The sequence below is a fragment of the Ostrea edulis genome, chromosome 9, assembly GCF_947568905.1.
Source record: "Ostrea edulis chromosome 9, xbOstEdul1.1, whole genome shotgun sequence".
Lineage (NCBI taxonomy): Eukaryota > Metazoa > Mollusca > Bivalvia > Ostreida > Ostreidae > Ostrea > Ostrea edulis.
Window position 1 is genome coordinate 9,150,837 of NC_079172.1, and position 116,001 is coordinate 9,266,837.

The 116,001-nt window shown below is 35.8% G+C and overlaps 8 protein-coding genes across 13 annotated transcripts; 4 read left to right on the top strand and 4 right to left on the bottom strand.

The window, feature by feature from the left end:
* The first annotated feature begins 1,057 nt into the window (after positions 1-1,057).
* LOC125658252 (cytochrome P450 2C8-like) lies at positions 1,058-8,597 on the top strand. 2 transcript variants are annotated; one of them, XM_048889448.2, is made up of 4 exons: positions 1,058-1,580; positions 2,495-3,007; positions 4,686-5,129; positions 5,297-8,597. In XM_048889448.2, exons 1-4 carry the CDS (start codon positions 1,235-1,237, stop codon positions 5,473-5,475), a joined length of 1,482 nt encoding a protein of 493 aa, XP_048745405.2. In that variant the 5' UTR covers positions 1,058-1,234; the 3' UTR covers positions 5,476-8,597. The 2 variants fall into 2 exon arrangements, with proteins under 2 accessions (XP_048745405.2, XP_048745406.2); XM_048889449.2 differs by having other exon boundaries at positions 1,113-1,468.
* On the bottom strand, positions 7,166-8,566 carry LOC125658254 (uncharacterized). The gene has a single exon (XM_048889452.2). It carries the CDS (start codon positions 8,564-8,566, stop codon positions 7,241-7,243), a length of 1,326 nt encoding a protein of 441 aa, XP_048745409.2. The 3' UTR covers positions 7,166-7,240.
* LOC125658250 (uncharacterized) lies at positions 7,166-25,206 on the bottom strand. Of its 5 annotated transcripts, XM_048889444.2 has the most exons (10): positions 24,427-25,206; positions 23,854-23,914; positions 23,071-23,120; positions 17,263-17,435; positions 17,062-17,156; positions 16,630-16,708; positions 15,469-15,563; positions 15,155-15,350; positions 11,370-11,438; positions 7,166-11,249 (listed from the first exon to the last, which is right to left on the bottom strand). In XM_048889444.2, exons 4-10 carry the CDS (start codon positions 17,429-17,431, stop codon positions 9,613-9,615), a joined length of 2,340 nt encoding a protein of 779 aa, XP_048745401.2. In that variant the 5' UTR covers positions 17,432-17,435; positions 23,071-23,120; positions 23,854-23,914; positions 24,427-25,206; the 3' UTR covers positions 7,166-9,612. The 5 variants fall into 5 exon arrangements, with proteins under 5 accessions (XP_048745401.2, XP_048745400.2, XP_048745398.2 ...); XM_048889443.2 differs by lacking the exons at positions 23,071-23,120; positions 23,854-23,914; positions 24,427-25,206 and adding an exon at positions 21,413-22,555; XM_048889441.2 differs by lacking the exons at positions 23,071-23,120; positions 23,854-23,914; positions 24,427-25,206 and adding an exon at positions 20,669-21,423.
* Positions 25,207-26,000: 794 nt separating this feature from the next.
* Positions 26,001-33,076, top strand: LOC125658253 (acid sphingomyelinase-like phosphodiesterase 3b). The gene is made up of 6 exons (XM_048889450.2): positions 26,001-26,186; positions 26,326-26,524; positions 30,282-30,526; positions 31,886-32,049; positions 32,177-32,354; positions 32,544-33,076. The coding sequence occupies exons 1-6, from the start codon at positions 26,084-26,086 to the stop codon at positions 33,011-33,013; spliced, it is 1,359 nt and encodes a 452-aa protein (XP_048745407.2). The 5' UTR covers positions 26,001-26,083; the 3' UTR covers positions 33,014-33,076.
* Positions 33,077-33,908: 832 nt separating this feature from the next.
* LOC125647641 (uncharacterized) lies at positions 33,909-39,348 on the bottom strand. The gene is made up of 6 exons (XM_048874394.2): positions 39,236-39,348; positions 39,030-39,088; positions 38,463-38,562; positions 38,232-38,363; positions 36,156-36,315; positions 33,909-34,073 (listed from the first exon to the last, which is right to left on the bottom strand). Exons 2-6 carry the CDS (start codon positions 39,075-39,077, stop codon positions 34,031-34,033), a joined length of 483 nt encoding a protein of 160 aa, XP_048730351.1. The 5' UTR covers positions 39,078-39,088; positions 39,236-39,348; the 3' UTR covers positions 33,909-34,030.
* A 9,829-nt stretch (positions 39,349-49,177) lies between these two features.
* On the top strand, positions 49,178-66,626 carry LOC125660187 (uncharacterized). The gene is made up of 16 exons (XM_056148206.1): positions 49,178-49,705; positions 51,730-51,958; positions 52,087-52,201; positions 52,640-52,808; positions 52,993-53,135; positions 53,468-53,564; positions 53,833-54,042; positions 54,430-54,611; positions 60,961-61,378; positions 61,983-62,211; positions 62,351-62,462; positions 63,647-63,809; positions 64,214-64,350; positions 64,554-64,650; positions 65,038-65,247; positions 66,297-66,626. The coding sequence occupies exons 1-16, from the start codon at positions 49,342-49,344 to the stop codon at positions 66,476-66,478; spliced, it is 3,057 nt and encodes a 1,018-aa protein (XP_056004181.1). The 5' UTR covers positions 49,178-49,341; the 3' UTR covers positions 66,479-66,626.
* A 7,606-nt stretch (positions 66,627-74,232) lies between these two features.
* On the bottom strand, positions 74,233-83,639 carry LOC125645890 (cytochrome P450 2B15-like). Its single transcript, XM_048871835.2, has 8 exons — positions 83,130-83,639; positions 81,392-81,620; positions 81,134-81,245; positions 79,161-79,323; positions 78,504-78,640; positions 78,271-78,367; positions 77,514-77,723; positions 74,233-74,973 (listed from the first exon to the last, which is right to left on the bottom strand). Exons 1-8 carry the CDS (start codon positions 83,539-83,541, stop codon positions 74,792-74,794), a joined length of 1,542 nt encoding a protein of 513 aa, XP_048727792.2. The 5' UTR covers positions 83,542-83,639; the 3' UTR covers positions 74,233-74,791.
* A 5,433-nt stretch (positions 83,640-89,072) lies between these two features.
* Positions 89,073-102,673, top strand: LOC125645892 (cytochrome P450 2B4-like). Its single transcript, XM_056148476.1, has 8 exons — positions 89,073-90,149; positions 92,187-92,421; positions 92,560-92,671; positions 96,088-96,250; positions 98,650-98,786; positions 100,839-100,935; positions 101,779-101,988; positions 102,259-102,673. Exons 1-8 carry the CDS (start codon positions 89,786-89,788, stop codon positions 102,435-102,437), a joined length of 1,497 nt encoding a protein of 498 aa, XP_056004451.1. The 5' UTR covers positions 89,073-89,785; the 3' UTR covers positions 102,438-102,673.
* Positions 102,674-116,001: the final 13,328 nt, after the last annotated feature.

Sequence of the window (116,001 nt, forward strand, 5' to 3'; positions counted from 1 at the left end):
ATGCTGTCTAACATGTTTCATGCCGATTGTTAGGCTGTTCTTGGCATACTGATTTTGACTACGGATAACTCCGTTTACCTGATCAGGATATAGGGCTCACGGCGGGTGTGACCGGCCTACAGGGGATGCTTACTCCTCCTTGGCACCTGATCCCACCTCTGATGTGTCCAGGGGTCCGTGTTTGCCCAACTATCTATTTTGTATTGCTTATAGGAGTTATGAGATTGATCACTGTTCGTTATCTTCGCCTTTTATTGTTTGGAGTATGTTTTCCACGACATACGTTATTTAAAATAAAACAAGGATGTGAAGGGGCTCACACGAAAGTCCTTCACAATATAATATTCATGCGCGCAGTGCTTGGTGGCCAAGGGAAGTTGAACAAGTCCCAAAAGTTAAAGCTTACAGATGAGATTTCATATCTTTTTAAGAAATTCTCAAATGGATGAACTTTTTTAAACATTCGTGCACCAAAGAATTTACATGTACATCGTTTATAATTTCACAGTTTACGTCATAACTAGGGATTGGGGGTGAGTGGGATGATCAGGGATTCACCTAATTCTCTTTAGAGAAGTAGACAAGCATAGCCTACAAGTGTTGGTTTCCTTGTGACTGATGCATGCATTGATGTAAAGTTGTAAAAACAATAGCAAGCTGACTGTTTAGTAAATTCAGACATATTTAAGTCGAAACGTCGTCCGAAGCGTAAACCGTTACCGGTTCCGGCATTTATACGTTTTCCGGAATCAAAACATAGAAGTGGATGTTGGCTATGTCTGTCCACTTCTCTAAATAGAATTAAAAAAAAAACCCAGTAGATTGTCTACATCCAAGAGAGAATAGGATTTACCTGACCCTCCTCCCGACCCCTTTCTTCTCATTTCCCTACCCCCTCCCATTTCCCCTGCCCACCCCCACAGGTCACAAATGACTGACTACTATAGTATTAGTGTGGATAATTTAATTTTTATACGTGTGACTGTTACTGTTAGATTCCCCATTTTTTTTTGGGCATCGATAAGCTTCTATAATATTAAGTCAGCTCGGGAGTTTTATACATAAAGCGATTGTAAAGAGGAAGGAGGATCGCGATTGAGTGATCATTTGTCATTGATCTCTCATCACTTCGAGGAAAGATGTGAAACACTTGAGTGTCACTTGATATCTAGGTTAGATGTATTCAGTCGACAGCCTTACATGTCGTGTAAGACTTAGTTTTATTTTTTAATTGATGGGATATTTAAATTTACCGGACATTATGTGGGTAACTGTAGCCATTGTTCTTGTATTTGTCGGTCTACTTTGGAGTCTGACTGGACGACGTAGAGGTCTACCACCAGGTCCGCCATGTTACCCAATCGTCGGAAATCTCGGATGCATAAAACCGTCAGATTCCACAGAAGCACACAGGAGATTGAGGAAGATTCACGGAGACATTTATACCGTGATGATCTTCCACAAACCGGTGATAGTCGTCCACGGATTTCATCACATACAAGAACTTTTTGTTAGATTTGGCTATATGTTTTCTGATCGACCAAAGGTTTATTTTTCAGAAGTTGTTACAAAAGGAAAAGGTACCCTATATATTCATTGACCAAGATCGCGACGGCAACTTGTGTTTTGTTGGACTTGAGGGCCTTAAAATGTTGCATGAGGTAGTAGGCCACATTTAGGTATGAGGGTCCAGTAAAACACATTGCCCGTGGTCCAGTCAATAAATGTTTTACTGAATTTCCGTCGAAAACATCATTCTCAATGGTGGATCCATCTTTTTTGCCTGATGTATTGCACCGAAATCCGATCAGCCACTTTGGTTGTATTTTTTGATGTCAGTTTTAAACGTTTCGGAACATCACGGAAATTATCGAGCTGGGTTTCGGCTGAGCAGATATATCACAGATATTAACGAATTAACCCGAGTACCAGCGAATATTAATGCTGCCTTGTCAAACCGTGCAATGGAGACACGATTTTGGAACCATCCATTTCAAAATCGATGTTGAAATGAACAGTTTTATATCGAGATTTCAGTGCATGGACTGGGCAGTCCAAACATTAAAATTGGCTGGACGTTTTTTTTTAATATTGTATACAGTTATATATATAAGGAGTAAAAATATCGTCTGTTATACCCTTTAATTTTTTTCATATATAAAACTAATACAATTTAAAACTAACATTTCAACTGTTAAATCAACTCTCACACTCGTGGTCTATTGACCGGTCAACAGTTTACGAACTGTTGACCGGGCAATAATCTGCTTCATTTCTATTGGCTACGCAAGTCTACGGCTTCGGGCAACAGATCCATTCTCGGGTCAAACAAAACAGCTGTTGTCCTCGAACGCAGTCAATAACTTTATAATATTGACCACTGGTCTCCAATACCAGCTATGTCAATTACATGTATGTTTATTACCTGTCAAAGGATCGAATCCTCAATCAATGTTGGGCTCAGCAAATTGCTAATTTTTTGTTTTCGTTGCAGGTGTAATCTGGACATCTGGTGCACTATGGAAGGAACAAAGAACATTCGTGCTGACAACGATGCGTAAATTTGGATTCGGGAGACGCTGCATGGAAAGTCACATAATGGAAGAAATAGACTGCGTCCTGGACGAATTCGAAAAATATAAAAACGACGCTTTTGACATTCAGACACTACTAAATATATCAGTTTCAAACGTAATTTGCTCAGTCTTCTTTGGTAAAAGGTTTTGTTATGACGACACCAAATTCAAGCGTTTGATAGCTTTGTTAAATAAACTGATTGCCAGCATTAATGGTTCTTCGCCAGCGTTCATTTTTCCCTGGTTGCGGCATTTCAGAATATTTAACTTGGACAAAACGATGGAGTACGCTAATGCAATGTTTGACTTTGTAACTGAAATAGTCGAGGAGCACAGAGAAAGTTTTGATGAGAACAACATCAATGATTACATCGATGCTTATCTTCTGGAACAAAAACAAAGAGGAAATGCACCCGACACCACATTCACAGGTAATGTATCGCAACATATATTCAACAACTACAGCTTAAATCTTCTGTTCTCGTTATGTAATATTGCTTTCAAATAATATCATAAAAATATGTAGTGTGAATTTGACACTACTGTTAGGAGGAAGGTCCCATGATTCATCGGTAAAATAATTTGGCAATAAAACTACTCTCTAGTCAGTGGAGTGAAAGCAGGGAGGTAAAGATTCGAAGCTAATGACCCCTTTTGCCTTTGCAACTTCACGCTGCCACTTCGCCATTTCCCGCCTTCGTATGGTATTCTGATCAGATCACTTGTTCTTTCGATCCTTTGTGTTTTTAGCGAAGGATTGAAAGTGCGAGTGGGAAGGACCAAATATGGGAAGCCAACGGAGCAAAACTTATATTGCTCTTCTTCGCCACCATAACCATAACATTTGAGACGGGGGGGGGGGGGGGGGGGGGGTGGGGGGTGAACTATAGGAGTGTCCGGTGGTAAAGTGTACAAAAAGTAATATATAGGACAGTTTTTCTATTCTTTTAAAAAACAAAGGTACAATACATCAAATCAACATCCACCCTCATGTAGTGTAGAGTCAAGCCGGAATACAGAGTAGTGGTTTGTACAGTCAAGTCTGTATACAGAGTAGTGGTTTGTACAGTCAAGTCTGTATACAGAGTAGTGGTTTGTACAGTCAAACCTGTATACAGAGTAGTGGTTTGTACAGTCAAGTCTGTATACAGAGTAGTGGTTTGTACAGTCAAGTCTGTATACAGAGTAGTGGTTTGTACAGTCAAGTCTGTATACAGAGTAGTGGTTTGTACAGTCAAACCTGAATACAGAGAAGTGGTTTGTACAGTCAAGCCAGTATACAGAGTAGTGGTTTGTACAGTCAAACCTGAATACAGAGAAGTGGTTTGTACAGTCAAGCCAGTATACAGAGTAGTGGTTTGTACAGTCAAACCTGTATACAGAGTAGTGGTTTGTACAGTCAAGGCAAGTATACAGAGAGGTGGTTTGTACAGTCAAGTCTGTATACAGAGTAGTGGTTTGTACAGTCAAGTCTGTATACAGAGTAGTGGTTTGTACAGTCAAGCCTGAATACAGAGAAGTGGTTTGTACAGTCAAGCCTGAATACCGAGTAGTGGTTTGTACAGTCAAACTTGAATACAGAGTAGTTGTTTGTACAGTGAAGCCTGAATATAGAGTAGTGGTGTGTACATTCAAGCCAGTATATAGAGTACTGCTGTAACGTTTTACATAGGAATACCGGTATATGAAAATATATCAAAAGTATTTCTCTCCAGACCAAAGGTAGTGCGATGTATCAATTCATGTATACAAGCATTATTATGTAGATAGATTCAAGTAGATCCCCTGGCACAATAGGAGTTCATGGTGTATGTATACCTAGTACATCTAAGAAGGTTTAATAAATCTTAATTTGAAGGACCACAAAGAATTAAACTGGAAGTGCCCCGATGTAATGTAGATTCCATGATCTTAGAACCATAACGGTCCACAAGAGGTAACTCAAGTGGGCTTCGTGGCCGATAGGACTTTTGGTTGATGCTGCTGGTCAAAAGTTTGAAATCTGTATAGATTTGCTTGTTGAATAACAAGGATATTTAAATTACTGTTCTTGAGTCGTTAGTTGGAAGTTCAAGATGACAATCTCGAATTTTTCTTTATTTTATACAGATGAACAACTCAATCACAGTCTTCGTGACTTTTTCGTGGCGGGAACTGAGACAACTTCCACGACACTGAGGTGGGCGCTCCTGTACTTAATTCATCATCAGGACTGGCAGAAGACCCTCCAGAATGACATTGATGACGTCATCGGTCAGGCACAACCTAAAATGGAACACAAGGATGAATTGCCAAGGATAGAGGCATTCATTCTGGAAGTCCAACGCTCGGCAAATATTGCACCAGTGAGTGTACCACACACATCCAATGAAGATTTCATCTACCATGGATACATTTTCCCGAAAGGCGCCATTGTGTTTGGAGCTTTAGATTCAGTAATGTCAGATCCTGAAATCTTTCCCGAACCTTCGACATTTAAACCAGAGAGATTTCTGAACGATATCGGAAAATGCTATGGGGATCAGAAAACCAAGATGATTCCTTATTCAATAGGTATACACTTTGTATTTATCCTCATTACTTATTGAGAAGCTGGTACATGTAAATGGGGAAATTGTGTTAGAATAAACATTCCTTTATTTGATGTTTCATATCTATTTGGAAATAAGTTATACACAATAAAAGCATGGATATAAATATCCCTGTATTTCCATCATCAGGGATGAGGTCATGTCTGGGGGAGTCTCTCGCCAGGATGGAACTATTCCTGTTTTTGACCAGATTTCTACAAAAGTTTGAAGTTGAACCTGAGGATCCAGATCACCTACCTTCCCTGGATGGGACTTTAGGGATTACCAACATGCCACAACCCTTCAACTTAAGACTAGTCAAACGTTAGAAGCGGATGTGTCTGTTTGAGCCGCCGTTGAAAAAAAAAATCAAGTGTCATGTTTCATAGCTGGATATTGAGTCCAAAACAGTAGAGGTTTGATTCGGGGTAATTCATTGCAACTTTAGACCAATCCCACACATACACTGTAGTAAACTGACCCCAATGGATTTTAACCCCAAAATGAAGTATGGACAATTGTATATTACTTCAAGTAAGTGCTTTAAGAGGACTTTAAAACCATTTTACATCCCAAACGAAGTGACTTTGTGTAATCAGCAAATTGATATGTAAGATTCATCAATATTCAATACCCTTGTTACAGATTTAAAAACCCAAAGGGTTCAAAGACCCAGTTTAAGGATTAATGCCACAACATACATCTGTGAACTCAATCATAAAGCTAAAAGCATTCATCTAAGACTATTACTTATGACACCTACGATTGATATACATGTAATATGAAATCCATACATATTGTTTAATTTCTACAATGTATATATTTTTTATGAAGTTAAATCGCGTGAAACTATCTGATCGAGATTTGTCTTACAACTTTCATATTTTGTCTCTCCCAACTCTAACAAGACAACTGAACCGAAATATCTTCGGACAGTAGACATGCCAAGATTTTCTAGAATGAACATCTCTCAAGATTTTCGGTTAATTGCAACGTGGAGAACCTGGATTCGATATTCGTTACCGGCGCCGCATCAAATCCAAGACGTTCAAAATAGATAAAGACTGTTAATTCGTCAGACATTATAAGTGAAAGTCCCGGATCTTTCAGATATATGACCTCAAGAAAACTCAAGAGAGTTTTAAGAGGTCCTGTATCACGCACTGGTACAATAAAGAATCCATCACTGCTATGACCTTGAGCACCATGCATAGGTCAAACTTTGTGGCACTTCATCTTTAGCTGGCTGTGTTTCTATATTACAGAAAAAATATCGAATGGGACGTTAAACCGAGTGTTGTTTTTTTTAGCCATAAATCGAACAAACCACATGCCCTTCGAACTAAAAATATGTAATGGTCATCAAAATGCCACGGAAAACCACTAGCAGGGTCATGTCATCTGTACTTGAAAACCAGTGAGATTTGTTCTTTTGACTTGAAACTCAGTAGAGTCGTCTGTTAGTCATGACTAAGTCGGACAACAATTTATACACATATATGAATGCTTACAGCCGAATGACCTTGACCTTGTTCAACTTGGTATCATTTACAGTCATCCAATAGTTATGATAAGCAGCCTGTGGCGATTGATGGCTATCAGTGAAAGACTCCCTAAGATACCATCCTGGACAATGATCGGTGTGTGTGCATGTACATTTATCTATTTTGTGCCCGTTCACGTTTTCTTCGTTATGGCACATCTAATATCCACAACATCAAAAGAATAGGATCAGGTAAAAGTTCTTCGATATTCAGTCGGACAAAATTGTGTTTGATAATTACTCAGAAGTAGTAGTCGTATATCACGCCTAACGAATCGATCGACCAACTTTGAACAGGACTAGAGTGTCTATTCTATCTACTCGTTTCCATCATATGACTTTTGATATCAATACACTACCCTTGTAGTACATTGTAATAAAAATCAAATTGCTATGCTATTAAACTAAGTTATAACAGCAGCTACCTACATTGTAGATACACCATGTATAGAATGCGTAACGAATATACCAGTATATTAGCATTATGAATATATTTCATTGAAGGAAAGCATACATATGCATTCGTTTAGATGCCCATGAAGTAATGGGTTTCACACACAAGAATTGTTATTTTCCATATTCAGCTGTTCTGTGGCCTTTAACTGTGTAAGATGTGAAAGATAATGACAAATCATTGGCATTTCATTGTATTTTCCTTCCTTAGCAATCTCCACTGCTTTAGATATGAATGTCAAGGCAGAGGACATGTCACCCTTGAGCTCCATTAAACGAGCTTTGGCGACACCGTACATCATTTGGCGACGATGTTCCAATTCGTCCAAAGGATCCAATAAAAGAAGTCGTTCTGCCTCTTTCACAGATTCCACGGAAACTTCATAACATGGTATCATCCTGCAGCGTTTTCCAATACCTAAATGACAGTAGATCATTCTCAATATAAAAAGCCTCCTCCAGAATATTTTCACATCCTCATCTTCCCTGCTAAGGTCTTGGATACCCCGACTTGCCTCAGCCAGTAGCAGTTTCTTTATTTTCTCGGATGGATGCTCCTCTAATTCAGAAAGACGAAAAACAACGCTCTTGTAGATCATGTCTATTGATTCGATGCAGGTGTCCGTCGCATTGGCACATGAAAACCCCTCTTGCAACATGCATCTTCCTTCGTCTTGTTTTCCAAGAGAGGACAAAACGTCTGCTTTACGTCCATACAAAAGGACCCTAGATATATTTGGATTGCTGCTTTCGTCGAGAACGTCTTCAATGTCTTTGAACGCCCCTCCATAAGGATCAATATCGTCGGTCTTGTTTGTGAGGGCGTCTATTTCTGCAGCTTTTAGCGCAATATACCGGTCATTCATGTGCTGCCTTTTGGCCTCATTTTCTTCCATTTCTATGCGTTGTCTCAGTCTAGCGCCTATCAAAGATAAATCGCCCTGCGGATTTTTAAATGTGAATTCGTGAACTTGTTTCTTGATGAATTTAAAGTACTGTTGTATTGGCCTTCTGTCACCTACAGCGGCACGCGCTACTTCCTGTACAAGTTTAGTACGATTGTACTCCTTGTAGTATGAAATAAGATCGTTAGCCAACTGTATGAATTCTACACAATACAGGATGAAGACGAATGTTTTTAATGGATAACGTTTTGCAACCTCGTTTGCAAGGATTTCATATGAAAACAGAAATGGCGATTTTTCACGTTTTACGTTGATTAAATCAAAACACGCCTCAGAAATATACCCACGTTTACACATACAGTCAATAAGAGGCATAGGATCAACATCCAGCAGCATACTTGTAAAGAAAGCCTTTAAAATATCCCTTTCGAAGACATTCATATATGTTCGGTCATCACACGAGATTGGGACGATAATCCTGTCGTCCTCGAACACTTCGACTCCACTGTAAGACGCCATGTTTGACGAATAGCTTTATCACCTAGCCTTCAAGTACATATATTTGTTACGTACACATACTTATGAATATCTTAGGCCTAGAAGTGATCCTACAAACATCGCTAGGCCTACCGCTACCGGTATGTAGATAAAATATGTAAAATTCATATCCGAAACACCCTGTGCCCATTTTGTAAAACTGATCTACCCGTCTTTATCAAAAATGTTATGATACATATTAGATTACACACAATCAATTGATCTCGTACCTTCACTTTCAAGATTCATAATTCATAGGACACAGTGCTCACTTAAATCACCGTGCTCTTTCAATGGTAATACATGCCATAAATATCGTTTAAGATACCGATATATATTGGTAGGAAAACCGTATTGGAACAGAACGACAGTAACGCTATGATAAAATGACATTAAATTAGAGACAAGGCATTGGATCCCTTGAGATTATCACTACTATTTTATCCCACAAGACCAAATTCACAAATTATACCTTTTAAATTTTAAAGTCTTAAGAAGTGAATAAACACTAAAACTAATCTCCTCACGTAAGGTTTTTAGTGTCATTTATTTGAACGTGTGAAGAGACATTATTTGTTTTACATTATGAACCCTGGGTCGAGGCCTCTGCTGGTGGACTGTTAGTCCCCGAGGGTCTCTACAGCCCAGTAGCTAAGTACTTCGTTACTAGCTTGAAAATACGTATACAAAATTATTATCTCCCTCACGCATAGCTCTTATCGTTAGACGAATTTGACTCCACTATTTTGGCACACTGGTTTTCCCTATAATAGCTCTAAAACTTCATCGTTATTTCGGATTTCAAACATTTCGTTTGAGCATCACTGAAGAGACATTACTTGTCGAAATGCGCATCTGGTGCATCAAAATTGGTAACGTATAAGTTTTACATTATTTGAACATGTTTTATCTGATGGAATATGAACATGTTTTGCAGGCACTAAACATAGCACAAGGTAGTAAGATATTATGAATAGAAAGTCCTCTTCTCTCCTAATCAATTAGTCAAATTGCATATCTGTACAGATTTAATATTGAAATGAAGATAAACTTAACTCGTCTACTCCACTTTGCAAATGAATATTATCACTTTGCGAGGCTTCACTGGGACTTTGATTTGGTATACTACCAGTATCACTTTGCTGAACCTTTAGGTTCATTGTTTCTGTTTTTGTTTCTGTCATTGTTTCTGCAAGTTGCCTTCTCTCACCTAACACCGCCACCTGATCACTCGAGTTGAAGGCAATTATGCCTGGAGGTCCATCGCTATCGATGTAATTCCAAGGCTCTTCGGATGATATACTTTCGAAATGAATGGACTTATTTATTATAATTTCATCTGAAGTCTGTGTGTCGTTGGTTGACGACCTGGATGTTTGGCGAGAATAAATTGGTGATATTGTGTGAAACAAATATTCGGCAGAAAGTGTGACAACTTGGACTGTTTCTACATCAATTCTGAGCAAAGCATCCCGATAGGCAGACACGTTGCCTTTCTCACTGTAATTTCCCTCTTCGGCAAATTCCATAGCTTTATCAATGATGTCTCTTGCTTTCCGAACGTCTCCCAATATATGACAAAAACGCGCAGCTCCAATTCCATACATCATTTTCCTTCTATGTTCCAGGTTTTCCAAATTATCTTCCTGAAACATTTTTTCAACAATTTTTATCGATTCCTGAGATACATCATATCCTTCGATGATCTCGCCACGTTTTCCTATCCCTAAATGGCAATAGATTATTCTCAGTCTAAAAAGCCTAGACCAGAATAATCTGACATCATCATCTTCCTCCGACAAAGAATCTAGTCCAATTTCTGCCTGATGAAAAAGCTTTTTCTGGTAATCTTTGTCTTTAGTCCTCTGAAACTGTAACAGGTAGAACACTACACTTTTATATATCATGTCTGTTGCTTCTATACATCTTTCGCACGTGTTCTGCCATGTGAAAGCATCTATAAGAAAATTTTCCCCATCGCTTGGGTTTGTCCCCAAAGAGGATGCAATATTTGCCTGCCGACCCAACATTAAGATAAGAGAAATCTCAGGGCAGGAGCTTTCTTCAATAATTGCATCAATTTGTTGGAAGGGCTCTCCTTTAGGGTCTACGTTATCTGTTTGGTTGGTATGGGCGTCTATCTCCGCTGCTTTCAGACAAATGTATTGGTCATACAGATGCCGTCTTTTTCCAGGATTGCTTTCATTTTTAATATCCAATAGCATTTTTTTACCTATCAAACTAACTTCGGCGTACGGATTAGATGTGAATAGTTTATGAACATCCTGTTTTATCTTTTTGAAATAAAATTGGATTTTCTTTCGGTTCCCGACAATTTTTCGAGAAACTTCTCTACATCTCGATTGTTCTGCGTAAGGAAGGTAAAATGAAAACAAGTCTTTTGCAACTTCTGCAAAATCAGTTTTATGCATCTTATACACCAGCTGGAGTGTTGTAACGTTTTTGTCAATGCTCGCAATAAGAATGCGGACGTGATTTTCATTCCAGGATTCTCCAGCCCCTTCTAACTGCGTCACACAGTCTTGTGGCACAATCCCCAGACTATTCATTGTCCTTGCCAGCTTTCGTAAATCCACTCTCCTTCCACTTAGAATGCTACCAAAGATTTGTAAAACGAGCCTAGGAATTCTGGGTACCATGGATTCTGGAAAGATATAGATGACTAAATGTACAGTGTATAAGAATTTCGTATTCAGTACAGCTACTCTGTACATCGCAGTTGTCAGTTATACCGTGATTGATTGATTGCGGAGTGTGAAATTACCGTCAGTCCAACTGTTCTCCAGAGATGATACTGCTAAGCTTGGGACCTTCGATTCCTCTACAGATTGATCTATAAGTAAGTATATTCCTTTAATAAATAATACTAGTAATATATTTAAATGTATATGTTGAATATCAAAACGATACATACATTTTCTGATTTCGAAATACCAGATGATATCGGAGTTCGAACCTGCATTTTGTGGTGCTGTCAATTCTTTAGGAAGTATATTTTTAATTTCTATAGGGAGGTTATGGTAATTATTGTTATTAAGCTATAGTGTGTGTTAATTGTGATTGTTTTACACTTAAAATCTACGATTGATTTATTTGCATAAACTTGTTTTCTCTATTAGGCTCCACACAAACTAATGCATACTCGTGTCTAGTAAAAAGAAAATAAACACGGGGGGGGGGGGGGTTGCTCTTGAATGATGCAAAAATTCGTCAATTTATCATATAGAATATGAGGGAGAAGCATTGCCGGTTTTAAAAACTGCACATAGTTGCAATGTCTTGCCTCAAAATTTAAGGTGAAACTTTAAACAAGAGCTCCATGGGCCACATCGCTCAACTGAGTTACCCTGGCCCAATTTTAAAAATTTTCCTACAAGATTAAAGACTACATCTAGTGCTTTTTACAGTGTGTTATGTAAGACGGGTTTTAACACTACATCTAGTGCTTTTTACAGTGTGTTATGTAAGACAGGTTTTAACACTACAACTAGTGCTTTTTACAGTGTGTTATGTAAGACAGGTTTTAACACTACAACTGCTTTTTACAGTGTGTTATATATGACGGGTTTTAACACTACATCTAGTGCTTTTTACAGTGTGTTATATAAGACAGGTTTTAACACTACATCTAGTGCTTTTTACAGCGTGTTATGTCAGACAGGTTTTAACACTACAACTAGTGCTTTTTACAGTGTGTTATGTAAGACGGGTTTTAACACTAGAACTAGTGCTTTTTACAGTGTGTTATATAAGACAGGTTTTAACACTACAACTAGTGCTTTTTACAGTGTGTTATATAAGACGGGTTTTAACACTACATCTAGTGCTTTTTACAGTGTGTTATATAAGACAGGTTTTAACACTACATCTAGTGCTTTTTACAGCGTGTTATGTCAGACAGGTTTTAACACTACAACTAGTGCTTTTTACAGTGTGTTATGTAAGACGGGTTTTAACACTAGAACTAGTGCTTTTTACAGTGTGTTATATAAGACAGGTTTTAACACTACAACTAGTGCTTTTTACAGTGTGTTATATATGACGGGTTTTAACACTACATCTAGTGCTTTTTACAGTGTGTTATATAAGACAGGTTTTAACACTACATCTAGTGCTTTTTACAGCGTGTTATGTCAGACAGGTTTTAACACTACAACTAGTGCTTTTTACAGTGTGTTATGTAAGACGGGTTTTAACACTAGAACTAGTGCTTTTTACAGTGTGTTATATAAGACAGGTTTTAACACTACAACTAGTGCTTTTTACAGCGTGTTATATAAGACGGGTTTTAACACTACATCTAGTGCTTTTTACAGTGTGTTATATAAGACAGGTTTTAACACTACAACTAGTGCTTTTTACAGTGTGTTATATAAGACGGGTTTTAACACTACATCTAGTGCTTTTTACAGTGTGTTATATAAGACAGGTTTTAACACTACATCTAGTGCTTTTTACAGCGTGTTATGTCAGACAGGTTTTAACACTACAACTAGTGCTTTTTACAGTGTGTTATGTAAGACGGGTTTTAACACTAGAACTAGTGCTTTTTACAGTGTGTTATATAAGACAGGTTTTAACACTACAACTAGTGCTTTTTACAGTGTGTTATATATGACGGGTTTTAACACTACATCTAGTGCTTTTTACAGTGTGTTATATAAGACAGGTTTTAACACTACATCTAGTGCTTTTTACAGCGTGTTATGTCAGACAGGTTTTAACACTACAACTAGTGCTTTTTACAGTGTGTTATGTAAGACGGGTTTTAACACTAGAACTAGTGCTTTTTACAGTGTGTTATATAAGACAGGTTTTAACACTACAACTAGTGCTTTTTACAGCGTGTTATATAAGACGGGTTTTAACACTACATCTAGTGCTTTTTACAGTGTGTTATATAAGACAGGTTTTAACACTACAACTAGTGCTTTTTACAGCGTGTTATGTCAGACAGGTTTTAACACTACAACTAGTGCTTTTTACAGTGTGTTATGTAAGACGGGTTTTAACACTAGAACTAGTGCTTTTTACAGTGTGTTATGTAAGACAGGTTTTAACACAACATCTAGTGCTTTTTACAGTGTGTTATATAAGACATGTTTTAACACTACAACTAGTGCTTTTTACAGTGTGTTCTGTAAGACAGGTTTTAACACTACAACTGGTGCTTTTTACAGTGTGTTATGTAAGACGGGTTTTAACACAACTAGTGCTTTTCTAAACACGATGATCTCAGTAAACAACGTGGTAACAGGAGAGTGAATAACATCCGGATTACATCATCGTTAGGAAAGTAGTCATTTCGTTGTATATGTATAGCATAACCCTTTCAACGATTAAATCGGTATATTTTCATCAATAAACGAAAACGATCTTTATTTTCTTTGTTAGTCTATACTCCAGTAATTTTTTCCACTCAGATAGTAACATCACTAGCTTCAGGTGAAATGCCAGTTCATGAAGCTTAAGACCCTAAGCAGTGATATTTGTCAACTTTAACCGTGACGCAGGGCCTCCGTTTTCAATTTATATCCAGAAGACCCAGGACGTTCGCTATGCCGGGCACTTGGAAAAGGAACAATCACTGTCTATGTTCAAAATCTTAGCACGGTGGCGAATCACGTGACTTTGGCATGACCTATTACCCGAAAAAAGACGACAAAAGTCAACACAAGGGAAAATTCAAACGAGTAAGCAACACCTTTATCAATAGCAAATTGTCACACAACTTCTATCAACATTTGAAGAAATGATAGTTCTACGTTGTTGGTCTGCGGCAGATAGAAGTGAGGCAGTAATGTGTTCCTGAGAAAATTCTTCAAATGTTGATATAAGTTATGTGACAATTCGTTATTGATAAAGGTGTTACTTATTCGTTTGAATTTTCCCTTGTGTTGACTTTCGTCGTCATTTTTCCGGGTAATAGTTTATGCACAAGTCACGTGATTCGCCATCGTGCTTAGGTTTAACGCGGAATAGGACCCATGCCCTCCATTTTGCGGAGCGAGCGCCCTAACCACTAGGATGTATATTGTTTAACATCACACTTGAGAACGTTTCACTCATATGGAGACGCCACAATTGCAAGTGAAGGGCTGCAAAATTTAAGCCTACGCTCGGCGCTTATGGCCTTTGAGCAAGGAGGGACCTGGGTTTTATGGTCTCATCGGAACGACCTCCCCATTAGTCGCCTCTTACGATAAGCAAGGGGTAGTGAGGACCTATTTTAACCAGGATCACCATGCGACCATTATAACCACTAGGCTACTACGACTGAAAAAAATGTCATAATTTTTCTGTCGGAAGGAGAGTAATTTTTAATATAAATTGATTTTGTACCTTATGTATTTAAATCACTGCATGTCTATTCTACTCATTACGCTAATCATGAGTAAAAAGTTCCAATAATAGCAAATGAATACCAAACCTACGTGTGGAAAAATGTAGAAGAGCTAGCTTTAATTATGTTACATGTACATAAATGAAAATTTTAGGTTAACTCTAAACGTATTTGAATGCAAATCACTCAGTGTATAAACAATTTACCATAAGTACTGATATGATCATGAAATGCTGAAGTTGCTCCCAAATCATCATGGTCGTCAAAGGATTCCTTTTTCAGTGAAACACATCCTTTGAGACCGCCTTCTATACCGTTATTCGTCGTCTGACCAGTGTTTAGTGATCCCATGTTGAAACTTGTAAGAATCATTTCCTGTTCACTGCAAATTTCACTGCTTGTCTGCAAATAAAAACATCCAAACAATAAAAACAACCAAAAACAAAACACCCAACAATAAAAAGGGTCCTAAAATGGAATTCTCAGATAATGAGACAAAGATTTGGAAGCATTTGCTTACCTTGTGACCGTTACTATCGGTTTCAGAGCAGACTTGCTTTTCAGTTGCCAATATTGGAATTTCCTCGATGTTTTCTATTGGTCGTAAGTATGGAACTATCACATCAACAATTATAGAAAAATGTATTTTAAAAAACACATCTCCAAATAACACATCTTTTTATTGAGTTTTCCCCTTTATTTATTACTTGCAAAAGTACTACTTTGGCCAAAGATTTGTTTTCCAATTGCTTTGGAATTTCAGGGCTAGTGGAAGAGAGATTAAACATATACCATAAACATAAGACATGCAACATAGGTAGTATGCAAGGTGAAGATAACGAACAGTGATCAATCTCATAACTCCTACAAGCAATACAAAATAGATAGTTGGGCAAACACGGACCCCTGGACACACCAGAGGTGGGATCAGGTGCCTAGGAGGAGTAAGCATCCCCTGTTGATCGGTCACACCCGCCGTGAGCCCCATATCCTGATCAGGTAAACGGAGTTATCCGCAGTCAAATCAGTGTGCCAAGAACGGCTTAACAATCGGTATGAAACACGTCAGACAGCATTTGACCCAAGGCGAGGTTGTATTGACGAACTAGATCGTTATAACGACCATAGAATTTGCGAAATGCTGACTTCAATCGAGACTGTTGAAATCCCTGTACCATCAACTTGTTTGTCAGTAGCTTACCTCGATTTAAAAACTGACTATACCCAGAACAAGCTCTTGCATATCTGTTCCTCTGCCAAACACGTGGCACTACAAGTGAAAGCCACGAGTCTTTGTGAAATGTGACCTTCAAAACAGAGGTCCGTGTAGGTACTATAAAGAACCCAGAGTTCTATTATACACGGCGGTGGTGACCGGTCGACAGGGGATGCTTACTCATCCTAGGCACCTGATCTCACCTCTGGTGTGTCCAGGGGTCCGTGTTTGCCCAACTTTCTATTTTGTATTGCTTATAGGAGTTATGAGATTGATCACTGTTCATTATCTTCACCTTTCATAAGTCAACGTTTGTGGTACTTCACGTGAAGCTGGTTCTACAAAAATGAAAAATTCTCGAATGGGACTTAAATAGCATACAAAAGATCCTGAGGCCAAGCCCTAGTAATGTTCATCAATTATGTATATTGTTATTTGATTGTGAAACAATAAGATTTGTTGTACCTGCTTGATCACTGTGCAGTGAACTGGGGTCTAACCGAGAAACTGGTAGTTCTGTAAGAAGATCACCAACAGGGTTCGTCTGGAAAAGAAGATGTATCTGTGAAATACTACGTCACAGAGCGTGGTCTCACTCAGAATGCAAAATCAGAGTTTGATAAATGATGTTCATCTTAGTCACACACGATTTGACCTTCGTCTGTCAGTCCACCAAGTGTAAAGTCAATGTCTTGTAAAGGACAACAGTTATAACTAAGCCAAAGCTTAAATTTGATGATTGATTAAGAAACAGACAAAAAGAGATAGGCAGACAGATCGTAAACAATAAGCTCCCTCTGATATTTGTTGCTCGTAAACATTGCAACTACATTTCTGAGATGACCATGATGATGATGATGATGGAAACTGTTGATATCAATAGGAACAATATCTCACCTTCCGGTTGTGACAACTATCTTGCTTTTCCATTTCCGGTATCGGAATTCCTTCGTTGCTTTCCAAAGATTCCTTTATTGACAGTCGCAGTGGATCTATATCAGACAACATCACAAATAAATAAATTAATAAAATCAACGACCTGCACACATTTTTGAATATATGTATGGTTACTTGTCACGTTGTACAATTTGATCTTACTACCATTGAGGTGCGTCGGATGTGTGACGTCATGGCACCGAACAGAAGTATTACGTAGAGAACGTTGATCAAGCGATTCACATCTTAAAAGATTTAATGAATCCCTATCTCCTGTCAATGAATCCGGTTTCAACACAGGACATCGACCAAGAATGTCGTCAAACTCCATGGTCCTGAAAAATTGTAAGTACTTCTTTTTGATAGTAATACATGTATAAATTTAAAGACCCAATTTTAAGATGATACCCCCAAATTGTAAGCTGCCTGCCAATCAAACATTTAACAATAGATTTCAGGTGAAGTGACATCTGCAGACACTGTGGTCTGGGGCTACCCCAGAGAGGTAAAACAGTATCTACAGGCATTCTTTAGATCTTGAGGAAGCCCAGTATACCTGAGTTGTGATAGCAAATGACCTGTCGACAATTGCTATTTTCTTGTAATTCAATTGTTTTTAAAAAGGCCCCTGAACAATGCAATTTCAATATAATTGTAATTTTCCCCCTCTATATACCTGTACATGTATTATAAATTACACAATCAGAAATCAAACAATAATTTGCACAATAAGTTTTAAAACTTGTAACCTATTGAAATAATTTATGTCATCAATTTATGATACCTCTATATTTATAACAGAAATTATTCATTGAGTCAATGACAGAGAGAGAGAGAGAGAGAGAGAGAGAGAGAGAGAGAGAGAGAGAGAGAGAGAGAAGAGGGGTGGGTGTAGAATGTGTGTCAGCTACCCTTAGGAATACAACCATTATTCAAACACTATGACCAAAGAAACTCTGCAGAAGTCCCTGAGACAGGTCCTGTGTATATCAAAACTATAAAAAAGCATGGACAGGTAGATTTCTACCATGTTCTGCCTCTGTGTATTTCTTTGAGTGCCATGGGATATAGCAATTAACACCTTGGTAGACCCTGGCCACTCCTTGTATTGTATTGTATTGTTTATTGGCTTTAAGCCTTACGGCTCATCAGCATAATACATATTCAATTACAAAGTATAAACAAAAAAGATGTATACAGTATGAAAAGTGGAGTGAATATTAGAGGATGGACATACATGAAGAGAGTTATAAGACAAGTTTACATAAAAAAGAAACCAACAAAAAACCAGCATATACATTAGACGATAGTTTGGCTAGATCGTAAGAGTAAAGCACCTTTTAAAAATTTACCCAGATTACAGATTTGTTTTCTATTATGAATTGACATCAATTGTACCAGTTTAAACATAGAAGCATGCGACCAATACTATTTTTTTTATATATGCAGATCTGAGGTTTTTGTACAAAGGACATATTAAAATAAAATAACATCTGTTTAGATTAGGCTCCGCCTACATTTTCACTGACCGTACGGTCATGAGATGGGTCTTTAATGTGGTATAAAGGTTTAAAACATGGTATTCAAGAATTCATCAACTACCTCATGCTCTTTCACACACCTTCTCTCCTTCCTGTATTGTACATTATCAAATTAATATTTTCGTGTATGTTTCCAGAGAGAGGTAGGAGGTTAGGTAGTCCACATCATTGGTTAAAAATTACATAACATATTCGCAGTTAAAACATTTTTGTTACGCAATTCTTTGTCTTTTTAGGCTTTTATATAGAAGAAAGTCCACTTCTAGTGAAAAGGTTACCTGTGGTGTCCAATAAGTTGACAATTGCTATCCATTATTTTTGATAAAGGAAAGATGCTGTCCGTTCTTAAAAATAATAGACAGTTATTGTCAACTTATTGGACAGTGCCAGGTAAACCCAATAACTTATTAGACGTCTACATGTAGGCTGAAAATAGGAGAAAGACAACACATTTGTCAAAGAGATTTAAGAAATGAAACTTATCATTCATTATTTGATGCATTATTAAGCGAAAAATTGGACGGAAAACTTCATCATTGCGCGTAGGTTTGCTGATTATATTTTGAACATTCAAGGAAATAATGCACATTTCCTTCAAATTCATAGCCACAATGCAAACAGTGTGGATCATCTTTCAATAAATGAAGCTTTATTCCGTAACTGACAAAGAATAATATTTTCTTGTCTATTGCCAAAACTAAAGTGCTTTTTGAGTTTTGGAATTTCCATCATCTTGAGTTTAGACTTCAATATGGATAAAGTAGGGGAATTTTTTATATCCGCTTTTAGTTCATTCCAGAGTTTGATTGTCGACGGAATAAAACTGTTGTAGTAAAATGTTTGGCATAGTGGCAGACTATAAAGATTGCCACTTGACCATTAGTTAACATCTAATGAGTTTCCAAGTCTTTCAGCTTTCTGTAGGAGTTTCCCTAAATTACTTAATTCACTGACAGTTTCAGTAGACAGTAATTGTAGTAGAAGTTTATACATACTTGGCCTATACCAGTAATCCTTTTTTTAATATATAATTTCTTGTACTCATCATGAAGTGAACATTTCAAAATAAAGTGGTACTCATCTTCAATCTCCAAATGACACAAATTACATAATCTATGCTATCTACGAGTATGAGTGAATCTCCCCTTCTCAATCAATAATAGATGTGCACCAAGTCTATATTTTGCTCTCTAGGAGGAGTGAATCTCCCCTCTCAATCATTAATAGATGTGCACTAAATCTATGCTTTGCAATTAACTGAATGCACTTGACTGGGATTGGTTTCCTTAAGTAAGGTCGTAAACAAAACTTGTTCGTTTGATATCTGTATAGAAAACACTTTGGAGATGATGAAAAAAAAAGCATCGCACTCTTGTTGGAAACAATCAGTTATTCTTTGTTTGCAAATTTTTGTTTTTAATATTTTGACAGTACCAAGCTTCTCCAAACCCCAATGAGAGTAGTAATTTTTTTTTTTTTACCCCAAGTAACCAATTATATTTTGTTCAATGACATGTTTCAATTCTTTCAAGCATATCTTGATAAATATTATTCATTATACAGTTCTCTGATTCCAGTAATCTTAACCAAAATGTTATAATGCGCATTTTCCTTTGAATGGGAAGTGGCAAACGACCAAGTTCATTATAAACCATCAATGTTGAGGTTTTTTTTCTTCTAACTTTCAACATAATTTTAAGATATTCTAAATGTACTTGTCTACAGCATCATGTTTATGAAATCCCCATATTTCGCTAGCATAATTCAATACACTTCTTACATAAGTATCAAATAAAGATAAACGGGCGACACCATTACACAACACATCTTTCATCGATTTCAAAAGTTTAAACATAGATTATCTCCCTTAGGAAGCCAACTGTATCTGTGATTTAGAGAAATTATTAGTATGTGAAAGTTTGAGACCAAGGTAGATGAATTGATTAACAACTTCAATTTCCTCACCATTTAAAATTTTGGTTAAACCGCCCAGGCTTCCTAAATACTACTATTTGAGTTTTACTTACATTAACAGATAATTTCCAATCATTACAATATGAGTGCAGTACATCAAGCCTACACGTAAAACTAGGTGTTGTCATAAGACAGTACTATTCGCACGCAAGTGTCTGCCTTGAAATATACTCCTCATCGTTCTTGTGTAACTAGCAAAGAAGCCAAAATAGTATACCATGAATATTGCTGCATATGTCAAGATGCATTGAGTATTCTGTTGGGCAAGGGCCCTGGAATCATCATAAGCCCTTTATTGAAATATATTAAAAAACAATTGAGGTCCTGACCCCTAAACCATATTACATTCCTGCTGCACATATCAACATACATGGGGCATTCTGATGGGCAAGTGCTCTGGGGTCATCCCAACCCCTTCCCTTTTTGATTGAACTGTTCAAATATCTTTAAAATGGTTGAGATTCCAACCCTTAAAAGAAATATATTCTTGCTGCACATGACACAATGCATTGAGCAGGTGTTCGTTCGTCGTTTTCCTCCCCATTTGCCCCTCAAGGTAAAAGACGAGTTTGAGGAAACAGAAAGTGTGACAGACGGACTGACGGACTAAAGTAACAACGATATACCCGAACTTTTTTTAAAGAAAGTATATATAAGTATAAATACCGCACAACTAAAACATGTAATAAATTTTGTACAACATGGCTTATTGGGTTAAACATGATACAATGCACCCTCCCCGACTGTTACAATTAATAGTAAGCGGTTTAATAGCAATCCAACATGGCGACACTTACATGTAACGAAAGGCTGTTCTGAATACACAACAAACTGATATTTCGATTATCCGACAAATATGCTAATTCCTTCTGCACACACAGAACTATTTCATCACGAGGACTATGACCAAACAACAGATTAATAAATCACTCGAATTACAACTCTCTTAGCTGTTCTATAATTACTGGCTGCTTTAAATAGCATTTTCTAAATTTAAATTGATTATGGTGGTTTGACGGTTACGACAATGTTACAGTGTACAAATGGAATATATTTACGCTTGAATGGCGGGGATTACTAAAGAAGACCACGCTCTTTCTAAGGTGTCGTACAAGTAAAAACGAGATATCAACTTGACGCAGGCGTCAAAGATATCATCCGCAGAAGATGACAGATTTTCTTAAGATCGTACTGTAATGACAATAAGCATTTTGTACATCCTGCAGGGGCGGATCCAGGAATTGCGGTTACGGGAGGCGCCACTTTATGAGGTAGTGGGTCCAGGACGAAACCCTGGTGGGGGTCCAGGGGGCAAAGCCCCCGCAAGCTCCTGGATTTTACAGATTTTATGGGGCTTGAAATGTTTCTCCTATTTAGTCATTTGTACTTTTTTCTATCATTTTGATAAGGTGAAATTAATAAAATGACCCAAATTTTAAGGGGTTTTTGGAAAAAATTAAGTTCTCCCAACAAAGTAATTCAAGAAACCAAAAGATTTTGTCATTTATTTCTCTGGAAGTGGAAGAAATTATTGCTTCTTTTATCGTTTAGTACATTTTCCTAAACAAGATACCGCGATTTACCTTAAATTTGAAAATTTTAGGGGGGGGGGGGGGGGGCGCCGGCTGCGCCCCCTCTAAATCCGCCACTCTCCTGTCATAACGAAGACCCACGTTGTAATTGTGAAGTCATACTTTAACCAAGATATCTTTATTGCTATATAGGAAGCAAATTCAGTCAATAGAAACAATTTTACGCAGATGGATAACGATTTTAGGTCATATATATGTTTGGAGTTTTCACTTGTGTGGAATCACACACACCCCCTCACCTCAAGACCACTTGAATATATTATAGTTGTGTGAATCTGCGAAATAGTATTGAATCCAAAAAAAACCACCCCAAAAACCCCAAAAATGAAAAAAAAATAACCAAAAAACAAATAAAACCTAAAACCCCAAACAACCCCCCCCCCCCCTGCACTGAACTCTGTATTTCATGAATGAATCAATACATGTAGACAGATAAAGAGTAATAATTGTAATCGAATTAAAACGAAGTACATGTAGAAATTAACAACTCGAAAGTAATTTCATTTTTAAATGTAAAGATTGATTTATTTCTAGAGATTATACAACTTGAAGGCTAATATTAACGATGATTTCAAGTCCACATTAAGTACTTACTTACTTATCCTCTTCGTGCCACATTAAGTACGTATTACCTTAAATTTGGAAATATTTTATAAGAATCTATTCACATCAATCCCGCAGAAATGAAAACATTAATTCCGCAAAAACGCATGTACAGCTTGAAAACCCGTATCAAAACAGACTGCGCTCGTGCGCGACATGTAATTAAAATTAATGATTGCTTTTAAAGCAAATTGAAAAATGATATCATATCAGTTTTAAGTGAGATTTGAAATTACAATTCATCTAATGAAAAAACTTACGAGCTGTGTATATACTTCACGAATCAGTCTTTATATTTCTAAGGCTAACCCTACAATAGAACAGAACACACAATACCTCAGATTCTTTATTTCATTAAGTTACAGCTCATCGGTTTATATACAAATATATACAAATAAGGCAGTAGAGGGTGAGTAGACATACAGATACAATTTTTAAGACATACACATGTAAATTGTAACAATAAATGTATATAGTGCCGACTTTAAATAAAATTTATTTTACTTTACTTTAGATGTAAATATTAATAATATGTCGCCGCAAGTACATCATTTCATAAATTACAGGAGCTTTCCTAAGTTATTGATTTCTTTTGTATAATTTACACCTAGAAGCTTTTTCTAATTTGAAGACACTGACTTTTTTGTAATAATATGTTTGATTCTGAAATCGTTATAAAAACAACATTCTAAAATAAAATGAAACAGAAATATTCCTGAAAAGTTCATTACTTTATTTTCCAGGTATTACTAATTCAAATCAACAGAAATCAGGAAAATAAAATGTCGGAATTGACCTGTTGGGTTTTCGGAGGAGTCATATGAAATATCTTTCGCGAGCGTCGCTGTAAAATCTTAAAATCATATTCCACAATAAGTCAAGCCGGACAGGAGTTCACTAAATGATATGTATTTTCTATCGGCGTAGTGGAAATAGTTTTGGTATTAAGCGAACCATCTCCAAACGTACTTTGAAATAGAATTTGAATGTTGTGAAATTAAGTTAACATATTTTGAGCAATGACTTTTAAAACACAAACTTACTTGTATCAGAGACGATGGTGTTGATGAAAATCTACTGCCACTTCCTGTCTGTCTTTTTTTCCTGGAAAACCAATGACATGTAGTGAGGCTTTATCTTACCCGGTTTCCAATGTGCATGTACAATATATCTATTGATAGAACAGGTTATCGATCTTCTATAATAATTTACTTCATTCTGGATAATCGGGATTTGAATTATCTTACCTGGTTTCCAGTGTACATGTATCTATTGATAGAACAACGTTATCGCTCTTTTTATACATGTATATAATAACAATTTACTTCATTCTGGATAATTGAGATTTGAATTTCCAACAATGTCTCTTCAATATTTCATTAAAGGTTTCAATTGTGGAAAACTGTATACCTGTATAGGTGCGGGTATTATGAAAACTCTATTTGCAAAATAAGGAAGCATATCAAAGTTTGACTTTTTGCGCCATGCTTTTAATTTTCTCTGTAGCATAAAAAGAAAGGATACATTTTACCCCCTAACGTTGAGCTAATATATCGCGTTTCGGGAGTTTTTATCAAAATGTAAACAATGGGAAAGCATTCATATTTCAAACTTACATCATCAGTATCATTGAATTTCTACGTCTTCAAAAGACTGTTCAGATCATCTCTTGTCAAGGAGTGTTTAATATGTCTCTGACTGACGCAGTCATTCTGTCACACACCCAGGGTCCTTCTCCCACTGCACTGTTACACGCGTGTCCAGGTTTAAGGGTAGGGTCATACTTGTACAGTAGTTTTAAACAGTGTTGACATATCGCTGTGATGTCGTGCCTTTGTTCTTGTAGGACAAAAAGGTCACCTGTGGTCACCTGATATCTAGACTGCCGCCACTACTACCTACGTCTGCTATCACAGCAAACGTAGGACGATAGCAGACGTAGTACAGGACGACATTAAAATCCATTTTTTCTTCTTCATGAAATAAAAGTTTCTATAAAAATGCAAACTACAAGTAGTAATTATATACTGTATATCAATGATTTTATTTCATAGCATGCAAACTAATTTAAAAAAAAAAAAAAATGAACAATATTTCATGCTGATGGTTCACACCGCGCAAACCTTATCAAGTACGGTAAATGCACTTTGTTTACATGTTTTATGATTAAGATAAACACAACAAACTTTCAAAATGATGTATACTAACTTATGTAAATAATTCATTAATCTAATAGGTATCAATATTTTTACATGAATAGTTTAAGGAGGCATACTACATCGTCATAATGGCTGACTTCCTTTTAGAACATGAATGAAAATATACATATCAGCAATACATGTATCTGTCAATCTGATAATGATTAAAATCAGCGGTTGGCCGAGAGGTTAGAGCGTTCGCCCCGCATGTGGTAGGCCGGGGTTCGAATCCCGGACGCGATAGACCTAAGTCGTTAAAACAGGAAGTGACAGTTCCATCGCCAAACGCTCGGCATCAGGTGTGAATGTCACGGGTCCTCGGAGATGACCTTAAAAACGGATGCCCCGTGTCACAGTAGGTGTGTCACGCTAAAGAACCGGTCTAGGTGACGTCTCCATACGAGTGAAAAATTCTCGAGCGAGACGTTAAGCAAGATACAATCAATCAATTCCACGATCCGCTCCTCTCTTCATTTTTTATTGTCGCTACACGTGTAGCGATAATAAAAAGGAGGAGCGGATCATTCGAACTGATTTTAAATCAGATTGCAACATTTGTCTTTTCCTTTTTTTTTTTTTTTTTTTATCTTATTGCCTAGATGAGTAACTCATTGGCTTAGCATGTCGACAGCTGAACTGTAAATTGCGGATTAGATTCTAGCATAGGATTTAACTTTTTTTCCAGATTACTTTTTATTAAACCTGCATTAGTGGACTAAATAAAGTAAAATTGAAAGTTTTTAATTTTAAAATATTGTTGTACAAACATGTAACCTCCACTTTTCATCTATATCAATTTCTCTGGTGTAGTATTCCTCCTTTTAAAAGACACAAACTAACATTTTCAAAATCACGCACAATACTGTCTCCTTATCAATGCGATGTAAATACAAAATATCTTCCATTACTGCACTGAGGTCATTGTACTAAGTTTACTTTTGCATAAAGTTCAATACATATATAGAATTTATTCTGCAGCACAGTGATAACGATTTTAGAATTTTTCAGCTTTTGTCCTTCTATACAATACAGTTGACATAGTTGGTAATCTTACTGATAAGAGTTACACAGCTAAATGTACTTGGCGATTACTTTGAATTTATCGAGGATGGGGTTTCCACTTCTGAACTTCGTTTTCTATTTGTCCATAGCTAGAACATCTTTATGTGCTTCAGAAGGTAAAATTATTTAAAATCTTAGATTTTTCATCTATTTTTAGAATTTAATTTACACTCTACATTTCAATTTAATAAGATATTTATACAGGTACGTGCAATTGACATAAATGTATGGTTTATAAGATAAATAACATTTCAGGTTGGTTTTTACACGTGACGGACTTTCATTGGGACAGCACGTACACCAGCAGGGATTTGTCTTGCAATGGCGTTGTGAATACTCACGGCGTCTATGGTGATTATTGGTGCGATTCTCCATATTCACTTATTGACGTCACGATCAAAGCCATGAAAAATGCGACGTTGGATAAAACTGTGGATTTCATGCTATGGACAGGGTAATATCAAAACGTGTTTAAATCTACAATTTGGTAGAAATTTGACTGTCAATTCTTATATAAAACTTTGACATTTTAAAAAAAAAATTCTGATTGATTGTGATATGCAAAATACGTAATATCCATTTTACACAGATTTCATGCAAATGAAAATTACAGATATTTAAACGTTTACCTTAATTTCTTCAGCAATTTCATTTAAGATATCATTGCATTGTTTTGAGTTCCGTGAGGGTTCGGGTTAGAATAGATCCTTAGTTCCCCCTGCTTGTCATAAGAGGCAGCCAAATGGGGTGGTCCTTCGGATGAGAACGCAAAAACCGAGGTTCCATGTCATAGCAGGTGTGGCATGTGAAAGATCCCTCCCTGCTCAAAGGCCGTTTACAAGCGTCGAGCATAGGCTTAAATTTTGCAGCCCTTCACTGGCAGTGGTGACGTCTCCATACAAGTGAAAAAAATTCGAGGGACGTTAAACAATATTCAATCAATCAATCATTGCTTTGATTTATGAAATTCAAATCTATCTTGAAGTCTGATAGGATGCAAGTAAATTAAACCTGAAATATCACGAAAAATTATATATTATTGAAAAAAGTCGCGTATGACCTTAAACTGCATTTGCAAATTGGTCAGCATATTTACAAGTATACTGTATCAGTTATTTGGTTGAATTAGCATGATTTACTCTGCAGCTGTCATTAAAGTCTTTTCTAAACGATATTGAAAGGAAAGGCAATTTGAAAATGATTTTGGTTGAATGTAATAGCAGGCAAAGCTCACGTCAAGATGCGACGGGCTCAATCCAATGATTAAAACACACTTGAGTCACTAGTCCGAACTATCTGACGTTTTCCTGGCACAGAAAATTTCAAAATCATTTAAAAAGGCAGGAAAACGTAAGATATTTCGGACTATTGAGTCACGTGATTTGCTCTAATGATGGGGTTGCCCATAGATCGGTAAAGTTGGCTACTAGTAACCAGCTACTAGTAACTGGCTACTTAAAAAGAGAAAAGTTGGCTACTAGTAGCCAGCTACTTGAACCAGGAAAAGTTAGCTACTAGTAGCTAGTTACTAGAAGACAGCTACTAAAAGTAAGAAAAGTTAGGTACTCGTAGCCAGCTACTACAAGATATAAAAGTTATAATTAGTGATAGCCAGCTACCAGATAAAGGTTAATGAGCTTGAAAATTATTATTTATCAGATTTATTTCTAAAGAGGACGAGGAGTCGTATGAAATTTCCTGCTCAATTATCCCCAATTGCATAACGTTGCAATGCAAAATACGAATAAACTTTTTCAACTGAGTGTTTACTTTAAAAATGATACGGATTGAATTCAGACCTTCATTAGTAAGAAACTTAATTTGTGTTTGTATTAGATATCTGACGAATTTATGACTATACATATGGCAAGAAGTGATAGATGGTGTTTTGATACGCCACGAATTTTCAGATATCGCTTTTTAGGAAATCAGTTACTTATACATTTTGATTATCGGTACAATGAAATTTCAAGATATGTGTGAATACCTTAAGGAACTCCGTGTTTATATTGTATATTTCACTAACTTACAACGATACGTATGGCGAGTAGTGATATCGCGTATCGTGATATGTCATCAATTTTCAGATATCACGCTTAAGGAAGTCAGCTACTTATACCTTTTAATGGCAGGTAAACTGAAATTTCAAGTTTTTCGCAAATATCTTAAGGCACTCTATGTTTGTATTAGATATCTCATTAATTCACCAATATTCATATGAAGAGGAGTGGTATTATATATCTTCATAAGCCATCAATTTTCAGATATCACCATTAAGGAAATCAGCTACTTATACCTTTTGATTCCTGGTAACCTGAAATTTCAAGATTTTCGTAGATATCTTGAGAAAATTTGTGTTTATATTAGATATCTGACTAAATTACAACTATCAAAATGAAGAGGAGTGATACTAGGTATCTTGATATGCCATCAATTTTCAAATATCACCCTTATGGAAGTCAGCTACTTTTACTATTTGATTCTAGGTAACCTGAAATTTCAAGTTTTCCGTACATATCTTAAGAAACTCTGCGTTTGTATTAGATATATCATAAATTTACCATCTCACATATGACAAGGAGTGATATTAAGTATCTTAATATCACTGAAAATTGATGACGTATCACGATACGCAATATCACTACTCGCCATACGTATTGTTGTAAGTTAGTGAAATATACAATATAAACACGGAGTTCCTTAAGGTATTCACACATATCTTGAAATTTCATTGTACCGATAATCAAAATGTATAAGTAACTGATTTCCTAAAAAGCGATATCTGAAAATCCGTGGCGTACCTATCACTTCTTGCCATATGTATAGTCGTAAATTCGTCAGATATCTAATACAAACACAAAGTTTCTTACGGTATTCACACAAATGTTCAAATTTCAGGGTCACTCGTATCAAATTGTAAAAGTAGCAGATATCTCAAAATGGATGGTATATCAAATTAATGAAGGTCTGAATTCAATCCGTATCATATTTAAAGTAAACACTCTGTTGAAAAAGTTTATTCGTATTTTGCATTGCAACGTTATGCCATGAAATTTCATACGACTCCTCGTCCTCTTTAGAAATAAATCTGATAGATAATGATTTTCAAGCTCATTAACCTTTATCTGGTAGCTGGCTATCAGTAATTATAACTTTTATATCTTGTAGTAGCTGGCTACCAGTACCTAACTTTTCTTACTTTTAGTAGCTGGCTACTAGTGACTGGCTACTAGTAGCTAACTTTTCCTGGTTCAAGTAACTGGCTACTAGTAGCCAACTTTTCTCTTTTTAAGGAGCCATTTATTAGTAGCTAGTTACTAGTAGCCAACTTCACCGATCTGTTGCCCATATGCTTCTCGAAAATGTTGCCGTCACTGCGGTATAGATAAAATAAATAATTTCTTTTAAAAGTTCCACAAACGTTTTTAAATTCCAGACAAGCTCTTTCATACTTTCGTACATGCATGATTTGTTGTTGTTGATAATTGAAGAAACATTGCATCTAATATAACGTAACATGCATTGTATACATTGACTGCCAGTGACGTAGCTACCATGTATGATTGTATGTCAAAGCATCCACTTTTGTTCCAAAAAAAAAATAATATTGGTAAGATGAGTAAAGAAAAAAAATTATATATATATATATATATATATATATATATATAGAGAGAGAGAGAGAGAGAGAGAGAGAGAGAGATCCGGATTGTTTTCAAATCTTATCACTATGAGCTCACTTTTAGTATACTCTCGATTATTTCTGGTGATAAAGCCAGTTGACAAAGTCGCAGTTAAAGTTGAATAATTTTTAAGAAGGCTCAGACGGTCACACATGTTGAATCGGAAAGCTTCTTTTGGACAGAAATATTTTAGTTCTTTGATATAGTAATACACATGTACGTAAATTCACTTTCGGATACTCCATTCCACACACTTAAATTACCAATATTCCCGGAGCTTTGCCCCCTGCTTCCCCCCACCCAGGCCTAGGGCTCTGCCCTGGACCCGCTGGGGGCTGCTTTAGACCACCTGCTTTCAGAAAAGCATTGGTATGATTTTTGCCTTTCTACACCACCGACTGCATTATATGAAGAGGTGGATTAAATGTCTAAACTTGTGTTGCAATAAAAGGGTCTTCGCTCGTCTCCAACGGTCATATTGTAAAACATATTATTTACCTCACCTGTAATGGTATTGAAAATATTTTACAGTGATAGCGTGCTCCATACAGGCGATGAACACCTAAGCTTAGACAACAATGTAGGGATCCTTCAAAATTTGACTGCTCACCTGCAACAGACGTTTCCCACCATGGATGTGTATGCAACTTACGGTAACCACGATTATTACCCGAATGGACAGTACCCACCTCATAACAATGAAATCTACAACAGGACGCTGGAGCACTGGAGGACCTGGATTAATGACAGCACTCAGGAAGCCACGTTCTTAAAAGGTCAGTGCCTGTGTTGGTTCTACATTTCGGTCGGACTTCGGACCCTTAATTATTTTCATTCATGCTGTACAAGTAAACAGCCATAAAAATTTATAAATCTCTTAGGCCGATCAATCCTCATGTGATGTCAGGGTTTTACAAAAAAAAATATTAAATTAAACTTTGTGCATGATAGAAATATATCTTTTAGAGGAATTTTATTCGCTGAATTGAATATAAAATTTGGTAAACTATTACTACTGAAAAAAGTTGATATTTTCCATAGATAATCAATTATTTATGATTTTTAAAAATGTTGTCAAGAGCAAGAACTCCTATGCTGGTATTTCTTCTACTGTATGTCTATTATACATGATTTCCCCAATATCCACAATAAATTTATACATACATGTATTTATGAATTAGCATTTTTTTAAACTGTTGACATTTAGAATTTGTCATTTCAACAAGTTTTTATCTATTCTAATTATTTTGTATAACGAAAATGTGTGATTTTCTGATGTTAACATATACTTCTGTTTTTGTATGTCTGACATCTTTGAAAATGTGGCAACATACACATTTTCTTTGGTTAAATCTAACTATATTGAGTTGAAATTAATAGTTTTTCCACTCTCAACCATTGCTATTGATAAGTCACACGAGGATCGATCAACCTTAAAATGTACTCATCTCGAAATTTCTATCTACCGCAAATATAAACCATCATCCTGACAAATCGGAAGAGAAATGCTTTAGAAAATCCATTTGTATATCATTTTTCTCAAACATTTAGTTTATCTCAATTCATCGATTTTGTTGCGGCAGCAGCACAGTGGTAGAGAAAACGTGTCACTATCGGCAGGTCACGTGTTCCAGTACATTGATTGATTGATTAAATATTGTTTTACGTACCTCTCGAGAATAATTCACTCATATGGAGACGTCACCAATGCCGGCGAAGGGCTGCAAACTTTAGGCCTATGCTCGGCGCTTATGGCCATTGGGCAGGGAGGGGTCTTTATCGTGCCACACTTGCTGCGACACGGGACCTCGGTTTTTGCGGTCTCATCCGAAGGACCGCCCCATTTAGTCGCCTCTTACGACAAGCAAGGGGTACTGAGGACCTATTCTAACCCGGATCCCCACGGGATACGTGTTCCAGTACAAGTTGCAACTGTCCCGATGGCTTTAATATAAGTAGTGACTGTTCCGTCTGGTCTAAGAAGTAAAAGTCGCGGATGAAACCTTAAAACTGATGTTCTGTACCATTGTAAGCTTTAGCACGATCAGGAACCACACAGACAAATTGACAGTGATAAAGATTTGTAGAACGTCATATAGGTTGCATTGGTGACCTCTGTATCATTATAATCATAGGTGCATACTACACATTGAAGACAAAGTACGGAATCAGAATCCTGGCCCTCAACACCAATCTTTACTACACATCAGACAAAGTCACTACTCACATGGACGATCCGGCGGATCAATTCGTTTGGATGAAGAATATTCTGCAGCAATCGAGAAGAGACAGTGAAAAAGTAACTCCATTCCAGATGTATTGAATTAAATATTTTCAAGTGAAAATCCCCACCGGTTAAACAGTAATTCTATTGTAAGGGAATTCAAATGAACTAATATCACTTAAATGTAGAATTATTCACAAAGGTTTTGATCACCGGGCATGTGCCGCCAGGGGTTGCTGCGGAAGGTGGTAAAACGTGGTTTTATCAACACTTCAACATTCACATGCTGCACATTCTACATCAGTATAGTGATGTAATAATAGGACTTCATTTTGGACATGAACATGCGGATACATTCAGAATGTTTTATGACCATTCTGGTTAGCTTAATTCTATTCCTACATTGTTTATAGTTATATATTTGTTTTTAAGCAGAATTAATACACAATGTGAACGGGAATTTTGAGATACTAGTAATCAGATCTATTTTAAGGATATCATTAAATAATGATAATTCTATTTTTGAGAACAAAATTTCGGAGGAAAATACATGTATATATTTATTAAAGGGCGACCAGTGATGACTATGTACATCGCCCCCTCTGTCACTCCATGGCGATACAAGACTTCTGCAACAACGGGACCAAAGCACAACCCATCCTTCCGACTGATCAAGTATGACAGAATAACAGGCAGGCATTTAGACTTGGTTCAATATTACATGGATCTACCAGAAAGTAATAAGCACAACAGGGCTATTTGGAACGTTGCATATATTGCCACTAGAGACATGAAAATCCCAGATATATCTCCATCATCTATGGATGATTTCGCAAATAGAACCAAAAATCCCACGAGCCAAGAGTTCCAGAACCACCTGAAATGGCGAAACGCCAACGCGGAAGTGATGCCATGCGATGCTTTGTGTCATTCGTTACTTTTCTGCAATTTTATGAAGCTACAGGAACGTGATTTCAAAGTTTGCCTTAGAGACACTCAACACTATACAGCGACATTGGCTTTTGGGAAGAGAAAGTAATACACTATTTCAGTGTTGATAGAAGTTATTGTGCATAACATAAAATGATTTACAAAACCTGTATAGACAAGTCTTCAAAAAAAATTCTTTTCATGCTTCTAGACTGTATCATTTTATGGCTTATTGATTGATTGACTGATGTTTTCCGCCACACTCAACAATTTTTCAGTTATATGGTGGCGCCCAGTTTTTATTGGTGGAAGAGAGAACCCAGACACAATGTACCTGGGAAGAGAGACCACCGACCTTCCGAAAGTAAACTGGAGAACTTTCTCACTTACCGGCGCGAGCGGGATTCGAACCCACGCCGACAGAGGTGAGAGGCCGTGTGATTTTGAGCGTGATGTTCTAACCACTCAGCCACGGAGTTTATGGCTTAACTATCAACAAACATTGCAATATCCTTATAACTCAAAACAGACAGATGTAGTTGAAACTGCTCTATCCGACATCTGTTTCACCCGTTTTAACTGTATATTTCGATCACCCGTTGTAACTGTATATTTCGACCTTAAATGCCATTTGTAGTCGTCTTTTTGTCATGTTCTTTAACACAACGCAATCTCGCATCCGACACAAATTTTGACTACAACAGCATATCGGATTAGACAGGTGTTTTCTATACTTCGTATATCATGGTGAAATAGAAATTGTACATAGACACCTATGTCGCATGAAGATGTCCAATTCAGAAGCTAATTCTACACATGGTCATAAAGTTTTACATAGAACTTTAGTTAAGTACAAGTATTCATAAATAAATAAATAGACAACGAACTTAAAGAATAGGAGCACCTCTTTGTTCACAGAACCTGCGCAGTTGCGTAGTGATTTGGTTGCTAGCGACGTCTCTACATCAGTGACAAATCCTCAGTTAGAATGTAAAACAATTTAAAAAAAACAAAACAAAATGTTTATTCATATTCATTTTATAAACACGACATTGTGCATTCAAGGCCATCGTTGTTGTCCTGACACGTTTCTAAACTTTGCATGTCGTCTCCAGCCATATTCATATCACACACCTCCATTCATTTCAAAGAGTCTGTTGTAAAATGATCTGTGAAAATGAATAGTAGAAACAGTGAAATATTTCCATATAATGCTGTACTACATACCACATACAGTGAATGACCATTGTCTACAAAATATTAGATAAATATAATCTCGCATATTTAATCATATGACTATCATGTTATGAGATTGATCACTGTCAGTCATCTTCACCTTTCATAACATGATAGTCATTTGATCAAATCCCAGTAACAAGAGGTCCATGGGCCACGATGTCCACCAGAGTCAGATTAATATCACAGCTGAATAAAATCATGCACTTTAATCCCAAATGTTAGTATGACAATTTTCAATCAAATGGATCAATATAAATGTGTTTATAATAGGAAAATGCTTTGATATTGATATGAAAAACTGCAGCTTTTGTGTTCTTGGTATTTTAAAAGTTTCTATCCCATTATGGCTCAATCCTCAATTTGGAAACGTTTAAACGGTTTTTTCTTTCAATTAATCCTTATTTACCTCATTATATAAGAAGTAAAGTATCGAGGTAAAGAATCGGCAGAAATATATGTACTTCTGTATGTATAATTCTCACCAGGCGTATCACAGATGGTATACTTTTAAGAAACAATTCACATTGACATGTTCTGCGTATGGTCAAGTTTTAAATCGAGGCAAGCTACCGACAAACAAGTTGATGGTACAGGGTTTTCAACAGTTTCAATTAAAGTCAGCATTTTGCAAATTCTATGGTCGTTTGGTTGAAAAAAGCCAGTGGTTCTTAATTCATAAAATCCAATATCCAATTTTTCATATTTATATTTTTCAATCATCTCACGTTTGAAGAGGGCGTAGTCCTTCATTTTAACACACTTGGGTCACCTTTATCTAAAAATGTGTTACAAGTATGGTTGAAATTGACCCATTTGTTTCTTAGAAGAAATCAATCATGTGAAAAATTTAACGAGGCCGATAGACGACAAATTTTGATCAGAAATCCATACTTGAACCTTCTGCTCATACAAGCTAAATACCGCTAGAGGCGAAAGACTGATGTGTATAGATAATTTCGAGTCATGTAGGTTTAAATAGATCCTGGTTACTTTCATGCTCATCAACAACTCAAAGGTTCAAAAACGTTAATTTTCACACGTCCATTGAATTAGTCAGTCTGGTACACTTTACTCGGGTGACCATGAAACCCGTGAGATTCTTGTTTCAAAATGCGTTCATTACTTTATAGCCGAACTGATGGAGAATATACTACAGTGATCTTATTCAGATGTTTTGATACTTCTCATTCTGCAACTTGACATAGAGCGTGCCATTTCGTTGATTATATCTAAATTGTGATGTCATTGTAAAGTAGGCCCGTGGGGATCCGGGTTAGAGTAGGTCCTCAGTACCCCTTGCTTGTCGTAAGAGGCGACTAAATGGGGCGGCCCTTCGGATGACACCGCAAAAACCGAGGCCCTGTGTCACAGTAGGTGGGACACGATAAAGATCCTCCCTGCTCAAAGGCCGTAAGCGCCGAGCATAGGCCTAAATTTTGCAGCCCTTTACCGGCAATGGTGACGTCTCCGTATAAGTGAAATATTCTCGAGAGGGACGTAAAACAATACTCAATCAATCAATCATTGTAAAGTAACGTCCCGATGCTTAGGAATCGGAACCTGATATCTTATAATAGCATCTCTACGTAGTACTCTATATTAAAGAATTCCATTCATATGTTATCTCCCTTTGCAGGGTCAGCCAAACGTCAATAGGTGAAAACTCAAGTTTTCCTTCTTTACCCTACCAAATGCAAGACGTTACCACTGTAAATTCTAGCTAATTATTAAGTTTTCATACAAGTTACTGAGTTGTACCACAACGGGGCATTGCTGTAATTGACTGCAATGATGGGGAAGTGTTACAGATCAGAAAATTACAAAGGTCAACGTAGGGAAATACGATTTGGTGTGAAATGGACGTAACTACCGCGAAGTGTTGATACTTTATTATCGGGAAGCAATCTAAATGTATACATTGGCCACTTAGTTCAATCAATGCTAGTTGTCAGCGGTGGTAGTAGGATAGTAATCAAATATTTCACTTCCGTATTTTCTGACGCATCCGTTACCTTCTTTTCCTAGTCATTGATGATAAAGCCACAGAAGTGGAAGTGGAAGTTGCTTTTATCCTGCACAAACAAGGATCCTCCCCCGCATAACCTCGGTTCTCGTCACATTTACAGGGTAGTCTGCATCCCTCCTCTGACAAATAGTCCACTGGTCTTGCTTCTGAAACACGTGCAATAGAAAACAATCGTAAATATCGGCAGATTAATAAAAATAGTTTTTCAATCATTACGCCGTTAAGATTGAGAGAAAGTTGTAGGAGAGACTTTTCTCATAAGTTATAGAAAATTCAGCATTACTGTAGAAGAAAGTTTATTCGTGAGAACAATATTTACACTGTACGCGTAATTTCGCGAGACTATCCATTCATGAAAATTCAGTTCTCGCGAATAAACTCTTACACATAGAAGATTTAAGCAATAAATGATGATTCGTGAGAGTTATGTTTGTGAATAAATACATCACTATATCCACGCAAAAATAAGGTTTTTTTTTATCTCGCGAAAGGGATCCAAAGTACACAGGATTTTATTGAACTTAAACAAGAAATGTCAAATGCATATCATTCCTAATATCACTTAGTATCCCAAACCTGATGACATTTTTTTTTTTGGTATTTTGAATTTAAAAAACCTTTAAATCAATTAAATCGTTATTCAGATTAACATTCTCTCCAAACTATGAAGATTATTTTTTCTAAACCTCGGACATATCATTCTATATATTTCTTGAATCCCATTTGCTAAGTTCTGCAAAAATATGTAATACTAAAATGCAATGCACAAACTAAACAAAAGGATAACATTCTATGCCCGGTAAGTAATGCTGCTCTAGTCAGCAATTGTCGCAGTTATAGATCTTTCCTTACCACAGATGAACTAACAAAACTTAGTACCTTAACGACTTACAAATCATTTGATTTTAAGTCTTTATAGTAAAACCATTATATCTTTACTTTTGATGTTTATTACTTAGATAGGGAATGTTTTGATGAAATATTGCTTCAATATTTACGAGATATGACTGGAACAAAGATTATTCATGAAGAACGGTAACTCTCCACTGAACAACTATACGCTATTATAACCAATACTTCTCAGTGTTGGCAGAAAAGAAAATATCAAGGTCTGCATGTACATGTACCATTAGGATTGTATTGATTGATAAATCAGTTGAACAGATTTGAATTCCCACTAGGAATTTTTTATGTAATTATTTACATGTAAGTCCATATTTCACACACAGACATATCTGTCTGATTCTATCACATGAGTATTTTATTAGTGCTGGGAATCTTGATTTACAATATCCAGTGTACATGTACATAGGATGAAAATTGTAAAAAATATTAAAATTGACATTCTTAGTAATACACATGGAACTGTGTGAATTGTCTGTTACAGTTGTGCGCCCTAGCAGAAGTTCTGTTCCTTTCATATTTTGCGTAATTTATCATTTCCCCTACACACTTATTTACAATGTACTTCGAACTGACGAACGTGAACAGTGTCCTGCCAGTTTCTCTAAGTTCCCATGACTGAGAAGAAAAAATAGCCTAGCAATTAACAACACGGACGGATTACCTGGAAACACTGACACAAGAGGCCTTTTTGATGACTCATAATACTCCTTACCACAGGTAACAACACGAAATAGACAAAATGTCTTGTGTGTTTCATTTGTTCAAGTTCTGAGTGGCTTCTAATGATGAAAGGTGAAGATAACTAACAGTGATCAATCTCATAATGATGTAACATAGTAGTGGTGTGATATAAAGTGCTTAGTTACAATGCATATTTTCACAACTAAATATAAAGAATTTTTTCATTCGCATTTGAATTTTTATTGTATATTATTATCTTCAAAAGCTCCGAAATTTAGTGAAGTTTCAGCATTGCCAAAAAGATTTTCCATATGGTTTCAGTTTTGCGGAAACTAGCGTTTTCATCCAGGGCATGTCTTTGAAAATAAATTCATGACAGACTTTTTTTTTATGAAAATAGAAAATATAATATCATTGCTATTCCACACAGATACAGTGCACACAAACAATGCACATGTACACAGTGATTGCTTACCTGGAGGACACGTATACTGGATACACGGAAACGGGAAGTAAGAGTTCGTATGATCCAGCAACATTGATCCCGAGGGACATGGTTCACATGTGTCTGCAGTGTTGTCCACGTCACATCCTCTGACGTAATGGTCTTTGATTTAAAAAAAGAAGAAGATATTTTGAATACATTTCTTCAAACTTTGCTAAATTTCAGAGAATCAGTAGGAATAGGAAAAGTTAGAAGACCTACTTGGTTTACACTGTACAAATAGACAACATCTAGTTTCTCCGGTATCGAAATTTGTTCTTTGAACATGCCTACAGGATTCAATACCATGTACCACACGCAGCTGTAAATAGAATAAATCTAATTGCTGGATTATTTGAAAAATGGATAAATAGATATGCAGACAAATAAAACATTATTTTTCTAAGTTTGTTCAACATTGTATTTTCCTAGTATTTCACACTTAAAACGTTGCAATATTATCATTCATAATTTTGTGAACCCCGCTCTGTAGATTCCATTTGTTTGAGTCAAAGACACTTAGGTAGAATTGTCAGAATATCATTCTCTGAGTCAGATTGATTTCATACTAGTTTTTATAATGTCAGAGTGTAAGGCAGCAGATCTATTGTGATCAGATGGTGAGTGCAAAAGAAATTTGACCAAGTTAATTATACATGTAACTGTCGTATTTTAAATCTAGTACTGTTGAGCCTGCGTGTTAAAAGTCTCCTGCTACAAAGTTGACGAATGTTTAGTCACGTGATTACTGTTTTTTGTAAAGAAATGTTGATATGAAAATGTACTTACGGAGAGCACAATAAAACTCAATACAAAGTGCATCATTTTTGACGTCATTTGTAAAATTCCTGAAAGTAAGCGTAAAATTATTTCATGCAAATCAAGGCTTCCTCATGTATATCCTTAAAATCAGTTAATCTTTGCGAATTTCTATATCAATTATTGTACGTGACATCATAGTAACAAAAACAATTCTTGAAATAACTATTATCCACCTTGTTCAATATAGGCGAGTGATCCTATGTATTTCGAACTGGCTTATACAATTTGTGGACCAGTAACGCTCTCTATATACTAACATGATGACGAGTCGCCTTCCTACTTTTTGGCCATTCCTAATCTACTCCGTCATTCTGAGTTCTGAAAATCAAGGGATTTCCATTACCTTTTTACTACAAGACACATATTTCATTAGATTCGTAGGATGGGTTATAAAATCCAAGTGCGTGGATAGACCATCAAACAGATATTTGTTCCTTTTCCAGTACAGAGGCAGATAATTAGGTCTGACAGAAGTGATGATGATGACGCCACATCGTTTGCCTTTCATTTCTAAAGGGGCACGCAATGCTTGATCCGCTCCTTTTTATATTGCCGCTACTAGTGGCTGGTCGAGGAGCTGATAAGTGACATGTACACGGATTAATTGACAGGTTTTTTGTTGTGATAGAAATAAGGATGTTTATAAATAAATGAATCAAAAACATTTTTACATATGATTTTCATCACCATGATGTCATTCAGTTTATTGTTAAATTGATCACAAAGAATTTAATTCGTTGTAAAAGCTCTTTTCTCAGAAGCCGTTAAATTTGTTGCCATGTTGATAGCTGAGTCACGTAACGTGTAAATATAAACAAGCTTCGACAGGTAGGTAGATCTGAGTTTTTCCTGTTTATAATAACTTAACCACTGTTGACGAAAATCGGGGAATGTAGTCAGCTGTAGAAATGATTAAACTACACGAAATAACCACAATTACCCATATCTAAAGCGGCAAGACGACATGATATGATTTTCCGAGAAGAAAAAGGGGTTGAATTTTGAATATTCCTCACGATTCTCGATTGTCAGGGTCAATATTGGCTCAATCAGCTAACCAGTCGAAATAAGTTGACCACTCTAGGGATGATTTGTGCAAGTTGAAATTAAAATATTCTACTTTTTTGATGTTGGTGTTTGTATTTTGCCAAAATTTCTATCCAAACGGGTCAGGTAATGCTTTAGGGGATAAGTTATGATTTAAAGGAAGTGAACATGAAAAAAATATTTGTTGCATAATAAACTTAAAAGACCTCCTGAAACTAAAATAGTGTGACCTAAATCTAATTTGCTTGTTTCTATTACGAGATTTGATCAATTGAACACTCTAAGTTAAAGGTTTATGGAGGTCATCCATTATTTCCCAGTATGCATCTGTGCTCTGACGTAGATGAGACACATTGTTGTTGACTGGGTCACTGTTATACAGCAGAGAAAGTTTATGGATTCATATTACGATTGATGGATAAGGTTTTGGAGCAAAAAGAATTGAAATCAAATCTAATTACAATGCATTAAGAAAAAGAAGAAAACACTCCCACAAAATATTTCCAGCTCCTCCAACTTCTGAACTTATACTCAGTACACTGTATGTTTCAAGTTTCCATATCAATTAATTTCATTAGATTTTAAATATTAAGGTGATTGTGTCATAAAAGTATTGCAACATAGGCAGTTTAGTAATTATTCTACTACACTCAAAATTAACTAGTATTTTTATAACACATTAGATTCTGACATGTAATCAAAGTTTAGTCCAAGTCTCTGCGGCTGTAACAGAGTCGTTTATTCTGTAGCCATCATGTTGCCTGATGGGTTGTTCTCTGGCATGTCGATTTGGTGCATTTGGTAAATACATTAATTGGAGGCGATCTCTGTCTAAATGGTCCCTGTGAAGTAGAGAAAACATGTTATCATAATCACAAGACCATAGCTTCCATGCTTATAAATTCATCCTAAAGAGTAAATTGACACAAGATCGACACCTACATGTATCTAGTGTAACATACCCCCCCCCCCCCCCCCCCGGTAATCTGACCTATGACCCCTTAACCATTTTACTAAGAAATCAATAGATTTCTATATCCTTATATGAACTTATTCCTTATAGACTTTAACATTTGGTGTTCTGAATTTGAAGTAAAGTACTAGACCAGAAAATGCAAAGTAACAACATATCCTGTTCAACATCATGTAGCGATTGTTGGACCGTTCTTGTCACACTGATTTTGGCTGCGGATAACTCCGTTTGCCTCATCGGGATGTGGGGATCACGGCGGGTGTGGCCGATTGACGGGCGATGCTTACTCCTCCTAGGCACCTAATCCAACCTCTGGTGTATCCAGGGGTCCGTGTTTGCCCAACTCTCTATTTTGTATTGCTTATAGGAGTTATGAGATTGGTCACTGTTCGTTATCTTCACCTTTCATCAAGAAAGCATAAGCGTTACCTAAGTATTTGACAATTAAACGTCATGCATAAGTATTCGACATTTACATAATCCGTTAATATTCTACATAGCATAAATAAGTTGCTTATACACGCCTTGGAATAATACACTCTATCTTCTTCAATTCTCTGCACCTACTATACATACAATTGACATACTATCTGGGTCTAGTCTTGATTGCCACGTCTTTGGTTCTGAATAAGCAGCATCTTTATTTAGTTTCCTGAATAAATATACATATACGAGTACAATGCATGTACATTGAAGAAAAATATCTAATGCTTATTACATTTTTTTTTTGCATGGAAAAGAGTAGAGGTGAATTCGCAAATCGAAAACGGTATCAATCTTTTTCTCCCTAACACGACTAATATTTTCAAATACCTTCGTTACAAATAAAAGAAATTAATTTCAATAAATTCTAAATCATGCATATTGGTTATTGCAGATCCAGAATCGTACCTACTCATCTAACTTACGTCACGTAATACAAACTCATTCAGGTGCGTAATACTACTGGATCCAGCAGCGGGGTGTTTATTAACCAACTTTTCCTCTAAATCTTAACTAATCCATTAAATCATAACTTATCCCCTAAAGCATTACCTGACCCGTTTGGATAGAAATTTTGGCAAAATACAAACACCAACATCAAAAAAGTAGAATATTTTAATTTCAACTTGCACAAATCATCCCTAGAGTGGTTAACTTATTTCGACTGGTTAGCTGATTGAGCCAATATTGACCCTGACATTCGAGAATCGTGAGGAATATTCAAAATTCAACCCCTTTTTCCTCTCGGAAAATCATCTCATGTCGTCTTGCCGCTTTAGATATGGGTAATTGTGGTTATTTCGTGTACTTTAATCATTTCTACAGCTGACTACATTCCCTGATTTTCGTCAACAGTGGTTAAATTATTATAAACAAGAAAAACTCAGATCTACCTACCTGTCGAAGCGGCGTGTTGTTCTCTTTTAACTCATAACCGGAAACACTCAAAACGAATTTTCTTGCATAACCGTTACATTATGATTTAGGACATGGGTAGCGGTGCAGGGCTCTATGGAGCGCCAAATTAACATAAACTCAAATAATTGAAGATATCTTCAATTATTTGAAGATATCATCAATTCACATATTGCTCTCTTTAATTGAATTAATGCGCGCATTAAATCAATTATTGCTCTCATCAAATGAATTAATGCGCGCTTCCATTCAATTATTGCTCTCATCCATTGAATTAATGCGCGCATCAATTGAATTAATGAGAGCAATAATTGATTTAATGCGCGGATTAATTCAATTATTGCTCTCTTCAATTCAATTGATGAGAGCATCAATTGAATTAATGAGAGCAATAATAGATTTGATGCGCGCATTAATTCAATAATTGCTCTCTTCAATTCAATTGATGAGAGCATCAATTTCGTAGAAATATTGCTCGCAATAATTGATTTAGAGCTCGGTATAAATAATTTGATGATCTCTTTAATTCAATTGAAAATATCTTTAATTATTTACAATGCTTTTGTATAAGGAATTGATGCGCGCATCAATTCTTCTAAAGAGAGCAACAATTCAATTAAAGAGATCATTAATAAAATTGTAGATATGTTGAATAGAAGATATCTTTAATTATTTAGTTGCTCTCTCTAAAAGAATCATTGCTCTCTTCAAATGAATTAAAGATATCATTAATTCAATTGAAGAGAGCAATAATTGAATTAATGCGCGCATTAAATCCATTATTGCTCTCATCAAATGAATTAATGCGCGCATCAATTCAATTATTGCTCTCATCAATTGATTTAATGCGTGCATTATATCAATTATTGCTCTCTTTAATTGAATTGTAGCGCGCATCAATTCAAATGTTGATATCATTAATTCATTTGAAGAGATCATTAATTCAATTAAAGCGCGCATCAATTCAGCAGAAGAATTAATGCTATCATCAATTCATTTAATGCGCGCAATAATTCAAAATTGAAGATATCATTAATTATTTGAAGACATCTTTAATTAAATTGTTGCGCGCATCAAATGAATTGATGATATCTTCAAATAATTGAAGATATCTTCAATTATTTGAGTTTATGTTAATTTGGCGCTCCATAAGGCTCGTACCTTAAAAATTAAAATTGTAGCGGTCTGTTGAGTTTTATTGCCGGTGGCAAGATAGCTCAGTCGGTAGAGCGCTTGACTACTAGAGAGATTGGAATTCTGGTCTGGTCGATTGCATATTCCTCCTTCCTGTTACAGTCTGTGCCGTTGACCACCTCTCACCGCATCCAATCTAACACAATTAAGGGAATGGAGATTTGAAGGGACTGAAATCAGATAGGTTGGTTATCAACAAATTACTAGCGTTTTATGTATTGACATATTTTGAAGAAAAAAATGAGGACTAAAAATAACAAAGAAACAAAATGGCTCATAACAGGAAACTAAAATCAGCTATGAAATGAGTTTAGCACCAAGAACGTAGTTTTAGAATATTATTCCTTTCACCAAATGCAGCATTTGAAGAAATATCATTTTGGCAACTGCATGTCAGTTATTTGATTGATTGTATATTGTATAATGTCTCTTTTGAGAATTTTTCACTCATGGAGACGTCACCATTGCCGATGAAAGGCTGTAAAATTTAGGCCTATGCTCGGCGCTTACGGTCTTTGAGCAGGGAGGGATCTTTATCGTGCCACATCTGCTATGACACGTGGTCACGGTTTTTGTGGTCTCCTCCGAAGGACAAGTAAGGGGTACTGAGGACCTACTCTAACCCGGACCCCCCACTGGAACAATCATTTGATAGTTAGTATGGATTTTCGGTGACGAGTCTGATACTTGTCAGACCGAATTCAGAGTTGTCACACAACTACTTCTTCCTTGCTAACTAGTGTATTTTGATATCAGTGAGATCGAGGTATTACATATGTACCTGTAAGCAGTAGAGTTGTTTTTAAACTAATTATTTACAACCACCACGTGGTACATGTAGCTTACGCTTGTTTTGTTTTATTTATTTATTTATTTTGTAATTTATTATATTTTATTTGCAGATAAAACAAAATGGATTGCAATTTTGTGAAATATGAAGAAGTGGGTGATCCTTACTTTTGTGCGCAAAAATTCCAATCTGACACGTCACCCTAAAACTCTGCATGGGAGTGACACCTTTACGTGCAGATTGTGATAAGTCATTTACCAAGAAAAGTACAAATTACGCTGCTATAACGAAATTTTTGTCACCCTGCTTTGCCCTCACAGTGGAAAACACTACAATCTTTGAGATTCCTTTGAAAAACACATACGCTTTCTGCATGCTTCTAAAGGTTTGTGCGAAATCATTTAAGGATATGGACTCACTGCAACGTTATAAGAAGACTCATTTGGGTTTGAAAGAAATTTATGACAACTGCCATGGAAGTTTTAAAGATTTGAGCTGGCACAAGAAATACTGTATGAAAAAACACCCACACAAACAAATCACATAAATGCGCTAATTGTGGGGAAATGTTTTACAAACAAAGTCTGTTTTCAACATCATAACAAGCGGTTACACCCAGCTGCAAATGTATTTGGATGCGGGGAGTTCAACTCTAAAGCGCCACTAGAAAATTTGTAATGAATAAAGATGTAGCTTTGTGACACACTTAAAGTGTCAGCAAAGGGGTGGTCGCCGCCCCAATAATTTTGCAAAAAAAAAAAAAAAAGAATAGTAATGAGAAAGGTGAAGTAGGTACCTGGGTCCGACGTGTGTACACAATAATTAAAAATAGAGTATTAAGTATGCTTCATTAATTGATCTATCGATGTTTGGACGCTTTACATTGTACACCACTGCAAGTCGTTAAACATTTATCAAACAATATAACTGTTACAATAAATGAGCATATGAGCTGAATGAGCATGTGAATGAAAGGAAAATACCGAAGATGAATCAAAATTACTGTCTAAAACAACTTTTTGAGATTTTTTGTTTACCTTTGTCACATATATTCCTGCATTTTGATTTCAAAAATGGACGGATTAACACGTATTAATCAACCTGCTAATTTTAAATTTCCAAAGCGGTCTTTCGGCAAAAAGAATCCAGAACTACATGTACGTTCGTTCAACTCCTGATTCAAACCATACCTTTGGTTGCATTATGACGAGGTACATGTATGTGTATGAGATTATTTTATATGTTTTAATTTATTCCATGATATTTTACAGGTTAATTTAATGAATTAATAAAGTAAATGCATCATTGGTTCATTTACAGTAATTACACTGAAGTCGATATTTCTGAAAATGATATACTGTTTATTTATACATGTATTTAAAAACATTTTCAGGCAAAAGATCTGGCTTTCTGTTTCACTTGCATGGGCGCCGGAAAGGAAGGCAAAATTTCTAATTCCAAAGCTGAGGGCAGTTTTATATCTACAGGCTTCAGTAACTGGAAGGATGCCACGTCAAAATTCAGGAAACATCAAGATTCCGACTGCCATAAAGAGTCTGTGGAAAGAAAAGTTAAGTACTTATTTTTGATTTATATTTTTGTTTGCCAGGATACGTATCTGTGACTCTTCTGTTTTTGTTTTTCTACGTGTTTTTTTTGAAAGACCTTTTCAGGAGAGAATTATTGTTTAGTTTTATTTATACTTCTCCTAGGAGGATATTTTGTTAAAAAGCAATTATTGTTTATGTTATGAAATAAAAATTGGAAAGAAGTGTTTTAGACCCATCGAACTAATCAGCCCTACCACATTCAAATGTCAGGCGACAGATGACAGTACTAGCGGTTGTAGGGAATATAAGAATATGGATTAATGTATAAAAGACGAATACTTTTGTTTTGTGTTAGTTTACAATACAATTTTGTAAGGATACGGAGTCCATCGACATTTGGCAACGAGTTCTGCTTACAAGCCGGTGCTTGGAGATGTCTTGCACTCGCTATGAGAATTTCCTCTTGTGAAAACGTTGTTTCATTGCTTTCTTTAGCATATTTTACTTTGGATTTTTTCCTTCTCGCGTACATTTACTCAATACCCTTTCATTGTACTACGGAAGACTACATGTAACCAATACACCAACTGTCATTGGCACACCAATGTTTAAATTAAATTTGATTAATTGCTGTCATAGTATTTTTTGTCAGTTATTTTAGTTTAGTTTAGTTTATTTATTTAGGAATAGACACATATACAATATAAATACAAGGCAATATCACAGAGGAACACATATCTAAATCTAAAGTTGTTGATAAATACAAAAGATAAAAAGGTAAATTTTAACAGCTATTTGACTTTAAGAGCACAGTGAGTAAATTAATGTATATGCCTATGCCAAGGATAACCCATGAAAGCCATATAGCTTATTTCCAATGGGGTCCTTTATTTCCAATGGAGTCCTTTATATAGAACAATTTTGGCGAATGTCTCTTGTTTATTTTTCGTTTTTAAAGAATCATTAAATCCAAGTCTCTTTGTCGGCAGTATCTTGGATTCATCTTTTCTATACCATTGCCAAATGGCAAGTGCTCCTCTAGGAGGTGCTGAGGGCTCGACAATGCTTTCATATATTATTTTTCTTCTTGCACTTTGTTTTTCCTTTTTGTCAAACTCGTGGTCCTTAAAAAATGGGATAATCAAGCATGCATCTTTGTTAGCTTACATAAGCCATTCAACTTTAAAGCAAGTTTCTGTGATGGAAACCATAAAACTCACTGCTGAAATTGCTTGCGACATCGGAAAATGGTCATTCATTCTAATTTTGTAAGCTTTTAAAAAAAACTTAAAACGAATATGCGATAGCGAATCTTTTTAAGATAGCTCTAGGCTGTTAAAATGGCCACGAATGACCATATACGATAATGGACTTGATTTGTCTGTTGGTTTCAACACAACATAAGCAACACGAATTGTCAATTTATGGGTTTAATTTGTAAACATGTGTACCAAATTAAAGGGACTGGTTCACGATTTTTGATAAAAATATTTTTCATTTTTGATGTTAAACATTAAAAATATAACTCATTTAATGTTGACATCCAAAATTTGGACCTTCTGAATGCAAGAATAAAAGCAATATTTTAGCCTTGAATCTGTGTTATGTAAACAAAGACTCGAGTCATTTTATGTATACAAACAAGCAAGTAAAATATTGATTTTGTAAAATAAAGCATCTTAATTTTACGTAGTCACAAATTTTAACTTTTAGATGACACATTTTACCCCCAAAATGTTTGAAATGTGAAAGATATAATAAACTTAGATCGATATACATTTCTTTTGAAAATTTCGTAAACAATAACACACCGCAATCTCTGTTTACAAAACAAATAATAAACTCTCTACAATGAGCTTCTGTGATAACGTATCACCTTAATTTTTATGTGAAATCTTTTAAACACATCAGGCAGTAGATTTTGATCATTAAAAGTGAAAAAGAAAATTTTGGGGAAAATCGTGAATCAGTCCCTTTAAGATAGGGATCTTTGAGAACTTTGGAAATTAATTTGGTATTTCTTTGAATATGATATTGGTTGGCTTCAGCCTCTATGATAATGTATAAATGTTGGTCGTTTGCACTTTGAATAGTCGCAGTCACCGATTCAGCTGGTAACCAATCTTCAAATGCAGACCTATCTATCCTTCAGCCAAGCACCGACATACATAATAATCGGGTAAACTATAATGCACAGACATCTGATAGTCTCCTGGAAACGGCCACTTTATCTCGATGGCTGCTTCTACAAAACCTAGCTCTGGTTTTCCAGCATTATTCAATGTGACTTATGCTACCGTCAGGTGATTTCTCGCCTAATAGTTCAGTAACATTTGAATATGAATAGTATAAAGGTGGTTTCGAGGGTGTTATTTTAATGGTTTTTTTTGGTTTTTTTTTTTAAATATTATCAATTGAAGTGAATTCCATTTTCTAACTGTGTCAGGAATAAAATAAAATGACTTTTTATATCTTCAAGTCTGCATCTAGGTAGTGTGTAATCGCTAGAATTATGGATATTATACGATAATAGAATTCTTTTAAATATTGGGGAATTAAATTATCATGAATTTTAGACATATTTGTTAAAACTGTGTACAATGGGCGGTCTTTGCTTAACATTTTCCCAGGCTGTCCCCTTCCACTACACTGTAAAACGATGCTACATATACCTACCTTTTAAAAACAAATAAGAAATGAAGAAAATTAAATCAAACAACTTTGTTATTTCTGACCGACCGTCATATTTATCGATCTTATTCATTTGGCCTGTTACCTTTAAATGGATAATATATATATATATATATATATATATATATATATATATATATATATATATATAAAGCACAAACAAACAATTATAACACCCAACCTTACGTTTACCCCTAGGATCTAAACGATACATGTGAAAATCAATTAATTAATATATAAAGCACTGAATAATCACAACTAGGTACTGAAATTTTTCACCCCAGCCCGGGGTTCGAAAAATTTCAGTACCTAGTTGTGATTATTTAGTGCTTTATATATATATATATATATATATATATATACTCCCAGGCTTCCTTTTATTTTCTGATATATATCCACACAATATTAGACCTCTGCTAATTTTTTTCTACCATATATTTCTAGGGAATAACATTTATGTTTCCACTGTAATCATGCTTTGTAGGTGGGCGACACTGAGGAAGCCCAGTTTTTAACCTCACCGATATACCGCGTCCTTGTTCGCGACACTGCAGACGACAAGGAGTATGCATTGTAAACACTTGATATGTGTATTAGAGCGTATACAGTGGTAGTATTCCACGTGGACTTCGAAAAATGTCTTCCGTCTTTTTCTTCAGCTTCGTAGATCTGACCACACTTTTTATTTTCTTCATTGTGTTTTTGTTCCTGATCTACACGATGTCATCACCGCGTACAAGCATTCCTGGACCTTTTGCATTACCGTTTGTTGGAAATCTACCTCGCTTCATTGGAATGGGAGCAAGAAAACACATAGAATTTTTAAAATTAAGCAGAAAGTATGGGGACGTGTTTCGTCTATATATTGGACCGTATATGCTTGTTTTTATATGTGGTTATAAAAACATTCATGAAGCGTTTGTTAAACATGCGTCGAGCTTCAGCCATCGTCCAAACTGGCTTCCTGCCATCAAAGAGAGAGCGGAAAAATATGGATATGGTAAGATCTTGATATCTACATGTAACTAAAAATAACTGCTATAGTTCCAGAACTTCATTACTTGTATACATGTTTAGATTCATCATCGTATCATGGGGTATATGATTCATGTAAACAATGGGAACTTAGAGTACATTGTATATTCAGAGAAGACGATGTGGTATGCAGGAAGTACTCTATGCTCCCATTGTCTATTATAGCCCATAGCATAAACAATCTAGACATTCACACTTTATATATAGATTTTGAAGTATATAGGTTTTTATGTCGAAAAATAAAATTCATTGAAACGAATGGGGATATTTAATTTTCTTCAGGTAAAGTTATAAAAAAAATTTCCACCGTGGCTAGACACAATGAATTAAATGGAAATGCTCGCATAACTGTCGCTAATCTGACTACCAACTTTTAAATCTAGATCTCTTTAACATAATGTAAAATACTGGACTTCTATTGTGGCCATGAACCACAAGATATTGATTTATAAAGTAAGACCAGATGCACAGTTTGTTATTGCATCATGACACTGCAATTGTGACACTGCAACCTTGCTATTCATTTGTAAACTGTTCATCCTCTATGGTAGTCTCGTTATAACCTAAGTATCCGGGGGTCTAACCACACTGGATATTTAACAACAAGAGGGTGTTTGTATATACAGAAAATCTAAGTTAACATATTTTCAAACATTGGAGTCCTTTTCTTGATAAGAACATTTTTGATTTGATGAAATTTCCATTGTTGTTCTTTTAAAAATACCAACATTGGAGTCCTTTTCTTGATAAGAACATTTTTGATTTGATGAAATTTCCATTGTTGTTCTTTTAAAAATACCAACATTGGAGTCCTTTTCTTGATAAGAACATTTTTGATTTGATAAAATTTCCATCGTTGTTCTTTTAAAAATACCATTTCATGTTTCTTTTTATGTTAGGATTATATCCCTAGTTTTAACACCACGACCCATGGGATTGTGCTTTATAAACACAATTTAAATTACATGTTATGGCAAAACTTTCATAAAGGTACAAAAGTTGTGACCTACTGGTTTCAAGGGAAAAAAAATTCGTATTATCTCTGGAAAGGAATATAGTGCTGATCAAAATTACTTCAATTTTTAACACGTAAGAAATCTTTGAGCACAACGTCTATGATCGTTGTGACAATATACACACTATAACAAACGACATACATGTACAACTGTCAGAGTTATGAAGACGCGCTGACAAATGAGGCTGAAGTAAGCAACTTCAACCGTATAACTTGTACTTCTTTCATCAATTCCTGTATGTTTACTGATCAGAGTATTTTGCACCAGAATATATGGCATGATAACAACCGTCTGTCAAAGCAATTATTACCATCTCCATCACTATAGGATTCCATACGTTATTGGGTGTAAACATCTACGTGACTATGCGCTTTCTCCACCACGTAAACAACTGGTCATAATAACAACAAACTATCTTGACCTCGTGTAAAGAAGGTTAACAGAAATACAGACACAATCCGATTTTATTATCTGTGGTTTGGTTTCCCGAATAAGTACACCAAGGGTAACCTACGGTAATTTAAAACGTTCCACCCACCCCGGCCACCAGATCGTCTGCTGTCATTACTTAACACAAAACACAAACAGACGATCGCTAATTGTTCATAAGCGAGATTTTTTTATACACAGAGCAAAGCACTTCTCTTAATTAGTATTGATTTGGGGCAGTTAATGAATGGTTGATGATTCAGCATAAAAGCAATTAGGCTTGAGCAAGAATTGAGGGTTTTTATAGTAATGATGATACTGTAAAACTAATAAATTTATCCTATTACTAATCAAAGAACATGTCAACACGACTTCCCCAATAGTACCATCAATAATCAACATGGACTTACTTTTAACAGTTTAATGCTTGTCAACACGACATCCCCAATAGTACCATCAATAATCAACATGGACTTACTTTTAACAGTTTAATGCTTGTCAACACGACATCCCCAATAGTACCATCAATAATCAATGCTTGCAGGAATTGTGTGGGGTAATGGAGATCATTGGAAAAAAGTACGTCGCTTTTCTCTACAGACAATGAGAGATTTTGGTGTAGGAAAGAAATCACTGGAAGAAATAATACTAGATGAGGCGAGGTTGCTAGGCGATGAGCTTGCGTCAAAGGAAGGTCAGCCAATCAGCGATGTAAAACACATGATGACGTTGTCAATAAGTAACGTCATTCATCACATTGTGTTTGGCTTCCGGTGAGTGTTATTTACATATCTGAGAGCTCCCTTTTCTGCATGTTTTTTCTCTCTTTCAGAATGTCAAATTCAAGTACATAAAATGATCTTTGCATACAAGAAAATTGATATCTTTCGCTTACTTGCAGTTATCCCCATGATGACAAAACATTTCTTAAGGTGATTAAACTGTTGGATGACATATTTAAAAATAGCGGAGCAGTGACAGGGTCTCTTCCAAAATGGTGTCAGTTTGGAAAACTGGTATGTACCGTCAGATTAGAAATTCAATACGTTTCACTCTAGTATCATTCTCGGGGGTGGGGGTGGGTTATGGACAGAACTCGTATGTATTTCGACTTGAACATTACAAGTGAAGATGGAATATAAAAGATTAGCTCAACTTATAGATAAACATTGATGAAGTTTAAAACTTTAAACTCGGTAGCATTACTCGAAATATGTATATTGCGAAACGTAATTCACTAAAACATCTGAAGCCTTGTAAGACTCGATCGAAATACGTTCTAACAACAGGAGTATATTTCATTCAAATAAATTTTAAACGTGTAGAATCGGCGTCAGCATTTAGACGCTAAAGGAATGACCGGTAAATATAGTTGTAATATTGTAAGTATTTGTGTTGATAGTATTTACTGTCTTTGCATATAATTGTACGCTTCCATTCTATCTTCTTTGTAGAAGTCACGTATTCAGACTAGTAAGAAAGCGCTTGATCTCCTTGGAGAATATATAGTAAACCAGATAGCAGAACATGAAAACACATATGATGAAAATAACATAAGAGATTTCATTGATCTATACATTCAAGCCCAGCATGCTGAAGAAAGAATAGAAGGAAATGATACAGGTTTTTATCTTCTATTTTAATATTCGGGAGTCGTATTTTAACCTCGCGCTGGAATATAGTTAAGCAGTCATAATGAAAAATGTAACTTAACTCCATGCAATCATTCAAACGAGACAAGCAGATACCCATAGGCAGTTAAAAATATTGGTATAAAACTTGATTCGTTTTCATTTTTTATTGGTAGGAACAGTTCATCATTTGTTCCGAGTAATATTGGATTTGTTTAGCGCTGGTACAGAGACAACCGGAACCTCTCTAGACTGGGCTTTACTCTATATGATAGGGTATCCCGAGATTCAACAAAAATGTTTCACCGAAATAGAAAAGGTGTGCAAAAAATGAAAATATACAAAGTAGGTAATGTTGCCTTTAGTAGCTGTAATTTTGTGAAATCGAGCCGGCCAAGTTCACGCGGACGGATTATAATCAAACGTATTTGCATTGAATGCCTTTGATGGAACTTTATGTCCTTCATGATAACAAATATTGTTGACGTTGTAAGCTAACTATGAAAGTTGACCTTTGAAAAATATCAAACTTAACCCTTTGTTAAACATTACATTTTATGAATATACACGCAATTAATTAATAAGAACAATTGTCGGATATCTTTATTTGCGGAAGTCATAATTGATTACGGCTACTCTCTCTTTTAACAGGTTGTTGGCTTGGGACGAGAAGTTCGTTTGTCGGACAAGAGCTATCTGCCTTACGTCGAGGCAACGCTTTTAGAAGTTCTACGAATCTCAAATATTGGTGCGTCTTATAAACATACATTTATATTATGAAAGTAGAATAATTTCTTTTCTGTTACACATTTCTTTTTATTTCCTTGCGCATGATATGATTTATATCAATGGATATACAAAGCACGCCAAATTAAATCATTGAAACTGGCAATACTATAATTTCTTTTTACGCATTCTATTATTTATTATGTAAAAATCATATGTGCTAGAATGATGAATAATAGCAAACTGTACATTAAATATAAATTTAAAGCAATTTGTTTTCCAATCTTTAGCAAGTATGTCTTTACCACACATGGCGACAGCAGATGTACACATATCTGGTCATAGGATACCGAAAAACGCTATTGTGTTTGGATTTTTAACAACATCACATTTAGACCCGACACATTTTCCTGAACCATATATTTTCCGGCCAGAACGATTTCTTGATGATGTCACTGCAACAGTTCAGTATCAAGACAGATTTATACCTTTTTCAGTCGGTGGGTATATGCAGTATAGTAGTAAGATATCGGTATTATTTTGTATAACATATTAAACTCCTTTTACCTGATTAGGATATAGGGCTCACGGAGGGTGTGACCGGTCGACAGGGGATGCCTACTCCTCCTAGGCACCTGATCCCACCTCTGGTGTCTCAAGGGGTCCGTGTTTAGATATCGGTATTATTTTGTAAGACATATTAAACTCCTTTTACCTGATTAGGATATAGGGCTCACGGAGGGTGTGACCGGTCGACAGGGGATGGCTACTCCTCCTAGGCACCTGCTCCCACCTGTGGTGTGTCCAGGGGTCCGTGTTTGTCCAGCTATCTATTTTGTATTGATTTTAGGAATTAACTTTAACAAACTTGTTTTTTCTTCTTTCAGGACCCAGAGCGTGTCCAGGAGAATCCTTAGCAAAAACAGAAATGTTTCTCGTGTTTTGTAATCTTATTCAAAAGTTCCGATTTTCTAAAGTATCTGAAGATGATGTACTGAACTATTCCGGAACAACCGGTGTCACGACATGTGCTGACCCATACCGACTTAAAGTAAACTTACGGCATCAGTAAAAAGATCTGTAAATATCTACTGCATGTCTATCACAGACTGGTTAAACCACCGCTGGTTACGGATGGAAATTCTTTTCAATGACCCGTTGGTTCGTTAAAGTGAAATTTAGGTAGCTGATCCCATGCCACCTACACTGTTTCTAGTGGTCCGTATTTGCCCTACCATAAATCTTATATTCTTTATGTGAATTATGAGATTATCACTGTTCGTCATCTTCATTTATATATATGATGTCAATATATTATAAACAATATCGTTGATCATAAAAGCATTTCAATGTTGTTGTCAATCTTATTTCAAGTTCAAATCTACACCCTGTGTTTCCTACAATTAAATATCGTCTATTTCATTCGAACTTTTCAAATACAAACTTTACAGTGCCTAGATGTAAACCATATTGAAAAACCATAGTACATGTTCAATAGTTCAGCTAGACATATCATTACTGGTGATGCAAATATGGTTGAAAATGACGAGACTTAAATCATCCCATTTAAAATGGCCCGAAATTTCTGTAGTCAAGATTATAACTTCATCTATAGTATCAAAGTCTATGGAAGATTATGTCAGACGATGGGCTAAATACGAAGAAGACCTCACACTTTGTCAGAATAAATAAAGAATATAAGAGGAATATTGATATATCTCTTGCTGTGACCTTCAACTCGACATTTATGTACATCTTGTATAGCCAGGTGTCCGAATTTGCTCAACTCTCTATTTTGTATTGCTATGAGAAGTTATAAGATTGATCCCTACTCGTTATCTTCAACTTTCATTGACGACCTTTTATTTATTAACAAAATTCATTTTCATCCATTTGTGGATTCGATATTCTGCTTCATTTTTGGATATTTCATTGAAAATAGAGGTCAATGGCAAACTAACAACACAATTGCATGACAAACAAGATGATTTCAGCTTCTTCATTTTCGACTTCTTATATGCAAGAGCTTGTTCTGGGTATAGTCAGTTTTTAAATCGAGGTAAGCTACTGACAAACAAGTTGATGGTACAGGGATTTCAACAGTCTCGATTGAAGTCAGCATTTCACAAATTCTATGGTCGTTATAACGATCTAGTTCGTCAATACAACCTCGCATTGGGTCAAATGTTGTCTGACGTGTTTCATACCGATTGTTAAGCCGTTTTTGGCACACTGATTTTGACTGTGGATAACGCCGTTTACCTGATCAGGATATGGGGCTCACGGCGGGTGTGACCGGTCAACAGGGGATGCTTACTCCTCCTAGGCACCTGATCCCACCTCTGGTGTGTCCAGGGGTCCGTGTTTGCCCAACTATCTATTATGTACTTCTTGTAGGAGTTATGAGATTGATCACTGTTCGTTATCTTCACCTGGCATGTGTGTAGTAATATTCCATTATCACTTGCATATGGTATTTATGTCTCAACTTATACGATGCAAGCGAACATGTTCTATGTATGATCAATTTTTAAATCGAGGTAGCCTACTGACAAATAAGTTGATGTTACTGGGTTTTTAACAGTCTTGTTTAAAGTCCGCCTTTTGCAAATTCTATGATCGTTATAATGATCTAATTTGCAAACACAAGCTATCACTGGGTCGAATGCTGTCTGACGTGTTTCATAGCAATTGTTAGGCCGTCCTTTACATTCTGATTTTGACTTCGGATTGCTCCGTTTTTCTGATTAAGATATAGGGCTCATGGCGGATGTGACAGGTCAACAGGGGATGCTTAATCTCCCAGGGCATCTGATTTCACCTCTACAGGTACAGGGGTCCGTGTTTTCCTTTCTTTTAGTTTTGTATCTTTAATATTATTTATGAGATTGATCACTATTCCTTATCTCCGTCTTTGTGTTGTTCACGTGAACCAGTTACCAATAGTCAATAAAAATACATAGGCTCTCTATTTTAGGTTACCTTAGTAAACTCAGGTAACCCATTGCAATTGGTCTGCGTCCGTCGTCATACGTCGTCCGCCGTGCGCTAACAATTGCACATTTTGAACTTCTTCTTGATTTCTACTTTTCCAGTTCTTTTCAAATTTGGTATGAAGCATTTTCGGGGCAAGGGGGCATAAATTGTAAATTTCAGAATTCCTGCAAAAACTGCCCAAAATTGACCATTTTTAAAAACTCTTCTTCACATCTGCACATGTGTAAGAAAAACTAAATGCATAGTGATGTAGAACAGGAAGGCCTCTTCCAAAATAGTAAATTTCATGATCTCCGGGGTAGAGGCTCTGAACCCGGGTGGTGCCAAACTTGGAATATAGTGTTATAAATGTGTAAACGCTTAAATAACATCGTTAGTGCTATTGGTACTAAATTGAACCTAAATGGATATTTAAGAAGAGCAGGTAGATCTTTACCAATATTATAATTTTGATGATCCCAGGGTTAGGGGTTTTGGCATCAGGTGGGACTAAAATGGTCAGTTTTTAAATGTGTGAAGAATAGAACACTTTTAACTTCTTGATAACTGACATGATTTGAACATATTTTATTGTCCAGATGTTATAACAAAAGCATTAAGCAAAGGTCTTAAAACTTAGAACGCCCTCTCGTATATACACAGTGCCATTTCAATACACAGTGATAACTACCATTCCAATTCCTTTCAAATTTGGTATGAAGCATCTTGGGGACAAGGAGGGCATCAATTGTAAATTTCAGGACTCCTGCACCCGTAGGGGCAGGACAAAAACTACCCAAATTTTTAAAACATTCTTCTCTATAACTGCATATATGTATAAGAAAAAGTAAATGGATAGTAATGTAAATTTCATGATTCCCGGGGATCCTGACCTCAGGGCGGGTCTAAACTTGGAATATAGTGTTTATGTGTAAAACATTTAAATAAAATCTTCTTTAGTGCTATTGATATTAAATTGAAACAAAATGAACATTTAGAGTAGGTAGTCTTTTACCAAAATTGTAAAATTGATGATCCCAGGGGTAGGGGTTTTTGTAGGGGTTTTTGTATCAGGGTAAGGCCAAAATGGTCAGTTATTAAATGTGTAAACAATTGAATATTTTTAACTTCTTGATAACTACCATTCCAATTCTTTTCAAATTTAGTATGAAGAATCTTAGGTGCAAAGGGGACGTACATTGTAAATTTCAGGACTCCTGCACACCCGGGGCCTTACGGGCGGAGCAAAAACTGCCAAAATTTACCAATTTTCAAAACCTCTTTCTCTATAACCACACATGTGTAAGTAAAGCTATATGCATTGTGATGTAGAGCAGGTAGGGGCTACTGAAATTGTAGATTTCATGATCCCCAGGGTAGAGGTTCTGATCCCAGGGCGTGACCTACCTTGGTATAAAATGTTTCCTGTACATTACACCGAGTCTAAGTGTCATGTTTTAACGCACATTGTATTTTCCTCGCCCGAGTCAAAGATTCGAGTGAGGTTTTATGATTGAAGTTTCTCCGGCGTCTGTTGTTGTCATCGTCGTTAACTTTTCGTCTCCTAATCCAGAACTACTGCGCAAATTTCAATCAAGCTTTGCACAATTCATCTTTTGGTACATGCCCGCTTCAAAGGGGAGGTAATAAAAAGGGCAGAAATAAGGTGGGATCATTTAAAAATCTCCACAAAACCCACAGGGTCAGGAAAGTTGAAAGTATCACGAATGCTTCCTGACATAGTATAGATTCAAGTTTGTTCAAATCATGCCCCCCTCGGGGTAGGATGAGACAACAATAGGGGATCAAATATTTACATTGAAATATATAGGAAGATATTTTCAAGGATGACGGGGTCATGATTTGTCATATCAAAATATGCAAGCATCCTCAAGTAGTGCAATTTCAAGTTTTTTCAAATCATGACCCCCGGGGTCGACTGGGGTCACAATAAGGGATTGAAATTTTATTTAAGAAAATATAGGGAAACATCTCTGCATATATTCTGTATAACAATAGGGCCATGGTTAGGCTTATAAACATGCAAGTATGTTCAGATGGTGTAGATTGTTAAAATGTGGGTCTCGAGGGTAGGGTGGGGTATAATAGGAAATAAAAGTTTTATATGAAAATATACAGATATTAACTAAAGCAAATGAGTAGCAGGGTCACACTAAATCGTATCAAAATGTAAATGTTTTACGTGTAAGTTCCGTGGATTAATCATTTTTTCATTCCCTTGTGACAAATGTCGGGGAGAGGGTATTGTTTTTGTTCCGTCTGTCCGAAAATCTAATCTTGCTCATTGATTTTGAATGGAGGTATGATTTGGGTTTTCATATTTCATATTTGCATTTCTTGTGGCAAGACCATTTAGTATCAAAGTGTTTGACCTTATGACTTTGACCTACTGTTAAGAAAACATAACCTAGGCAATATCTCCTGAACAATGTAAGGTAGGGCTTTCGTATTTTGCATACAGATTCTTTGTGACAAACCATGATTTGTGACCTTGTGTAGTGACCCTCTAGGGCTAGATTTGGGACCACAATATGGTTTAAACTATTTTATGGGAAGGAAAATTGAAAGAAACATTACAACAGCAGGGTCAATATGACACTGGTGAACAATGTGGCACATGGGTCTCTTGTTATTCTAATGTGCATGATCGACAATGAATGATGAATTCCTCTGACTTTCATTTTCGCTATCGTATCTGTGTCTACGTGTTCCCCGCATTACTGCACATGATTCAACATGTAATTCCTATGACATTCATTTCTTAAATATCTCGGTGTGCCCGTCTGTTTGATGAATATATAGATCATAAACAGAATGTTACTCTCTGTAATATAGATGATTTACAAATAACTAACATCAGGGTGACGTAAAGATTCAGTGCTCGAACTGGCGAAATATTTTCCAAAAATGGCGAAAAGGAATTAAAAAATGGCGAAAATAGTTTTTTTTGGGGGCAATATATTGATTATAAAAATACATGTCTTGTAAATAAGGTGATGGACAAAGATACCAAGAAAGGGTAAGTTTAGGAGAGACAGAGGAGTAATAAAATCAGACGGGGATATTTTGCACATCTATAAACACATATAATGCTATATTTTATTTACCATCAGTACTTCCTACTTAATTACTTATTGTACAAGTAACACATATGATCATTATCAAAGGACGACATATCACAAGATTTATAAAGACTCATATAACCATTATTTTGTCGGTAATTACTATGAATTTTGGTTAAAGTTGATTTCAAATATCTTATCTGATGGACATTAAATAGGAAGGGGGAATGCTGTGTTTTCACATTCAGACAATATTATTAAAACATATTCTACAGCCATATATAATCCCAAGGTTTTGAAAAGAATTTGAGTTCATATTTTGAAACGAAAAATTACACTTATAATTACTGCCTTTAACTTTATTATACATGTTTTATGGTTAGATATCAAATATAAGTGCAGTGATTTAAAAATACACAAGGTTTTCAAGATTTAGAATGTAGTATAGGTCTGATATGAAATGAAAGATGTACTCTGTTTGTGTTGCACGTGTGTCTTGCTGAGATTAAGGACTGAATTTCATTAACAACCTCTAAAACAGGGGTTTGTCGGTTGTTGTAGTTTGTCATTTTTGGTTATAAATTTAATCCTGAGTTTGTTGAATGAATTTTAAATCATCATGGTGAATATTCAATTCCCAAAAAATCACAAATCGTGTTTAACATGCAGCAATGTCGTCTCTTACACCTTTCACCCATATCAAACCCGGAAGTCATTATGTCCCTTCAGACCTTTGATTTCAGTGTAATTGCTTTGAATTCGGTTTTCATATACTTTCGAGTTTACAGTCTAATTCAAGGAAAACCCTAGTTCCTGTTATCGTAAACATGCAGTACACCATCTTGCCTTGCTGCTCATTATCCGGGATAAATACCGGTAGTGAATCATCTGGTCCGACAATTGTAGTTCATCGCTCTCTGGATAATTAAACATTACAGTGTCAGTAAGCAGAACGCTCACATGTCACGTCCCAGCCATCACCACCTGAGGTACAAAAAACCATGTTTATTTTCAACAATCAACGTTAACAGTACCATAAATATATAATTGCAAGTCAAAATATAGGTCAACCCACAAAGCGACATCGATTGATCAAATGGCTCTGCTGTCTAATTTAATACGTTATCGTTGGTTATAATTAAAAAGAAGATATGAAAACATATATAATACCTATTGTGCAAATTGAATATTCTATTTGATATATGCAAATCATAAACTGAAAACTACATGATCCGGAACTAACATACCTCAGCCTTGTTTAGTGCTGTCCCACATTCTGACCCTGTTTAAGCCTCGGGGATGCGTATAAAAGAAACACCATTTAATACGACTGCCATTCACCGTGAAGACCCACGATAGAACAAAATGTCTAAAACAATTTTGGGATCCGTGATGGATTCTTCTTGGGTAAAATTGTACTCGGTCTCCTTCCTTGATTTCTTCGATATGACCACTATCTTTATTTTCACTCTTGTGTTTTTGACACTGGTATTTGTGATGGGTAGACCTAGAACTTCTATACCGGGACCATTTGCGTTCCCATTCATTGGAAATTTACCTCAGTTTATACGTATGGGAAGCAAACGACATTTGGAGCTTTTGTCACTTCGCAAGAAATACGGAAACGTGTTCCGTATGTATGTGGGACCCTATTTGATGGTTTTCATTAGCGGATATGAAAATATCCATGATGCTTTTGTGAAACATGCAGCTCAATTCAGCGATCGTCCAAACTGGTTACCCGACATTCAAAAGAGGATGAAAAAGACTGGCCACGGTAAGATTATCTTTGATTGAATATATTATGTAAAATCCCAATAATCTAATTTTAGTTATAACGCTAAATTTGAGGTAAACGATTATTCTATTTTTCAATTAAATGGTTTGCATGTGAAAGTGTTCTGAAATAGACGTTTCGGTGGAAAACTGAAATACAAGGAATGAAGTCTGTGGCATATCATCTTATGATGGATATAAAATAGATTGTGATTGTTTATGCTAATTGTTGATCGACCGCTCTGCATTAATTGTACCTCAAACCATTTCATATCTACATGTAGGATATACTATCTGATGCTGTGAGTTCTTATACTAACCAGTTTGGAAGACCACGGAATTATTTAAGAATCATTACGCATCTTATCTATGACTGATACTTCGAATGATTTATTATTAGGAATACGATTGCTTACGACAATCATGGTGATGTCACAGATAAAATGTTTTGTGTTAAGTTTTTTCAATTTCAGAAAAGTTTTACAATATCACTTCCCATTGACATCAGTGCAGAACCATATATATATATATATATATATATATATATATATATATATATATATATATAGTCAATGCTAACATTCGTTTACCTTTTCTCTTCTCAGGTCTTGTTTGGGCTAATGGGGAAAATTGGAAAAAAATACGTCGGTTTGCCCTACACAGTTTGCGCGATTTCGGTGTTGGGAAGAAATCTCTGGAGGAAGTTATCCAAGACGAGGCAAAATTACTCGGTGACATTTTCGCCTCCAAGGAAGGTGAAGCGGTAGCAGACGTTAAGCGGATGATGACGACATCCATCAGTAACGTTATTCATCACGTGGTTTTTGGGTTCAGGTACATAAATCAAAAGAAAATTATTTCCAAGGAACGGTTTCAATATTCCGCAAGTTTACAAGTACAAAGAATAACTAATTTCAATAACACTTGCATCGAATGCTGAGATTTAGAACTTTTGGTGCTGATTATTTTGTAGGTATCTACATGATGATGAGAAATTCCTGGGTTTGATTGATGCGTTTGACGTCTTATTTAAAGGGCCTGGGCCGGTTTTGCAATCAATCCCTAACTTTTTACAGTTGGGAGGGGTAAGACAAGATTTCAAAGGATTTCATTAATTTTTAATTGATGATAATTTTATTCACAAAAAGTGAAAGGGATTAGGCGGTAGGCAAAGCTTATTTCAGCCCTTTCCCAACACCAAGGTCACACACACACACACACACACACACACACACACACACACACACACACACACACACACACACACACACCATATAGCATCCACAAGTCAAATTTTATATAAGATATTAACCATTTGCATCATATATCATTTTGAAGCATATCGAATGTAAATTAAGAAAATCGCATTTTGGGGGTAACAGGTCGTATGTTGTTACTAAAATAGATTGCGAAATATCATGGTTGTGAAGTTGTTTGTGACCACTTTCCTATAACATATGTGTTTCAAATCAATGACCAATACATCTATATTTCAATAAAAATCTATAAATATTCCATGCACTATTAATTTTTTAAACATCTAGTATTAATTGAAACTTTCATACTTTTAGAATGAATAGATTATAGACAGATATTCGTAATCTAATGACACTATGTTCACGTTACGGTGAGTTACACTAACGTTTCACTAATTTATATAAAGTATTTTATAGATTACAGAGCGTAAACAAATTGCTTACAATTCGGTCATGAGTTTATTGAAATATGTTTTTAACGATTAACTTTAATTCTCATTTGTCAAATTCATGATCACATTGACCAACAAGTTCATAACAGTTTTAGAAATATGACGTCAGATTTATTGATTGTATATTGTTTAATGTTCCTCGGGAGAATATATCACTCATATGGAGACGTCACCATTGCCGGTAGGTATATGCTTGGAGCTTACGAAGTTACACCTGCTGTTACACGAAACCTCGGTTTTTGTGGTCTCATCCGAAAGACCCAGCAATAAACTATTTTAAGTAAACTTCATTATAAGGGTTGATTTTTTTTAACTTACAATGACTTCGTGGAAATAAATTTCCTTAAAGAAATGCTCAGAAAAATAATTTTTTAAAATTAATATTCAAAGTCTAACATCTATGTGATTTCATACGGTATATATTGGGAAAGAGTTTTCATACACCCCTAATTGTGAAATAAAGTAATATAGTATCAAATAATTAATGATAAATATTCAGGACGATCAAAGATCTAAACGCTATACAAAAGGAATACAAGTAGTGTTGTCTTTATAATTTAGAGGACTGCCGCGAAGGAGAGGCAAAAAGCAGGTGACATTATACTTGAATACATCCGACATCAGATTGCAGAGCACGAGAAAACTTATGATGAAAATAACATCAGAGATTTCATAGATCTGTATATTCAAGCAGAGAGAGAAGAAGGGGGAATAGAAGGAAAAGGTGAGTTAACCCTGATGTGGATTTGTGACTTAACTTATACACATGTTACAAAAAGCGCCTTATATCATTAAGAGAAAAAAAAACCCAGACTGTCGTAGGGTCAAATGCTGTCTGACGTGTTCCATACCTATTGTTAAGCCGTTCTTTACACACTGATTTTGACTTCGGATTACTCCGTTTACCTGGCCAAGATATAGGGCTCATGACGAGTGTGACCGGTCAACAGGGGATGCTTACTCATCTTAGGCACCTGATACCATCTCTAGTATCTCCAGGGGTCCGTGTTTGCCCCACTCTTAATTTAGTATTCCTTATAGGAATCATCAGATTGATAAGTGTTAGTTATCTTCAACGTTTCAGAATATATAGCAAAAACTTAACAATAATTCTTTATCATTTTGTAGTTCATCACATGTTCAGAGTCATCATGGAGCTTTTCACAGCTGGCACTGAAACTACAGGAACATCCCTGGATTGGACCTTTTTGTATATGATAAGTTACCCCGAGGTTCAACGGAAATGTTATGAAGAAATAAAGGAGGTAAATCATGTATGCATGTATCACTTTAATCAATCCTTTTAGTGCATTTTTATAAACATTTATGTAACATTTACTACTGTATTTTTTATTTAAGTTAAATGTATCTAATCCTTTTAGTGCATTTTTATAAACATTTATGTAACATTTACTACTGTATTTTTTATTTAAGTTAAATGTATCTAAAGTTTTCATACTTTCATCAGGTTATTGGTGTGGAAAGAGAGGTGCGTCTATCCGACAGGACAAATATTCCTTATGTTGAAGCCACGCTAATGGAAGTGCAGAGATTAGCAAACATTGGTATAAAACGCTTGAAAAATTCCTGACCAATAACTTAAAACATTTACACTAATTCACATACTCTAGTGCAGGCATTCATACAGTATAAACATACATATGCATGTAAATAGATATGAATATTTTAATATTCTTTGGTAGTACGGTAGTCAAAGGTATAGAAAAAATATCAAAATTCCACACAGGTACTCGGTGAGTGATTTCATTCACGTGGTCTCTCAGATCATGCGATCCTACAACGTGTATGGAAATTTGCATAGTAACAAAATCGTTTTAAACATTATCACCTCTTATCAGATATCAACAACAGTGTATATAATTAATTAGAAATGTCATATTTTAAACTGCTTTTTCAAAATCCAAATATATTTTTAACTCTCTTATGAACAGCGAGCTCATCGTTACCACACACGGCTACAGAGGACGTTGCAATAGCTGGTCAGGTGATTCCAAAAAACTCCATTGTGATGGGATTCCTAACGACATCACATTTAGACCCCGAAAACTTTTCTCAACCATACGAGTTCCGCCCAGAAAGATTTATTGACGAAGTTACTGGGAAAATATCAAAGAAAGACCATTTAATTCCTTTCTCCATAGGTGAGTATCAAACCATTGGTAGTTTATCATATTTCATATTAAAAGGTAATTTGTGTATGGAATGAAGTTGGTTTCTAACTATAAATATAAATTCAGTTGCTTTGAGTAAAATGACATTCATGATGTAAATGTATACACATATCTATATTTACTGCATATATTATACATTTATTGACTTAGGTCGAGGTTAATATGTAATTTGTTGAGCCTGAGGACTCAACTGTTGCCTGGGGAATGTAGACGACACTTTGGTCCAAGGGTCCAACAAACCACATGCTGTCCGAGACCTTGTAAATAAATGTTTGGCATACCTTTGCATTTACAACCACGAAGAGATTACCTCGTTCCAGTATTGGATTTTCTGTCGCAAAACATCTCAATGGAGGATCCATAATTTAATCTAACGAAATAATTGCGCTGAAATCCACCTAGCCACCTTGAACACATTTTCTGTGTTATTACTGCCTATGTCATTCATAGAATTGTCGATAATCAGCAAACATAATTGTTGTCGCAGACGGAAACATCGGCATATCACGGAAATTGACGAGATGGATTTCGGATGAATAATCTTGTTGTTGATAATTGCAAGTTAACCCGAGTACTAGCGAATAATGACTGGGAACTCGATGGTAGACTGAGGAGTCTAAAGTCGAGATTTCAGTCGACGGAGTAGTTTGAACATTGTCTTTGCTGCACTTTTTACTGCGAATGGTTAAACATAGAGTAATTCTCATAGGTACAACAATATCCTTTAATTCTTCAGCTTGTTTAATGCTTTTGCCAGCAAATCTTACTACGACTCACATTAGATAATATTACATTGACTATTCAATAAACGGTACAAGTTAATAAATCATATAAACTCCGTTTACCTGATCAGGATATAGGGTTCACGGCGGGTGTGACCGGTCGACAGGGGATGCTTACTCCACCTCTGGTGTGTCAAAGGGTCCGTGTTTGCCCAACTATCTACTTTGTATTGCTTATAGGAGATATGAGATTGATCACTGTTCGTTATCTTCACATTTCATGCATTCTCTTTGTAGGTCCAAGAATATGCCCCGGGGAGTCTTTAGCTAGAACGGAAATGTTTATCGTGTTTTCTAACCTCATTCAAAAGTTTCGTTTTATGAAGGTGTCAGAGACAGATGTATTGAATTTTGAAGGCTTAATAGGAATCACTACGTGTGCTCATCCATACAGATTAAAAGTCCAAATGCGGAAGTAAATGTAACAATACATGTATATTGTACCTGTAATATATTCATGAATTGTTTTATTATAATGTATGCGTGAGTGCGATGTAAAATATATATAAATGTACCCAAGTACGAATTGTTAATTCTGTTGCTTTCTTGAAATAAAATGATCTGCAACATACACGGGTAACATTTTATTTCAAATTTAAGGTTGATTTCTGTTTCTGGCAAACATTGATAATGCATTCATCATGATAATAGATATAGGGCTCACGGCGGGTGTGACCGGTCAACAGGGGATGCTTACTCCTCCTAGGCACCTGATCCCACCTCTGGTGTGTCCAGGGGTCCGTGTTTGCCCAATTATCTATTTTGTATTGCTTATAGGAGTTCTGAGATTGATCACTGTTCGTTATCTTCACCTTACATTTAACCATCGAGTTTGTATCTCTGCTGGTGGACAGTCTGTCCCCGAGGATACTTGTCGCTCGATATATGTTCCTTCATGAATATACACAATAACGAAACAATACTGGCTGGCACGTCGCCCAGTATAAAAAGGTGTCACTCTGTGGAGTCTATAAGGGACACAGGCTCCTACAGATCGGTTGGTGTCCCTCGGATTATCCTTCGAGATATCAAAGATTTATCGTATGTACAATCGTCAGATTGTCAGCTTTGGTACAGAAACCAGAATTCTTATACCCAAATTAAAGCCTGTTATGTTCCTTTAAGAGATATATTTGATAATTCCTTTTCAGACCCCATGTGTTCAACCTCAAAATGTTCTGCAAAAAATTGCAAAACTTGTGATATACTGATTACTAAAAATTCATTTAGTAGTAATTTAACTGGACGTAGTTTCTGTACCAAAACGTTTGATAATCTGACTTGTAAATCTTCGAACGTTGTCTACGCCATTGAGTGTAACCTGTGTGACGTAATTTAAGTGGGAGAAACCAAGGGTTCACTTAATAAAAGAATATCGGGGCACAGATTTCAAATTAATAATGGTGGTAACCAACTTCTTTACAAGCATTTTAATGCACCGGACCACTTCATCTTGTCCATGAGGGTAAGGATTTTAGAAAAAAATTACCGTCACACAAACAATCCTACTTTAAGCACCCCTTTTCGTAGACAACGAGAAGATCACTGGATCAGGACCCTAGGCACTGTCTTTTCATATGGATGCAATGATAATGTATATGATGCGGGAAATTTGACTAGTCCACAAGGAAATAACGTGAATGCAAGGTGAAGATAACGAACAGTGATCAATCTCATAACTCCTACAAGAAGTACAAAATAGATAGTTGGGCAAATACGGACCCCTGGACACACCAGAGGTGGGATCAGGTGTCTAGGAGGAGTAAGCATCCCCTGTTGACCGGTCACACCCTCCGTGAGCCCTATATCCTGATCAGGTAAACGGAGTTATCCGCAGTCAAAATCAGTGTGCCAAGAACGGCTTAACAATCGGTATGAAACACGTCAGACAGCATTTGACCCAATGCGAGGTTGTATTGACGAACTAGATCGTTATAACGACCATAGAATTTTCGAAATGCTGACTTCAATCGAGACTGTTGAAATCCCTGTACCATCAACTTGTTTGTCAGTAGCTTACCTCGATTTAAAAACTGACTATATCCAGAACAAGCTCTTGCATATCGAATCAGTTGAGATATATAAACACCATATGTGATGGGACTCTTTCCCAATACCCAAAGACAGAAACGCAGTCATGGACATCGCTCATATAAAAGACCAAGTATAAATGATGTCACGTTTGATTCACTTTTAGCTTACGTCAACAGACAATTAGGTCCACATCATATTCGTACAGAACTTTCCTCTATTCCATTGAGAGTTTTACACACGTTATTTGAAGAAACTATGGCTAGTCTATACTTGGATTTTTCAACACCTGAATATAGACTGGACTCTATGATTATGGATGTTGCCTATCAGTCTCTATAAACCAGCACGGACCATGGATGATATTCCTTCCAAATCATGCCGTCAGTTCCTTAAGCTCAAATTAACAAACAAATGAATAGATGCCGTCAGCATAAGCAACATTCTTCGACATAAAAGGGTTCAGTCGTGTATTCCAACTTATTTCAAGTTCAAGTCTACACCCTGTATTTTCTACAGCTATACTTCTACTATTGCATTCAAACTTTTTCATTATAAACAAACTTTGCAGTGCTTAGATATAGACCATCTTATACGTAATCCACCAACATGTTCTTCATCTTCTTTCAACTACAGTCCAGCTGGACATGTCATTACTGGTGATGTTGATATAGTTGAAAATGAGGACCTCAAATCACTTATTCTTAAAGGTCCTAAATACAGAGAACCTCGGTCTTTTAATTGGCGACAGAACTTCATCTCTATTATGAGTTCTATCGAAGATTATGCCAGACGATGGGCTAAATATGAAAAAGAAGAACTTGATACATTGTCAGAATGGGTTAAAAGCATAAGAGGGATATTAAAATCCCGCATGAGACAAATGAAAACAAAAGTACGTACCATCTATCCGTCTGTGTTTAGTAAACCAGAAGTGATAAAAGAATTAGATAGGTTACATGAGGAATATGTTTTGGTTCCAGCTGACAAAGCTTGTAACAACATTGTCTTTTTTTGTAAGGCTCATTAGAACAACTGTATTTTAAACGATCACTTTTGGTAATCATACATATACTCCAAACTGCTCTTTCAAAAGATGAAATTCTTCAAAACCATGCTTCAGTTTTAGACACATTTAATATTCCAGTCAATGGGTCGAATGAATATGAGTTACCGTATCTAAACTGGATTCCTAAACTACATAAAAACCCTTACAAACAAAGATACATTGCTGGATCCAGTATGTGCTCTACCAAGCCCCTATCTTTGCTCCTCACGAAAATGTTAACAGCTGTGAAGGAGAAACTTCAAACTTACTGTGTGACTACATATGCCAGAAGTGGTGTTAATCAAATGTGGATTCTAAAAAATTCTAAAGTACTTTTAGTAAACTTGAAATTGCAGAATTTTTCCCAAATCAATAACATTAAAACCTGACTTTTCAACACTATACACGACCATTCCTCACGATAAATTAAAGACTAGACTTTTTGACATCATAGACAGTTGCTTCTTCAACAAAAACGGAAAAGGGAAATATTCATATCTAGTGTTCAGTCATTCAAACACTTACTTTGTTAAACACCACTCTGATTCCACGCACAAGTACTCTGAAGTTGAAATACAAAATATGCTAGAGTTCCTCATTGACAATATCTTCGTGGTCTTTGGTGATCAGGTCTTCCAACAGTCTGTTGGAATTCCCATGGGCACGAATTGTGCTCCTTTGCGAACTGACTTGTTTTTATATTCATATGAAGCAGAATTTATTCAAAAACTTCTACGTGAGAAGAAAAAATCTCTCGCTATGGCCTTCAATTCGACTTTTAGATATATCGATGACGTTTTGTCTATTAACAATGATAGCTTTCATTCATATGTCGATTTGATATATCCCTGTGAGCTCGAAATAAAGGACACCACAGAGTCGTCCGCTTCTGCTTCATACTTAGATATTTTATTGAAACTAGACATTAACGACAAACTGACAACTCAACTGTATGACAAACGGGATGATTTCAGCTTCTCCATCGTCAACTTCCCACATTTATGTAGCAATATTCCATTATCACCTGCATATGGTGTTTATATATCTCAACTGATTCGATATGGAAGAGCTTGTTCTGCGTATAGTCAGTTTTTAAATCGAGGTAAGCTACTGACAAACAAGTTGATGGTACAGGGATTTCAACAGTCTCCATTTAAGTCAGCATTTCGCAAATTCTATGGTCGTTATAACGATCTACTTCGTCAGTACAACCTCGTATTGGGTTAAATGCTGTCTGACGTGTTTCATACCGATTGTTAAGCCGTTCTTGGCACACTGATTTTGACTGCGGATAACTCCGTTTACCTGATCAGGATATAGGGCTCACGGCAGGTGTGACCGGTCAACAGGGGATGCTTACTCCTCCTAGGCACCTGATCCCACCTCTGGTGTGTCCAGGGGTCCGTGTTTGTCCAACTATCTATTTTGTATTGCTTATAGGAGTTATGAGATTGATCACTGTTCGTTATCTTCACCTTACATATATCTTGAGATATTACTAAGCATTTGTTCTTGTACATCTGATAAAAATCAACAAGTCATTATAATAGACAAATATATGGAAAACCTGTAGTTCAAGAATATACCGGTATTACCTGCTGATTTATATCGCTTGGGTTCGAATTTACTATTAAAGAGTAATTTATAGCAAAATTAATAGTAAATTCGGACTCAAGAGATATACCCTACAAATGTAATTGCCTGTGTGTTGAATCAGCTTGGTGCTTGCTTTGTTTAGAGTTCGGGCGAGTCTTTCCACCAATCACGTGACTATGTCGCTTTTGATGGCAGTCTATCGAATTTTACAGTCAATCTCATAAGATTTATTGGGATGGACGTATCGTAATTCTATTAAAGCGTTGATAACTATAGTGTCACTCTTTTCTGAAATAACGGTAGTAAGTATTTGTGATCTGGATTGCTTTGTAAAAAAAATTTAAAGGGTTTGTCTGCTGTTCTAACAAGAATATTATAAGAACTCCTTAATAAATATTACCTTTCACCGGAATGAAATTGATCTGTTATAGTCTGCGTCTGTGTTTGAATGACATATTTTACATTCCTTTCTGTCCATTGAGGACGTTTAGTAATTTTACCAGACGACACAAGACTTGCACTAAGTGAAAATAGCATTTGTTGTGTTCTGCATGAGAAAAGGTACAGTTCTGTTAGTAGATCTTATACAATTAAAATATGTATTGTGTTACCTTTTTAACTATGTACAAAGAACCTCCAGGGCCGGCGAAAAACAGTTCGTTATAAGCAAACTTCATTATATCCAATAGAAGTTTCAGTATTTACCTGTGGTGAGGGAATACATATCACTTCGCAATAAGTGTGAATTCGTCGTAAGCGCATAATTTAATTGTGATTAAGTATTAGCAAAGTTCCCACATCTGAAAAAAACCTTAGAGTCGGGAGTAACCTAGAAAAATTTACATAACTACAGCAATTGAGCATATATGGCAAGAGGGCAGGGCTTCGCAGTGTTATCAGAAGAATCAGCAGTCTGATGTTTGACTCTACACGTGCTCTGTAGCAGACGGTATTTCGAACAGGGAGACTGGCATGATTATATCAAAATAAAACTAAAGTTTCCCCGCATTTTCTCCACCTGTGAGGCACCGAAGGGATATGTTTATAGCTTAACAAAACTTTACCCTAGAAACTACGAAATGAATTCATCTTCGTATTAATACTTATGACTTTCCTCTTGGTACGTTTCAATCATGAGCATGATTGGGGGGGGGGGGGGTGTAGCTCATGTGCATTGAAGGATTATTAAGAAAAAGTTTGTCCATTATCATATTTGGAGACCTGATATCTACGATTGTCTCTTCTGACATTGTAATTTTCACACCAAAGAGTCCAGATTGAGAGTAATTTTAGTGTGATGGTTGATCAATTGGACATTTGTCATTATTGTTGAGAGACAATGAGAGTTACACAACTGACCTAGGAGATTGTTGCTTAATCAAACAAACACCATGCTTACCACTTCCAGTAAAAGCTACTGGTAATCCTGCAAAACACTAAAACAGTGATCAGACGAAACAGTCCTAATGAGTTATTTTCATAAAGTTAACTATGTTTTTAAGGAATGTGATTAATAAGTAAAAACAATTCTGGATTTACCTTTGATATCTGAGTAAATATTTTTTCTCTCCACTTTTTACAGTGATTTGTTTACATGGTTCCTTAGGTGTAATCCCTCTTATCGAGAACAAGAGAAGCATGTTCGTGCAATATGTGAGTCAACATCTGGTGTAAACAATAACAAAAGATAATCACACCCACAATTAAACTGCATATCTCTAGTTTGAAATACAAATTTAGTCCTGCTTCAAATTTTTGAAGCTAAAATTAAAACTTAATGAGAATTTATATCTAAAATAGATATGGCGCACTCTTGTCTTTACTACCATATTATACGGTATACTATGATAAACTTTGATTATGTATTAAATATTACGAAAACACACTTTGATCATCTACAATTTAAACAAAAATATTTTCAGAGTTTGATAGCTGAAATATGGTATGCATGACTAAAGTTAACATTTTTATCAAAATATGTTTATCAATGCAGGATCAGTTCAAAATATCACGAAATTTCTGGGTATTTTCATGGTAGATATTGGTACAATCTTATCATGACCAGCCACTTTGGGTGTCTGTCGGATGCTGGGTAACGTTGGACGATCGCTGAATTGAGCTGCATGTTTCACAAAAGCATCATGGATATTTTCATATCCGCTAATGACAACCATCAAATAGGGTCCCACATACATACGGAAAACGTTTCCGTATTTCTTACTAAGTGACAAAAGCTCTAAATGTCGTTTGTTTCCCATACGGATAAATTGAGGTAAATTTCCGATGAATTGGAGCGCAAAAGGTCCCGGTATAGAAGTTCTAGGTCTACCCATCACAAATACCAGTGTCAAGAACACAAGAGTGAAAATAAAGATAGTGGTCATATCGAAGAAATCAAGGAAGGAGACTGAGTACAATTTTACCCAAGAAGAATCCATCACGGATCCCAAAACTTTATCAGACATTCTGTCGTACTGAAAGACTTCACAACGAATGACAACACAGTGATGTTCCCTCTCCGGTTGAATCTGCGCCCATCACAACTCCCAAAAAAGGGCAGAATGTGGGACGGCTATTGCTGAAAGTGATAAATGTTGCTTCTGTGGATCATATCATTTGCATTTCGGTGTCTCTATACATACTAAATAAGATGATTATTTGCGCAATATATGCCCTACGTGTTGCTTCTATAGATAACGAAAAAACTGCATTGCATTAATTCAATATGTCTAGGAACCGGTAAATATTTATTGGGGAGTTGGGACCAGTGCAAAATGCGATAGGACACACATGTTTGTTTGGCTTCCATACCGATAGGACTCCAACTTTTTAAAGTTTTAACACTGGTAGGACAGCAATTTGTTTTGCATATATATATATATATAATTTAAAAGAATAAAATCCAAAATGATCACAAAATAATCAACGATCAGTTCTTTCAAGACAAACTGCCTGAAGAGCCGTAAAGCAAAAGTATTAGCAGGAACTGATCGTTGATTATTATGTGACCATTTTGGATTTTATTCTTTTAAATTATTTAACAACTGTGCCGATTTCTTCAATTATTTTTTGACAAAAAAGTAAAATATAAACAAATCAAGATATTCATTTTACTATTGATCCATTTCACTTACTGATAATGAATTAAAATAAATTCACATAATCATCACACTTCACACACTGCAATGTAGTGCATTGCCTCCATTCTCATTGGAAAAAACCCCAATAAGTTTGATATCTGAATATAAAAATAATACCATAAATCATACAAGATATAAAGGAAAACCCATTTTCTTCGATAATTGGGCGAGATCTGGTATCTTATATGTTAGTGATGTGTTTGATGATGGAATTTTTAAACCGCTAGAACATTATTCAAATATTAATGACAAATCTAACTGGCTATGTGAATACAAAATTATTATGACAATCACGAGAAAAATTCGAGGACTAAACGATTTTTCAAATTCAAGCTGTGTAAATAATCAAAATTGAAACTACAACTTTGATAAATGAAGGATGTTTATATCTATCATTATCCATTTATTGATAACGTTCTGTTTAGTACATGCAAGGTGAAGGTAACGAACAGTGATCAATCTCATAACTCCTACAAGCAATACAGAATAAAGAGTTGGGCAAACAACACTGTGATGGGATATCAGATTATTTACAACATGATATAACTCAGTGTTTTACAGCATGGTTCTTGACAGGAAGTCAAGGTTGAGGTTCATCTGATATATGGGTTTGAAATGTCACACATGCTTTGTACACAACCTTATTTTCAATAATTATCACAATGAATGATGATTTTATAAGAGTATAATAAAGTTAAGTAGTAGAGCACAAATATTAAATCTGCACTCTGTGACTTTGTAGATGATCACAGGATTAATAATCAATTGCTAACTATGCAGTTTTTGGTATGAAATAAGAAGAGTGTGGACAGATTCAATTGTATTTGGTTCTGTTTTACTGTTGCCTTATCTTAAAACCACAAAAATTACACTTTTTGAAATTAGACTGATAGGTTTGTATACATGTATTGTTACATTCACTTCCGCATTTGGACTTTTAATCTGTATGGATGAGCACTCGTGGTGATTCCTGTTAAGCCTTCAAAATTCAATACATCTGTCTCTGACACCTTCATGAAACGAAACTTTTGAATGAGGTTAGAAAACACGATAAACATTTCCGTTCTAGCTAAAGACTCCCCGGGACATATTCTTGGACCTACAAAGAGAATACAAATGGTTTATTAACTTGTACCGTTTATTGAATAGTCATTGTAATAATTATCTAATGAAAGGTGAAAATAACGAACAATGATAAATCTCATAATTCTTATAAGCAATACAAAATAGGTAGTTGTGTAAATTAAGCTTTTCAAGTTTAAGATTCCTAAGTAAATCTATCAATGTAGTCAAGTAGTATGAATTAAGCTTTTCAACTTTTAGATTATTCCTAAGTAAATCTATCAATGTAGTCAAGTAGTGTGAATTAAGCTTTTCATGTTTTAGATTATTCCTAAGTAAATCTATCGGTGTAGTCGAGTAGTGTCAATTAAGGAGGTACTTTACATTGTCATAATGGCCGACTTCCTTTAGAAACATGGAGGAAAATGTAGATATCGGTAATATTTGTCTATTCATTTAAAAAATCATCGCCTAGCTGAGTAGCCCAGTAAGTAAGCACGTCGACTGCTGAACTGTAGATCGCGGGTTCCAGTACAGCAGGGGTTTCTTTTCAGATTGCTGTTTACTAAAACTGCATTTTGTGACTAAATAAAGTAAATTCGAAAGTTTACAATTACATATCCTCAATGTACATATCTTCCACTTTTGATCCATATCAAATTTCTCTTGTGTAGCATATCTCCCTAATGTTTTCATGTTTTAGATTATTCCTAAGTAAATCTGTCGGTGTAGTCAAGTAGTGTAAATTAAGGTTTTCAAGTTTTAAATTCCTAAGTAAATTTATCATTGTAGTCAAGTAGTGTAAAGTAAACCTTTCAAGTTATAGAATCATAAGTAAATCTATCAGTGTAGTCAAGTATGTGAATTAAGCTATTCACGTTTTAAATTCCTAAATGAATCTATCGGTTGATTGATTGAATATTGTTTAACATCCCTCTCGAGAATTTTTCACTCATATGGAGACGTCACCATTGCCGGTGAAGTGCTGCTAGATTTAGGCCTGTGCTCGGCGCTTACGCCTCTGAGCAGGGAGGGATCGTTATCGTGCCACACCTGCTGTGATCCGATCAAGAGGTAGGGCTCACGGTGGGTGTGACCGGTGAGATTGATCACTGTTCCTTATCTTCACCTTTCATAAGTATGTTTGCTGATTATTGAAATGCATATATCGAAAAACCTATGGATGACATAGACAGTAAGAACACAGAGGCCCATGGGTCACATCGCTCACCTGAGTCACCTTGGCCCATATCTGAAGACTTTCCATATATATTTGCATGTAAAACCTTAGTTCCTATCCTGGCTCCAACCTACTCCTGGAGGCCATGCTTTTTACAAACTTGAATCTGCACTATGTCATAAAGCTTTCGTGTAAATGACAACTTCTTTGGCTCAATGGCTCTTGAGAAGAAGATTTTTAAAGATTTTCCCTACATATTTGTTTGTAAAACTTTGATCCCCTTTTGTGGCCTCAACCTACACTCGGGGATCATGATTTGAACAAACTTGAATCTGCACTATCTCAGGAAGCTTTCATGTAAATATAAGCTTTTCTGGCTCAGTGGTTCTTGCGAAGAATTTTTTTAAAAAGATTTTCTCTTTTTATTCCCATGTAAAACTTTGATCCCCTATTGTGACTCCAACCTGCCCCCGGAGGCCATGATTTGAATAAACTTGAATCTGCACTATGTCAGGAAGTTTTCGTGTAAATCTCAGTTCTTCTAGCTCATCGGTTCCTGAGAAGGTTTTTAAAGATTTTCCCTATATATTTCAATGTAAAACTCTGATCCCCTATTGTGGCCCCATCCTACCCCTGGGGGCCATGATTTGAACAAACTTGAATCTGCACTATGTCAAGAAGCACTCATGTAAATGTCAGCTTCTCTGGCCCAATGGTTCTTAAGATGATATTTAAATGACCCTACCCTAATTATTGCATTTTTTGTGATTATCTCCCCTTTGGAGGGGACGTGGCCCTTCATTTGAACAAACTTGAAAGCCCTTCACCCAAGGATCCTGTGTGTCAAGTTTGGTTGAAATTGACCAAGTGGTTCTGGAGAAAAGATGAAAATGTGAAAAGTTTACAACGACGACGGACAACGGACAAATTTTGACCCAAAACACCTAAAAATATGTTCAATGTTGCTAGGTGGATTTCAGGGCAATTATTTCGTTAGATTAAATCATGGATCCTCCATTGAGATGTTTTTCGACGGAAAATCCAATTCTGGAACGAGGTAATTTCTTAGTGGTTGTAAAAACAAAGGTATGACAACACATTTATTGACTGGGTCTCGAACAACATGTGGTTTGTTGGACCTTTGGACCAAAATGTTTTCTGCATCCCCAGGCAACATATCAGTCGTCAGGCCCAATAAAATACATATTAACATCGACCCAAGTCAATAAATATGTAATATATTCAGTAAATATAGATAAGTGTATACATTTACATCATGAACGCAATACTACCCAGAACAACTGAATTTCCATTTATAGTTAGAAATCAACTTCATTCCATACACAAATTATCTTCTAATATGAAATATGATAAACTACCAATGGTTTGATACTCACCTATGGAGAAAGGAATTAAATGGTCTTTCTTTGATATTTTCCCAGTAATTTCGTCAATAAATCTTTCTGGACGGAACTCGTATGGTTGAGAAAAGTTTTCGGGGTCTAAATGTGATGTCGTTAGGAATCCCACAACAATGGAGTTCTTTGGAATCACTTGACCAGCTATTACAACGTCCTCTGTAGCTGTGTGTGGTAGCGATGCATTCGCTATTCATAAGAAAGTTAAAAATGCATTTGAATTTTCAAAAAGTAGTTTAAAACATGTAATATCTTATGAACCTTATACACTGTTCTTGATATCTGATAAGAGGTGATGATGTTGAAAACAATTTTGTTACTGTGCAAATATCTATATACGTTGTAGGACTATATGAGAGTAAATGTGGCACGTTAAAGATCCCTCCCTCCCTAAAGATCGTAATCTCCGAACATAGACCTACATTTTGCAGCTTTCACCGACCACGGTGACATATCCATACGAGTGAAAGTTTCTTGAGAAGGACGTTAAACAACATACATTGTACAATCCGAGATACCACGTAAACGAAATTAATATCATTAAGTATCAAATTTGTGTAAAATCCTGATATCTTTTCTATATATTATACTGTCGTACTACTTAAGAATCATACATGTATCTTTCTATTTAAATACATGAGTATGTATGCATCTACTGTGTATATGCATGCACTGAAGTCAAAGTTTCTGTCAATCTTTCCAAGTTATTGGCCAGGAATTTTAATTTTTTTTATACCAATGTTTGCTAATCTCTGCACTTCCATTAGCGTGGCTTCAACATAAGGAATGTTTGTCCTGTCGGATAGACGCACCTCTCTTTCCACACCAATAACCTGATGAAAGTATCAAAACTTTATACATGTATACATTTAACTTAAATAAAAAATACAATAGTAAATGTTACATAAATGTTTTAAAGAATCCACTATAAGGATCGGATTAAAAATTATACATGCATATAGGATTCACCTTCTTTATTTCTTCATAACATTTCCGTTGAACCTCGGGGTAACTTATCATATACAAAAAGGTCCAATCCAGGGATGTTCCTGTAGTTTCAGTGCCAGCTGTGAAAAGTTCCATGATGACACCGAACATGTGATGAACTACAAAATGATAAAGATTTACATGTATCAACGAAAGGTGAAGATAACGAACAGTGATCAATCTCATAACTCCGATAAGGAATACAAAATAAAGAGTTGGGTAAACACGGATCCTTGTGCGTACCAGAGGTGGGATCAGGTGCCTAGGAGATCAATGTTACGTTTTTGCAATATTCTGAAAGGTTGTAGACAATGAATAGCGAATATTCTCAAAATACCTACAAGGAATTCAAAATTAAAAGTAGGGGAAAAACCGGACCCCTGGATATACCAGAGATGGAATCATGTGCCTAGGAGGAGTAAGCATCTCTGTCGACCGGTCACACCCGCAGTGAGCCCTATATCTTAGTCAGGTAACTGTGTAATCTTTAGTCAAAATTAGTGTGTAAAGAACGGCTTAACATGAAACACGTCAGACTGTATTTGACCCAATGAGGGTTTTTTTCGTAATGATATGAGGCCTTTTTTGTAACGTCATGTGTATAAGTTAAGTCACAAATCCACATCAGGGTTAACTCACCTTTTCCTTCTATTCCCCCGTCTTCTCTCTCTGCTTGAATATACAGATCTATGAAATCTCTGATGTTATTTTCATCATAAGTTTTCTCGTGCTCTGCAATCTGACGTCGAACGTATTCCAATACAGCATCTCTTGCTTTTTGCCTCTCCTTCGCGACAGTCCTCTAAATCATAAAGGCAATGATACTTGTATTCCTTTTGTATATTGTTCAGATCTTTGGTCGCCCTGAACATTTATCATTTGATACAATATACTTTACTTCATAATTAGGGGCGCCCGATACCTGCCGTGTTTTAAATGGAGTCGTGCATAAACCTCGGAAATCACATTGATGTTAGATATGTTTATTCAAATTTTCTATGTTTTCTGAGCTTTTCTTTAAGGAAATATATTTCGACAAAGTCACTGTAAGTTAAAGAAATAGAAAGAATAAACTCTTAAAATGAAGTTTACGAAAGATAGTTTATTGCTGACGTCATATTTCTAAAACTGGTGTTCAATGTGATCATGGTTTAGACGCATCAAAATTAAAGTTAATCTTTAAAAATATTTCAAATCAAAGCTTTTGAATACAACTGCACAAGATGCTACAACTAAGTATTTACTGGTTCAATACTGATCCCATTGGATGCAAACATATCACACACGTCAATTGCTAAACCCCATCCAGTTGAAAAATTTGGTGTCAATTCAAATTTTGAAAGGGTTTGGCAGGGACTATGTTTTGAGGCGGAAGGATTGATTAATCAAAAAGATCTAAATTCACATAATATTACAGTTTCTGTTTCATCAAATATATCTTCTATTTTTATACTCCTATATGTGTATTTCAGTTTTATAATTCATGATACAAGTAGTTGAGACTTGGAACTAGCTCCAATGTTCTAATTTATTAATTTAGTTGATATATGTTTTCCAAACAGAAAACCGATTATTAAAGAAGTTTAAATTTATTTACTCGAAATTTAGCATGAAAAATTCAGCATTATCGCCAAAAATTCAAAAATTTGATCTCCAAACCCCACTTTTTTTTTTAGTTCTAGTTCAAGACAAGACCTTGAAAATTATATGAAATATTAGAAATTGACATTACTCCTAATATGTCCTTTTAAACACTCAAATTTGATATCGTAAATTTTTTCGTATTTCAAGTGCAAAAAGGTCATTATTCATTTCCATTACTAGTATCAAACTTTTTGTATATCTGAACTGTTAGAAGACATGATTATGTATCTATTTTATGTAATGATTGATTTGTGTTGTTTATGTTGTGTTGACACCAACAGATCAATCAAGTTTAATTGAATACCTCATACAGTGTAACTGCAAATAGGTGATGTTTAGAACACTATAGCTCAATAACAAGCATTGCGACCCTAGTTTTTCTTTTTAATTTCCTAATTTTCCTTCAATGTAGAAATAAAAAATACGCTTCCCAAAAAATTGACATTACTCCAAATCTCAGCTGCGAACTTCCTTAATTGTTTGCCTTAAGCTGTGAAACTAGATATGTACGATGCTTTTAACTGAAATACACATTCCCAGCATGAGGATTGAAAAACACCTGTAACTGACTTATCTATGAGTTATAATCATATTTTTATAATCATATGGTTATATTTGATATAAGTAAAATAATTAAGTATATATAGTTTATGGTATTTAACTAAGAACAAAATCCTTTGAAATATCGCCGTCCTGTGGGGATCTGGGTTAGAATAGGTCTTCAGTACCCCTTGCTTGTCGTAAGCGACGACTAAATGGGGCGGTTAGGATGAGACTGAATGAACCGAGGTCTCGTGTCCCAGCCGTTGCGGCACGATAAAGATCCCTCCCGGCTCAAAGGCCATAAGCGCCGAACAAAGACCTAAATTTTTCAACCCTTCACCAGCAATGGTGACGTCTCATATGAGTGAAAGACTTTAGAGAGGGACGATAAACAATATACAATCAATCAATAAATTTTGTCTTACCCCTCCCAACTGTAAAAAGCTAGGGATTGATTGCAAAACTGCCCCAGGCCCTTTAAATAAGACGTCAAACGCATCAATCAAACCCAGGAATTTCTCGTCATCATGTGGATACCTACAAAAATAATCAGCACCAAACGTTGTAAATCTCAGCATTCGATGCAAGCGTTATTGAAATTAGTAATTCTTTGTACTTGTAAACTTGCGGAATATTGAAACCGTTCCTTGGAAACAGATAAAGGACTTCTTAAATTTATGTACCTGAATCCAAAAACCACGTGATGAATAACGTTACTGATGGATGTCGTCATCATCCGCTTAACGTCTGCTATCGCTTCACCTTCCTTGGAGGCGAAAATGTCACCGAGTAATTTTGCCTCGTCTTGGATAACTTCCTCCAGAGATTTCTTCCCAACACCGAAATCGCGCATACTGTGTAGGGCAAACCGACGTATTTTTTTCCAGTTTTCCCCATTAGCCCACACAAGACCTGAAAAAAAGAAAGGTAAAGGAATGCTAATATTGAATACATCTATGGTTCTGCACTGATGTCTATTGGACGTGAGCTTTTGAATCGTTTAGACTAAACACGAAACATTTTATCTGTGACATCACCACGTCTATCGTAAGCAATATTATTCCAGATTTAAACTACTTGAAGTATAAATCAAAAGTCGTAAATAAGATACACTGAGATGCTAAAATATTTCAGTGAGTTCGAGCTCCACTCTTGCCATGGCCACGTCAAACCTAAGACGTTAAACATTGATAGTGATTGCTCCGTCACCAAACCCTCGGCATTTAGAACTAAGAATCACGGGTCTTTCGGATATGACCTTAAAAACGGTGGTCCCGTGACACGGCAGGCGTTGGTACAGTAAAGAACCCTCACTGCTACAGCCACGAGCGCTAAGCATAGGTCTAAATTTGTGGTAACTTCTGACACCTACAGCTGGTGACGTCTCTATATGAATGACAAATTATCGACAAGACGTAAAAAATCAATCAATCGACTACTTCTACTTCAATTTTCCACCAAAATGTTCATTTACCCCCTCCCCTCTCTAAAACAAAAAACAAAACAAGAGATGTTTGTAAAGCACATATCCCCCCCCCCCATAGTGCAAAATTGAAAATGGTTATACACACACATCATTTAATTGATAGTAGCATCATCAATTCAAAATATTGAGCAGACAATATTTTCCTATGTCAAGAGTGGATTGACCATGTGACTTAAAATCAATAGGGGTAATCTACTCCTTATGCTGTAGCAGTGTACCAAGTTTGGTGTCAATCAAGCAAATAATTCTTAAAGTATAGGGGATAATATATCACTATGTCCAGTTTAACCTTTGACCTTTGACTATGTGACCCCGAAATCAATAGTGGCCATCTTCTCCTGAAGATGTACTAGTGTACCAAGTTTGATGTCTGTCAAGCAAAGGGTTATCAAGCTATTGAGCAACAGTATATTCTTATGTCCAGTTTGACCCTTGACCTTTGCCCATGTGACCTCAAAATCAATACGGGTTATCTTCTCCTGAAGATGTACCAATGTACCAAGTTTGACATCTGTCAAGCAAACGGTTCTCAAGATATTGAGCGGACAGTATATTATTCATATTATTCCTGTGTCCAGAGTAGATTGACCCTTGACCTTTGGACCTGAAAAACAATAGGGGTCCTCTTCTACTCATAACCAACCCACATATGAAATATCATTACGATCAAGTGAATGGTTCTCAAGATATTGAGCGGATAACATGTGGTCTACTGACCCACCGACCGACAGGTGCAAACCAATATGCCCTTCTTTCAAGGGGGGCATAATCATATCTGTAATGACATGCAATATTTTGGCGTCAGAACATTTTCACATGATTAAAAAAAACATTACATTGAAAAATAGATTAATCTTTAACCTCAAATTTAGCGTTATAACTAAAATTAGATTATTGGGATTTTACATAATATATTCAATCAAAGATAATCTTACCGTGGCCAGTCTTTTTCATCCTCTTTTGAATGTTGGGTAACCAGTTTGGACGATTGCTGAATTGAGCTGCATGTTTCACAAACGCATCATGGATATTTTCATATCCGCTAATAAAAACCATCAAATAGGGTCCCACATACATACGGAAAACGTTTCCGTATTTCTTGCGAAGTGACAAAAGTTCTAAATGTCGTTTGTTTCCCATAAGTATAAATTGAGGTAAATTTCCGATGAATGGGAGCGCAAAAGGTCCCGGTATAGAAGTTCTAGGTCTACCCATCACAAATATCAGTGTCAAGAACACAAGAGTGAAAATAAAGATAGTCGTCATATCGAAGAAATGAAGGAAGGAGACCGAGTACAATTTTACCCAAGAAGAATCCATCACGAATCCCAAAACTGTATCAGACATTCTGTCGTACTGAAAGGCTTCACTACGAATGACAACGCAGTAATGTTTCTCCAGTCGAATCTACGTCCGTTACAACTCCCAAACAAGGGCAGAATGTGGGACGGCTATTGCTGAAAGTGATAGATGCATGTTGCTTCTGTGGATCGTGTTATTTGCATTACGGTATCTCCATACATACTAATAAGATGATTATTTGTACAATATATGCCTCACATGTTCTTTAAATGGGTTTTATAGATAGTGAAATAAACCACACTGCATTAATTCAATGTTTACGCAAAGGTTCGCTCAGGGACACCGACCTACATTTTGACTCGCAGTTGTTAGAGGTGACAAACTAGCTTGAATTAATGAGGTTGTTAATAATACTATAGATTGCATTGACAGATTTAAAGCGAGTACCCTTTTTTCGACCCATTTAAATTCATAAACTTACCTGTATATTTGTGCATATGTATTTGTGTGTGTTTTATTGTTGGAGTTTTATTAATTTTTTGGGTGAAACTTGCAATTTTTGTGGCCTCGACTCAACTAATATAGATCAATTGTTTATACAATAAATACTAGTAATCTCTTGATCTTTGACTTGCATTGAAAAGGAAAAGTTGCTTAAAATTTACATCAAAGTTTCATGACGTTCAATTGGATCATGATAATTGAGAATATATTGTAAAATTCATGAAAATATTATGAATGAGAATCAATTAATTATGAGGATTAGCCCTAGGACCCCCAGGGTTAGCCTGACTGGCGACTTACATATAAACCTCCAAGCCCCTTTCTCGCGAAATCCTGAATCCGTCACTGATATATATATATATATATATATATATATATATATATATGTCAGTAAATTGTAATATTTATTATAATGATTGTATGTACTCGTGTACCAGCATTTTCCTCTAGCCCACTCCACCCGTGAAACTGACTTCATGTGTATTGCATGTTGTCACGTGCAAAGGAGAAAATTCACAGTGTGTAGTTGGGCATCCTGTCTTATCTGAAGACTGAATAAAGAATATGCCATTCCCTAGTCTAGGTCACCTACACGTTTGTCAATGCAGTGTTCTACGAGACAAACGTCTAGGAGCATTCTACGATAAACATTTACACTCCATAACGAGGCTTATCCGAATTCTGATAAAGCAGCTGATTGGCTGATGCATAACGATGACGGACGCAGTCGAACAGAAGATAAACAAAGTTTTATCAGATTTAAAAATCGAATTCTCGCTGAAACCTTTACAGAAAGAGTGTTTACTTAAATTAGCAAATAGGTCAGATGTGTTGGAAGTATTACCAACAGGCTATGGGAAATCGCTATTGTATACGATTCTACCGCAATTAATGTTTGAAGAAGACCTGCATAGTAATACTAGTTCTCGTGAAGTCAGCATAATTCTGGTCATATCGTCACTGGTTTCTCTAATGAAGGACCAAGTTTCGAACTTGCAAAAACACAACGTTTGCTTTCTTTAGAACAAGCGACACATAAACTGACATTTGGAACAACAGTTGTGCTCTTTGTTTTCTTCGGTGTCGCCATTTCAGTTTTTCGATAGCGCCCCCTCGTGGTTTAATATTTTTAAATAGAACGCTCCAAGGCGTTTGAGTGGGAAGTCAAACGGCTTGCGTGACCTAGGCTAGCCATTCCCACGTGACGTATCATGACTATGGAAAGGAATCACCGCCATAATTCTATGTATTCTTGTATTCTCAATTCGAACCTTTATTTTACAATATGACATTTTTAATTCCATGTTACATTAAAACATTTCTTCTCAATTTCATTTTACTACATGACATCTATTTCAATTCCATGTCACATTATTAAAACGGTATTTCAATTTTCCATTTGCTTTTATATTGCTTCATTCCCATATTGTTTTTATCATTCACATAAAAAAGTGGTTAGAGTACATATAACAAAGGTAAAATACTTTTATCTTAAGCTTGGTGTAAATAATTTTCTAGGGCATCATGGAATTTTAATCTGGTTCAAACAACCATGGGGGTTTCAAAAATGTCATTCTAAATGGCGTATAACACCTTCGCTTGTGCTAGTTTGCTTTTATCTGATCTCATAATTCTAAATGACGTATAACATCTTCACTTGTTCTAGTTTGTTTTTATCCGATCTCATCAAAATTCGCTCTAAATGTATAGGACATGTAAGTATGAACACACATGCGCCATCAGCTTGTATATTGCGGATATCGTATGTGTATGTTCCGCCAGCGTATCCATTATTGTAACACCTTACACTGTGACATGATAAGAGCAGGGCCGTAAATTACATGGAGGCGGAGGAGGCAGCTGCCTCCTCCAACTTTTGAGCCAAAAAAAAATTAAAATTTAAAGTTCATTAGAATTTATGTTGTTTCCAATAACTAAGAACATAATACCTCCCTTAAAAAGCATTCCAAATCTTTCTTTTAGAATGAGTTAGTCAAGTAACATCTTAGAAGGCCCTAGAATCAAGGATTTTGCACGAAACGTGTTCATTGTGCACAAAATGTGCTCAGCGTCTGGGGGCCCCCAGACCCCGGCCTAATTTCCTGCCTCCTCCAAATTGAAGGTTAATTTACGGCCCTGTAAGAGTACTGACAGAATGAGGTAACACGCACAGTAATTGTAAAACAGGATGCCATGTCAGATACTGGATATTTCTACGGATCCGTCTGCTTAGTGATGTATTTCCTTGCCAAATTGCATGTAGCATTTTAGCTGTCTGCGACTCTCGTTTACGTCCAAGAAGTATGATATATATTTGGCTTGCATTTCATGGGGAGAGGAGGAGAGACCATCGTATCTTCTTGGACTTTTCCGGCAAGGGAAAAAAACGTTTTTCCGAGTTGCAATGTAAAGAGAGAGAGAGAGAGAGAGAGAGAGAGAGAGAGAGAGAGAGAGAAGGGGGGTTAGCTACATGTACTTACTTATATGTAAGTCAAACCATCATGTCGCTGTAGCTGAGTATTAGAAAAGTTAGAACATGATAAAGTATTTCATACAGATAGCAGAATAGTGACAAAACATTCTGTTAAAAGAAATATTACATGATTGATTTTACTTGTATAAGGGTTTCGTAAACGCGGGCACTTGTTTTGATTGATTGATTTATATTGTTTAACTCCCACCCGCGAATTTTTCACTCATATGGAGACATTACCATTGCCAGTGAAGGGCTGCAAAATTTAGGCCTATGCTCAGCGCTTATTGCCATTGAGCAGGGAAGGGTCTTTATCGATTCGTACCACACGTGCTGTGACACGGTACTTCGGTTTTTGTGGTCTCATCCGAAGGACCGCCCCATTTAGTTGCTTCTTACGACAAGCAAGGGGTACTGAAAATCTATGATTCTAACCGGGATACCAACGGGAAGGCACCTGTGTTTTGTCTCAAAGGAAAATGTTGAATATTACGCAGTGCACTCAGCACTTGGCTCATCTGAAGTTAAAATGTTTGAGTGAGTTAGCTTTGAGTTTTAAATTCCATTTTTAAAAAAGTTTCTCTATTTGACAACTTCACACTGAATGTCGGTAAAGATTCGTATTCCATGTATTGAATTCACGACGATTTGAAAATCATACAGTCGACTCAGGCAAATAAATGGTAATCGCGGATTACGTAGTACTACTGGTATTTTTCTTTTTAAAAAAGATGAACGGTTGCGCACAAGTAATAATAATTTGGAATTTTGTTTTACTCATTCTTCTATGAGATTGAAGTTTAAGAGTTCATGCATCGCAGATCCTTGATAGTCGTGTTGGTCTACCTGTCACGAGGATCAGTGACTGATCCGTGCGTCTGGATGTGCAGAGAGGATAAGCTCTACATTTTAACAAGGACAAGTTTCTAAAATTCCAGTACCTCAACAAAGCAAAACGACCATTTTCATGGCTTCACCGTGTACAATGCCACATGTGGGGACCGTGATTGGTGTAGAGCGGGGTTGTGATTTCGAAGCGACAAAAGTAGGTCGGTAAGTATTCAAAGACTTATTGTGTTTAATTAAAATAAATCTAGAAAGCCAAAAATATTGCACGGAAGACAATAATTATTGACAAGCTAGCACTTGGAATTGGGGAGTCCAGAACTCTTTCGAAATGCTCAAACACTTCGACAATATACAGGTAGGGTAGGCGCCGGGTATATTTTTTGGTGTATCTCTTAAGTTTTCTTGATTCCTACTGCATAAAGTCCAAGTTTTTCAACCAGAAACATTCCCTTTGAATGGTAACTCAATATTCTTCTGAAGAAACCAACACAAAATCATGGTATGCCGAGTATTTGACTGAAAATCCTGTGTGGCGTAGGGGGATGAGAATCTTGTGGCGTAGGGGAATCGAGACTTCTTTCAATATTAGCAAAGTTCACATCTTCAACATTACATGTGAATACATGCATTGCTTTTGTTCAAAATATTATAAAGAAAAGTCTCAAATCATTTTGTTCAAAGAAAGGCATTAAAGGGTACATAAGTGAAATTGCCATGCATGTGTAACGGATTTTTGTGTACTGGTATGGGACATACGATAATGTCGGGTAGAATACAAATGTATATCATCGAAAACACCGGAGGTACTGTCGAAATGATATAAAACCCTATGAATACGGCGCAAACTTGCAGCTGTGAGTTAGTCTGACGAAGAGTGTTACAGCGTTAACATCGGTGAGATTAACATCGAAGTATTAGATAGTTTACTATATAGGCTTAAGAGTTTGGCAGTGTTAGTAAGTCACCATTGCTATGCGATATGCTTAACATTGTCAATGTATGTTCCTTGATATGATTTAGTGAAGTAACTTTGGTCGCTTTGGGATCTAATACGGGTTATGAGCAACGCTTGTTGCTTGGGTTATATGTAACGTTGCTTCAAGATCAAAGCACCGCGGTCGCTTTGATGTGACTTGGCTGAAGAAACCATTGTTGTTTGATTGTTAGTTTGAAAGAAGCCGAGTGATACATGTAACTCCGTACACATGAATCAATGATTTATTAACGTAGATAATTTTCTATTGGGTTTATATGTATATAATCGTTTCTAAGTAGAATGTGTATATATGTGCATCTATTGTTGATAAATTCAAATCCTCAGCAAGTTATCTGAGGGAACCCTGTTGTAAATAATATAATAATGGTAGCTAGATAGGTTACACGTTACACATGGTTGACGTTTTCCATATGTTTAATAAAGTTAATTATTTTTTGTAGAGTAAAATGGATAGCAGTTTTATGTATCACGTAGAAGAAGTGGATTCTCAAACAACCCAGCACGTACAATGTCATGTATGTGATGTATGCGGGAAGCATTATAACGTCAAAATCAAACCTCACACGTAACCTAGAGTCACATCTTGTGAACACTGTGGTAGAACGTTTCCTTGTAAATATAACTTGGCGAGACACAAAAATATTCATGATACACTTTTGTTTTGTCCACATTGTGAAGAAAAGTACAATACCAAACAGTCATTGGATTCACATAAATATTTAAACATAATAAATTGGGGAAAATATGCGAATCTTGTGACAAAAAATTCAATGACAGTTATGCTCTTAGGAGAAACCTTAAATCAAAACAGAAATTTGTAAGAACTTAATTTCTTTCATACATCAAAACACATTCTGCAATGCCTGTTCAGGGAAAACTGGTAAGCAAATTCTTTCCTACAAGCACATACGTATCATTTATAAGTGGTGTGCTTTCTCTTGTCCGGAGTTCAATGTCGCACTCTTTGTAATAGTTATTGTATACGCAGTGGCGGATATAAAGGAAGGTTACGTGGGTTGCAACCCTTCTCCCTGTGGATGAAAATTAAGTTTGAAAATGTAATTTTTGCCATGTCTTGAATCTCTCTCATCCCTTTCTTGGGCGGAAAAGGTACAAACTTGAGTCGCACCCGCCCTTTGATTTTTTTTTCTGGATCCGCCTCTGTATACGCAATTCAATTTTTAAAAATACAATTTGTCGTTTTGTCTTATTACGGTAAAAAGACTTGAACACTTAATATCAAAATATATATGGCTTTATCACTATACTGTATATCATCTTAACTTTCGATTCGCCCCATCTAATTATTTACATGTACTACCTAGGTTTAAAATACGAAGTTCAACCCTAGTTGACAGGGCCGTTCTATTTCTTCACCCTCATTGTTGATAAAGTATAAATATTTTAAAAGCAGGCGGATGTGTTCACCAATGCGTTAGTATTGTCTCGCGTACTGAACGTCAAACATGGCTTCAATACCTGGTTTTATTGGACACATTGACCTGACAACACTTCTTGTATTTGTGCTGGTGTTTCTGTTGGGTCTCTGTGTGATTAAAACCCCAAGGTCCTCCATTCCTGGACCATTTGCCTTGCCGTTCATCGGAAATGCATTGTTGTTCCTTCGAATGGGCAAAAAGCGTCATATAGGATTTATGGATTTACGTGAGAAATATGGAGATGTGTTTCGTGTATATGCTGGTAAACATATGATGGTCATTATCAGTGGATATGACAATATATATGAAGCCTTCGTTAAACATGCAGCACAGATGAGTAACCGCCCGGAGTGGATATTACCTACAACAAAAACCAAAGAAGGAATAATTGGTAAAATAATTTTTTTAAAAGTGTACAACACAATTTAATAACCCACCTGCTAATTACATTTTCATTAATGAAAAAGAAACATAAAATATTAATGATAAATTCATAAGATATAATGTGAAATAAAATGATTAAGAATAAGAAAGCAATTAAAACTCCTGTAGGACTCGAACACACGATCTGTAGGTAGCCAACTTAACGCTTTAGTCCATTGAGTTAACCATATACTTGTAATAATTATAGTATATTTTTAAAAGGACCGAGGATATGTTTCTGATTTTAATTTAGAATAGGTGTATCGAAGTAAATCCTCTTGAACATCAATAATGAAATGAGTAACACTCCACACCTATGTGAACAATGGGCGCATGATTATGACGGAAAGGGGTCACGTGATTCCTATGTAGTGCTTGCAAATTATACCTTCATATTTAATATTTATGGGGAAATTAAGACATTTGATATAACCATTTTTATTCATATGAGGGACAATTAAAGTTATAACAGTTGAAAATATACCATACCTGTTTATCGTGACCTTACAACAAACCTGGGCTTACACGGTACATATTCATCCGTATCAGCTTTATCTGGTGTGATTGATTGATTAAACATTGTTTAACGTCCCTCTTGAGAATATTTCACTCATATGGAGACGTCACCACTGCCGGTGGAGGGCTACAAAATTTCGACCTATGCTCGGCGCTTATGACCTTTGAGCAGGGAGGGCTCTTTATCGTGCCACACCTGCTGTGACACGGTGCCTCGGTTTTTGCGGTCATATCCGAAGGACCGCTCCCATTTAGTCGCCTTCTACAACAATCAATGGGGGGGGGGGGGGGGGGGGGGGGGTTACTGATGACTATTCTAACCCGGATTCCCACGGGTGTGTTATTCCTCCATAATGCAACTCATATTGACGTAGATATTGTCCATTTTCTTTCAACAGCTAATTTATTCTAATCATCATTTATTTTGAACATGCCAATACCTTCTAACAAGATGTGAGTTTCTATCTTACGATTTAGCATTTTAGTTCGCCTAAGCTAAAAGCTCAAGTGACCTTTTCTGATCGCATGTTGTTCGTCGTCTGTCCGTCTGTAATTTTTTTTTAACATTTTCGACTCATTGGGCCAATTTCTACCAAACTTGGCAAAAAGCATCATTGGGTGAAGGGTGTTAACGTTTGTTCAGATAAAGGGCCATGTCCTTTTAAAGGGGAGATAATCCCAAAAATGCTAAAATAGGGTGGGGTCTTTTAAAAATCAAAATCTTCTCAAAGACCACTGGACAAGAAGAGCTGAAATTTACATGGAATCTTCCTGACATAGTGCAGATTCAAGTTTGTTTAAATCATGACCCCCGGGGATAAGATGGAGCCGCAATAGGGGATCAAATGTTTACATACAAATATTTAGGAAAAACCTTTAAAAGTCTTCTCGTGAACCACTGGGCCAGAGAAGTTAAATTTACATGAAGGCTTCCTGACATAGTGCAGATTCAAGTTTATTAAAATCATGGCCCCCAGGGTTAAGATGGGGGTCACAATAAGGGTTCAAGGTTTTACATACATATAGAGAGAGAAAATCATCAAAATATTCTAAATAATCACTGGGCCAGAAAAGTTCACATTAATATGAAAGCTTCCTAACAAAATACATATTCAAGTTTGTTAAAAGCATACCCCCTCCCTCCGGGGGGGGGGGGGGGGGGGCATACAAACATATAGAGAAAATCTTTAAAAATCTTTTCAAGAACCATTAGGCCAGAGAAGTTTACATTTACATGAAAGCTTCCTGACATAGTGCAGATTTAAGTATGTAAAAATCATAGCCCCCCAAGGGTAGGTTGGAGCCACAAAAGGGATAAAAGTTTTACATGCGGAGATATAGGGAACATTTTTAAATATGGGCAAAGGTGACTCAGGTGAGCGATGTGGCCTATGGGCCTCTTGTTAGTATGAATTATCCTTAATAAAATTTGTTTTATATTTGCATTGATCTTCCTGCATTCCATATCTCTGTGAATGTTTCTTTGCAGAGCCAGGAGTACTCTTGTCAAGTGGCGACATTTGGAGGCGAAATCGTCGCTTTGTTTTGCAGACTATGCGGGATTTTGGCATGGGAAAAACTTCCATTGATGACGTTATTTTAGACGAATTCAGACTGTTATGTGCGGATATAGCCTCAACTAAAGGACAGCCAATAACAAACTTGAAAAGCATTCTAACCGCTTCAGTCAGCAACATCATACATAATATAGTTTTTGGTTTTAGGTAAAATTCTTTTTATTTCATCAAATATACATACTTTATTTATGAATTTCATTCAATGTGTCAATTTCTTAAATTGTTTTAATTATATTTCTAACTTTCATACAATTTTAACAAGCTCTAATACATTTTTATTCACAGATGTGCACATGATGACGAACAGTTTCTCTCAGTATTAAAAGCCATGGATATTCTAGTTAAAGGTCCGGGACCGGTCTTGCAAGTGTTACCCAGATTCGTGAAAAACTTCATCGTAAGTAATAAATTCTTTAATGGAAGGCATTTGAAAATTTTCGGATTTTTTAATTTGCCAAAAATGCCTGCCCACTTGATTTCTCGAAAAGTAAGTTTTCGATTTCTTTGAACTTCAGGGTCTATGTAAATGTGTATTTATCTTGATTTTAACTCTTTAAAACATTTTCTAAAAAATTATCTCTGGTCGTGTTTTACTGCCTATTTTTTCTGTGCTTTTGTGAAATTGTTGAGAATAATATCATTTCCTATTTTATTCACTGTTTAGTTCACCTAAATCGATGGCTCAAAAGAGTTTTTGTGATCAAAATTTGTCCCGCGTCTGTTGTTGTCAACTCTTCGCATTTTCACCTTCCTCTCCTAAACCACTTGGCCAATGTCAATCAAACTCGGCACAAATCAATTTTGGGTGAAGAGGAATCACATTTGTTTAAATGAAGGGTCATGATTCTTTCAAAGGGGAAATACATATGAAGCAGAATTTATTCAAAAACTTCTACGTGAGAAGAAAAAATCTCTCGCTGTGACCTTCAATTCGACTTTTAGATATATCGATGACGTTTTGTCTATTAACAATGATAGCTTTCATTCATATGTCGATTTGATATATCCCTGTGAGCTCGAAATAAAGGACATCACAGAGTCGTCCACTTCTGCTTCATACTTAGATATTTTATTGAAAGTAGACATTAACGGCAAACTAACAACTCAACTGTATGACAAACGGGATGATTTCAGCTTCTCCATCGTCAACTTCCCACATTTATGTAGCAATATTCCATTATCACCTGCATATGGTGTTTATATATCTCAACTGATTCGATTTGCAAGAGCTTGTTCTGGGTATAGTCAGTTTTTAAATCGAGGTAAGCTACTGACAAACAAGTTGATGGTACAGGGATTTCAACATTCTCGATTGAAGTAAGCATTTCGCAAATTCTATGGTCGTTATAACGATCTAGTTCGTCAATACAACCTCGCATTGGGTCAAATGCTGTCTGACGTGTTTCATACCGATTGTTAAGCCGTTCTTGGCACACTGATTTTGACTGCGGATAACTCCGTTTACCTGATCAGTATATGGGGCTCACGGCGAGTGTGACCGGTCAACAGGGGATACTTACTCCTCCTAGGCACCTGATCCCACCTCTGGCGTGTCCAGGGGTCCGTGTTTGCCCAACTATCTATTTTGTATTGCTTGTAGGAGTTATGAGATTGATCACTGTTCGTTATCTTCACCTTGCATTAAAAAAAATACAAAAAATTGGATGGGGTCATTTAAAAAAAGAACCACTGGGTCGGAAAAAATGAAATTTACATGAAATCTTCCTAACATAAAGTATGACCTTTTAAAAATATGACCTATTCAATATAATTAGGTAGAACTTGTATATTTTGTACATATTCTTTATGGCATATCACGGTGTTTAATATCATGATCTTGACCTTGCAGTATGCTCTTTGAAAATCTTAACTATTCAATGTAAAACTTATACGGTACCAAGTTTGATGCACCAGATGCGCATTTCGACAAATAATGTCTCTTCAGTGATGCTCAACCGAAATGTTTGAAATCCGAAATAACTATGAAGTTTTAGAGCTAAATATAGCCAAAAACAGCGTGCCAAAAAATTGGAGCCAAATTCGTCCAAGGATAAGAGCTATGCATGAGGGAGATAATCCTTAATTTTGAAATGAATTTCTAAATTTTGTAACAGCAATTAAATATACATCCGTATTTCCAAGCTAGTAACGAAGTACTTAACTACTGGGCTATTTAAGGTAGAACTTTTATATTTTGTATATATATTTCTTATGGCAAGACCTTTCATATACCATAATCTATTGGCCTTGACCTTCTCCTAGAGCAGGAAGATCATGTGGTGTTGAGGCATCGCCATATTGTGTGAATTCGACCCTTTGAAATTCTTAACGGAATAAAGATTGAAAAAAAAAATATTTTGATTACGATAGCTGAACAACAACAGGACTGAGGTGACCTAGGTGAGCCATGTAGCCCATGGGCGTCTTGTTGTGGAATTTCGAAGTAGGTTGCAGATTATAGGATATCACAAAATGTTATTTGTAGGCTTAAATGTTTAGACATTACTAAACTCTCATTTACCAGAATTTGTTTCTATGACCTTTACTTTTTGCATTATTACAATTGAGAAATAAATCCCACGTAAACGCGGCATTTTTAAGGTTATAGGATACCTAAGAGTTGGACGCATTAAATGAAACGGGATTTTGTTGTGTTTACATATGACTTTCTATTATTTGGTCAAACAACAATGTATTCGGTCATTTGTACACGAAATGCACCAATACAACACGTTTTTGAAGGATTTCAGTTTTGGGGTACTGTTTTCCATTGACTTCTCAAATAAAGGTTGATAAATAATGCGAAAATAAAAGTGGTTACAGCGGAAATTTGTATAGTAAATATAAGTTTTTTAGCAACATTAAAACATTTACAAATAGTTTTACAAAATTCCACCCCATTTTCTTTTTAGGTTTCCTTAAATATGTACGATTCCATTTTTAAACAAACACTCCTTGCTTGTAGTTTAGACTGTAATAGGTGCCAGGGCATAAAATTAATATTCATGCAACTGGCGGTCGCCAATTAATTTATGTGGCGACCGCCACTCAATTTGACTGGCGGTCGCCACTTATTATCTGGTGACCGTCACTTAATTTATGTGGCAGACGGCACCTACTAACTGTACATGTAAATCAACTGGCGACCGCCACTTGATTTATATGACAGCCGCCAGATAAGTATCGGCCTCCGGTTAATAAGTGGCGGCCGCCACATAAATTAAGTGGCGACCGCCAGTTAAATTATTTTTAATTCTATACCCTGGCACTTATCGGCTTCCGTAATTTATCAACCAAACAAATTTAGGAATAAATATTTAGATATGTCCATTGAATGAATGACTTATTCCGAACGTAATACTAATTATAACCATTGCAAAAACGAAGCCATAAAAGTAGTTTCATCGGACATTTTTATTAGTAAATATGAGGTTTTAGCAAACATGAAGCATTTACAAATAGTTTTACAAAATTCTACCACAATTTGTTTTAGATATCCTTAGATATGTATAATCTTTAAATATTCCGTTTTCAAACAAATTTACTCCTTGCTTGTAGTTTAAGGAGACTAAATGGGACAGTCCTTCGGTTGAGACCGCATAAATCGAGGCCATGTGTCACAACAGGTTTTACATGATAAAAATCCCCCCTGCTCAAAGGCCGTAAGCACCAAACAAAGGTCTAAATTTTGCAGTCCTTCACCGGCAATGGTGACGTATTCATATGAGTGAAATATTCTCGAGAGGGACATTAAAGAGTGAAACATTATCGATTCATTTCAATGTCTTACTGTAATTTAATCTATTTTACAAGGCAACTGGTGTGAATGAACGAAAGAAAGCAAGAGAATTCATTTTTGAATACCTCAGAAAACAGATACAGGAACACGAAAAAACGATCGATGAAAACAACATCAGAGATCTACTGGACCAGAAGATACTGTCTTTTTCATGTAACGAAACAATTCAGGAAAAAAGTGAGTTTTTTTTTGTGTGTTCTTAACAACATGATTTTAATGACACCTATTCACAATGCCCTAAGAGGAGATGAAGAAAATTATCTCGATCTTCATCTAAGTACGACGTAAACGTATGATTGTTATTCAAAATGCCAGACATTACTTTGGATTTAACAAATTAAATTCCAATTTATAATGTTTAATTTTGGATTTACAAGGTTTGAATTTAGAAATTTAAAAGCTGAAACCAACAAATATTTTTAATCAAGATATACTCCGTTTACCTGATCAAGATGTAGGAATCGCGACGGGTTTGACCGGTCCATAAGATACCTACTCCTAAGCACCTGTCCAGCCTGAGTTTCGGGGGGGGGGGTGTGTGTGAGAAAAACTGTCAATTGAAATATTGACTTAAGTCTGAAAATTCACTGTACTTTTGAATACTGAAATTATAAAAAAAAAATTAAAATTTTGGATTTTGTTTTGAGAAATCGAAGCCTGGGGTCTGTGTTTGTTCTAATCTTAATTTTTGTATTGTTTACAATGTATGTTGTTCACTTTTTCATGTATGATCAGATTCATTATAGCTGAATCTACACTTTGCGAAAGTTGAATCTCTTGACCATCATCTTTAGGGAAAAAACCAATAGGATTCTCAGTGGCCTTAGTGATTTGTAACTGTCATTTACGTTTTATAACTTTAAAAAAATCATTTTAATTGCTCTGTGGTAAGGCTACTAATACATTAAAAACAGTTGATGCGGTTGTGCGTTTTTGCAGCATGCCAACATATTTGATAGAATAAAGAGGAGAAATGTTGTTTTATTCTGTTGACCTTTAGGTTGACCTCGCAAAGGAACTCAACACAATTTGCTTTTTTTCAAATTGTAGATAGGTCTATTAGCCTATATATTTTACGTTGAACCCTATAGGAAATACATGGGTTTTTGACACATAAATGTAATAGTGAAAGAAAGCAAAGGACAATTTCTATCAAAAGATTCTGATAATTTTGACCTTCTATAATGTAAAACTTATACGGTACCAATTTTGATGCACCAGATGCGCATTTCGAAAAATAATGTCTCTTCAGTGATGCTCAACCGAAATGTTTGAAATCCGAAATAACGATGAAGTTTTAGAGCTATTATAGGGGGGAAACAGTGTGCCAAAAGAGTGGAGTCAAATTCGTCTAAGGATAAGAGCTATGCGTAAGGGAGATAATCCTTAATTTTGAAATGAATTTCTGAATTTTATAACAGCAATTAAACATTCATCCGTATTTTCAAGCTAGAAACGAAGTACTTAACTACTGGGCTGTATAGACCCTCGGGGAATAACAGTCCACCAGCAGAGGCCTCGACCCAGTGTTCATAATGTAAAACTTATACGGTACCAATTTTGATGCACCAGATGCGCATTTCAACATGTCTCTTCAGTGATGCTCAACCGAAGTGTTTGAAATCCGAAGATATAGATCACAGGCACAGAATCTTATAATATTTGTTTTTGATCTGAGCAAGTGGATATACCCTTTATTTTGAATTAGAAAACTATTGAATTTTATAAATATTGAAAATAACAATATCTAATTCTAGTATCAATTTTCCTCTGTTTAAGGTAGCTCACTACACTAAAGCTTATACTCTGTATGACACCACGTCACATGATGGCGATTTAAACCTTAGCGCTTTAGTTTCCTTTACATTACAATGTAGCACCGTAAACATAATCAAACGTGGATCAGATAAAAAGTTGGGCAAACACGGACCCCTGGGCTTACAAGAGGTGGGATCAGGTGTCTATGAGGAGTAAGTATTCCCCGTCGACCGGTGACACCCGCCGTAAGCCCTATATATTGATAAGGTAAACGAAGTAATCTGTAATGAAAATTAGGGTACCAAAACGGTATAAAATCCGTATGAAACACGTCAAACAACATTTGACCCAATGATAGGTTAAATGGGCAAACTAATCATTATAACGACCATATGATTTGCGAAATGCTGACTTTAAACGAGACTGTTGAAACTCCTGTAACACCAACTCTTATTTTAGTAGCCTGTATCGATTTAAAAACTGATCATACGCAGAACGGACTCTTGAGTATCGAAGCAGTTGAGGGATATAAACACCATATGCAAGTGGTAATGAAATATTGCTACATAAATATGGGAAATGGACGATGGAGAAACTGAAATCTTTCCGAGTATCCATAACATTGTATTGTTATTGGTGTGGACTTTCACGCCAATATATTTAATGACATTTTCGATGTCAATGAAATCTTGATATTGCAACATTAAAGGAGAAGATACATCGGCAGACCCGTAATTCAAAACGAGGACCCCTGAATTCCCTATCTTCTATCAGTCCAATACAATATCAATATGCATTAATACTTGATTTTGTCCTAGTTCGTCACACCGTCCGGATTGTAATAGACCTGTTCATTGCTGGAACAGAGACAACTGCCACAACGTTAGACTGGGCTCTTCTTTACATGATTGAATACTCTGATGTGCAGGAAAAATGTTTTCAGGAAATAGAGAAGGCATGCAAAATCTTGTTATTAATGAAAAAAGTTTGTTCTACAAATTGTACAGGATTATAAAAATAAAATAAATATGAATCAAGAATTGGCACCATAAGAGATTCGGTATCATTGTTTAAATGTCATTTTCTGACCAACGTTTGTCCTCGTCGTTGTCATCTATTCATATTTGTATCTTATTCTGTAGAACCACTCGGCAGATTTCAATTAAACTTGGTTCAAATCATCCTTTGGTAAAGTGGATTCACATGTGTTCAAATGAAGGTCCAACTCCCCTTCAAAGAGGAGACAATTAACAGAGCAAAAATAGGGTGGGTCATTCAAAAATCTTCTCAAGAACCACTGGGCTAAAAAAAATTGAAATTTACATGACAGCTTCCTGACACAGTGCAGATTCAGGTTTGTTCAATTCATGACTCCAGGAGGTAGGATGGGGCCTCAATATAGGATAAAAGTTTTACATGTGTATAGGAAAGTCTTCTTCCCGGGAACCATTGAGCCAGAAAAGCTTCCTGACATATAGTAGATTAGAGTTTCTTTAAATCGTGGCCCGAGGGTTAGGGTGGGACTACAATAGGGTATCAAAATTTTACATGGAGATAAATGTGGATGTTTTATTTAGAATAATATTCACAAGAACAATAGGGAGAAAAATAGTCAATAATATGCAATTTTAGAATGTCCTTCTTAAGAATAACTTTGAATGGATTAGACAGGTTAATATGTAAGCACCCCTAGGTATTAGAGATTCAAAGGTCTTTACATTTTGGTCCTCGTTAACACAATATGGGATTAAAGTTTGGCAGAGGAATATAATGGGAAAATGTTTAAGAATATTCATTTCAACAACAACAGGGCTATGGTTAGTCATATTTATATGCAGTTATCATTAGGCAGTTCAAGTTTGTTCAATTCAGGGGCTCCGGGGTCAGGGTGGGTCACAAAGAGGAAATTTATATGGGGATACACAGGAAATTAATGGAAACAAATTATTTTCAAGAGTAGCAGGTCTTCATTAAATCATATCAAAATGCAAATATTCCCAAGCTGTACATGTGGATTCAAGTTTTTTTTTTGGTTCCTCGACTATAGGAGTGAGCATATTGCTTTATCCCGTCTGTAGGAAACTTTTAACACTGGTCATAACTTTTAAATGGTAAGTAATAGAGCTCTTGTATTTCATATAGACATTCTTTGTGACAATAACTTTTTTCGTTGCAAAGTTTTTAACCTTGTGAACTTGACCTTGGAGTTTGACCTACTTTTAAGGAAACTTAGCCTAGTCAATATCTCCTGAACTATAGGTAGGTAGTTAGGGATTTCATAATTTGCATATGGATACCTTATGGTAAGACCTTACGTTTCATACATGAAGGCTTATATAGGCGCTGCCTGCTTCCTGATCCATGTTATGTTATTCAAGATAAAATACTATTTAAAACATACATGATGTTTGACCTTGTGATCCTGACCTTATAGTTTGACCCAGATTCAACATAACTCATAACGTTTTGAATATTGAGTAATATGGTTCTCATATTTTATATATGCATTCCATGTGACAAAATTTGTTTTTCGGTTAAAAAGTTTCTAACCTGATAATCTTGACCTTGGAGTTTGACCTACTTGAAAGAAAATATCTATAAAATATCTCCTGAACTATTTAAGGTTTCATATTTTGTATATAAAATTTTAGCACGATCTTTCATTTGATACCATGGAGTTTTTTACCTTGTCACATTGACCTTAAAGTTTGGTCCACTTTAAAGAAAACGTAACTTATTAAATTTCTCCTGAATGTTTTAATGTTAATTTTTATGACGATCTTGTTACCTTCTCCAGAATAGCAAGGTCATATTGGTGTTGAAGCATCCACGTGTTCGATTATGTCAACTAGGGCTAGACTGGCCACAATGTGGGGTCAAACTTTTTTCATGGAAATAAAGATTAAAACAAAATCTTTTAAAAATCACAACAGCAGGGTCAAGGTGACTCATGTGAGCGATGTGGCTCAGGAGCCTCTTGTTTTACATCTATTTCTATGTAATTTAGGAGGTCGGCTTGAATAGAGAGGTACGTATGAGTGACAAACCCCGGCTACCATATGTGGAGGCCACGATATTAGAAGTACAGCGACTATCAAATATATGTAAGTATTCAGTCATTCTGAAACTTTATACTTTGATAAACAAGGTAATAATTAACACACATACCATTATTCTGGGAAATAATATATAATATGGAATTCTAATCAGGCGTGACAGGTTCTACTTACACTTTCGTTTTTGTATATTCTCTGATATCTTCCTAATCTCCAACGTTATTCATGAATAAGAGTTTTGCAAAGCAAGACATATCCCCTCGGAATGAGTGTCTAAATAGTGACCTTGACCTTTGCACCTCAAAATCAATAGGATTCTTCCCTACTTGATAACAAAGCTATACATGTAGTATCAAATCAATCGAGCAAAATATGTGAACTGTAATCAGCTTTACACCCAGAGTGACACGCATTCTTAACAATAAACGAGCCGTCCCAGTACTAAAAGTGATGCACATACTTACATTTGTACAACACAAGAGCCGTCCCAGTACTAAAAGTGATACACATACTTACATTTGTACAACACACGAGCCGTCCCAGTACTAAAAGTGATACACATACTTACATTTGTACAACACACGAGCCGTCCCAGTACTAAAAGTGATACACATACTTACATTTGTACAACACACGAGCCGTCCCAGTACTAAAAGTGATACACATACTTACATTTGTACAACACACGAGCCGTCCCACTACTATATCCAATCTCGGAATGAATTTCGAGGAGTCAATTTATCTCATTACTTTCGTCCAGATCATTTAATAAATATGTTATTAATATCTATGAACAAATACCAGAAGAACAAAGCATTTTAAAGTAGATAATCATTTACCATCATAAACGACAGTAAAGTTCAATAAATCTGCGATTTTTAAATTTATTAGTGGATATGTCATTGCCACATGCGTCAACAGAGGAGGTGACAATTGCGGGTCACGTGATACCGAAGGATACAATTGTGATGGGACATCTCAAATCGGCTCATATGGATCCCGCCCACTTTCCACAGCCTAAGGAGTTCAGACCGCAAAGGTTCATAGATGACGTCACAGGGAAGATAACTAATAAGGATCGCCTTATCCCTTTCTCCATCGGTAATGAAATATTTATAATGCAGTTGTATAGGAGATTTATCATTGCATTATTTATACATGTACATTTGTTTTCAATACACATATAAGTTACTTGTTCAAGAACGAAGGGTGTTTTGAACTCTCTTCTTTATACTGCAGCCCCGTCTTGATTATGCTTCATTCTAAATTTATTGTAACTGTTATTGTGACTGTTGAATTCATCTGTGATACTGTGTACACTATTTCCAGATCAGATGAAAATCATACTAACGATAACTATTTATTCTATAGGACCCCGAGTTTGTGCTGGAGAGGCTCTTGCAAAATCAGAACTCTTTCTAATGTTCACTAATTTGATCCAAAAGTTCAAGTTCTCCAAGACGTCTGAAGATGTTCTGAGTTTCGATGGATTTACCGGAGCTACAACTTCGACAGAACCGTTCACATTGAAGGCAGAACCCCGATTTTAATCGAAAGTTTATCGACAGACAGAAGAAAAAGAACGCTATTTTTGTAAATTAGCTATCTGAAAGTGTTGGAATGTATAAGAATAAATGTGAGTGTTTAGATGTAAAATTGGTAGATCTATATGCATGCAAGATATGGTGTGTTTGTTTAAATATGATTGTATATTAAGATTTGTGAAAAATCTAAAATAGCAATTTTAAGGTAATCCATATTTGTTAATAAAATTGTTATTTGCAAAGCGGGTTTTGAATAATTTATTTGTGCTTTAAATTCATTTTGTTTAACTTAGGCAGTGTTGTTAAGTTAAATAAGGCGTTAAAAGTTCATTGCAATTTATGAACTTTGTAAAGAAAAATTCAATGCAGATCTTTTACATGTATACCATGTAGGAACGTTTCTTAATGACCGTGTAATTTGTACAGCCTATAGCGAAAGTTCCCTTATTTTGCTTAGGTCGGACGGGCTAAGAGGATCATTGGTTTTTAAGTCGTAAGTTCAACTCCGGGGACATTAATGGGGTATCCATACATAATGAATTTGTCTGTGCTCCAGATGGAGAGAGAAAAGGAAGAGTCAAAAGATTTTTAAGAATGAAACCCAATAACTGTGTACCTAGGCATACCGTATACTCAAATTTCTTTTAAATTTAACTATTATTCCCCAACAGGCAATCCTTGTCACCCCGTTAGTACTTGGTATAATGTTGGTGTTCTGACGAAGCTACTAATTCTTTCACTGCTACGCGTTTAGGACGAACATGTGAGGGCGACAAATCAAAGGTGTAACGGACGAAAACGCTAAGATCACTGAATCTTACTAATATCATCCTTTCGTCTTCACAACTTCTCTCTCTCTTTCTCTCCCACATATCGAACCTTCGCTTGCACGCCTAAGACTATTTTGATAGACGCATTTTTAAAATAGATTATTGAAGTTCTTTCATTTGGGTTACAAAAATGTTCTAATATACGATTATTAAAGTACTGTTTACGGAAAGAAATATGTTCGTATAACTTAACTTTTCATCTGATCTAATACTTCCGTGCTTTCCGATTGGCTGAGGCCCATAAACGTTGGAGAAATGGGAATTGTCTTCAAAGATAAATATAACATTTGGTTCCGTCGACAGGGGATGCTTACTACTCCTGGGCACCTGATCCCATCTCTGGTATATCCAGGGGTCCGTATTTGCCCAACTCTCTATTTTGTATTGCTTATAGGATTGATCACTGTTCGTTATCTTCAACTTTCATCGGGACAAATAAATACAAATTAATACAAATGATTATTATTTTCAGCCACTCAATGAAAACCCGGGACTTTATTTATTTCGACTATCTTCCATTATAAAGGGACTTCTGTCACGACCTGGAGTAATAACTGTTTGAATTATAGTGCTATCAAACCAATCTAAAGATGGCCGATCGGGTATCGTTTGGTATAAATTCCGTACGCTCTAGTAGCTGGTTTCGATGTTTTAAATTTACTAATATAATCAACAAAACTTCACGTCTTTCATAAATTTTGACAACGTGTTACAGTCCAACTGTATACAAAAATGGCCGATCTGGTATATTTTGGCTCCAGTAGTAATTTTTGGTGTTATAAGTAGTATAGTGTGGGCTAACCTAGCCTCTTTCCTGGGTCCAATTTGGCCATTCCGCCAAAAATGACAATTCTTCCACTCAATATGACGATCTACCAAGATTGGAGTGAGAAGTTTTAAGATATTCATGTACACTTACGTTTCACATATTGTAAATCATTAATAGAATAGAAAATTTCTCGTAATAAATGACCGAATTAATTTCTGGTAAGGAGCTGACAAATTTTAAGTCGAATCTCAATTGATCCTTACTGAAACAGGTTGCAACCGTTGAGTTCCCAATTTAGTTTTAAAAGCATAAAATCAATATACCTTCTTAAAATCACCACTGGAAACTACATGTGTATGCTTATACGATGTGACCGTTGAACCTAGCGAAGCAAGAGCTAGTCATTGACACGCCCAAAGTGATAATTTACCATAAATTGCACGTCCAAGTCTTGTAATTGTGGCAGACAAATTTAAAACTCAAATAACCTTTGAAGAAAATGGTGCCCATATGGCTCACAAAGATTTCAGTGAACGTATGCAGAGATTATCTTTTTACTTTTTCCGATTCTCACATTCGTGTGACCATTAGGCCGAATACATATCTAACTAGTTGTCCCTTGAATTGAGATTGAAAGGATTTGGGAGAATATCGACATAAAACTCGGCAAATTGCAGTCGCAATGATGAAAGTTTGAGGGGTTCGTTATGGAACTTCCGTTGAAGGCTTCAGATCTAAGCTCCGCTCCTTCTCAAGGGGAACTTTTATTGGTTATTTACGTCGCGTGATTTTAAAGAAGTTGTTTGATAAGTTGTTGCTAACCAGATCATCCTCATGATCAAGTTTAACATTAATATCTCCCTATACATATATACATGTTCATGTATATATATATATATATACATGCAGTTAACATAGACCTTCACCTAGGGAAAATTACAGTTAGTTAATGCAATATGCATGCATTTTCAGTTATTCAATAGTGAGTTTTTGCAATTGGTTCAATGTGAAACTACAGATAGGAATCTTAAACCTATGTAAGACATACATGCATCAACCTGTGAGGGCAAGATGGCTCAGATAAACCTTGTGATCCATAGATCTCTTGGTTTGAAATATTTCCATTGACATTAATCATTGCCAAACAAAAAAAAAATATTTATTCAAACATATCTGGTGTATTTTACTGTATCATATCAAAATATTTTTTTCCAAAAATGTCTATAGGTTATGTATTGTGTCCAGTTATTATAAAAGATTTTGTGCTCTACTTCTTAATTTCAGTATACTCTTATAAAATCATCATTCATTGTGATAATTATTAAAAATAAAGTTGTGTACGAAGCAAGTGTGACATTTCAAACCCATATATCAGATAAACCTCAACCTTGACTTCCTGTCAAGAACTGTGTTGTAGAATTCTGTGTTATACAATGTTGTAAATAATCTGATATCCCATCACAGTGATGCATGTACTGAACAGAACCTCATCAGGATAGATGGTGCATCAAAATTGGTACCGTAGAAGTTTTACATTATGACCCCTGGGTCGAGGCCTCTGCTGGTGGACTGTTAGTTCCCGAGGGTCTCTTCAGCCCAGTAGCTAAGTAGCTCGTTACTAGCTTGAAAATACGGATGTATACTTAATTTCTGTTATAAAATTTAGAAATTCATTTCAAAATTAAGGATTATCTCCCTCATGCATAGCTCTTATCGTTAGACGAATTTGACTCCACTTTTTTTTGGGCACGTTATTTTTGGCTATGATAGCTCTAAAACTTCATTGTTATTTCAGATTTCAAACATTTCGGTTGAGCATCACTGAAGAGACATTATTTGTCGAAATGCGCATCTGGTGCATCAAATTGGTACCGTATAAGTTTTACAATATGAACCTCCTTCATTTATCAAAGTTGTAGTTTCAATCTGTATGATTTATGGTACTAAAATTATATTCAGATATCAAATTCATTGTTTTGTCAATGCATTGCAGTGTGTGAAGTGTGATGATTCATTATTAAGCTAGTGTGAATTTATTTTAATTTATTATCAGTAAGTGAAGTGGATCATTAGTAAAATGAATGTTTGAATTGAATGTACACAGTTGCAAACTAACAGAAACATATCGCTTTTATTCAACAATTTTGAAAAATCAAAACCAATAATGAATCAATGAAATCAATCATTATTAAAAAAAAACATCAATACACGAATCATTTCATTAGTAGTGTATATATTTTTGGTGTATGCTACACACATAGTTCATAAGTTAGGAAGAGATGATTTTATCAATAAACTGATCAATAGATATTCAATAAAATAAATCGAATTAGTGTTAACAGAAACATTATTTATCTTCTACAATTTGAAAAACTAAAACCAATAAGAAATCGATGAAATCAATAAAACTATTGAAGAAAAAAATTAGTTTTGGTTGAGGTGAAAATAATGTTGAGAGTTCAACTTTAAGGCCAAGTCAACTATTGAGGCCAGGCAAACATTTGGGTTGAAATTTAAATTAGAGGCCAAAATTGGGACCAGACCAATTTTGAGGCCAGGCTAGGTTTTATAGTATGCCCTTGGATCAGCACATGTTTTGTTTAGAGGTGAGGGCGGGTCTGACCACCAGTCACATAACTGTATCGCTTTTGATGACAGTCCATCGAGTTCTAACTTTGTGAAAACAAATAGTCAATAGTATATGATTTATTCGGATAGACGTATCGTAATATTCTATCAATGCTTTGATAACCCAAGTGTTACGTTTTTTCCCCTGAAATGACACTTGTTACTGGATTGCCTTAAAGATATAAGGGTTTATCTGCTGTTCTGACAAAAAAAATTATAAAAACTCCCTTATAAATATTACCTTTCACCAGGATGAAGTTGATCTGTTATAGTCTGTGTTTGTGTTTGAATGACACATTAGTAAACATCCCTCTAAACTCTTTTAATTCTGTCCATTGAGGACGTTTAGTGATTAAATACCAGACGACACAACAAAGCACGAAATGACTTGTACTCTGTGAAAATAGCATTTGTTGTGTTCTGCATGAGAAATTTTAGAATGGATGAGGCACAAATCTGTCCGTTATATCTTACACAATTAAAATATCTATTGTGTTACATTTTAAACTACAGTAAAATGCGTTTGTGAAGAACCTCCAGGACCAGCAAATAAACCACAAACTTCATTATATCTAATGAAATTTTCGATATTTTCCCTTCAAAAGGGAATAAATATCACGTCGCAATAAGCGTGAATTCGTTGTAAGCGCGATCGTTATAAGCGTGTTGTACTGCACCTTTCACGGGAATTGTTGAGTCCACTTGATTATGTGTTCACACAGCTGGAAAAAAACTTCACTAAATAAAATTTCCCATTATATATAATGTACATTGTATTCGGTGGAACACTAATTCTCTATCAATATCGAATAATTTCCCACAAATAAAATATCGACATATGAATGAAAATTATCATTGTTAATAAATAAAACGTCGTCGATATATCTAAATGCCGCATTGAAGGACACAGCAAGGTATGTTTTTCTTCTCACGTAGACATTTGTGAATAAATTATGCTTCCTAACAATATAAAACCAGGTCAGCTAACAAAGGGTCACAATTCGTACCCATTGGGATTCTAACAGACTATTGGTTGATTAAAATCCAAACTCCTTGCAAAACTTACATGTAAGTTTTGCAATTTTATTCACAGCTGAATACATATTTTGTGCTTTTTAATTACATGTTTCAATATTTAAAATATGTAAAGGTCCAATATGTTAATGCAAAGTGTGTCTAGTATATTCAAATATATATATATATATATATATATATATATATATATATATATATATATATACACACACACAACAAATTGCTGTCCTATCCTTGTTAAAACTTTAAAAACTTGGAGTCCTATCAGTATGGAAGCCAAACAAACATGTGTGTCCTGTCACATTTTGCACTGGTCCCAACTCCCCAATAAATATTTACCGGTACCTAAAGATACTGAATTAATGAAGAACAGTTTCGTTCGCTATCTACAGAAGCTAAAACAACATGTGATGCATATATTGTACAAATAATCTCCTTATTAGTATGTATTGAGATACCGTAATGCAAATAACACGATCCACAGAAGCAACATGCATATATCACTTTCAGCAATAACCGTCCCACATTCTGCCCTTGTTTGGAAGTTGTGACGGGCACAGAGTCATCTGGAGAAACATTACTGCGTTGTCATTCGTAGTGAAGTTTTTCAGTACGACAGAATGTCTGATACAGTTTTGGGATCCGTGATGGATTCTTCTTGGGTAAAATTGTACTCGGACTCCGTCCTTCATTTTTTCGATATTATGGAAAGCCAAAGGGTTCAATATTCTATCTTTGTAATTATGTATTTGTTGTTCCTAAATGCGCCATCGGTTCAATGTAAATAGAAAAATGTTAATCGTTATCTTGACATTTGTAGTGCATAACGGTATATTCGTCATTTGAATTGCGTAAGATGTAAATGGAATATATGTTTGTGTAAATGCATAACAAGTGAATGCATTATTTATTTAATGCAAATTTGAAATTGGATCTTCGTCATCCGTAGTTGAGCAATTGCACATTGTAGTTTGTTAAGTCTATGCGAGTTGTGGTAAATGTGTTTTGGTAATCCGTCCGATGTTAGTTCGACATTCGCATCTGCTCAATTCAACATTTGTAAATTGTTCTACCATTATGACTACAGAGGGCGCGCGCTACATCGTATCTTTTGGGAAACAGACTATAGAATCATATAGGAGGACCAGTTAACACTCGGGACTACTTGGGTGTCTAGTACACTCAACATTAACCGGTTGGCGCTAAAAGCACAGGCACATGAAGTATGGATATTACTACCCCCCACCCCTTTTTCATAATTTTTTTTTTGGTGGCAATAATTTCTCTAAAATGTTTGAATTTCCAGTCTATACCATCCCTCTTTAGATTCATGTAATCGTTTCACGCTTTTTGTAATCTTTAGAGATTGACCTTCTACCGATATAATAAAATAGACAAGGTATGAAACAAAAATTTGTAAACAAACAGGGGGTAGTCGTTTCGGGGCACATTTTCCAAGTAATTACAGCGTTACCTAAGGAATTTTGGTGAGCGGCAGGTCAGGGAGATGTCATACTACAAGACTCTTCAACTCAAAACCCATCCCATCTCTTTTATTCGACACAATTTTGCGTGCATTGATCAGACAGGGCTTCATCTCTTCCACTGGCAGCCAAAAAGAAGGTCACAGAGTACGAATTTATAACGTGTCATGTGATTGGTCCGCGAATAATCCCGATACCATTCGGATGATCCCGAGACTAAGCAATGTCTTTGCGAACCAATCACACGGCGCGTACAACAAATTCGTACTTATCTTTATTTTCACTCTTGTGTTCTTGACACTGGTATTTGTGTAGGGTTAGGGTTAGGGTAGACCAAACACTTCTTTACTGTTGTTATAGCAAAGACACCCCCCCCCCCCATAAAAATTGGCCCAGGATAGATTTTCTTCCATAGGGGAAAAAGCACCCCAGCATGTTTCCCCTATGTACAAAGTCAGTATAGAGTTTCCCCCTGGGCGGAAAAACCGCCCTGGTATATAATTCCCTCCTCCTGTTTCCGGATTTCATTGTTAGTTTGCCGTTAGCATCTACATGTATTTTCAATAGAATATCTAAGTACGAAGCAGATGTGGAATACTGTGTGGTGTCTTTTATTTCGAGTTCACTGGGATATATCGAATCGACATATGAATGAAAATGATCATTGTTGATAGATAAAACGTCGTCGATAGACTTACATATCTAAATGTCGAACTGACGGCCACATGAAGAGATTTTTTGTTCTCCTGTAGAAGCTTTTGAATAAATATAGAATGAAACAAACCCATGCAATTGTAGTTAACAATCAATGAAATTTGTTACTATTGCTATAAAGAGGTACATATTGTTAAAAAAAGTTACAAAAACGAAACATATATGTGCTGTTAAATTGTTATAGTTTAATTTAATATATATACACTCATTAATATTACTATATTCATAAAATAAAGGAATATTTTTTGAGATGTTGAAGTTGGGTTTACACGCTGAAAACTTTGAATATATCATCAGGATTTTTCGTAAAAAGGCGACCAAAAGATATATAATTAAAATATCTGGAAAGTAAAATCGATGCACTGAATAAATAAAAGTAATTTGATTTTCCCTTTTATTTAAATTCGAAAATTCTAAATTTAAAAACATTAACGTCTTCCCAACTTCATTATTTCAAATGTTAGAACTAGTAATTAACGGTAAAGACTTCAGATGTCTGAATGAATTTTGATCTACCATTACACGATTTTAATAATTTCCTTTTTTAAAAGAAACATAAGATAATGATTGTGATACCTGCTCAAAATTGAAAAAAAAAAATAAGAAGAAGAATTCCTGTGTCTAGATAAGCAAGAAAATTATAGTAAGAGAACTGGAAATGGATACATAGCTAAAATTAAAGAGGTGGGGGGGGTACTGTGAGGAAAATTGGTCCCGGGTTAATTCTTCCTAGGGGGAAATTCTATGCCAGGCCCATCTTTTCGGGGGGAATGTCTATCCCGGGCCCGTTTTTTTTTTCGGGGGGGGGGGGGTCAATGCGGGGGAAAATTCTATGCTACAACACCGGGACCTTTTGCGCTTCCATTCATCGGAAGTTTACCTCCGTTTATACGTATGGGAAGCAAAGGACATTTAGAGCTTTTGTCACTTCGCAAGAAATACGGAAACGTGTTCCGTATGTACGTGGAACCCTATTTGATGGTTGTCATTAGCGGATATGAAATATCCATGATGGTTTTGTGAAACATGCAGCTCAATTCAGCCATCGTCCAAAATGATTACCCAGCATCCGACGGAGATCCAAAGTGGTTGGTCATAGTAAGATTGTATCAATATCCACCATTAGAATACCAAGAAGATACGATTTACAAATTTACTGATATTTTGAACTGATCCTGCATTGTTAAACAAACATATTTTGGTAAAAAAGATTAAGTATAGTCATACATACTATAATACACTCTAGTTTATCAAAGTTTGAAAATGTTTTTGTTTAAATTGTAGATGATCAAAGTATGTTTTTGGAAAATTTAATACATAATCAAAGATTATTTTAGTTTACCGTATAATACGGTATTAAAGACAAGACAAGAGTACGATGACCTCGGTGGCAACGAGTCCTGAATTTTCTGTCAAAACCCAAGGTTAAGATTCCATGGTCAAAGAGCATGGCATAAAATGAAATGTCTTGTCATGAAGAATATGTGTACAAAATATGAAAGTCTTGCCTTAGATATTTCAGAAAATATTACTTCGGTTAACTTTTCTTAAACGTAAGTCCCGCTCGCGCTGGTAAGTGAGAAAGTTTCCCAGTTTACTTTCGGAAGGTCGATGGTCTCTTCCCATGTACATTGTATCTGGGTTCTCTCTTCCACCACTGAAAAATTGTTAAGTGTGGCGGAAAACATCAATCAATCAATAAACGCAAGTCAGACACCAAGGTAATAAAATTTGATACATGTACCAAAAAGAGAGGTCTTGTCACAAGTATGCAAATATGAAATATGACAGCTCTATCACTCACCACTCAAAGTAATGAGCAAGATAAGTTTTCTTTAAAATTAGTTCAAACCCCAAAGAGCATGTGGGTCAGATCAGATCAGATGGTAAGTCTTGTTACAAAGAAATTATATTCAAAACATGCTAGCTCAGAAGATATTTTTCTTAAAAGTATGTCAAACTCCAATGTCATAAACATTTGGTACCAAAAGAAAGGTCTTGTCACAAGAAATGCACATATGGAATAATATAGGAGAGCTATCATTCAGAAGTTATGTGCAAGGTTAAACTTTCGAATAGAGAAACAGAGAGGAAAAAAACCCATTATGTCCCTCGATCTTCTATATACAGAAACATATACATATGTAATCCTATAATTAGACATTGGTGATCATCGGAAATATTATACGAAATTCGCCGATTAGCATTAGATTAATCAGGTACCTAAAATCAAAATCTATCTTCAAGTTCCCTCTTTAAGTTGTCAATGCACACGTAATCAAGCATTCGAATAATCATCAAGTATTTGGTTTATCCGATTAAGAAACAATTTAAAAATCATAATAACATGATTACTCCTTTATCCAGTGAATATCACCCCATGATTTCGATGTTATTTATTGCAATTGTTTTAATTGGACAAAAATTCATCTAAATGAGAATTTACACATCAATAAATCCCAAAACGCTATGTGTACATACACACCTGAGAACAAATAACACATTTTTTTAAAAAAAAAATTGCTAATACAGGGAACGAATTTGAATTATAAGAATCAATCATTATTTTTTGAAGAATTTATCGATATGTAAAATCTGGACATTTTACCCACAAACTTAGCATTAAAGTTCACATCATGACGTATTACGTCACAAACTACTGTCTTTTGGAATATGTAAAAATTCATACAATTGGTTTAAATCTTATTTGACAAATAGATCACAATGTGTTAGATGGAATGGAATTCAGTCCGACTTAGATATTACAATAGGCGTACCTCAAAGATCAATGCGTGGTCCTTTGTCTTTTTATTCTATATGTAAATGATTATCTAGATTACTTACAATACTCTGCAGTCCATATGTATGCAGACGATACAACCTAAGATGTATCGGATAGAAATATAGATTTTATTGAAAACAAATTACATATGGATCTTTGGAATGGATGGATAAGAACAAACTTACGATCAATCTCAAGAAAACGCAGTGCATGCTAATTGGTACAGAGAAAAGATTAAGAAATTGTAGAAAACTTTCGATAAAAGTGGACAATATCGCCATCGAAAATGTATCGTGTGCAAAACTACTTGGTGTTTATATTGACAGATGTCTCACGTTGTCTAAATATGTTGAGATTTTATCCAAAAAAAAACTTGCAAGCAAATTATGTGTGTATCTAGATTACGTTCATTCTTGTCAACTGAATTATTTCTGAAAATTTTAATACAATTGTTTTATTCTCTCATTTTAACTACTGTTGTACTGTTTGGGGCAATATGAAAACAAGGACGGTCTTTACAAATTATGCAAACTTCAAAAGCGAGCTGCTAGAGTGATTTTAAATAGAAAGTTTTATACACCTACAACAGAAATGATGCAGCAACTTAGATGGATGCCTCTGTCAGATTTTTTTTGTATATAGAACTATCATTCTTGTCTTCAAAGTTTTACGTGGTCTAACCCCCGATTATTTAGATGTTTTTCAGTACGTTCATGAAATTAGCAGTAGATCTACCAGATTAAGTCAAAGTAATTCATTATACATCCAGAGAGCAAAGACACAATATTTTAGAAGATCTTTTACAATTTTCGGTTCACAGTTATGGAATTATATGCCATAATTTTTAAAGTATTACCCAACATTGGAAACTTTTAAATCCGCTTATTTTAGAACTTCATTCGGGAAATTAAAACCATATAGATTTGTTTTTGATTATTTTCAGTTTTATTTCTTTTTTTAAATTTATTTATTTATTTTCAGTTTTAAATATGTAGATAGCGTACATGTATGTATACAACATACCTTCATATACTATTTCATATTGTATCTGTATAATACTGCTGTCTGTATATATGTTTTCAGGACCACAATGTAAACTAATTTTTAAACTAATTGTGCTATCCTGTTTAAATAAGGAACATTATTATTATTATTACATGTATGTTGACTCGTTTGAACTCGGAGGTTGGTGAAAACGAATCTGATCTGCCGAAAGGACGATCAACATTCATTCAAATATTGTGAGGGTGACCACAAGTAGCCATATCGTAAACGGTAATTCTACGTTGGACGGCAACGGATTACGGATGCATAAAATCCAACGTAATGAAGGCACATTGCATGGAGAAAATGTTGTAGGGTTAACTACGGCGACCTAAATCTCGGAAGTTGGACTTATTTTTTCCAAATTTCTGTGAAGTCAGGTAAACGATTTGTGTATCACAAAACAGAACAATATTCGGGGAAAACTTATTGTGCATTATCCCGATTAATACCGAAGTTTTGAGAGTTTGAAGCGAGCAACCAAGAATGTATGGCTGCTTTGTTAGCTCCCTTTTTCACTATATACTATGTATACCAGTTTTCTCAGATTGTGTCAAAACCCATGTGGCTCTGGAAGTCGAGTGCATTGAAGTAATGCTAGATGTATAACTCGCCTACTATTAATAAATTTTATCATTATTGCTTAGGCATGTATTATTTTCCAAAGTGAAAGGGTGGGGTGTCTTCAACTTGCATTATGCTGCTATAGGATAGCACAAGTGCCTGACGTGTAATATAACCTTCACCCCCTTTTGAAGGCTTTGCGGCGATAATATTCCAGAAATATGTGAATTTCTTATCTATTCCACCTCAATTTTATGTAATCGTTTCACGCCTTTTTAGCTCACCTGAAACAAAGGCTCAAACGAGCTTTCCTGATCGAAAATTTTCCGTCGTCGTTGTCGTCGTAAACTTTTCCCATTTTCATCTTCTTCACTGGGCCAATTTCAACCAAACTTGGCGCAAAGCATTTTTGGGTGAAGGGGATTCAAATTTATTCAGATGAAAGAAAGGGGAGATAATTACAAAAATGCAAAAATAGGGTGGGGTCATTTAAAAATCTTCTCAAGAAGCACTGGGTCATAAGAGCTGAAATTCATATGAAAGCTTCCTGACATAGTGCAGATTCAAGTTTGTTAAGACCAGGGCCCTTATGGGTAGGTTGGGGCCACAATTGGGATAAAAGATTTACATGCAAATACATTAGGTAACATCTTTAAAAATCATCTCAAGAACCACTGATCCAGGAAAGTACAAATTCCATGAAAGCTTCCTGACATAGTGCAGATTCAGGTTTCTTAAAATCATGACCCCCGGGGGTAGGGTGTCACCACAACAGGGGATCAAAGTATTACATAGCAAAATATAGGGAAAATCTTTAAAAATCTTCTTCTCAAAAACCACTGAGCTAAAACACTTTATATTTACATGAAAGCTTTCTGATATAATGCAGCTTTAAGTTTGTTAAAACCATTGGGTCAGAGAATTTTACATTTACATAAAAGTTTCCTGACATATTGCAGATTCAAAATTGTTAACATCATGGACCCCGCGGGTAGGGTGAAGGCAAAATAGGGGATCAAAGTTTTACATACAGATATACAGTGAAAATCTTAAAATTTAAAAATCTTCTCAAGAACCCCTGGGGCAGAAAAGTTTACCTTCACACGAAAGCTTTCTTACATAGTACAGATTCAAGTTTGTAAAATCCATGCCCTCGAGGGTAGGTTGGGGCCACAATAAGTATCAAAGTTTTGCATGCAAATACGTAGGGAGAATCTTTAAATATGGGCCATGGTGACTCGGGTGAGCGATGTGGCCCATGGGCCTCTTGTTTAAGGTTGGTATAATAAAATACACTGGTATTCATAGACCCAAAGAAGCAACTTGTAACTGAATGCAATGCCAAAATATGTGTCCGAAGCAAGCATTTTGTAAGAATTGATACTTCTAGAAACTGATTTAATACAATGTATGTCTGAATCGGTTCACATACCATCGACCAAACATCGAGTCCTTCTACAAGGATGTGTGAGCCCAACCTAGTGACTATAACATCTGCTAAAAAAAAAAAACACTACAGTTCTGTATATTCACTTTGATTTTCTCAAATTCTTTATCATAAATGGTTTCAAAATTAAAAAGTCCGTACTTTGTCGTGTCCGGACTTAAATGTCGCACTCTTTGTTTACTGCTTTCATACTTTATCAACAATGTGGGTGAAGAAATAGAACGTTCCTGTCAACTGGGGTTCATACAGTAAATATATGTGGGTGAAGAAATA

Excerpts from the sequence above, each read along its gene's own strand:
- LOC125658252 (XM_048889448.2), top strand. The coding sequence starts at position 1,235 with ATGGGATATTTAAATTTACCGGACATTATGTGGGTAACTGTAGCCATT. Across the intron at positions 3,008-4,685 it reads ACCCGACACCACATTCACAG|ATGAACAACTCAATCACAGT; the intron begins GTAATGTATCGC and ends TATTTTATACAG. Across the intron at positions 5,130-5,296 it reads GATGATTCCTTATTCAATAG|GGATGAGGTCATGTCTGGGG; the intron begins GTATACACTTTG and ends TTCCATCATCAG.
- LOC125658254 (XM_048889452.2), bottom strand. The coding sequence starts at position 8,566 with ATGGCGTCTTACAGTGGAGTCGAAGTGTTCGAGGACGACAGGATTATC.
- LOC125658250 (XM_048889441.2), bottom strand. The coding sequence starts at position 20,712 with ATGTACTGCACTCATATTGTAATGATTGGAAATTATCTGTTAAT. Across the intron at positions 15,564-16,629 it reads ACTGCACAGTGATCAAGCAG|TTCCATACTTACGACCAATA; the intron begins GTACAACAAATC and ends TTGATGTGATAG. Across the intron at positions 11,439-15,154 it reads TGATCATATCAGTACTTATG|ATCAATCTGTAGAGGAATCG; the intron begins GTAAATTGTTTA and ends ACTTACTTATAG.
- LOC125658253 (XM_048889450.2), top strand. The coding sequence starts at position 26,084 with ATGTACTTGGCGATTACTTTGAATTTATCGAGGATGGGGTTTCCACTT. Across the intron at positions 32,050-32,176 it reads CGAGAAGAGACAGTGAAAAA|GTTTTGATCACCGGGCATGT; the intron begins GTAACTCCATTC and ends TTATTCACAAAG. Across the intron at positions 32,355-32,543 it reads AATGTTTTATGACCATTCTG|GGCGACCAGTGATGACTATG; the intron begins GTTAGCTTAATT and ends TATTTATTAAAG.
- LOC125647641 (XM_048874394.2), bottom strand. The coding sequence starts at position 39,077 with ATGACGTCAAAAATGATGCACTTTGTATTGAGTTTTATTGTGCTCTCC. Across the intron at positions 38,563-39,029 it reads TGAGTTTTATTGTGCTCTCC|CTGCGTGTGGTACATGGTAT; the intron begins GTAAGTACATTT and ends TTCTATTTACAG. Across the intron at positions 38,364-38,462 it reads ATTTGTACAGTGTAAACCAA|ACCATTACGTCAGAGGATGT; the intron begins GTAGGTCTTCTA and ends TTTAAATCAAAG.
- LOC125660187 (XM_056148206.1), top strand. The coding sequence starts at position 49,342 with ATGTCTTCCGTCTTTTTCTTCAGCTTCGTAGATCTGACCACACTTTTT. Across the intron at positions 54,043-54,429 it reads ATTTATACCTTTTTCAGTCG|GACCCAGAGCGTGTCCAGGA; the intron begins GTGGGTATATGC and ends TTCTTCTTTCAG. Across the intron at positions 64,351-64,553 it reads GTTATGAAGAAATAAAGGAG|GTTATTGGTGTGGAAAGAGA; the intron begins GTAAATCATGTA and ends TACTTTCATCAG.
- LOC125645890 (XM_048871835.2), bottom strand. The coding sequence starts at position 83,541 with ATGTCTGATACAGTTTTGGGATTCGTGATGGATTCTTCTTGGGTAAAA. Across the intron at positions 78,368-78,503 it reads GTTATGAAGAAATAAAGAAG|GTTATTGGTGTGGAAAGAGA; the intron begins GTGAATCCTATA and ends TACTTTCATCAG. Across the intron at positions 77,724-78,270 it reads GCAGAGATTAGCAAACATTG|CGAATGCATCGCTACCACAC; the intron begins GTATAAAAAAAA and ends TCTTATGAATAG.
- LOC125645892 (XM_056148476.1), top strand. The coding sequence starts at position 89,786 with ATGGCTTCAATACCTGGTTTTATTGGACACATTGACCTGACAACACTT. Across the intron at positions 96,251-98,649 it reads CGAAACAATTCAGGAAAAAA|TTCGTCACACCGTCCGGATT; the intron begins GTGAGTTTTTTT and ends ATTTTGTCCTAG. Across the intron at positions 101,989-102,258 it reads CCTTATCCCTTTCTCCATCG|GACCCCGAGTTTGTGCTGGA; the intron begins GTAATGAAATAT and ends TTTATTCTATAG.